This window comes from Rattus norvegicus, chromosome 2 (assembly GCF_021556685.1).
Source record: "Rattus norvegicus strain SHRSP/BbbUtx chromosome 2, alternate assembly SHRSP_T2T, whole genome shotgun sequence".
NCBI classification, from domain to species: domain Eukaryota; kingdom Metazoa; phylum Chordata; class Mammalia; order Rodentia; family Muridae; genus Rattus; species Rattus norvegicus.
In genome coordinates, this window is record NC_141535.1 from 249,211,881 (window position 1) to 249,320,429 (window position 108,549).

The 108,549-nt window shown below is 41.3% G+C and overlaps 2 protein-coding genes and 1 pseudogene across 11 annotated transcripts; 1 reads left to right on the forward strand and 2 right to left on the reverse strand.

Annotated features, from left to right (window-relative positions):
• Nucleotides 1-10,190: 10,190 nt before the first annotated feature.
• Nucleotides 10,191-36,529, reverse strand: Cth (cystathionine gamma-lyase). The gene is given in 12 exon segments (NM_017074.2): nt 10,191-10,756; nt 13,539-13,677; nt 18,457-18,509; nt 20,095-20,216; nt 21,281-21,433; nt 22,967-23,044; nt 24,680-24,737; nt 27,192-27,323; nt 30,306-30,415; nt 31,841-31,936; nt 32,554-32,635; nt 36,335-36,529. Coding segments are annotated over 12 exon segments (1,197 nt in total). The 5' UTR covers nt 36,500-36,529; the 3' UTR covers nt 10,191-10,747.
• A 20,919-nt stretch (nt 36,530-57,448) lies between these two features.
• Nucleotides 57,449-104,753, forward strand: Ankrd13c (ankyrin repeat domain 13C). 10 transcript variants are annotated; one of them, XR_015668751.1, is made up of 14 exons: nt 57,449-58,415; nt 70,086-70,127; nt 73,123-73,227; nt 77,263-77,348; nt 78,088-78,133; nt 80,669-80,735; nt 86,110-86,254; nt 86,944-87,174; nt 89,184-89,315; nt 92,186-92,347; nt 96,678-96,757; nt 98,137-98,235; nt 100,531-100,631; nt 102,616-104,746. XR_015668751.1 is itself a non-coding variant. In NM_001191570.2 (13 exon segments), coding segments are annotated over 13 exon segments (1,623 nt in total). In that variant the 5' UTR covers nt 57,466-57,988; the 3' UTR covers nt 102,747-104,753.
• Nucleotides 65,878-66,179, reverse strand: LOC147996639 (large ribosomal subunit protein eL42-like; annotated as a pseudogene).
• Nucleotides 104,754-108,549: the final 3,796 nt, after the last annotated feature.

Genomic DNA, 108,549 nt, shown 5'->3' on the forward strand with positions numbered 1-108,549 from the left:
CAGACCATGTAAAATTCCTTGGCTAGAAACTGGCTTAGCCTCACTCAATAGGGAAACGCTTTCATTTACTACAATCTCTATATATAACTAATGAGGCTGCCAAATCATGGGCTCTAAAACTGTTTTTCCTTAGTGGCAGCATTGCCGTGTGAATGGATCCAAAATTTTATTGACTACAATGATTTTGGCCCAAGAGACAGTCATTTCAAGTATAGACATCCAAAACGAGACATACATTTTAAATCATCAAAATAATTGGATGAGGATCAAAATTCCTGAAGAGATTCTACACTGGTTTCCTTTTACCTTAAGTACATGTCAAACAGGCACTGAAATCAGCATCTGCACTATCCTCAGAAATCATAGTCATTGGTCACCTTTTGGGTGAGACTGTAGAGCCTAGGCACCCAGACATTGTCTTTCAACACTTTTTTGTTCATGTCTGGAATGCCATGCCCCACACAGACAGCGGCTTTTCCTGTTTGGCATCAGGCAATGATGTTGCCCAGGGCCCTTGCTCCTGGCCTTCTGGAATATGACACAAGATGAACCCTTCCCAGCAAAATATTGGCAACCTAAATATACTTCTTGACATAATCAAGTCTACTTTTAACCCGTTGCACACCATCCAGGATTTTGCAGGGTTTCAATGCATTCCTGAGCCGACTTCTTGCCCCTAAGAGCTCTCCAGTAGCTCCTCTTCTGACAGAAGTGATGGAAACTTGGGTTCATTTCTTTGTTTTCTGCAAGTTGAAAAAGAGGAACCAAACTGACAAACAGTGTGTGTAGCAGGCTTTTGTGAAGTTGCAAGGGTAGTAGGCAAGGTTATCTAGCATCGAATTAGTATTATCTACTGCATTGATAAAGCCATCCAATCAGGCAGGGCTCCATTCCCTACCCTGCTCTCTGCTGTGGAGAGTCTGAGGGGACATTCTTGGACTTGGACACACACACACACAGACACAGACACACACACACACACACACACACACACACACACTACTCCTGTGTTGGACCTATTTGGATATGAAATATTATCGGTTTCATTTACTGTTTTACTTCTAACCCCTTGATCCAGGTCCGGTATATCTATAACTTTTCTAAAAGTTTATTGAGCAAAGAAAATACCAGGCACTGGTGGTTCACACCTTAGTCCCAGCACTTGGGAGCAGAGTCAGGCAGATCTTTGTGAATTTGAGGTCAACCTGGACCACAGAGAAAGTTCCAGGACAGCCAGGGCTACCTAGTGAAACGTTTACTCTATCAATGTTTTGAATGTTTAGCTGTTTCCCTAAGCTTTTCTGTACAGTTAAGCAATGCTATAAGCAACCATTGATTGTGTTCAAACCTGGATGGTTCCTTCCATCTCATTAGTATATACCTTTGCATCGTGCAAGAAATCTGACTACTAAGTAGCCAGTGATCTGATAGGAACTTCAAGTGTCAGAGCTGCCGATGTAATCATGCCTTGGATGGCAGAGTCCCACGGTGTATCTGAATGTACATTTCTATGCAAGGAGCAACTTCACAAACAGAAATTTTGATTCTTCCTACATGGTGACTGGATCCCTGGCCCAGTCTGAGGAAGCAGGAAGTCGGCAGATGCCGGTCTTGCATTTGCTAAGATAGGAATAACCTTCTCTCACATCCTGGGCTCAAGAGTTGAGTTTAATGTACTCTGACCTCAAGATGCTATCTGTGTCGATGAGCTTGAGATAACAAGAGCAGAAGGCAGAATCTTCTTGTCTCCTTCACCTGGCTTAATGGTCATTAACTCAAAGGTTCTCAGGCAAATTGCCAGGTCTATCTCTTAAAAGACCAATGCCATGATGAATTGCCAAGGCTCCCCCTTCCCTGGGTAAGTAACCCAAAGCGGTTTTATTCCCAGCACTTGCCAGTCTAAAACAAAGAAGAAATATAGGGACAGTGATAAAGCAAAACTAATTTCTTTCCGTTTCTTTTTTTTTTTTTCTTTTGTTTTCTTAAGACAGTCTTGCTATATAGTCCATACTGGGCTTGAACTTGAGAACTTGAAACTCAACCCTCCTGAGTGTTGGGATTAGCACAGTGTTCTGCCCAGCTCTTCTCTCATTTAGCTGCTGCTGTTTTTGCTTTGCATCATCTTCAGTGCTAGAGGTGGAGCCAGGGCCTTGTGCTTGCCAAACAATACAAGTTCTCTACTTCTGAGCTACCTCAGGAGTAAAGAAATACAACAGGAAGCAAAATACAACAGGAAAGCCCATGCTTCACCTCTTCAGTCTGACTTCCAAACCCTTGCCATGTTGCCTGGCTCCCTGTCAGTGACTCTTCTCTCCCACAGTGCTTCAGGTTTTGATGATGTGTATGCTTTCATGATGGATGTTCCGTTCCAGACTAAAACAGGAGAGAGAGTAGGGGTGAGGGGGCAAGATTTTAATGATAAACTACTACTTTATTCTGAGTGGGCATGCATGTACACACACATTTTAAAACATGCTGTGTATTGAAAGATGACTTTGCATTTCTCATTATCCTGCCTCTCTCTCCTGAGTGCAGGAATTAGAGGCATGAAGCACCATGGCTAGTCTATGAGGAGTTAGGGAGTGAACTCAGGGCTACATGCTAAGCGAGTCCTCTGTTGACTGATCTTGCTCTTTAGTGCTCCACATCTCAACACACGCTATTTTTAACCAGGCAAATGTTCGTTCATCATTTAACTAATCTTTCCTGAATTCTCTGCTATAGACTGAATGTGTGCCTTCACTGCTATTCCTCACATATCCTTCACTGTACCTCATATATTGAAGCCCTAATTTCCAATGTAATGGGGCTTGAGGTGGGGCCTTTGGGAAACAGGATTACCCGAGATTGGGGGGTTGGACCCCAGTGACGGGTTTAGGCATCTCATGAAAACTTCCATGTGGATAAAATAGCATCTTAGAAGGAGGGATCTAGGGTAAGAGTCTTTAGACGGAAGATCAAATTTTCTTGCAACCTCCAGTGAATTTGATCTAATCACGTAGAGCATGTCCCTTCGTGTCAACATCAGATGAGACTTTTTCAGTTACTAAGAGCAGTGGCAACAAAAGATAAAAGAAAAAGTGGCTTCATAAAAGCAAAAACAAAAGGAGAAGATGGGGGAAGGAGGGAGGAAGTGAGAGGGATGAGAAGGGGAGAGAGGGCAGGAGGAGGAAGAGAGAGGAAGAAAGGAAAGAGAAGAGAGGAGAAAGAGAGGAAGAGAGGGAGAGGAGAAGCAGGAAGAAGAGCAAGAAAGAGGAGTAGGGAAAAGCTGACTCACGGGACCCACATGTACCAGCACAGGTCTGTGTTTTAGGATGATCTACCAGAGCCCAGTTTTCTACCTCTTGGAGATGTCACCTCTCTGCTGTCATCTCGGATGTGTGTCCCCTTCACAGTAAGGAGTGTGATACACATCACACCCTGGCAGGCTTAAGCCACAGGGGACAAGAATGTTCCTTTTCTGGTAACTCCTTTAAGAGTCCAAGATTTGACCTGTGATCTTAGACCAAGGTTCAGCTAAAGCCACTGTCACACACAGGATAACAGGTAGGTTTCTGATCATCTGCACTCATCATGAGAGTTCTTCCCCAGACAGAATAAAGTATTAGGGCTTAGTATATGTTGCTCACAGAAGGTTGAATGGGCTCTCTATAAAACATTTTGAGAGGAGGGGGACACACTAACTGGTTAACAAAACTACTCTGTAGTTTTGGGTATTTTGCCTTTTACAAAATCTATTTGACTTTGAGGATCAAAACCACAGAGGATACTAGATATTAAATATTTGTTTGTTTGTTTGTTTGTTTGCTGTACTGGGGATTGAACCCAGGGCCTTGCACATACTAAGCACATGTTCTACCTCTAAAGCCATCTCGGCTGGGCTTTTTTGTTTGTTTGTTTTTGTGTTTTTGACACAGTCTCCCAGTGGGCTAGTGAGCTTCCTGGAGACAGCCCACTGTCTTGCATGACTGCCTCTCCTGTGTAGAACAGTAATGGCTGCATGAAACGGAGAACAGTAAGCTTTCAGATGTCACAAGCATGTAACGTGTTCTAGGAAGAAAATTAGGCTTGGAAAACTTAATGATCAAAGAAAACATTCACTTCAGGTAAGGTCCAAAGATGAGACCACAGGTGTGCACCCTGATAAAGTAAGGCTGTGAGCGTATGTGATGAGCTTACGGAATGAAAGAGAGATAAAACTACTGCTACAAACTTACAATCAACAATCCTGCTGTAACTCCCTCTTATGTAACATCTTATCTGTGTTTGAATGAGGTAATTCTTTTTCTTACATAGAGAACTTTGTCTTAGGAGATATAAAAAGGCTAAGAATAAAAATAAAGTTGTTGGGAGTTTCTCTCCATCCACCATCTGTGTGTGTGTGTGTATGTATATGCGTATATGTAAAATAGTTAGACCTTGCTTGCCAGAGCTTTGCTCTGTCCACCGTGTGTGTGTGTGTGTGTGTGTGTGTGTGTGTGTGTGTGTGTGTGTGTGTGTGTGTATAAAATGGTTGGAGCCTGCTTTGTTCCATTAACCCAATGTATAAATGTGTCTGACTGTCTGTATGCATGCATGTATGTATGTATGTATGTATGTATGTATGTATGTGTGTGAAATTGTTGGAGCTTGCTTGTTTAAGGTTGATTGTTGGAGCCTGCTGTGTTTCAATGCGTGTGCGTCTTTCTTTCTCGATGGACTGTAAAGAGTTAAAGAGTTCAGAGTTTCTCACTGGTCATGGAGAATACTAGACCCAGATAATTGTTTTGCCCGTAAATTGCCTGCCGCTGTCAGTGAGGACCCCCATCGGTTGTTAGGAGCACTGACCCCCATCGCTGACTCCACATTTGCTGCCTTCCTCAGTTTACCCTGGATGTTGAAGCTGGCTTTTGACAGAGTCTCCATTTTAGCCATGGCTGGCCTGAAATGTAGTTTGTAGATCTTGAAGTCACAAAGATTTACCTGTTCTAACACACCTGGCTTTTTACAGTATTTTAAAAATCAAACCCAAGACGTGCCATTTATTCTCTGGCTTCAGAGAAAAGAGTTTGTTAAAAGACATGTTAAGTGTGTGTGTGTGTGTGTGTGTGTGTGTGTGTGTGTGTGTGTGTGTGTGATATGTGTGCCTAGATGCATATACACATGTGTATATGTGGAGGCCAGAGATCAACACCAAGTGTCTTCTTCTATTGTTCGGGACAATTTTTTTTTTTTTTTGGTTCTTTTTTTCGGAGCTGGGGACTGAACCCAGAGCCTTGCGCTTCCTAGGCAAGCGCTCTACCACTGAGCTAAATCTCCAGCCCCGGGACAATTTTTTTTTAAAGAATTATTTGTTTTACATATATGTAGCTGTCTTCAGAAACACCAGAAGAGGGCATCTGATTCCATTACAGATGGTTGTGAGCCACCATGTGGTTGCTGGGAATTGAACTCAGGACATCTGGAAGAGCAGTCAGTGCTCTTAACCGCTGAGCCATCTCTCAGCCCAAGGGACCTTATTTTTTGAGAGAAGGTCCCCCACTGACCCTGTAGCTTGCCAGTGTGGCAAGTGTAGCTTGCCATTTGCTGGATGGGTAGCAAATTCCTGGAATTCTCTTGTCTTATCTCCCCAATACTGGGATTGCAGCCACAGAATAATACACTTGGCTTTTCATATAGGTTGAGGGGACCTGACTACAGATCTTCAAGATTGCATGGCAAGCACTTTACCAACTGAGCTGTCTCTCAGCCCCTTAAAGCTGATTTTATGTACAGGAATGTACAGGGATTAAAAAAGAGGTGCTCAGGGAAAGAATAGACATGCCCACGTGTGGATAGGGGCTTCTCCAGGAAGAGTTGAAGACGTCTTAACATGAGCCATATGCCCCTTGAGTCAAGTTACATCTCAAAGGATTGCTAAGTGCTTGCGCACTCTCTCTGTCTTTCTGTCTTTCTGTCCTTCTGTCTCTCTCTCTCTGTCTCTCTGTCTCCCTCCCTCCTTCCCCCCTCTCTCTCTTCTTCCTCCTCTCCTCCCTTTTTCTCCCTCCTTCCCTCCTTCTCTTTCCCTCCCCCTCTCCCTCTTTCCTTCCCTCCTCCTCTTCTCCCTCCTTCCTTCTCTTTCCCTCCCCCCTCCCTCTCTCCCTCCCTCCTCCTCTCCCCCCTCTTTCTCCCTCCTTCCCTCCTCTTTCCCTCCCTCCCTCTCTCTCCCTTCCCTCCTCCTTCCCTCTTTCTTTCCCTCCTTCCACCTCTCTCTGGTAAGTGAGAGTATAGGATGACTCTGGATATACTTCAAATGGAATTACAATCTGATAAGTGAAGCTGAGAACCATGGGAGTTCAGGTGGTTTAGGACTTTTCTTCCTCTTTTTTGTTTCTTTTTCTTTTTTCCCCCAGAAAAGGGAGGTTTGGGTGACATTCTTTGAAATCTTTAGGTTTGCAGCTGGAAGACAGAAAGGCCTAAAGCAAATTTCACTGTGTTGTAATTCTTGATTCTCAGCCCACCAGAAGCTCATTTTCTTTCCCATGTGTCTTAGTTTTCTGGTGCTGTGATAAAACCACAAGACCAAAAGCAACCTGGCGGGGAAAGGGTTTGTTTTGCTTACAGTTCCACATCATAGTCCGCCATTGAAGAAACTCAGGGCAAGAACTCAAGTTAGGAACCTGGAAGCAGGAAGTGAAGCAGAGGCCACGGAAGAGTGCTGCTTACTGGCTTGCTCCCCATTGCTTGGTCAGCCTGCCTTCTTTTTCAACTCAAACCCTCCTATACAGGTGTGGCACTGCCCACAGTGACCTAGGCCTTCCCACACCAATTACCAACCAAGAAAATGCACCACAGGCCAGTCTGGCAGGAATGGAATCTCTGCTAAGATCTCTTCTCTCAGATGACTCTAGCTCCTGCCAGTGGGCATAAAACTAGCCATTACCACATCTCCATAAGTTTCCTTTTTTTCTGGCCTTGCCCTGTCTTCTAACTCCTTAAACTCTCTAGGAAAAAAAAATTACTTTTGCTGAAAAGAAACATTGTAGCAGGAGGGGAATGCATTTTATACCATGTATATATTATGTATTGTATACCACATTATGTATCATAACCAACACATCTCAGCCATGGGTACTATTTTAGGCAGGCTTGGAGGGACTTGATATTAATGGTCACTGCAAGAAGCATTGATTGTGGTGTGTTAATCAGGACACTATTAGACCAGTGCTCGTCTACCCCTCCAAAAACAATTGTCCTCAGCTGTCCAGAGCTACTTTTCCTTGGAAGTCTCCTGTGACTCCTCTGGCCACTCTGTCCTCTTCCTTATCTGATGCATTACTGCTCTCGGTCAATGGCCGTCCCCAGTGCTTAAGTGCATTTATTTCAGAGATCACCTCTCCTAGGAGCTAGACTCTGCTCTGTTCTTGCATTCAAAATGAATGCTCTTTGAATTAAACACACCTGTTTTATAGTCCCAAGTCATCAACCTATTTCTCCCCAACTAGAAGCCTGAAAAGGTGGAAGCGGGGGATATTATAGTGATGCTCTGAGCAGAGCCTAACTCTTGCAATGTCAGGAGTATGGCTTGCTAACCTGTTGAGGATCCTCTGTATTAGACTAAGGATGCTGTGCTGAACAATGAAATGAAAGGTTGGGAGACCAGGGTTTTAGTGCAGTCATGTGGGATGGACTATGACCCCTGAGAGCTTTGGATGGACATTATCTGTAGGTGTGCAAATAACTGACCTATTGTGTGAGGGGTGAAAATGGGGCCTGAATTATTTTTCTTAATTGGAGAAACTTATACAACGTATCATAAAAACAGTAAAGAAGTCAGACTCTTTAATTTCCCAGCTGCACTTCATGCCTTGTTACAGCCACACTGTCCAGGACAGGAATGCCTGAAATACCTGAGGCCTGACATTGGATCGAAGTTAATTATTTTGTAAGTGGATAAACATCAAACAGAATATGTTTATTTAAAAAATAAGGAAGAAAGACAGCAACTCTTTTCTCAATCTTTATTTCCTATTTAGAAACACATAAATTTTTTATTTCAGTAAGTCTGTATGTGACAAAGAGTTCATTTGGTGGTGCACACCTTTAGTCCCAGCACTCAGAGGCAGAGGAAGGTGGATCTCTGAGTTCAAGGCCAGCATGGTCTACAGAGTGAGTTCCAGGACAGTCAGTGCTAAGACAGATCTTATAGCTGCAGACTATTTTCCATCTCCATTTAAAAAAATCAAGTCAGTTAAGAACCACTTTATTGTTAAAAAATACATTAATTTAGCCAGGTAGTGGTAGTGCAGGTCTTTAATCTTAGCACTGGGGAGGCAGAGGCAGGTGAATCTCTGTTAAGTTTGAGACCAGCCTGGTCTACAGAGCAAGTTTCAGGACAACCAGGGCTACCCAGAGAAATCTTCTCTTATAAAAATTAGTCTTCACTCCATTGTTTATTCCTTGTGTAATCCTCATACTCCTGAACCAATTGACTTAAAATTACAAAACAATGGATCATTTTATATAATTTGCTTATAATAAAAGTCACAAGACAACTTTTCATTGTTGTCATTTTAGTGTACAAAGACTCAGGAGCACTGAGAAGTGTTTCTTCCAGGAGTAAATATGAGGAAGAGATCAGGTACACACACACATACACACACACACACACACACACACACACACACACACACACACACACACACATACACACAAGCATATTGAACAAATGAAGTCCTCAGTCTCCACAAGGATGTTTCCTCAAACACCAGAGTGAAAACACAGATGTCTTAGAGTACCAGTTCAAGGCAGGCTGTGGTCTGCTCTCAGCTATGAGATTTTAACAGTGCAGGGTGTGTGTGTGTGTGTGAGAGAGAGAGAGAGAGAGAAAGAGAGAGAGAGAGAGAGAGAGAGAGAGAGAGAGAGAGAGAGAGAGAGAAAGTGCCCTGGATGTCTGACCTCAACAGACTGTCTGCTCCACAAACTGATGTACTACTAAGAGGGGTTGGGGTTGGTAGAGAGAGTTTAAAAACAGAATCATTACTTCAGTGTGAATTGTTTCTGGAAGGAGGTGTGGTTACAGGTGACCTAAAGCTGCTGATAAACTTTATCTGTAATAATCGTAGCAGTCCCTTCTCAGACTGAGGAATAGCATCTTCAGCATGGCTGTGATGGTTACTTAAGCATCAACCACGGTTCACAATTGTTTGGTTAACACCAGGCTAGATGCTGCTGTTAACATAAAGGATATTAATTAACCCCTGCAATGGAACCCTTCCCCATTCAGTAGGCGTTATGACCAAAGATAGGTCTCCTTGAAGAAAAAAGATTTTGCCTCAAACCCTCAACATCTAAACACTGACTGTTTCCAGTTTGCTGGAAAGTTCTGCAGACTTGAATCCTGTGAACCACAAAGACACACAGGCAGAGGAAGTACATGCACGCACATGTGTATATGCGCGCACACACACACACACACACACACACACGGTTCTCTTAGTCTGTGCAACCCCCAACAATCATAACAATAGTCAGTTCTCCCACAAGTCCTGAGATACTAAACATACAATGGTTGGACCCTACATAAATGGTAGAAGTTGGACCCATCTGCCCAGGAAATCAACCCCATTATCTTCATTCTACAATACAGAAAGCTAGACTGATCTCTCAGAAACCATCCAGAAGGTGAAAGGTCAGTTAGCACCCGGCCACTACTGCCCAGGGACTTGGTTAGCAGCTAGTGGTTGGGTAATTTTACATCTTATGGCTAAGGCTAAGCAGAGAAAGACAAGAGGGCTGATTACCCACTCACCAGGAAAGCCTGCTTCCAGCGAGATCCACCCACTGCCCCAGCTAGTAGGTGTGTTGTGCACACCTGATCCACAGTAAGGCAGAAAGCTTTTGGCTAAGAAACAGTTTAAAAAGAAAAAATGTGGGTTGTTTTGTTTTGTAGCAGAGTAAATGTAAAAAGAAAAAACTCTTGCTGAGGGAAAAATACTGAAAAGATTCTGGTTTCAACACACATTTTTTTTACCTTAGTAAATTAATTTCAGATAAAAACATGAAAAGCATAAAAAGTACCATGTATATAATTTGTATCTAATATGTAAATGTTAAACTTTAAGGATAAGAATTACTCAGTTACATTTATTAAAAAAAATAGAGTTTGGGGTCTCTAGAGCAGCCACTGGAAATGAAAACGAACCCAGAAACAGCAAAGCAGTATCAGGGCCAGGTACATTTGGTAATTATATTTATTTAAGAAAAACAACAAGTATCAAGTACAACCTTTAATCACTAGAATTTCACAGTAGATATTCCAAATATTTGATTTTTTTGGCTTATGGTAATTAAATAAAGACCCCCCACTTTCAATAATTTTTCAAAAAAAAAACCCCTACAGTTGATTTAAGACCGTTCATTGAATAATTTAACTTCATAAAACATCAATACTAAATTTTGTAAACATGATTAAAACATATCTTAGGCTACCGAAGAAAGAAAAAGGAAAAAAGAAGCAACATGATCCCCAAAATAATACAACTCTCTTCCTTGAACACAAATACAGCAAAACTATCAGAATGATACTAACAGAACAACCTGTTAGCAGAAGACAGTCCTTAAGGGAAGATCCCTGTAAGGTTACAGCTGTAAAATCACTAGGGTCTTAAAATGTTCACTGCGAAGTTCTGCAGATGCTCCTTAATGGTCTGTCCAGTTATTCAGAAGGTCTGGCCCCTTGGCTGCTGCTGCTGATGGCAGCACTGGAATGCCGGCTTTGACTCGAACTTTAAGGGTGCTGTATCAACAGTGCACAGAAAAAGAAAGAATGTCAGTGACCTCCACATCCTACTCCGAGAGCCTGAGAACTCAGTCTGAGATTCACGCATGCACGCATGCCAGCAAAGTGACACCTTTTTTCCCCCTTTAATTTTGGTGATGAGGGTCAGAATGGAACTGGGATGGCTCTAGATTGGGGTTTGCAGTAGGTGGATGAAGAAGTTGGGAGTCAGATGCCCTATACTGTGTAAACCCAAGGTGCTGGAAGGTGCTGTAGATGATGCCAAAAGCAGTCCAGAAGTCTGAATAATTGATGTGCTCAGAGAGGCCGATATTATTCTAGGAGATGTTGGGTGGCTTGGGGTTCTTGCTTTATTAAAGGGGTAAAGACCTGCTGATAAGCTGAACCTAGACTGAGGGACCAGTAGGTTGGTCATCTTGTCACTTGGGGACCCTCACTACTAGGTACATTGAAACATTGAAAAGAAATGCTTAGCACCCTTACTATTTAGGGAAGTACAAATCAAAACTACTTCAAGATTTCATTTTACATGATATCATTGGCCAATATCAATAAAACAATGACAACTCATGATGACAAGGATATGGAATAAGGGAAACATTTATCTGTAGCTGGTGGGAGTACCAACTTACATAGCCAGTATAGAAATTGGCGTGGTGGTTCCTCAGAAATATAGGAATTGATCTACATTAAGTTAGTTATACCACTCTTAAGACATATGCCCAAAGGACACACCATCCTACCACAAAGACCCTTGCTTGACCATGTTCACTGCTGCTCTAGGCCTAATAGCCTGAACTTGGAAACAGCTCAGATGCACCTCAACAGAATGGATATAAAGGAAATGGTACATTTACACAATAGAGTATTCCTCAGAAAGTTTTAAAAAGTGAAATTATGGAATTTGAAGGTAAGTATGAAAGTAGAAAAAAATCATCCTGAGTGTGTTAACTCAGATCCAGCTATAGTATGTATTCACCTGTATGAGAATGTTCACTGTTAAGTCATTGGCAAGCAAGCTACAAACTATGTAACCACACAGGTTAAGTAGAGCATAAGGGACTAAGGGAGGAGATATAGAATAGATAGGAAGGAGAAACAGAGTAAGTAAGTATGGATGGATGGAGGATGGAGGCTTCAATAGAGGATCAAATAGGGAGAGAGAAGGAAGGGGGCAAGGAAGGGACTATAAAGAGGAACAGCTAAAATTAAGGGATATTCGAGGAGTTGTATAGAAACCTAATACAGTAGAAGCTTCCTGCAGTGCATACACATATGAAGGCAATCGAAATCACCAAATAACAGGGGAGACAGAGCCCCAACTGAGCATTTCTTGTCACTAAATGAAGTTTCAAGTACTGAAAGTGGCTTACACAATGGAGTTCTTGACCAAAAGGGTCCCATGAGAGCCCTCAGACAACCCAGGCTATTGCCAAGGCTGAGGGTCGCTTTCCAGAAACTGACAGTAAGGTCCTACTACTTAACTTACTGAACATGGAGAGGTTGAGCTGATGCCTTCCTAAAGCCTTCACCCCCCACAGATCAGATACTACTGGAAGGTTCTCTGCATGCTACCAAAGGAGGAAGGTACAAACTCTTCAATCTACAATGGTGACCTGCCTACAAGATGACCTGATGCAATAGAACTACAAAGTTTGTGGGAATAGCCACCCAATCTATGATTTGAGTTAAGGCCCAATCCATTAGATGGAACTCATGCCCAATGCTTGGGTAGCTAAGAACCTGAGATTAGAAAGGGGAAGGACCTAGGGGAAAACCAATCACTATTGATCTGATTGATAGGAGTAAAAAGACTCCTAGTGACTTTCTGCCGTACACGCAGGCCAGTGTCTTGGTTGGCCATCAGAAAAGTTTCCTTCTGCAGCAGATCTGTGAATCTGCAGACGACATGCAGAGTGAGAAACCTTGGAAGAGTTAGCCCTAGAAACGGACATCCTCCATCAAAGCTCTCCCCGCAGAGCTCAGGGAAGTCTGTGGAAGAGCGGGCAGAAGGAACATAAGAGCCAGAGAGGATGAAAACACCGAGGAATCAAGGTCTTCTACACACAACAGGTGCTGCCACACATATGAGCTCACAGACTGTAGCAACACACATGGGGCCAGCGTGGGTCTGTAGCAATGAGGTCCTGGAGCTGAAAGACATGATACACACCCTTATCCCTAAATGCAGACGCTAGCTCCACTTGACAGCCACTTTCTCCACGAGAGTGTCACTGATGAAACAAACCACTTTTTTTTTTAACCTTACAGGTCCTTTGCATATATACTATGCCTTCTAGTTTGAGGGGTTTATGGGATTCCTATGTCTGCAAGTGAGTGTGTTACTGTGTCTACATGCATTTCTAGTGCCTTTTCTTTGGTTCTTTTTGGTTCGTTTGTTTTGTCACATTCTGACTCGTTTCTTTTGATTTATTTTATTTTACTTTTATTCCTTAGATGCCTGCCTACTTTTTAACAAGTGACAGAAAGATCCAATGTGAGGAGAGATAGGATGAACTGGAAGGAAACTGTACCAGAATAAACTACATGAAAAAATCCATTTTAAATAAGAGAACAAAAGATTAGGCACATGCACACACACACACACACACGCACACACACACACACACACACGCATGCACACACACGCACACGCGCACACACACATACGCACGCGCACACAGATGCACGCACGCGCACGCACACGCATGCACACGCACACGCACGCACGCACACACACACACACACACACACACACACACACACACACAGAACTCACCGCTGCCTTTAAAGCTTGACCCAGGTCTTCGAGAAGGTCCTTTTCATCCTCTAGGCCCACAGAAAGTCGGATCAGTGTGTCACTGATCCCGAGGGTAGCTCTGTCCTTCTCAGGCACGGAGGCATGGGTCATGATTGCTCTGGAAGAAAATGTGAGCAAATTCTGTCACTGGACTGGGGCAGTGGAGTCATATTTCTCGCTCAGTGTTGTCAGCTATCTTCAGTTCTTTCTGCCCCTATTTTGCCAAATTTATCTCTTCTCGTCATGAGTTTAAATGAAAACTGGGACGTCTTATGACATCACTTATGTCATTAAAAAATGAGCTGAAGACAGCAGTCTGGTACCCAGGCAGCAGGGGAGAGACCAGCAACCTGTAGATTTGACCACCTGATGGAACAAGTCTTTACTGAGACCAAATTGCTCCTAGGCTGCTCTTAACAAGAAACATCCTTCTGAGGCAGATTAATCAAAGACAATCCCAGGTCTCTACCAGCCAGCATCAGGCAATAGACATTTTAGTACAGAATCCAAGAAAGAAAGGCCTGAAGAATTTTCCAAACTAGAAGTTGATCATCCTCAACAGGTTTAAAACTCATGCTCCCATTGCATCATGGGAGGCCATTCCATCATGCACCTGGGGAGAAATGAGGTGTTCGCCTTATTTTAGAGGATTAAGGAGGCACTGAAGAAAAGCAGACAAACCAATCTATGAAGTCCAGGCAAGAAGGTTGTGGGAGGTTAAAGGAGGGTCTGAGTAGACTGAGAACCATGCAGAGGGGGCTCTGCTCAGTCATACATAAATCCAATGTGTGCACTGCTGTGAGGATGCTTCTTTCCCTGTGCCCTTCACGCACTTCAGTTGTCTAAGTAAACAGACAGTATCTTCTTTTGTTGCTCTAAGGAAGGTTTTTTTTTAATTTAATTTTTATGTATGTGTAGATGATTGGTGGGAGGGGCACAGGATGCGTGTGCAGGTCAGAGGACAATTTGGTGCAGTCAGTTCTCTCCTTCAACATTTATGTGAGTTCTGGGGTTGAACTCAAGACTCCAGGCTTACACAGCAAGTGTCTATCTCCTGAGCCATCTTGCTGGCCCTCTAAGAAGCTTCCAGGTTATTGGCTTTGGTTTTGGCACAAGCATGGGCTATCTGAGAAGATGGAGCTATAGTTGAGAAATGCCTACAAAAGACTGCCCCGGAGGCAAGCCTATGGGGAATTATCTTAAAGAATGGGCTAGGCCCACCCATGATCATTAATTAGGAGGCACCACCCCTGGGCAAGAGGCCATGAGGCGTAAGACAAAAAGCTGAGGAAGCCATGAGAATCAAGTCAATAAACAATACTCCTTCCCAGCCTTTCCATCAGCTCCTCACCTCCAGGTTTCTGTCCTGACTCTCTCAGTGATGGGGGTGTGAGCTGAGAGTTCTCTTCTTTCTAAGTTGCTTTTGGACATGTATTTACCACAGCAACAAGGCAGGAAGTTTTAAAATACTAACATCCTCCAGAAAACGCTCTGCCCTGGCAGATTCTTTCTTCCCTAAGGGAGCAGGTACAGGTCCAAACAGTCCTGGGCCTCAGAGAGTCATACTCTTAGGAATGAATAATATTCCAGGGCCAACAGATGTCTCAACAGGCAGAGACCGTGAACACGATGGCCTGAATTCCACCTCCAGAATCCACAAGGTTGTCCTTTGATCTGCACATGCATGCCTTGGCACACATGTCCCCTCCCACACACATATTGTGCTTGCACACCCAATAGTAACAAAAATTAAGAGAAACATCCCCTTGTGGGCTGTAGTGGCACAGGCCTTTAATCATAATTCTGGGAGACAGAGGCAGGCAGATATCTGTGAGTTCAAGGCCTGCCTGGTCTTCATAGTGAGTTCCAGGACTGGCAGAGTCATACAATGAGTCCCTGTCCCAGAACAAGCAAGCAAACAAACACCCGAAAAACAACCAACAAAGTCCTTGCATTCCCTTTCAACATGACCTGAGTTTTTGAAGCTCTAGCTGTCCTGAACTCACTACATAGACCAGGTTGGCCTGAAACTCACACCCTGTTTCTGCCTCCATAGTGTGTTGGGATTAAAGGTATGCAATACCAGGTCTACCATTGCTTTTTTTTTTTAATTAAAGAAATATACCATTGTTCTTTTATAATAAGATAAGACATAATAAGATAAAACAAAAATTAACACTTAATAGGACAAAACAAACAAACAGAAGGAAAAGAGTCCAAGAGATGACATAGGAAACAGAAACCTAATCATTTGCACAATCAGGAACCCCATAAAAACACTGGAAGATATTTATATGTATGTGTATATATATATTTTTTTAAATACACACACACACACATACATACACCACACACAGAGGACCTGCTGTAGGGTAAAATGAGAGGGAACATATATATATAAATAAATAAAACTTTTTTTATGTGTGTGTATATGGTGTGTGTGTGTGTGTGTGTGTGTGTGTGTGTGTGTTATGGACAGTGTGTTTATGTATTATATGGGTGGTGCACATGTGTTGTTCACATATGGTATAGCATATATGTGTGTGATGTATTTGAATAAAACTTTTTTTTAAAGGAAAAGCTGAGACAAAACTTTATGAGACAAGGAGCCACTAGAGATGCCATTGAACTTTTCTATTGGCCATCGACTGCTGAGCATGCCAGCCATTACTTTTTAAATGTGTAGAAATTTCATGTAGCCTCTATCTTTAAAGTATTTCATAAACATAAGTTAAAGCACACAAAGTTATTTTAATTAGGAAATACTAGAAAAGCATGCACTGTGAGAGTTCAGAGGGTCAAATCTTCATGGGCTGAGGTCATAAACCAAAGGTCATAAACTGGGAATGGGCGATTTATTATAGGTACAAGGACAGGAAATAAATGATTGACTACTTTATCTGTATAAGACTTCAAAATAATACGACAAAAGACAGATGACTTGTCTCTTGACAAAAACCTGGCTAACTTATGACATAAAAACTATTGCTCTAAACTTAAAATGAATCCATGGAGCTAAGAATGCTTAGTCAGATATGACACAACGGAAAGTCACATAAACAGTTATGCTGTAACTCCTTAAACCTTATCAACCCATGGCATGGGCTATTGCTTTAAACTTACTATGCACTTATGAAATGTAGAAGTGTTTAGAAAACCATGTAATCAATTATCCTGTTGTAACGATTCTACCTGATAATTGCTTTTCTGGTTATGAGGTAATTTTGTTTATGTAGAGAACTTTTGTCTGAGAAGGTTAAAAAAAAAAAAAACCTGAAGGAAAAAAATGAAGGGAGGTAGAGCCTTTCTCTGCTTCATTTAGATTGTATGTGTGTATGATTTTTTTTCTTTTTCCCTTTCTCTCTCTCCAGCCCCTAAAGAGTTAAAAAGGGTGCAGAGATTCTCCCACAGGGAAGTGCCAGCCCAAGTACTTAAGTTTCTTTTCCTAATCCCTTGCTGCTATTAGCAGAGGTCAATTGCCAGAAGCTATCAACTCTGGCTCCAGAAGAACCAAAGAGAGCCAGGAGCTAACAGCCTTTGGTCACTTCAGTTTACCTGGGTGTCGAAGACCGACTTTGATGTTCTGGAGCTCACTGATGCCACTTCATTGGCTAACCAGCAAGCTTTTGTCATCTTCCTCTCCCTCTCCCCATGGGATTACAGGCATGCCCTACCATGTCCAGCTTTTTACATGGACAAGCTTTTTACCTGGAGGCCAAGATCAAGTCCTTGTGCTTGTGTTGCAAGCACTTGACCTCCCGACCCACTGCCCCAGTCCCAACCCATGCTATATCTGATGCAAAGCCTCAGGAATGAATTTGCCGTGTGTTCCTGAACCTATCAGCCAAGCTCGCTGGGACTGTCTGTAATGTAAGCTTCTGGGTGTCTTTCTAGAATCCTCTGTCTAATGCCTAGGTTATGGGGGCTGTGGATTGTCAGGTGTGTTAGGGTATATGTATTCAGATAGCACAACGTCATCAAGGACAACATGCTAAGAGGATAAATGGGTTTACCTGTATAGTCAGACCCTCCTCTGACTATACCAGGCACAGGACATATTTTCTATTCTCCAGGGAACCTTGACAGCTTTTCTGGGATAAAGTCTCCAACATCCCTTCCAAGGCCCAATCCGGGGAACAGCAGCATAGGACATAGTTACTATTCTCTCTGGCAGGACAGGGAAAGAGGCAGCATTTGAGAAGAGCATTGCTCCCTCCTTTACCTTGTCCCCACAGACTTAGTTAGGACTTGGGAGATGGCACATGCCTATGGTCCCCACCCTCAGGAAGCTGAGGTGTATAAATGATCAAAGCTGAGTCTGACTGTGAATAAAACTCTGGGAGGAGTCTGTGTCTACAGAGAGTAATATGGACTGATTGGAATTCGGTACTGTGGAGATTGGAATTTTGTAGGATCAGAGATTATTTACTTTATCTAGGGTTACTGTTAGCCTTCTGGAATAGCAATTCCTTGCCCCACTCTGCATCTAAACTAACATCTTGTGACGGTAATAAATAGGGCCTCTTAGAAGCTTAGCAAAACACTAGCTTCCAACAATCCAAGACTAAGAGTATCATCAATAGCATCTTGGGACTACAAAATGGCTCTCACCATCTCACTGTACCAACAAATGTTTTTTAAACTTGATTTATAACTTTCTTTGTTCCATAAAACTATAAAAACCCTGTGAAACTGCTTCCACATTGGAACATGGAATTTGTGTTAATCTGTGTTTCTGGGTTCGTGGTCTTAAAGATGAGAGCTGTGGTTTTATGTCAGTGAACATGAGAGGTACCCAATGCAGCAGCTTAGCATGAGACATACAGAAATCAGCAACTAAAAATAAAGACTAAATAAGTGAGATGCCATAATAACAGAGAAACAGGAGAATACTTACGGAAGCTCAGCCAGACTCTCATATCCTCCCAGGCTCTCAGCCAGAGCAAACAGCTAACAAAGAAAACAGGAATTTAGATTGGCTGATAATGTAGTGCTAAAATCTAAAAATGATTGTTTTTGATGAAATTTCTCTGTTCCAGAAGGGAACTATGAATAAACCAAGAATTGGGCAAGATACTAAGAAAAAAAAACATATTAAAGTCTAAGACAATGCTTTTGCTAATTAGATGTACTGTCTTCAGGCCTTGAAAACATGAAAAGTTGCTAGCCTTGAAGCCAGGGCTGTCATTAGTGCACTCGAGAAACAGAGGCAGGAGGACTCTGTGAGTTCAACGCCAGCCTGAACGACATAGTGAGACTTATCTCTGTGAACTTTGCAAGGTGAGGGCTGTAGCTCCGTAGAGGAGTGCTTGCCTGGAATGTCCAAGATCCTGAGTTTCACCTCAGCATTACAAAATCAATGAATCAACAATAAACTGACCAAAGTCAGCTTCCTGCATCACCCTAGTTTAGGTGATACCTAAGAAATCTGCATGTATCAAATATGCTTAAGACAGATGTTGGCCATAGTACCTCTGGGAGGCAGAGACAGGAGAATAACTGTTAATTCAAGGCCAGCTGGGGCTACATAATGAGTGCTAGGGTTCCAGACTATAGAATGAGTGAGACGCTGCCTTTAAAAAAGCAACAGATATATACATATTATACTTAAATTAAAACCTGCTTTAACTGCCTGTGGAGAAGGTTTCTATGGTCCAAGATTCTCTTTGGTTTGCACATGGTCTTTTCTGAGGTCGACCGAGTGATATGAGAGGCAGGTACTACAGAGTGGTGGTTCTAGGAATATGTAACTACTGGGTGCCACCGAGTCACACTCCCCGGATTAGTGGTGCCTTAAAAGCATTCTTGCTCCCACAAGCCCTTTCTCAAAATATTTCTACCTCTGCCACATGGATACTGACAGATTTGGTCCCTTCAGCCACCAGAACTATACCCTGAGTGACCTGCCTAGTTTGGGTGTGGCTTGTCCTACCAAAGCTCAGGGGCTGAAGTGGAGGTCTTCAGTGTGAGGCTTGCTTTGAGGTCACTGAGGGGAGAACTAAACCAAAATACTGTCAGTTGCCATCAGAACAAGCCTGCCCCTAGGTGCCAATGGCCTCTCTGACTGGTGACTGCTCTCTCTCCCACACATGATGCGTTTGCCACCAGGCCTTAAGGAAGGGGCCACCTAACTCTGAACGTATGCTTTTGAACATCCAGAGAAGGAAATTTTTATTTATAAAGTACCTCGTCTCTGGCATTTTGTGATAGAAATGAAAAATAGGCTAATATATTATGGCAAGCACTAAGGACTAAGCCTGTGTTACAGCACCGTAAAACTTAACTCCAGATTCTTACCATTGCCAAACCTCGTCTCAGACTTATGGATCACATGATCCTATTGCCTCCATATTCCAAGCGGATAGAACTACCTAGCTTAATTTTACTAAATGTCTGAAGTTAATACTATCTTTAATCTTAGAGACAGATCTCAGCCAGGAGAGCTTTGCTCGGTCTTACAGGAGTAACCTGCAAACAAAAAAAACCTGGGAGTGATTATGAGTCTTAGAGGAAGGAAATTCGATCTAGAGCTCACCTTTATATTTTTGAGGAAGACCTGAGCATGCTGCAGAGTACCCTTGATATAGAAACTGACCATCCCGGGGCAGCCCGTGCACTGACGTTTGGCGAGCTCATGCTGAGGGTGAGACGGTAGCCCTAAAACCACAAAGCATGAGAGAAGTCTCACTCTAGAGCCATGCTTACAACTTCAAGGGAGCAACTTCACTGACCCAAAGTCTGCTGCAAGTAAGCCTGTTGGTGGGACTGTGTGGGTCTTTTTCCCCTGTCTGGCACTGCAGACCATTCTCCTACCTCCTCCCATTCCCTGGCTACATCTCTTCTCTTGACTCTATCGGCCTGTGCTCCTCTCATTCAGGATCTCTGCAGGTCTAGGCTCCCTTGTTAACTGCACCCTTCTGCAATTCATTAATCAATGTATTTTAAGGACAAGACTGTCTTCGTGAGTGCAAATCTATTTATTTTATTAAATAGCATTCATATTCCTAGGGGAAATCCAGGCCCAACAGTTGTTGGATGCCTCTGGAAATACTCGACCATGAACACCAAACAAATTAGTGCTATCCATTGCCCTTCTCTTTCCCTGTATCCAAAATATACCCCAGCAAGCAGCGTTTACCAAATGAAAGGTAGAGATCCAAGCTCACATACATTTTGACTTTGGATTATGCAATTTCCTTAAAGGCAAAAATCTTAACTACCCTGTACTCACGATCCATCCTGTGACCACCACAGGATCTAAGAACAAGGCTGCAGAAGCCCATGGCAGCTTACCAACTAACATAAACTCAAGGGGAAACAATAGCCTGCTGGTCTACCTGAAAAGAGTGGTGAACTGAAAAGAGCCTAAGGAGAATTCTGGTAAGTCAAGCCTCAGTGGGACAAACTTACATCAGACTATAGTAAGAGCTAGTGTTGAACAAGTGACCAGCAGGGTCATCAGCCAATTAATCAGAATTATCCTGTGACGGAGTATACACAAGCCTCAGATGCAGAAGCATCTCACACGTGAAGCTGTCCTTAACACCTGACATTCATTGCCTTCAGTCCAACATCTTGTCTATCCAAGCCCCACCATGCTCATTCCAGAGCCAGGCAGAGTGACAATAACCAAGGAACAATGTAAAATTACACCAAAACAGAAACACACAAAGAATGACATATAATCTAAACAGAGATGCTTAGAATTCAGGTTGACATACCAGGATAAATAACCTTTTCTACCCGGGGATTAGACTCCAGGAAACGGGCCACTGCCATCCCATTCCTGAAGTGTTTCTCCATCCGGATCTGCAGTGTCTTCAGGCCTCGGCAGCAGAGGTAACAATCGAAAGGAGAAGGAACTGCCCCGAGAGCTAGAAAGCAAACAAAGCTTGAATTAGCTTGGAGCTACCATGGGGTTTAAGGAATCCTCTGGTTCCTTTTTTTTTTTTTTCAATAGAATGGCTCCAAAAAAATCTAGCCAAGAAGTTGAACGTTTGTATTTTAGGAAAGAGTTGCTTTGTTGAACTGGAAGCACAACAAATGCACCGAGAGAAATGTCCATTAACACCGAGAAATGGAAACGAAGGTGGGGCTTTCAGTTCTGATGGTCCTTTATGATTCAGCGATGGGACAGTCCACATAGTGTGGACCCTCACATCTCTGAAACGCATGACAGAGAAGACTTTGCAGTGTGGCCATGATTATTGCTACACGATCTACTGACTAACAATACACCTTAATTCCACTCTTAAAGATTTTATTTTTATTTGTGCATGTGGGTGCAGTGCCTACAGAGGCCAGGAGAAGGAGTCAAATCCCCAGAGCTGGTGCTTGCGAGCTTGATGTGGGGTACTGGGAACTGAACTGAGGTTCTTCGTCAAGAGCAGCTTCAGCTCTTAGCTAGAGTTATGTCATTCCTACTTATTTATCAAGCGGCCAGTGAACTCCCCTCCCCAACCCCTTTATCACTTTAGGAGTGATTTCTAGAAGAGTATTTTAATTTTTAATTATGTCTGTCTCTTATCTGCTAGAATGTGATGATTACCTGTGACTCAAGGTAAACTGAGCACACCACCAGGAAAGGTATTTAATGGACACAACAGTGTAAGTGTATGCTTAGGTCTTGAGTCCTACTCAAAACTAACCACCATTCCACATACTTACGTACCTGAACCAACATTTCAGTGTTTAAAATCATACATTGAGTCTTGAAAACTCACTTGAGCTTTAACCTTTTTTTTTCTTGAGCAAATAAAAATATTTACTCCTTAAATGAGGTAAAAAGCCATGAAATCTTGCTATGATCTGGCTCTATTTATTTCTTTGTTTATTATTTGAAACAGGGACTCTCGCTCTGTAGCCTTGACTAGCTTGAACCTCACTATGCTCCAGGCATAAAAAGCCTGCTATGCTATAACTGTATTCAATTGTTTATTTGTTTGTTTATAAGAAACACGGTCTCACTTTCTGAGACCTGACTGTGTTGGAAATCACAATGTACACCAGGGTAGCCTAGAATTCACAGACATCTTTCTGCCCATCAGGTATGAGCTGTAACATTTTTCCTTCTCTCTCCCTAAATGTGTTACAACATTTTGTAGAAGTACAAATATCAAGTGTAGTCTCTGGTAGCATAACAAGAATCCAGACTTAGAGAGCTGCAGAGATGGCCTAGTGCCCAAGAGTGCTTTCTGTTGGGCCTGCGTTGGGATCACTGCACCCAAGTAAGAAGTTGGACATGGCTATGTGCACCTGTAATACGAGTACTGTGCTGGGCGGAGACATGAGGATCACCAGAGCTTAACTGCAGGTTTAAGGAGGGACCCTGTCTCAAAGGACTAAGGTGGAGAGTCCTGCACACATACACCAAACACACAAGGAAACCCGGGCTTTTGACCACTTACAATTCTGCAGGAAACGAAGCCGTTCGTTGAGGTCATCGGAATTAACAGACACTAAGCCCATGACAACATCACTGTGGCCTGGAACAAAACAAGAACATCACCATCAACAACAACAACTCATGTTAATTTCTCATTTCATAATTTCCAAACTGTCAGGAGCTATCTAGGATAAGCTAAGGCTAACAGGTGGCCTTCCTGGAGGTGGCCCATCATCTTTGCATGGCTTACAATGGGTGAGCTCTGAGAGGTAAGATTCCAAGAGACTTCATTTCAGAATAGTTTCTCGTAGCTGATATATCTTTCCTGTCACTATTACATACTTTAACAATTCCCAGGCATCAGTCCACACTATTGGACAGATTTTCTGCAGATCAACATGAAGTGAACTTTCATGAATTAATTCTGTTTAGATGAATTAATGATTTTATAGAATTCCTGATTTGATTCAAATAATTTTGGGAAGAAAGGTTTAAGAGATGGTTTTATTTGGTTTGCTAGAAAGTTGCAGTAAAGTTAGAATCAAGAATAAACTGTGCCCATTCCTCATAAATATTAAGTAAAGGCTTCCTAATAAAAATATAATGAGTTTTCATAATTATACTAAAAAGAGAAATAGGCTTGGGACAAATTTGTGCTCAAGGGAAAACACTCAGGTCCAAGGATGAAACCACAGGTGTGCACTATGATAAGGCAAGGGCATGGGAAAACTTTGAACTTAAGAGCTTACAGTATGAAACACTACATTGAACTTGCTATTGATACCTTTCCATAGCTACCCTTTTATGTGACATTTTATCTATGAAGTAATTCTTTCTTAGAGAACTTTTTGTCTAAAAGTATAAAAAGGCTACAGCAATAAAGAAAGGTGACACAGCACATGTTTCCCAGTGTGTGTTGTCTGTGTGAGGGACTCCTTTCCTTTTCTTCTCTCTGGTTCAAAAAGAGTTAACAAGCTTCAAGCCTCTCACCTGGCCAGCAAGAGGCTCCTGGCTGACTTACCAGAGAGAGGAGCACTAGCAATAAATCCTTTTCATAATTCCATAGTGCGTATTTAAGCATAAAGCGTTAAGTTTTCAGTGCTTATTGAAGCACAGAACAGTTTCCAACAGTTTAAAATTTCCAGCATTTAATAAAATACAGAGAGTTAAAGAAAAAAGAAGCCAGCAGTTTCCAGCCACAGAATAAGCAAGAGAATGTAAGGTTTCTGGAAGCCATCAGTTTCGAGCCTCCAATACAGTGAGAGAGTTACAAGGTGGAGATGATCACTCTTTTGGCCTTTGTCTAACCGAACAGCAAAAGGCCAGGGCAAGAACCCACCACCAAACCATGATTGTCTCTTGAAAAAAAATCCTAAGAAGGCAAAAAGCCTTCTCTTTGATCATTTAGGAGAGCTCTATCCAGTTTTATAGCAGTGACTATACCTAAAGCAGTAAAATAAGTCATATAAAGAGTCAAGCTGCCAGCAAAATGGAAGCATAACCGTTCACATAACCCTGTGAGCAACTATTGCAGTTCTGTCTATGAGAAATGGAATTCTCAGCATGTCTTCACCCTGGGAAGTAGACGTAGAAAGTTCAAGACACAGAATCTTCGACACAAATAACCTAAGTCCTACACAGTAGCAGAAGAAACGGGTCCAAGATGCCAAGCCCTCCCTACCATTGCCCATCTATGGGTGAAGAATGTTTAAGACGTAGGCTACGCTTATCTTACCGTTCATGTATTTTGTGGCAGAACACATACAAATATCAGCACCCAGAGCCAAAGGTCTCTGAAAGAGAACAACAGACATCTTTACTTCAAATGAGAAACCATCTGAGAAGCACCATTCCATCCACCTGCATCTGTCATATCTGATCCCAGGTAAATCTGTCTCTGCTCTTCTGGGTGAGAATCCACACAGCTTTGGTTTTTCTAAGATCTACAGTTCCTTCTACCAAAGAAGCTCCAAAAGGAAAAGACAAACAAACAAACAGAAGACTGGGCTCAGAGTCTGAAGGTGTAAGTTGCAAGGAAACAAAAGGCAAAACTGTTCTTTACAGTCATTGGCTGGCCCTGAGCATATTGCCTACAACAGAGAGAGAGGTGTATATTTTATGACTTGTTAAATACACGGAGCACTTTACGAAAGCATCAGGCAATTTTTGGGCCAAGGGAGTACAAACTACTTTGCTTAGATTTTTAGTCATTAAAACCTGACAAGGTACAAGTTGTTCATACTTGGTTTGTGGGGCTCTTGACTCCTAGTCACTTTCTCATTATACTAGTTTTGACAAGTATAAAGTCACAAAGAAATCTGTTCATGCAAGAGAGATGACTCAGGGTGGCCTGAATTCAATCCTTGGAACCTAACAGTTGACAGAGAGAGCTAAATCCACATAAGTTCTTCCAACTTCTACCACTATACTGTAACACACTAACACACGAACACACACGCGCGCACACACACACACACACACACACACACACACGTGTCCAAATAAATAAGTTTTCAAAAGGAAATTTGTACAGATTATTCTCCTGCCCTAATGTTGCTGCCAACTAATCACCCTGTCTTTAAAACACACATATTTGCATGCACTTACATGCTATACACATATATTTTGGTTTTGTTTTCTTCAAAGTCTCTCTGGGTAGTTCTTACTTAAAACACTCATGGCTGTGTTTTGGAATGTCTGTGTCTCCCCAGTTCACATGTTGAAGATTAATGACCACACTATGGCATTGGGAATCAGGACTCTGGAGGGTGATAAGCTCCTGAGAACAGGCCTGTTGGGAAAAGGATTGGAGTCTCACGGAAACCCCAGAGAGATGCCTGGATTCGTCCCCCAGGGCAGACTTGACCCTCCACAGGGACTTGGTAGCCTCCCTAAACTTGATTCTTTACAGTTGTTGGCTGGCCCTGAGTTTATTGCCTGCAGGAGAAACCTGTGCATTTTATGACTCCTTAAACACATGGAGCAGTTTACAAAACCATCAATCATTTTTTGTGCCAGGTGAATACAAACTACTTTGCTTAGATTTTTAATCATTAAAACCAGGCAAGGTACAAGCTGATTGTTCACACTTGGTTTGTAAGAAGCAAAGTCCCTCTCTGAAGCCATCCAGATTGCAGCACCAAACTACAACCAAGAATTCTTAGCCATGAGACAGGTGAAGCAGAAATTCCTATTTTAACATGGATTGATAACCAGCAGACTGCCATGCTAGTGCTGCAATGTGAACGGCATCAGAGATACAACCACCCAATAAGCCATGTATTTACAGACTTTATATAACCACCGGGACCAGACAGGGCTACCCCAATATTACAGGGACAAGAAAGATTAAAATACAAAGAGAAACCCCCAATCTCTCACCATCAAGGAACCTCAGGAGCCTAACTCTGATGGCTCCTGGTGTCTCAACTCAGATGGCTGAGGAAGGGTTCAAATAGGTAAGAAAGGGGAGGTAACTTCTCTTAACTGCTAAAAAGGACCCCATTCCTTCTCAAAGGCTTGGAGTCTCTGAGACTTCACCTACCATGTTTCTATCCATAGTATCTGCCTTAAGGTTTTATTATTGTGATGAAACACTATGACCAAAAAGCAAGTTGTGGAGAAAAAGGGTTCATTTGGCTCACATTTCCAGATCATAAGTCAGAATAAGAACTCAAGCAGGGTTGGAACCTGGAGGCAGGAGCTGATGCAGAGGCCATGAACAGCACTGCTTACGGGCTTGCTTCCCCTGGCTCACTCAGCCTGGTTTCTTATAGAACCCATGACCACCAGCCCAGAAATGGCACCACCGAGAATGAGCTGGGAAGACCCCCCATAAGTCATTAATTGAGAAAAATCCCCTACAGCTGGATCTCACTGACACATTCTTTCAAGTGAAGCTCCTTCTTCTCTGATGTCTGCCTTGTGTCAAGCTGACACATAAAGGTAGAATACAACCAACCTATACAGTGTCTATTCTTATACATTCTGGCCTGACAAATGTGTTTACTCCTATTCCTGGGGCTCAACTGACCCCAGAAAAACTTCCAATAAAATAGTAACACAGTTCTGAGATATTAACTAATGTAAAAAAAATAAAGTCTAAATCTGATTATTTGTCTAATCAATAATAGTTATCTCTCAAAAGTTTGATAATGATTACATTATAAAGTAGACCTTCCCTTGTTAAACTACAGATTACCGTGTGGCTTATTAATCTCACAGCACAAACCCTTTATTTCATTTACCTGGAAATATGCAGACATGAAAGTGTTATCTACAACCAGAATGATGTCTTTGTGTTTGTGGACAATTTGTGCGCAGGCTTTGATGTCGGCCAACTTCAAGGTTGGGTTTGTGGGTGTTTCAATCCAAACAAGCTGCAGTAATTCAGCACACAACATTATGTTAGAAACATGACATATACATACATCTCACATACAACAATGTAGAAGGCAAGTACTTGCCACAATGGAAAGGCTTCGACAATGAAGGTAGAATGCTTAAGTCTGAGTCTGAGCTTCCCCTACAAATTTCTCCAAGGCTATTGCTTCATAGACTCTCTTCTTTCTTCTTATGCTCATCTGCATAAAAGTGTTGGTGATATTTATCTTACAGGACAATTGTCAGACTCAAATGAGGTTATATGTCTCTAATAAGAAAAAGTGAATTGTATAATCATCCCACAGACTTGTGTCTGGAACTTCTGTTCTCAAAGACAAATAATATAGATTGTATAAAAATACACCCTTGCTCTGGGGAAGTAGCTCAGTAAAGACCTTGCCTGGCATGCATGAAGCTTGGGATCAATCCCTAGCACTGCACAAACTGGAAAGGATTGGCGGGCGTGTGGGTCGGGGTTAGGAGTTGCAATGCCTATATTCCCATCATTCAAGTAACAGAGGCAGAAGAACCACAAATTCAAGGTTACCATCAGCTATCAAGGACACCCTCAGAGTTAAATAATGGCAAAGGCACTGGATGAACTAAGCCCGAGGACATGCATTAGGCTGAAGAAAAGATGTGGTAGCCATGCAGAAAGCCAAGTTCACTGGCAGTGCACTGATCTACAGGTCAGCCATGGTGGGCACCCTCAACAGTTACTGAAAAGACCAAGTGAGAGCGCTGTTAAATAAGGGGCATCTGCTTTGAACTGTGTTATCTACAGCTTTCTCTTAGAAGAACTAATGACTTTTTATTACCTATATAGACAGAAGAGATATCTAGTTGAATGCACTCCCTGGTCTGGAAGTTCGCCATTAAAAAGTAGTTAAAACTTTTTGATTTACTTAAAATCCTATAAAAATGACTCCTGGGTAAGAACAATGTATTCTCATCGAGCTAATTTTAAAACAAATAAAGATGAAAACAAGTACCTAAATACAAAATTTGTTTCATGTGGACTTTAAAAATTGACAGCAGGGGCTGGAGTGATGGCTCAGTGGCTAAACGCACTTGTTAGAGTCCCAGCACCACGTGGTGGCTCCCAACCATCTGTAATTGTAGTTCTAAGGGATCCATCACCCCCACTGGCAGTAGGCACACAGTACACAAATGTACATGGTAACAAAACACCCATACACATACAATAACACACATATGTACGTAACTTCAAAAGCGGAACCTTTTGTTTTAGGGGAAAGTGTATTAATCCAAGTGAGTAAAGAGCCAGCAAATAAAATGGTATGGACAAAATGTATCATGCTCGTGATCTGATTTCTTCCCTTGGGGACACTCGGACCAGCTTTGAATAATTTTTTTTCTCCCAAGCAAGATAAAAACACAATTTCCTTGAAAACAATTCTTACTTAGTAAAAGCTGCCCTGGTGCTAATCTGGAAGGAAACCTTTGTGTGAAGGACTTTTACCTTTTAGCATTCACTGCCACATGAGCTCGGGTATAAGTCCAATGCTTTAATCCTTAGCAGAGAGTTGGAAAGGCTCACTTATAAAAGACACTGGTCTTCCACTCCCGCAGAATTTAAATGAGGTTCCCAAATACCACATCTGCTATTCAAGCACAAATACCTTCCCTGGCTCAAAGCTTCCCAGGACTGAAATCAAAGCCTCTGGCCTAAGGAGCTCTGTGGTCTTTGAATCAGGCTCACTTGGCATATCTGAGAACTATGTACTCCTGAGTTTAAATTTTCTACCAAGAAAAAAAAATAGATTGAGTGGAGCTGAGAGATTAAACCCACACTAGCTTCTAACAATGCACATGGTTTTGGTTTTTTTTTTTTTTTTTAACTTACTGTTAGAACATTGACTTACCCTTTCAAGACAGAGGTCACTTTTAAAAGGCCATGCAGTGCCTCTGCATGCCTTTCTTCTGGGACAGAGAGTTAAGAAGCAGGCTGTACTAGGACTAACAGCAGTCCCTGATTTACATACCTGGCTCACTCATGCTTTTTGTCATGTACACAGTATTAAACTAAATCATATGATGTGAAACTTATAAAAGTCTGATATCCCCTTTGTTCTTGAGGTTGCTGTGGAACTTTTCTTCAAAGAGGCTCGGCTGACAACTTCCACCCCACTCGTGGCAGCTGTCTATCTATCTCTGTGTGTGTCTCTCCCTCTCCCAATCTCATTCTTTTCTTTAAAGAGTTTATTTTTAGTTATGGGAACATATGTATGTCTGTGTGTGTTTATGTGTGCAGGTGCAGTGTCTACAGAAGCCAGAGGCATCGGATGTCTTGAAGCTGAAGTTATAGGCAGTTATGAGCCATCCGATGTAGAATGTTCGAACCAAATTTGGGTCCTCTACAAGAGCAGTGCATTCTCTTAACCACTAAGCCATTTATCCACCTGCTCATTCTCACTCTTAAAGCTCCTCTCTGAGTTTTACATTTATTTATTATGTTTTTATGTATATTCAGTGTTTTGCCTGTGTATATATCTATCTGTGTGCCACACACATGTCTGGTACTTTCAAAGGCCAGAGGAAATGTTGGCTCCTCTGGGACTCAAGTTAAAGATGGTTATGAGCCACCAAACCCTGGTCTTCTGCAAGAGCAGCAAATGTTCTTGACAACTGAACCACCTTTCCAGCCCCTCCACTCCAGGTTTTAAAGAGAAATCTCCCCTTCCCTTTAAAGCCTTGTTATGTGGTTTTAAAATATATTCTGTCTAATGATCTTTTCCTCCCCCCTACCTCAAGGCCCAGTTGAAATTCCACCACAGAATCTGTGTGTGCACTCCAGGTAACTATGCTGTCAAGCCACGGAGACTGTAGCCCATGTCAAACTCAGTGTTTCCAACAGACTAGATAAAACGTAATAATTACAACCTGTCATGAAAAGAAAGTTATGGGCCTACCATAACACAGGAAGAACAGACAGAATCAGAACCCAAGCTAGTTACCTTGGTCTGTGGTGTGATCGCTGCCTCCAGCAATTTGGTTTTGGAACAATCCACAAAAGAAATCTTCAGTCCAAACTCGGATGCCACCCTCCTGAAGTACCTGTTGGTGCCTGAGGCGGAGAACACCATGTCAAGAAGTATCTGCTCTTGGCCGACCTACACAAATCCAGAATGAGAACTCTCCCCCACCCCACCCCACCCCACCCCACCCCACCCCACCCCACTTATTAAATACAAGTGACAAGAAGCAGAACTACTTCTCAAACTCCCCTTTCTCTAATCTCCCAACACAGCTTCTTCTGTAGAAATCTCTACATGTACATGTATGTATGTATGTATGTATGTATGTATGTATGTATGTATAAGGCAGGGTCTTGGTGCCAACGATCCCAGCTAATGTATCTAAAACACAGCACTCAAGGCTCAGGAATCATGACAGAAGCGGGAGCAGAAAGATAGAAGTTTGCTGTGAGATTGAATTGCCTAGAAATGTCAAGAGAGGCTAACCCATCAAATCTCACCCACGTGGCTACCTGAGACCTGAACAACAATGAAATCAACAGACATGCTAACATGGGAAGGGCATAAAGCCATGAGGCCTCAACCTAGGCAGAGAACTACAAATAACTAAAGAAGGGAGAAGTAGTCTTCCCCAGACCGGAATCCACCAGTTGGTTATCCAATACCCTGAGATTGTAAACATAGGTAACATTATATAGAGTGAGGAAGTTGTATTAATGTATTTAGGAACACACACACACACACACACACACACACACACACACACACACACACACAGAGGTACCAATAATCAAAGAAAAAGAGGTCATGAATTTGAGAGGGTGCTCGTTGAGGGGTGTGTATGTGCATGGGAAAAGTTGAAGGGAGGAAAAGGAAAACGACATAATTATATTATCATTTCAAAAGTATGTATTAAAAAACCAAGTCTCCCTATAGCTCAATTGACCTCAGACTCACTATACAGCCCAAGCTGGCCAAGTCATGGCAATTCTCCTGCCTCTGCCTCCTGAGTACTGGGATCACAGGCACAAGCAATTGCTAGCAGTTTCTTCACAGTATGCGAGTCTAAAGCAAATGAATCATTACTGGTGAGATGCACAGGTCAAAGTCCCTGGCCATCAAGCATGGCAACCTGAGCTTGACATCAGGACTCGCAGGGTAGAAGGAGAAGACTGCCTCTCAGAAATTGTCCTCCTATGACACTCATTGATACCACATGGCTTGACAGTATAACTCATACCAAATACGTGTGTTACATGCTCAGAACCAAAGCTATGTTATATCTGAAAGCTAATCAAGTCCCGCATCCTTGTTCTAGCATCTTGCACACAATTCTTACCAGACAGTCTCTTCTAAGCACTTGTGAAACACAGAGTCTGAGCCCCATGGAGATGCCTGACACACCTTTGAAAGTGACATAGTCCCTGAAAGTGACAATGGTGCCCGTGTAATTCAAGACCTACTGCTATCTTCAAAGCACTACCTGGCACACCTGGAAACGAGAGGTCACCTACCTCCATACACTTCATCCATGCAAATGACTTCATCTCCTGCTTTTAAAAGATGGGTAATCGTTGTGGTGGCGGCAAGCCCCGAGGCGAAGGTCAAACCTACCATGAACAGCAAATTCAATTACTACGCTATGACCAAAATCATCGCAACAACATAGTGCCACCTGTACTGTGGTTCCCCTGGCCGACTGAGCTGCTGGTGCCTCTACTCCTGTGAGGTTCTCCAGCTAATGTCACGACAGCCCTTTCGGTTTGAAAAATTAAACCTTTAAAATACTATGTGAATATAAACACACACACACAGAGAAAAGATGATATTGAGACCTTTTCTCCTCACTATTCTGATCATTAGCATCATTTATAGTGAAAATACAAAGATGACTTACCCGGAACTCACTCCCCAGAAAAGGTCCAGGGAGCGAGTTCCTTCTCTCTGAGAGCATATTATTAAAGATTTTGGGCTCAGCAAATGAGGGTAGAGATAGTCTGAGATGAAGAGTGCAGTGAGAGCTACCTTTCCTCTTGGTCATTACTCGCTCTAACTAGTGAGAACACGCCTGCACATTGCCAGCTGAAGAACACGGCCAAAGGATTCACTGTCTTCGGAAACTGCGAATCTGGGGTATGAGGATCTCTTGTTTTCTCTCTTCTATGCCTGTGTGGTCCCTAGACTCCTAAAGAGAATCTGGAATTCACTCCAGATGTGAGTCTCTTACAGTGCTTTGCCCCATCCAGTGCAGCCACTGCTTTTTCCAAGCAATTCCTCGTCGGATTTCCAGAGCGGCTGTATACAAAACCCTGAAAACAAGAAAGGGAGAGGAGAAAGAGGAGGACCAGGACTTATCATTCATCATCTTAAGAACTTTATTTTTTTTTTTATCAGAGCCTGCGAAGACATGGCCACAGCTACAGGCCATCCCACCAAGATTGCTTTCTATCTGTGGCATTGTTGTGGCTATGGCAGTATAGTTCAAGGCGTAACCAAAAGTGGGGCTGGGGAGATGGTGTAATGGGTGTTTGGTACTTTTTCAGAGGACCTACTTCAACTCCGAGCACACACATGTCAGTTTGCTGTGTCTAGAACTCTAGTTCCAGCAGTCTGAGGCCTTCTTCTGGCTTCTGCAGGCACAGCATGCCTGTGGTGCACAGACAGATAGACATGCTGGCCAACATAAAAACGAGTAAACTGGATGAGAATGATGTATCTGCCATGGGTTAGAAGGATGTCCCTGCCACTTATGAGCTTGGTACTAGTAGGGAAACATTCCAACAGTCAATCTGGGGTTGGGGGGAAAAATACATGTTTACATGCAAAGTTATGAAGATGAAATTGGGTGAAGCATAAACTACTAGGTAGGTGGCAGTCCGTAAGGTTACAATGACCTTGCAGTTAAGTTCACCTCACCCTCTCCTTATAGGATGGATGCTTCAGGAAAAGGGAAGCACATGAGTCTAACCTGTGTTTCTCTTTCCAAAGCATAAGTGATACCCATTCATTTAGCACATGAGAGGATTGAAAGAGCCATTCAAGGGCTGGAGAGATGGCTCAGCCGTTAAGAAAGAGGTCCTGAGGTACCGAGGTCCTGAGTTCAATTCCCAGCAACCACATGGTGGCTCACAACCATCTGTAATGGGATCTGATGCCCTCTTCTGGTGTGTCTGAAGACAGCAACAGTGTACTCATATAAAAAATAAAATCTTTAAAAAAAAGCCATTTAAGTGCTCAGGGCTCAGATATTAACCCTATTTAAAAAAAATGACTCAAAACAAAAGGAGGAAGCAGTTCTCAGTGAAGCTCCTCCTGTGTCAAGCTCCCTTTGCACTTAAGTTCATCCTTTTATACTTATGGTTCATGTAATCATTTTATTTAGCCTTGTGACCTACTTGGAGAAAAGCGCAGCCAAATGTTGTAAAACCTGGAGAATGTTTTCCTAGCAGAGGCAATGCTAGGATCTAAGCTCCCTTGGTCATACACATCTGCAATCCCAGTAGAAGCAAAGTTGGATCTGTGAGTTCAAGACCATCTCTGGCTACTTAGAGAGAGACTGTCTTGAAAAAAAAACAAAACAAAACATCCTACAATTTTCTCCCCTAGGCTTATACAGCACACCACTATTTACACCCTTGTTTCAGGACTCTTCCAGCATTTGTAATAATAATTTTAAGCGTTTTCCCCTGTGTTGAATAAACAAAGTTTACAGGACTCCAGCTGTCTTCAGTACTCACCATTCTCCCTGGACGCTACACTCACCAAACCTCCCTATGAAGGCTTGGCTTCTAAAACAGCACTGTACTCACATAAATATTCATAAGCATGCAGACGTTTAACCCCCAGGGTGGGAGAGCTTCCTTCATGGGCAAATCACCTTGTGCACTCCACGGCTTTTCAAATGGAACTAAAGATTTCTGATACTTCTCATTGCTACAGCGCAATTACCTTTTGGAGATTCTGAGCACATACTGGATTTAACCACTCCAGCTTGCTCTCTGAACCAATTAAACATTAATATCATACCCGAATGCTCAATTTCTACACACTGTTCCATACAGGCGGCAAGCTTACCTCATCAATATTAACAAGAAGGATCCTAGCCTGAACTGAGGTCTCATGAAGCCCTTCTGTGTACCACAAAGTTTACAACAGTAACAGCTTGTGTGGTGTGTTCTATCATTATCCCAGTTTACACAGAGTCATCTCAAGTCTTGGATGGGTTAAATAGCTTCCTCCTCCAGGTTACCCAGCCAGAAGAGCTGATGTAAGAATTAGAACCCATGTGCTCTTAATCACAAAGCCACACTACTTAGATCAATGGTTGCCAACCTTCCTTATGCTGTGACCCTTTAATACAGTTCCTTAGGGTGTGGTGACCCCCAACTACTAAATTATTTTTGTTGCTATAATTTTGCTACTGTTAGGGATCGTAATGTAAATATCCGACATGTGACCCCTGTGAAAGGGTTGTTCAACCCCCAAAGGGAGAACCCAGAGGTTGAGAACTGCTGGCTTAGATGATGAAATAGCTTGAACTATTACTTAGCTCAGTTATAGTGCAGCACCATGCGGCCAGTTGCAGAAGGAAGGGGCTCAAGATAAATTAAAGCCTGGCTTCATGGCTCATGAGCCTTGGTACTCCTAGTGCTGGTAACACCACATCTCGGATATCTGTCTGAACACTGAGACCTTAGTTCAGGCTAGGATCCTTCTTGTTAATATTGATGAGATTCTACATGTAACACACATAGGTTCTAAAGTACGCATTTGGTACGTAAATGCTCAATAGCTATGTCACTGTTTAGTGTGTGTGTGTGTGTGTGTGTGTGTGTGTGTGTGTGTGAAGAGAGAGAGAGAGAGAGAGAGAGAGAGAGAGAGAGAGAGAGAGAGAAGGAAAGGGACAGAGGGACAGAGAGGGGAGAGAGAGAGGAGCTGGGAGAGAGAGGGGGAGGGAGAGAGAAAGAGAGAGAGGAAGAGAGAGAGAGAGAGGAAGGAGGGGGGAGGGAGAGGGGGGAGGTAGGGAGAGAGAGAGAGAGTGAGAGAGAAGGAAAGGGACAGAGGGACAGAGAGGGGAGAGAGAGAGAGGAGCCGGGAGAGAGAGGGGGAGGGAGAGAGAAAGAGAGAGAGGGAGAGAGAGAGAGGAAGGAGGTGGGAGGGAGAGGGGGGAGGGGAGAGAGAGAGAGAGAGAGAGAGAGAGAGAGAGAGAGAGAGAGAAGGAAAGGGACAGAGGGACAGAGAGGGGAGAGAGAGAGGAGCCAGGAGAGAGAGGGGGAGGGAGAGAGAAAGAGAGAGAGAGAGAGACAGACAGACAGACAGACAGACACTGTGGGCGCATCAAAGGACAACTCCAGGCTACAGGAGATGGTTCTCTCCTCCTTCCATCCTATGGATTATGGGTTATGGATTATGGGATTGAATTATTGTAGTCACGTCTGGTAACAAGCACCTTTATATACCTGCTGTGATTAAAAAAAAACAAAACAAAACAAAAAAAAACAACAACAACAAAAAAAAACACCTTGACCAAAAGCAACCTGGAGAGGCAAGGGTTTATTTTAATTCCATCTAACAGTTCATCATGGAAAGCAGTTAGGACAGGAACCTGGAGGCAAGAACTAATGCAGAGGCCATGGCTGGCTCACCCAACTTCTTATAGCACCCAGGACCTCCAGCCTGTGGGTGTCCCCACCCACAATGGAGTTGTCCTCCCCATCAACTCATAGTTAAGAAAATGCCTGCTTACAGCCTGATCTTCTGGAGGCATTTTCTCAATTGAGGCCCCCTCCTCTCTCGCTTGAGTCAAGTTGATATAAAACTAGTTAGCACAACTGTTGAGTCACCTCACCAGCCCCAAACCCTTCGTTTTTCAAAGCAGGACTGGCTGCAGGTAGCTTCACTGCTACAGAATTCAACAACTTGCAATTCTGATCTTTAACTGAAAATCTCAGAGACCACAAGTCTCTCGAGCGCTCCCACAGTCAGCCCAGCCCTGCCCGGCTGCTCACCGAGGACTGGCCTGGAGAGTCCTGTTTGAACGTGGTGGCCAGCGAAATGGGCAGCACCACAGCACGCGAACTCCATTGCTCCGGCTCTTGTCCCACGTGGATGGCCTGAGTGGCAAAGTGCTGGAAGCTGGGCAGGAAGCCGCTGGAGGAGGCGTCCTTCTGCATGCTGGGGCCGGGGAGTGTGTGGCTTTGGCTAGTAAGACACCCACCAAAGCCTTCCTGAGCTTGGCGCTTATATCCAGGGCGGGGAGGGGCCGACGCGGCCAATCAGCACTGGTCCCTAGGCAGCAGCCTTGCTCTTTGGTCCGCAGTGGAGGTGTTGCCCCTAGCGTTCTTGCCCCGCCTCCCAGTGGCACTGAGCGGGGCCCACGTGGGGCACCTCAGCAGCTGGCTGCAGCTACGGGTCCAGAGACCCCCTCTGTCTGCAGGATGAGGAAGCCGGTGAGGGCCTCCTCCAGCAGCCTTGCGGGGGGGGGCGGGGGGGCAGAGTTCTGGCAAGAGTAGCATAGGGTTGAGCTTCCCTCGAAACTGCTCGGATCTCAGGACCACCAGAACTGAGTCACCAGCGCCCACCTCTCTACCCCGGCAAGATCAGTCCAAGCTTTGCTCCCAAAAGACACAGATTTGACCTAATTTTACATCTTGTCCAGGAATTAGGGAGTTTAAGGCGTTTCTGTACCTGGGAAATCGAACCTAAAACTCTGAAACACTGTTGAACGAATTTGGAAGGCGTTAAGGAATAAACAACCGTTTTTAAAAGCTTTGGTTTGGATAAAGCTACAAAGAGCAAATACAATCAGTTTGCTTTACAAATTAGCTTCAGAGGACTTCAGGAGGAATCACTATCCCTGAACTCAAGCAGTATTACAGAGCAATAGTGATAAAAAAAACAAAACAAAACAAAACAAAACAAAACAAAACTGCATGGTATTGGTACAGAGACAGACAGATAGACCAGTGGAATAGAATTGAAGACCCAGAAATGAACCCACTCACCTATGGTCACTTGATTTTTGACAAAGGAGCCAAAACCATCCAATGGAAAAAAGATAGCATTTTCAGCAAATGGTGCTGGTTCAACTGGAGGTCAACATGTAGAAGAATGCAGATCGATCCATGCTTATCACCCTGTACAAAGCTTAAGTCCAAGTGGATCAAGGACCCCCACATCAAACCAAATACACTCAAACTAATAGAAGAAAAAGTGGGGAAGCACCTCGAACACATGGGCACTGGAAAAAATTTCCTGACCAAAACACCAATGGCTTATGCTCTAAGATCAAGAATCGACAAATGGGATCTCATAAAACTGCAAAGCTTCTGTAAGGCAAAGGACACTGTGGTTAGGACAAGACGGCAACCAACAGATTGGGAAAAGATCTTTACCAATCCTACAACAGATAGAGGGCTTATATCCAAAATATACAAAGAACTCAAGAAGTTAGACCATAGGGAGACAAATAACCCTATTAAAAATGGGGTTCAGAGCTAAACAAACAATTCACAGCTGAGGAATGCCGAATGGCTGAGAAACACCTAAAGAAATGTTCAACATCTTTAGTCATAAGGGAAATGCAAATCAAAACAACCCTGAGATTTCACCTCACACCAGTGAGAATGGCTAAGATCAAAAACTCAGGTGACAGCAAATGCTTGCAAGGATGTGGAGAAAGAGAAACACTCCTCCATTGTTGGTGGGATTGCAGACTGGTACAACCATTCTGGAAATCAGTCTGGAGGTTGTTCAGAAAATTGGACATTGAACTGCCTGAGGACCCAGCTATACCTCTCTTGGGCATATACCCAAAAGATGCCCCAAAATATAAAAAAGACACGTGCTCCACTGTGTTCATAGCAGCCTTATTTATAATAGCCAGAAGCTGGAAAGAACCCAGATGCCCTTCAACAGAGGAATGGATTCAGAAAATGTGGTACATCTACACAATGGAATACTACTCAGCTATCAAAAACAATGACTTTATGAAATTCATAGGCAAATGGAGGGAACTGGAAAATATCATCCTGAGTGAGGTAACCCAATCACAGAAAAACACACATGGTATGCACTCATTGATAAATGGATATTAGCCCAAATGCTTGAATTACCCTAGATGCACAGAACACCTGAAACTCAAGAGGGATGATCAAAATGCAAATGCTTCACTCCTTCTTTAAAAGGGGAACAAGAATACCCTTGGCAGGGAATAGGGAGGCAAAGATTAGAACAAAGGCAGAAGGAACACCCATTCAGAGCCTGCCCCACATGTAGCCCATACATATACAGCCACCCAATTAGACAAGATGGATGAAGCAAAGAAGTGCAGACCGACAGGAGCCGGATGTAGATCGCTCCAGAGAGACACAGCCAGAATACAGCAAATACAGAGGCGAATGCCAGCAGCAAACCACTGAACTGAGAATAGGACCCCCGTTGAAGGAATCAGAGAAAGAACTGGAAGAGCTTGAAGGGGCTCGAGACCCCAAAAGTACAACAATGCCAAGCAACCAGAGCTTCCAGGGACTAAGCCACTACCCAAAGACTATACATGGACTGACCCTGGACTCTGACCCCATAGGTAGCAATGAATATCCTAGTAAGAGCACCAGTGGAAGGGGAAGCCCTGGGTCCTGCTAAGACTGAACCCCCAGTGAACTAGACTATGGGGGGAGGGCGGCAATGGGGGGAGGATGGGAAGGGGAACCAAAGAAAAAACAAATTAGCTTCAGATACGCTCACCTTCCAGCACCAAGTGTACACTGCTGGAGGCACAGGGGAAGGGGATATAGTCTCTGAAACACTAATGGGTTACGATGCTTGCTTGCTTAATATTTCTCCTTTTAAAGTCTGTTCTCGGGGTTGGGGATTTAGCTCAGTGGTAGAGTGCTTGCCTAGCAAGCATAAGGCCCTGGGTTTAGTCCTCAGCTCCGGGGGGGCGGGGGGGAGTATGTTCTCAGCCTGAATATATTTTAATGATTATGCTATATGTGAGTGCTTTTAGTGTATGTGGTGTCTACAAAGGTCAGAAAGGATGTTGGAACCCCCTGGAACTGCATTTATAAATAGAAGTGATGGACATGTGGGAGACCGAGCCAAGCCCTGGTGCTCTGGAACCAATGCTCTTGCGGGCAATGCTCTTGCCTCCTGAGCCATCTCTAAAGCCATGTGGTCACATTTTGACTCCAGTTCTAAGTACAGTTGGTAAACCCTGGGTTATGCAAACATGGATGTTTTCTATTTATTTGTGTACTTGTCCGTTTATTGTGTGTGAGAGTGCGGAGGAATGTGTGGCACACCTGAGGTCAGAGGACAGTGTTCTACCACTCTGTTGAGGCAGGGTCTTTGCACTGCTTTCTCCAGGCCAGCCTACCCAGGAGCTTCAGCTGACTCTCTGCCTCCTGCAGTAGGAGAGCTGAGATTACAGATACACAGCAGCACAAAGGTGGATGCTGGACATCGAACACAGGGTGTCAGGCTCTGGGGCAAGCATTTTTACCCACTGAGCCATCTTCCCACTGGACATTTTATTCAGTGTAATTGTCATAAAGAGTTCTTTGAAAAGTGGTCCTTGTACAGACTTTCTGAATGAGAGGCCTCTGACTAAGTGAGAGGAAACTGTGGGGTGGCAGCCCGGGATTTAAATTTCTCTAATCACATGAATGTCCCTTCCACTCAGGAATTTCTCTCAGACATCATCTTACGTGTGTGCAAAGGCAGGCATGAGTAACTCCATACCTCTGAGCTAGAATGAGGGAAAGCACTTACCTTCCCATCCTACAGAGCCCAATTAGCTAGATCTATGACAGACACATGAAGTGGCCAATGAGCAGAAGAATTAAAGAAAACTGACGTGATCTCCCATTCCCAAGATATTAAAAAAAAAAAAAAACTACAAAAGAGTGTGTGAATTCAGCAGCGTATGCTGTGCTGCATGGCTTTTGAATGTATGTTTGATTTGACGTGTGAAACACTTGTGGTGGCAGAAACCACAGACCTACAGGAGAAATAAATTCCTTTACATCTCATATACATGAAGTAGAATAATTTTTTTCTTTCGAGACATGGTCTCATACTGTAACCCTTGCAGACCTTAAACTCCTGGCAGTCTTTACTGTACCCAACTAAAAAAACTTTTAAAGCAAATGAGTGGTGGCCATTTAAGTACAGTGAATGTCCTCTGAGTGCTGATTTTCCCTTTAGAGCATCTGTTAACACCATCGTGAAATTATCACAACCCTGCTAACCCATGGGCATGGGTTTGGGGAAGGGCATATGTCCTTTCCTTTATTTCAGCTTTATTGTTGTATGTTTTGAGACAGGGCCTCCTGTTTCTCAAAGCTGGCCTCAAAGTAGCAGAGGACGGTCTTGAATCTGCCCCTCCTGCCTCCTGTGTACACTGCTATGCTTGGTTTATTCGGTTAGGAGAGTTCATGGCTTCCTGCATGTTAGACAACCACGTTTTTACCTGAGTCCACCTCTGGCCCCATCTATAATTTTTTTTTAAAGAACAAGCAGGAAAAGAAACATTGAATTTTAAATAGGGAATAATTTAAAATAGCATTAGTTGACACTAAAGAAGTTGAATTTTTTTAGTCAACCACCAACTTCATATTGAGAGACACTGACTGGGGCGGCTGGCAGGCTTTGTGTTGATGCTGGTTACAGAGAAGGTAACAGACACATTCACAGTAGTGCTGCAGGGAGAATCCAGAGTTCATCATCCTCAAATAGCTACATGGTGAGTTAGTTCCAGGCCAGCCTGGGCTGCATAAGAGCCTGCAGCAAAGAAGAAAAGAGAATAAATAGAAAATGTCCAAGATAAACTTCTAGTTGTCTCACGTGTTGGGGAGAGGCTGTTCTGTTGTGCAGAGCACGCTAGCCTTGAGTGCAGTACCCCTGATTGGCTCTTCAGGAGATAGAATGACATATCTGGACCGGGTACACTGCCATCCTGTGCTTGTGTCATTCTCTCTAAAATCCTTACTCCAGAACTTCCTTCCTCAATCTCAATCTCTTTTTGCCGTCCTCATAGAGAAGGTGATGTGAACTGACTCAGTTTCCCCACTGCCTCCCAGCTTCCCCAACACCCTTAAGGGTTTTTATATCCACAACAGTAATCACACCATGGAAGCCATTGCTGGAGCTTTACAGTTAGTGTGGTGGAAGCTTGGTTCCTTGTATGACAGGCCTTTGAAGAAGTGTAGGGCTGAATGGAAGGTAACCAGATTATTTGGGAAGGGGTCATGTAAAAAGAAAGCAATAAGACTTTCTTCTTTGTACCCCAGTCTTACACTCTGATTTGATGTGTGATATTTCTCTCACACAAGCATACACCACCTTTTCAATGCTGTCTGCTTTTTGGCAGATTGGTCCATTCCCCTTCTGTGCCTATGAGCCTCCAGGGCTGTGAGGTCAGTAAGCGTCTATGTGCAGGAGCCAACCTCAGATATTCTCTTAAAGTGTTAGAAAACACACTCGCTTAGCTGCCTCCTATCGAGCCTAGTTTAAGTATTTCACCAATACTTGCAGAGAATATCACAGAGTAGACATCGTGTCAGATCACAAATCAGAATAGAGAAGAAGGGAGAGGTGGCCTCATTTTCCCAGGAGCACAATGTTGGCATTTCTTCTAGGCCTTGCCCCACAGTTATCTGGCAACTGTGCTTGACTTGCTATAAAAAGGGCTGCTTGCCCCCTCCTCTCTTGCCCTGTTGCTCTTGCTCTCTCCTCTTGCTCCTGTTCTCTCTCTCTCCCCGTTCCCCTCCCCCATCTCCATGTGCTCATGGCCGGCCTCTACTCCTCTTCTCCCTCAGCATAAATGGAGTGTCTGACGTCCACACCCTGTCCTCCCCAGCTCTCCTGAACTTCTGATATTTCTTCTTCTGCTGGCAGTTAATGTGTACTCAGGACTGATCCCTTTCTGGTTCATCCTGCGTCTAGGGTCAGAATAATCTCTCAAAAGTAAAGGTGTTTTGAGTTTTTGAGGGTTTTTTTTTTAAATCATAAAAATACTGTCAAGTCCACCACACCACGAAATAATTCTGTGTTTTCTCCGCCCCCACAGCTTATGTGCATGTGGTGTGCCAAGAACAATAATGCTGTCACTCTCCAACATTCATTTGCTCATCAACAAACAGTTACTTTGTCCCAATTATGGGCAAGCATGATAGCATATTCTGCTTCTTTACTGTCTCGTTCTCCTAGCAGAAAGGACTTTGAAAACTAACCCACAGAACCAGAGTGGCATGCTCTGCAGTGAGTATCAGGATCCACTCAAAATGAATGTAACATTCCTCCACTTCTAATCCCGAGTTCTTCCTGGTTGTGCTGTTTTGTTTCCTCCCTCATCCCCAGACTGCGCTATGTTATTTTCTCTGTAGATGCCCACATCTGTTCATGACTCTACTCTTATGAACATCCTTGAATTTCTTTCCATCTTTCTCCCGAGATGGGCTTTGGTTCTCTGTGCCTTAGTTCAAGCTCCTCTTCTAGTAAAATCTATCTGAAGCTTCTGTTCCCCCGATTTACACTGGGGGAGGGGGGCTGCATAATGTTTGTTGTATCTGTTTGTCAGAATGTCCCTCAATTGGTTACATGTTCTGGAAAAAGAGAAAAGGGGGATATAAAATGTATCTTCATGTCACTAACACCTAGCTCTGATGCTGGCACAAACTCAATACTCAATACTACTGTCTACCTGCCAGAATAAACTTTACAAAGTTGAGGGAATGCTTGGACTTAGTCTCTGTCCTTGGGAAGGCAGGAAAACAAATAGTAGAAGTGCACTGTTGCCTCACTGTTGACTGTTCCACTTGTTGTAAGTGACCCTGACCTCTTAGTAAGTGTGTCACCAACTGAACAATATATGAGACTTAGGGAGAATGTAGATATATCCAAGACCCATGAAGCTCAGAGAATAACTCTTTGAACTTAAAATATGATCATAGGAAGTAATAGATAGGGCGGGCATGGTGGTGTGGTTGCATGCATTTAATCCCAGCACTCCAGAAGAAGAAAGAGATAGGTGGATCTCTGTGAGCTCAAGGCTAGCCAGGTCTGCAGACTGAGTTCCAGGACAGCCAGTGCTACACACAAAGAGCATGTCTTAAACAAACAACAAACAAACAAACAAACAATAACAAAACCAAAAAGAGAAAGTAATAGGTACAACGTTAAGGGCTCACTAAGGAGAGCAGAAAAGAAAGCCTGTGGTCACAGGTCAGGGGAGAGGGGGCATAGCACAGCTGCTCCATGCTCTGTACTTTCTGGATGTCACCCATGATATAGGGTACTCTTCCCTCCTATGACTGAGGCAGGGAAGAGTAAGGGACCTGGGGAGAGAGAGGAACCCTTCCCTCAGAGTCTGTCTGAAGTCTGTCTCAGCAGATAAGAATCAAGAATTCCAATGCTGTGGTGTTTGCCTATATGGAGGTAATATCGCTCTTATATAGTGGTGTTTTAAGTAAGAATTGTTCTCACAGCAGTAAAGAATGCTGAAAGCCTGAATGTATATCACCAACTATGGCCATTTCCTGTCCCAGTAGCAAATCTAAAATTTTCTTGCCCTCTCACATAATAAAGGCAGGTCTTCATCTACGTGTAACTTTTGCAATCCGTGCTTTCATTTCTTTTTCATTTTAAAATAAAAACCACCCAACTGTAGTGAACTTAGAAATAAGAACGGCATCCAGCTAAATTAAGGTAGACAAACACTTGTCCAGCTGCAAACTCTATTCATCTCAAAGACTTCTGTACAGTTAAAGTCTTTCTGTAGTCACAGAGCTTCCCCCAGGATGTTACACTTTCACTATCAATTACATTGTTGCTGTTGAAACAGGGTCTCACTGTGAAGCTACAGCTGGCCTAGGCTGTAGACTAGGCTGACCTATGTAGACTATGTAGATTAGGCTGACCTCAAACTCACAAAGATTCACCTGCCTCTGCCTCCCAAGTGCATGGACTAAAGGCATGCACCGCCAGGCCTAATTACATTTTTTTTATTCCCTTATGTACCACATAAAAAACTGACACAGTTGAAACTAGAGAGACAACTTTATATCCTCCTCCATGATTCATTCTTTGCTTGCACGATCTTTCCTAGCACCACCTCTAGGTCTATCGAACATTTATCCTTTTCAGATAGTAAAGCCATCCCAGGTACCTCTAGCTCCCACTATAATCTCACTTATCTCAAAGAAGTAAAAAGGGCTTCTTGGTGACATGTGCCGAATGCTAAGACACCTAAGTGGGAGTTTCCTCTGTGAGGCTAACATCCACATTCTCTCTTGTGTGAGTCTTTCCTGGTGCCTCATCCCATTAATAATTTCAGTGTTTAAATCTACATTTAAATAAATTTTTTAATGGACTCTGGCTCTGCCACATTCTGGCTGGCCCTGAACTTCTTTCTGCAGCAAAATCAAGGATTATCTAGCTCCTGAATGGAGGGACCTTCAAGCGAAGGGAGCTCCTGGAGCAGCAGAGGGCAGTGCAGGGCTGTTTCCTTCCACGCCTCCTCTGACTGACCTTGTTTAATCATCAGCAAAGAAAATCACACCACTTAAAGTGTCGGGTAACTTTATCCAATTGAACTTCAGCACTCTCCAGTTCTTAGTACAGTGTTCTTTCTTACAAACAGGACTAAAGTTAGACCTGGAGGACTAAATCTTATCTGGGCTATAAAGCAAGCTCAAGACCTCCTAGAAAACTTAGTGAGGCCACGTCTCAAAATAAAAAAGTAAAACAAAAAAGCTAGGCATATACTCAATGGTGTAACAGTTGCTTACCATACACAAGGCTCTAGGTTTAGTGCTCTAAGGTACACGGGGGGGGGGGGGGGGGGGGGAGCAGGTTCCCTAATTTATAACTGTATGGTTACACAGTAACCTCGTTTAACCTTTCATCTGGATTTGTTTTTGAGGCAGGGTTTCATGTAACCTAAGCTACCCTCAAATCCTTAATCCTTCTGCTTCAGTTTCCCAAGTGTCAAGAATACAATTGTGTGTCACCACACATGGCTGAAAACTGCTTTGTTACAGAGCATTCTTAGTGACCAGATCCATTCCTGAGACACCTCACACACTAACACAGGCACTAAGTCCAATATTCTACTCATGTGTTAAATGTCCACTCACTAAAAAGACCCTTAAGATTTAAATGGAGGGGTTGGGGATTTAGCTCAGTGGTAGAGCACTTGCCTAGCAAGTGCAAGGCCCTGTGTTCGGTCCTCAGCTCCAGAAAAAAGAAGAAGAAGAAGAAGAAGAAGAAGAAGAAGAAGAAGAAGAAGAAGAAGAAGAAGAGGAGGAGGAGGAGGAGGAGGAGGAGGAGGAGGAGGAGGAGGAGGAGGAGGAGGAGGAGGAGGAGGAAGAGAAAAAAAGAAAAAGAAAAAATATTTAAATGGAATGATTACGATAGCTAACTCCACAGAATCATTCATTCAGTATTTACTGAAGAGAATGTCAGATCCCCTGGACCTGGTGTTACATACAGGTGGTTGTGAGCTGCTGTATGGATGCTGGGAACCAAAACCAGTTCCTCTGTAAGAGTAGCAAGTCCTCTTACGTGTTGATCCATTCTCCAGCTCCAGCCATCCTTAGTTTAATGAATGAAGTAACACTGAGAGCTGCTTCCCCAGTCAATAAAATCCAGAGCAAAATGGATTGTGGACTGTCAGTCTTCCAGTTCCCTAGAGTGTAGGAAAGGGCAAAAGGGCATACAATGCCTTTCTGACAGAAACCCAGGAAGATACCTTTAAGAAAATCATTTGACGATGTCCACTAAAAGTGAAAATACGTATCTGGGTTATGGTGGCACATGCCTTTAATCCCAGTAGTGCCACTTTTAATCCTAGTGCTCCAGAGTCAGAGGCAGGTAGATTTCAGTTGAGGTTTGGTCTGTTGATATGTATTGTAATGCAAAATACTGGCCCCCAAAATCTGGTTGCCTCAGGGACAAGGCAATCCCCACCCCAAACACACACCAAGTGATGCTATGTAACCTTGCTCCTCAATTTAAAACTATTGGTTTCATATAGATGAGGACAACCTGTAGCAGGGCTTCACTTGCTGGGCTAGGGGTCTGAAGCAGAGACCATAGGGAGGGAGAGAAAGGTGAAGAAAGGAGAAGCCACCATGGGGTACATGAATTGTAAGAGCATGAGGACTGGCCGGTTGGAGTAAGAGCAGGCAAGGCAGAATGTGACAAGTTATAACTCAGAGTTCTTGACAGGGAAGTAGTCAAAATAGCTTAGAAGGTAGCCATCTACCCAGTTCTAATGTTTTAAGGCTTATAAATATAAAGGTTTTGTGTCTTTTTTTTGGGAACTGAATGATCAAAGGTGGGGTAGAAACCACCAATTAATATTAACCATGATAGATTTCTGAGTTCAAGGCCAGCCTGCTCTACAGAGTGAGTTCCAGGACAGCCAGCACTACACAAAGAAACCCTGTCTCAAAACAAAAACAAAAACAAAAAGATCTAGACAAACAAACAAAACAAAAACAGGGCTGGATTCATAAAATGCCTGCCACGAAAGCATGAGATAAGAGTCCTTAAGTTGGGTATGGTGGCACATGCTTGAAATCCCAGAGTTGTGGAAGCAAAGTCAGGTACATTCCTGGTCCTTTGCTGGTAGTAGTTTTGCCTACTGGGCTGATAGCTAATGAGACACCTTGTCTCAACCAACAATCATGGTGGCAGCTGGAGAGATGACTCAGTAGTTAAGAACACTGGCTGTTCTTCCAGCAGACTGAGATTAGATTTCTATCATTCACATTGCAATTTGCAACCATCCATAACTCTAGTTCCAGAGTATCTGACATCTTCTGGCCTTTAAGGTTACTACATGAACATGGTGCACAGACACACCCACGACTAAAACATCCATACATATAAAAGTGAAGAAATTAAGCATGTGTGCTTAATGTGTGCATGCTTAATCCTAGCACTCTGGGCCCAGAAGTAGGCAATGACTTCAAGGCCAGCCTGGACTCTACATATTGAATTCCAGGCCGGTCAAGGCTTCATAGTGAACCCTGTCTAAACAAAACACAACTGAACCAATCAAAACAAAACAAAACCAACAATAAACACCCCCACAACAACAGAATTAGAAGGTAAATTAATAAATTAGTTAATAAAGAATGACAGGTAAGGAGGTTTGTGAGGTGGGTTTGTTGGTAACTTTTGTTGGTTATTGTTGGTCACGGTTTGTTAAGTAGTGGTGTGCAAAGAAACAACAACAAGAACTTAGATATCCTGAAGGTGAAGATCAAAATTTTCATCCCTAAGGAGCAGGAAGTGGTCTAATGATAGCATCACCCCTCCCCAACCCCTGACTTTTTTCAGGGATCTCTTCCCTTTTCTATCACTTTTTCTCTCTTATCTAATCGTAGGAGGTAGAAAGGTTGGAAGAAAGGGAGTAGAGAAGGGTGGAGGGAAGCAAAGACAGCTATAGTCTGCAAAGCGGTTTTTAAAGATTCCCTTACTGTTTTCTCTGTGTGTGAGTACATATAACATGTGTGGTGCCTGAGGAGTCCAGTAGAGTATGTTGGAAGGTAACTACCTGGAGCTGGAGTTAACTGATGGTTTTGAGCACCTACTGTGGGTGCTGGGAACAAAACTCTAGTCTTCTGCAAGAGCAGCAAGGGATCTTTGTTGAGTTATCCCTCCAGCTCCAGAATGAAATTGTTTACCACACCGAAGAACTATAAGAACTATATAAAAGGTAAATCTAAACTACTACTCAGTGCTCTCTCTCTCTCTCTCTCTCTCTCTCTCTCTCTCTCTCTCTCTCCCTCCCTCCCTCCCTCTCTCTCTCTTTCTCTTTCTCTCTCTCCTCCTCTCTCTCTCTCTCTCTCTCTCTCTCTCTCTCTCTCTCTCGTGTGTGTGTGTGTGTGTGTGTGTGTGTGTGTGTGTGTGTGTGTGTGTGTGTGTGTTTGAGAGGCTGGAAAAGCAGAGGACAGTGGGCATAGGGACAGCTAATTCCAATAAAGTTATCAAAGATGACAAGGCCCTTCCTGGAAGTAATCCATCACAGACTTATCAACAGCTTAAAAGTACCCTTTTCCTCATCTCACCTCAGGAATTAGAAACAGGAACTTGCCAGCCATTAAACTGGTCCTAGGAATATTCAACAAGACATTGTTTTGTTTTGTTTGTTTTTATAAAGCAAAAATGTTTTCACATTCTGAAAGCGTTTGACAGCTGCATACCCCATTCTTTCTGCACTGTCAAATTCTCCCCATTCCAAATTTCATGCCATCAGAGGTCATAAAAGCTGGTTGCTGATAGAGTGAAATCTTGGTCAAGGCATAGAGTCCTGTATAGTCCCAGAGTGCATACTCAGTAATTGTTGGACCCTCCTGGGCCCCATCAATGTTTGACCCCTGCTGAGCCTTGCTGAGCATGTGGACGCCTTTTGTTCCTAACAAAGGAACATCCTGACCTTTCTGTTTGCCCTGGTTGGTACACCTGGGCAGTAACACTGTTAAGTTGGTTCCTGGTTTTTGTTCCTGTTTTTTTGTTCCTGTTTTTCCACTGTGCTTCCTGGAATTCTCCACCTGGTAAACTTGGGGTATATATTCTGTGAAACTCAGTAAAGCTTTTGCATTCTCTTAACAGGAATGACCCGAGACTGTGTGCTGTTTTTAAATTCCACAGGCCTATGCTCGGGTTTCCGTACCATGGGTGCCAACAAGTAATCAGGTGGAAATCTTCCCAAAGACAAAGAGTTATGAATCACTTCCATGATGAGAGTTGTAAACATATATATCTATATACATTTGACTATTTTTAACAAAATTTTTTGGTCTTATTTTAGAAGTGCTATTTAATAATACTTAGTGATTAATTAAACACAACTCTGATAAGTGGCCTATGGGCGTTTATTCATTTAATTCTTTTTTTTTTTTTTTGGTTCTTTTTTTCGGAGCTGGGGACTGAACCCCGGGCCTTGCGCTTCCTAGGCAAGCGCTCTACCACTGAGCTAAGTCCCCAACCCTATTCATTTAATTCTTACAATACCATGTTAGGTAGAAATCACTATAATGATCTTCTCATCTTATGGATAAGTGTTGCATCTTGATACTAAGGTTGTAGTCTACTATGTCTGGACAGCTTTTCTGAGCGTGGTGCAAAATGGAGGACTCCATTTTCTCAGCAGGGCTTTCTCCTCTTTGTCTGATTCGGGGAGCCTGACTCCCATCTTCTACCTGAGGAATATCACATAATCCTTCGTGAAATTACAGGTTTAACCTCCTGGAATGCCTCGCCATACAAATGAGTTATCTCCAGAACTTTAAGCCTCAGCCAATGAAACTTCACCCTAAGAAGAACCCCTTTCTATTCCTTAAGGTTCATATACATAGCCTTTGATCCACCTCAATAAAGTATATGCTCACAAGCTGTTTCATTGAAAAGGTATCCCCACCACCGCCAGGATCCTACAGACCCATCCATTTCAGACTTCACTTCTTCCTTCTTTTCCTGGTGTACAGCAGAGCCTGAACACCCTGAGGGAAGAAGTGAAAAGTGGAACAACGGATAAGGAAACAGAGCCAGCAGCTCAGATAACCTACTTGAGGTGAGTTTCTCTGAGTCTGAGGAGACAATGGCTGTGAACCAATTCCCCACTGTCAGACTGCCTTGCCCTTTGAGATTAAACTGTGTAGAGGGAATAGCTTGTGTACTGTATAAATGCATCACCTGTCAATTAAAAAGCCTGTGGCCTATGGCTTAGGCAGGAAATAAATGTGGGACATCTGGGAGAGAGAAAGGTTTAGAGCCAGGCATGGAAGATAGGACTGTGAAGATGTGAGGAGACTGAAACACGGTACCTAAGCACAGTCGTGTGGCAAAATGTTAAAATAAATGGGATATTTTAAGTTAGATCTTGTCAGGGAAGAGATTAACTATATGGCCTAGGTGTTTGTAAATGTATTTTGAATCTGAGTCTTATTTCTGGGAGCATGGGGCTGGGTGGAAGAACCAGGGCCTAACGTTTACAAAACTGTGGTGGCATCATGGATCTGGCCTGCTCTGATTATTAGGAACTGTAAAAAGTCCTTTCAGAATCTAATGTATAATTCACTTTAGGTCATCTAAAGGTCATAACAGAATTTCTTCTCTACCATAAGAAGTCAACCTTTCACTTAATTTTGGGACAATTCATCAGCCTATTATAGGAACACATTGATAAATGTCCTTTAAATTGGCTCTTCTAGTTATGGTTACTAGTGGCTATCAGTGTCTGGGGCTCTTTTTCACTTGGTTGTCAAGTTTACCAACAAGCAGGGCTGCTGAATCTATTTGACTGAGGCACTGTCTACTTCTGGGGGCATTTGGTTCAAGAAGAGTTCTTGATGTATGACAAATATTCCTTCTATAGGAGGACTCACATTTTCATGTGGGGAACTTATAAACAGACACATGCTGAGAAAGCTAGGTTGACTCCATGACAAGCTTCAAATTGGCAGTTCAGGAGATAAGGCCAAAATCTACGTTTCCAAGAGCTGGACAAGTCCAGGCAAATCCAGTCCTCAGAAGTTACCCCCAGCCCCCACCTCCAGCCTGAGGCAAGGACCAAAGGTCAGCAGCAGTTTCCAGACTTCCTCAGCAACAGTTTCCAGCTTCCACACCCCAGTAATGGTTCTGAAATGTCCCTAGAGATGCAGCAAGATAAAGGTCACCTACCCCCAGAATTCCCCTAATGTGCTTTAAACCGGGCCTGTGAGCTCTCTTGGCTGTCTCTCTATCTTGGTAAGGAGAGACCCCAACATGTAAGACTTCTGCAAAATAAAACACTCTTTGCATTTAAATACTATTTGAGTCCAGGGCACCATTCTTCAGGGAATCACGGACCCTTACAATGCCTAGTAGGTAGGATATACCTGTGTATTAGCACCTATGAATATATTAAAATAAAGATTGAGCATTACTGTTATACTCTCCTTTTATACTCAAACTACTCTGTGTGTGTGTGTGTGTGTGTTTGTTTGTGTGTGTGTGTGTGTTTCTGACATTTATCTTTTCTTTGGCCTCTTTAACATGGCATCAACAGGTTCCAGTCACCTTTTCTTCCTCTGTCTTCAGATCGATGTGTTTTATCTGTCTCAGAGGAGTTGCTTCCTTTAAGAACTTTAAGAGCCAATGGGCTCTGTGGTTTCCTTGGCAATCCCTGCCTCTCAGATTTCTACTCATGACTTGGGAGAAATGAGACTAAACCACTGAACGGAAATATTAGAAAAGAAAGAAAGAAAGAAAGAAAGAAAGAAAGAAAGAAAGAAAGAAAGAAAGAAAGTGTCGACCACAGGAAGGAAGTGGAAGCAGATACAGAGAGATTCAGGTCGAGGGAGTAAAGTGTGTGGAGAAGGGTATTGGTTGCCTAAGTTTTTTTTTTTTCTTCACTTTTCAGAGAACTGGTGTGGGTGTTGGGTGATTCTGAAGAGGCCAACCTCATTAGTGGAATGTCTTTGGCAGTTCTACAACCAAAATGCTTTTAGACCCACCTCAACAATATGGAGAATGGGAAACCAAGTTCTAGATGATTGTGACAGCTTGAAATGTCAATCCATTCAAAGGGCGGAAGGGAAGGACGTAGCCTAATCCTGCTCTAATATTCACATTAGAAACACTATGACAGGAGAATTGAGAGAGCTGTAGCCACCACTCTTACTGCAGGGCTGATGTGTTTATAAAATACAACCCAAGTGATTTTTTTTTAAAAAATTTTAACTGCAGTACTTCTGAACAAGAAAGTATGTGGTGATATTGTTTTTACTACATGAAGATACTAGCTCGAGTTACAAGCTTTGTCTCTGACCTGTGATGTTTTCAGGAACAAAAGTCCCATATATGTTAAAGCTTCTACAAGTTGATTGCCACCAATTAACAATTTGTGGGGAAAATTGGAATGTTGCAGATCCAGGGACAAGTTATTTGGTCTCTGTCTTAGGGTTTAATCCTTGTGAAGAGACATCATGATCATGGCAACTCTTAACTGGAGCTGGCTTACAGGTTCAGAAGTCTTGTCTGTTATCATGGTAGGAAGCATGGCAAGCACACAGGTAGACGTGGTGCTGGAGGAGGAACTGAAAGTTCTACAACCAGATCAGCAGCAGGAAGAAGACAGAGACACTTGGCCTGGCTTGAACATTCGAAACCTCAAAGCCCACCCCTAGTGACATGTTTTTTTCCAACAAGGCAATTCCTACTCCAAGAAGGCCGTACCTTCTATTCATTCCATTCTCTGGTGACCAAGCATTCAAACATATGACTCTCTAGGGACCATTCCTTCTCAAACCACCACCACAGTCCTCTCTCTCTCTCTCTCTCTCTTTTTTAAAGATTTATTCATTTATTATATATAAGTGCACTGTAGCTGTCTTCAGATACACCAGAAGAGGGCATCGGATCTCTTTACAGATGGTTGTGAACCACCATGTGGTTGCTGGGAATTGAACTCAGGACCTCTGGAAGAGCAGTAGGGTGCTCTTAACCGCTGAGCCATCTCTCCAGCCCCCCACCACAGTTCTCTTAAACACCCATTCATTGCCTACCTCTGGTAATTATCAGGCAAAACCTTTGGAATATGTAGATTTAGCATAGGACTAGCTTCCACTAATCACAAGGCAGATCATTGTATTCAACTAAATGTATGGATTTATGACTTTCTTTTGCTTTGCATCTCTAGAAGTTCATTCATGTTGGAACCTGTCATTCAGAGCAACCAAAACTGGTGTTCCCACTAAGGCTCAGAGCAACTCTCTCCGTTTTGCTTCTTGGTGAGAACTATGTTTTGCATCAACGGGTTAATTGATAAACCAGCCTGCCTGGTTTAAAGAAAGCCAGCTTATAGTAAACACAAACAAGAACCATTACTGATTTTGAATATTCTGTTTCTCAAGAGTTGGCCTCTGCCCCACCTGTAATCTTAACTACAAAGGGCTCTGTATTCCTGTTGTAAGAAACGCAACCATGTATTTCTTCCAAATGCCTTTAATTCCAGCACTGCAGAGGCAGGTGAATCTCTGTGATTTTGAGGACATCCAGGTTCACAGAGTGAGTTCCAGGATATTGAGGGCTACACAGGCAGACAGACAGAGAGACAAACAAAACTCAAAAGATTATTATGACCATCTGTTATCACCACCTTGTTATGACTGCCTTGTTGAGACCACCTTGCAAGCATGTTTTTGTTTTAAGGGTTTTTTTTTATGGTCAACTTGTTATGCATATATTCTGTTCCTGTGACCCCACTATTCACCTGCCAGATCCCCCATTTGGAAGCCCCCATTACTATAAAGAACTCTCATCTTACCAATGTCCAATACTGATCTCTGAACCTCACCTAGGTAAGGGAGGACAGCCCAGGAACAGAGATCTTTAAAAAGCTTGCTTTAATTAATTTGACCATGATAATTTGGATCATTGGTCTTTCTTCTTTCATCTGTGGGATTAACATTATACAGATACATACGTTTCTCATAAAAGTTGGAAATACTTGTGTTTTAGGATAAGATTTATCTGGTTTAGTCTGTGAACATATAAGGCATTTAGCAAAAACTTTGTTTAAAAATAGCTGATGAAGGCTGGTGAGATGGCTCAACCTCAGCTTGATCCCTAGAACACACCTGACAGAAGGGGAAAAATAGTTATCTTTTGACCTTTATTTGTGCTGCTGTGGAAAAAAAACATAAACAAAACCTTTGTGTGTGAGATTTTGAACCTTCTCTTCTTATCCCAGGAGTCCCTTTCCTCCTCCATGTCTGGGTGTTTGTCTGCCTCTCTCAGAGCTAATCCCCTTTATGAAACAGTTCTTCTATCCTAAGAATTTAGCCACACCTCCTACTCAGAGATTAGTCCAATTGGCCAACACTAATTAGGTCACCCACTTCCCCACCCAGAAAGCTGAGTGTGCTAGGGTTTCCTTCTACCTATGTCCTTGATGGAAATTGACCTGATGAGTCCATCCAGGGTTGGGACTGGCTGAGGGGTTCACCAGGAGGGACATCCATGTGGGATTTGAAGGGCTACTCGTCAGAACTGGTCTGAGCTTGCTATGTAAATTATTACATGTTTTCAAGGCAGTTTTAATTGTATGGGTCCTACGCTCTGGAGCCTCCCAACATGTGAGAGTCAATCAAGCACAACTGACTGGATTTTCTAATAAGGTTTCCTAGAGAGAATATGTTATGTGTAGGTAGTTCAAATAAGGTTAAATGTTAGCAAACCAAGCTCAGGGTTTGAAATAGGCAGAGGACCACTCTTCTTCTTTATCTACTGAAACTATCCCAGGAACCACTGTAGGGTTTGGGGAGGGGGCAGAATGAGTTAGTTTGTGGAAACCCTTTGAATGATGTAAATTTATGAATGACCACAATTAACTGACTGCTAAGATACCTAAATGTGACACTCTGGAGAAAGCCATTTGGGCACTTTTTCTAAGTGTTTCTCTTTTTGTCCTTAAACATGTTATACTCTTTTTAGTAAATCTAAATTCTGCTTTAACTGGCTGGTCTGGATTTTTCTGTGGTGCAGTTAAAAAAAAAAATCCGGGCTTCAGGAGAGCAGAGGTCTTTGCAAAGCATACCTGAGGGAGCTGCAGGTACCAGCAGCTGAGCTCTGTGTCAGTTTCCCTGACACTGCGATGCTAAGTATGGCTCCCTACTCACAGAATTCAAAGGACAAGAATATGAAAGAGGCACAATGGAAATTGTAATGGAGAATGAGGAAGAAGGGAAGAGAGAAAACATAATTCAGAAGGCTGGGTTGCTCTTAGAGGTGATTTCCAACAAGGATCTTAGTGTCTTTTCCTGCTATTGACTTATTCAATACCACAGCAAACTCTTGTCACTAATTTTTGGAGCAGGTTTTCTGGGAGCATAATATGAATCATAAAGTGTATCAAAATTGTTTCAGAATTTTATAGAACCCAAACTTGTGTGTATTTAGTCATCTTTATTAGTTCTTTTAGAAACAAGATCTAGTAGAAGACTTAATATAATTTTTAGCCAGTAATGAGCATTAAATGTTGTTATCTGTAGCAAGCGTAATAGAATTCGAAAAAAAGTTGCTCATTTCCTCTGGATACAAAGCATGGATATTGTTAATGCTTATACAATTGTGATTTGTGACTGACATTCAGAATAAAAGGAGATACTAAGTTTCACGTTAGCAAGAAGATCAATGTAATTTCCTGACCCAAAATTTTATCCTAAGTTAACAAAAAGAAATAATTGGAACTAATTCTAAAATGAAAATGTGATCCGGACATTCAAATAGTCCAAAGAAAGGCACAGAGGCCTGCTAAGGTGTAAAAATCAACTTAAGAGTTGGTAGAGTGGGGTTGGAGAGATGATTGAGCAGTCAGCAGGTCTTCTAGAGGTCCTGGGTTCCATTCCCAGCAACCACTCGGTGGCTTACAACTATCTGTAATGGGATCTGATGCCCTCTTCTGGCGAGCAGGTGTGCATATAGACAGAACACTCACATAAAGTAAAGAAACAAACAAAAAACCCAATAAAACAATACAAGGGACTGGGGTTACTGGGCTAAGCTCTTTAAAACCTCTTTTAGACATTACTTCCTTTGTCTAAACAAAGACTTTTAAAGATTATTTTATTTATTTTTATTTTTATGAGTGGTGTTTTTCCCGGATGTATATCTATGTGAGAGTGTTAGATCCTCTGAAACTGCTGGAATTACAGACAGTTGTAAGCTGTGGGTGCTGGGAGCTGAACCCCAGGTCCTGTGAAAAAGCAGCCACTCCTCTCAATTGCTGATCCTCCTCTCCAAGCCCTCCACAAAGACTTTCTGAAATCTTATTTCTGCTAACTTTCCCTCTTATGTTATATTGGCATGCTACAGAATTTCAGAAATTACACTTTTTCTTGTACTAAATATTTTCGATATCACTCATATTTTGATGTCACTTCTCATTACATACTGTTTAAAGGGATGGGTATGCTTGTTTTTTGAGAGTGCTGTGACCTTCCTATCTCTGTTTCCTGAGTGCTGGGATTGCAAGCATACACTACCACAATAGGTTGAATAAATTTAAAAAAAATGTTTATGGTGTTTGATTTCACTAGAAGAACATTTAGTTTTTACATCTATCAAGAGGCAGTAGCCAGTAATTAGGTACATGACTCTGCCTGTCAACCTACTATTTATTAATTTTTTAGACTTTTTTTTTTTTTTTTTTGGCATGTGGGTATGCACCAGTTTGTTGGAGTGGGTTTTCTTCTTTCACCATGTGAGTCCCAGGGATTGAACGCTTGGTGGCCAATCATCTCACTGGCCCATCTACTAATTTGGGGGCAGCATTCACTCTGTAGATCAGGTTAACTTAGAATATGTGTGATCCTTCTGCCCTGCCTCAGTTGCTGGAGTGCTGGCATTTATTGATGTGAGCCACAATGTTCAGTTTAGGCTTCTAAGTGTTCACAGTTTCAAAACACACACACACACACACACACACACACACACACACACACACACACACACACACAGTGCTTTGATTCCCACTCATTATCTCGACTATTCATTCTATACGTTCTGTATTTTGGGAGCATCTAGTCACTTCTGGGTTACTGTGTAATTAATTCCAAGTCCAAATTCACGAAATGTATAACTAACTCCCTGTGGACAAACACCAAGAACCTTCAACTCAATATGCTAAATTTGAACTCATTTTTAAAGAGTCTTAAGCCGTTTCCGGACTCACTGCATCCCGGCGCATGCTTTCATCATCTCTCACCTGGATTACTGCCCACTTATTTAAAACATTTATTCCACTTCCTCAAGTAAGCATCCTCCACATACTTTAACTCTGACGTTTGTCCCAAATACACTCAAGTAACAACTGTTTGAAAACCCTCCTCTCATGGTGTAATGAACAGTCTTTAAATTCCAAAGTCAGGCCTTAAATTCTCTAAGATCACCTTTCAGATCCTTCAACACTAAATTTAACTCTTTTTCTGTGTTACCTGGCTGTCTTCCCTCCCCTACAGCCTTGCCAGTCAGGGCAAGCACAGGTTAGGGAACCAAGCCGATTCTTAGCGAGTGTTTACTGAAAGATTGTCCAGCGCAGGTCAGTGACGTCACATCCGACATCCGGTGGTGTCTTCCAACGTCGCTCTGAGGGAGGTTCACAAACAGGGTTTCAGCCTTTAAGCTAGAGTTTGTAACTGCTGTTGACCTCCTTCTTTGCAAAGGCCCAGAGCACCAGTTTAGAGTTCTGAGCCTTGGGTCTCCAACCGCAGGGCCCGCCCCAGCGTGGAACTCTGTGCGAGGGGAGCGCGGGCGCTGGCCGGACACAGACGCGAGCGCAGGAGAGGCCAGCTAATACTCCTCGGCGTTTCCTTCGGAGCTCTCGCGAGAGGAGCCAAGGGAAGATGGCTGCGCCGGGTCTTTCCGAGTGAGGAGGCGGCGGCGGCGCCCCGCGTCGTGTGGTCGCGGGCTCTTGAGCTGCGGCTTTCCTCGTCTGAGACGAGGGCCGCCGCCTCCGGGAGATGCGCGTGTCGCGGACCCGCGGTCGCCCCAGGAGTTCATGCTGCGTGCGAGGCTCGCGGCCGCCGCTCTAATCGCCCGGCGTCGCCGCCGCGCCGGCTCGGCCCGCGGTGAGCCTCCCGGACCCTGTCCCGCGCGCCGCGGCGGCGATGACCGGGGAGAAGATCCGCTCCCTGCGGAGGGACCACAAACCCAGCAAAGAGGACGGGGACGTGCTGGAGCCCTGCGAGGAGGAGGCGACGGCCGCGCTCGGCGGCGCCTTCACCGGGGGCAGAAGCGGAGCGGGCGGCAGCGGCAAGGGCGGCAAGGCCTGCCATAAGATCTTCAGCCACCACCACCGGCTGCAGCTGAAGGCGCCCACTGCGCCCGGCCCCGGCGTTCCGGCCCCGCCGCAGCACAACGCAGTGACTGCCACCTGCCCGGCTCCGGCCTGCCTGGGCAGTAACCCGGTTGTGGTGGCTGACGGAGGCAGCTGCCCCTCGCTCTACCCGGTGCACGAGTGCGTCTTTAAGGGGGACGTGAGGAGACTGTCCTCGCTTATCCGCACGCACAATATCGGACAGAAAGATAATCACGGTGAGCTTCTCTGGCTTTGTCCGATTTCTGTCCACTGGGGGTTGGGGGGGGGTGACCGTCGGCCTTGGGTTCCCGGCTCCTGCTCGCGTACCGTATTTTCCTCTGGCAGAAAACACCCCCAGTCTTTCAGGTGCCCCGTGTCAGGGGTCAGGAGTTTTGAGTCTTACAGGTGCAGAAAGGATGTTTTTTTCCTGTCCACCTGAGCATCTCGGGACAAGTTGCCTTGTCTCTGCGGCCGCCTTTTCATGTGCCAAAACGTCAGGCTATCTCATCTCCAGACAGGTCTTGGCTTTAGGGGACGTTTCCTTTCCCATCCTTCCTCCTTGGAGCTCTAAGTTTGACCATGTGCATTGCCCGTCTTCATCAGCCAGGTAGAGAACCCTAGTGCAGCTAGCTGTGAGTTTTATCTATTACTGTCCTCGTGCTGTAAACACTGGTGTTTGAAAGCCACACAGAAATAGTGTCTACATTTAATTTCCCAAAGCAATTGAAGGGACTTTCTCAATTTTCCACACTAGGAAAAATGTTTCGTCTTGACCCAGACTAAAGACAGTATTATAGTTTTCATTCTAAAGTCTTAGTGACATGTTTGAGAAAGCATGGTATACTTGGTAATGAACGGTATCAGTATCTGCTTTTGGCCATATCTTGTCAGCTGATCCCCCCCCCCCCAAGCAACAAGCTTTTTTTTTTAAAGATTTATTCCCTACCCCCCTTTTTTTTATGGTTCTGGGATTGAATCTAAGGCCTTGTGTAATCATAACTGTTGAAACTATTTTTCAACGTTTTATTAACAAGCCATTTTAAGTTGAAAATAGTTAGCAAATATTGTTGGCAGCTGTTTTTAACCTGACAGTTATACGTTAGGTAAACTGGTCAAGATGGTATTGTATATTAGTGCACAACATGATTTTGCACATTAATGCAATACCACCTGTGAAAATAAGCTTCCTGAATGTCATTGGTTTGTAGGTTTCTTATCTGAAAGTAGAACAAAAATAGAAAATAAAAAAAATGAATAATTATTTCAGTTCAGTTTTCTGTCTTCATCTTTTGAATTGTAATACTATCTATAGTCATAATGCCACCATCTATCGTTTATCATAAATACAAAAACACTCAGAGGCTGTCTCCAAGTTCTCATTTCTACTTTTATTTTATTTTATTTTGCTGTTGTAACAAGCACATTTGACAGCTACTGAGAATTAGATCCTGACTTAAAAAGTTGAGTTGTAGTCCTAGTGTACTGGTTAGTAGGGTGTTACTTAGACATGGTCTAGTAGTAGCTATGTTTTGTCTTTGCCATTAAAACTTAGTTACATGCCTGAAAGTCGCTTTGAAAATGGTCAAAACATTAAGTTAATGCTCTTTTAGAGAAGAGATGAGTGGATTACTGAAATGTTGGAATTGCTGATCATTGGGCTTCTAGTCCCATATTTAGCATTTTTTTAAAAGCTAAATTCTTTTCAGAGTAATTAGAATTCTATGTATTTTTAGACTGCTGTCCTTTACCCACCGAAATTCACTGTATGAATGAAATATTTGTATTTCATGTAACTGTCTTTAAATCACTTATGATCAAAGCAGCTGTGGGCTCCTGCCTGTAAAAAGTGCAACCATTCCTCTTCCTTGCATACTCAGGGAAGAGGCACTGCTGTGCTCTCCTGTAGTTTCATAATGTCCCCCATTAAACTCTAAGATCAGTAATTTTTTTAACCAAATATATTTCTGTATACCTATATGTAGAGATCCAAGGACAACTTGAATTAAGTCTCTCCTTCATTGAGTAGGTCCTGGGATTGGACTCAGGTTGTCTGGCTTGGGAGTGTCAATACCTACAGAGCTGTCTTGTCTGTATCCTGTTCCATTACTGAAGTGTAACTTTTACTTTAGATGCTCCCCAGCCCCACCCCTGCCCTAAATTTTTCCTTTAGACTTTATTTTATGTGCCTTTCTTTATTTCCACAAGTCTGGGATTTCAAGCATGTGCCACCATATCCAACTTTTTAAAAAACTGATTTTTTTTTTTTTATGTGCATTGGTGTTCTGCCTGCATGTTTGTGTGAGGATGTCAGATTGTGGAATTTCAGACAAATGTGGGCTGCCATGTGGATGCTGGGTACTGAACCTGGGTCACATGGAAATTTAGTTAGTGCTGCTAGTGCACTCAACTGCTGAGCCATCTCTCCAGCCCCATACCCAACTTTCTTATCAAAGACTCAAACTCAGGTCCTCAGGGTTGTCTAGCAGACATTTTACCAGTTGAATCCAACCCTGTACTTTTACTTTTTAAATGGACGTTGTCAAATGATTTTCTTAAAAGGCTCTTACAGAGTTTCTATCAAAAAGAGTCCAGGGGGGTTCAGAACTTTGCTATGGTTTCATATGCAATATGCAAATGAGGCTAGAATTAGAAATGATGACTGGGAAGTGGTGACCCATGCCTTTAATTCTAGCATTCTTATAGGCAGAGGCAGGAGGATCTCTGAGATGGAGACCAGTTTAGTGTACAGATTTAGTTCCAGGGTGGACAGGACTGCACAGAAAAACCCTGTCTCAGAAAGCAGACAGACAGACAAAAAGGAGGGGGCTGGGGAGGAGAAAATGAGAGAAAGAAGAAATAGAAGTAGTTCCTAGAATCCCTAATCTCATACATATCAACCTCTTCATGAATTCCTGCTGGTGGGGATATGGCCACTGTGTTGCAGGAAAGTCAGTTCTAATATTTGTTTTGTTTTTTTTTTTTTTTTTTTTTGCTTTGCTTTGCAGTAGAGTACTTTTGTGAATATTTTCCACTTAGTATTTCTAATAGAAAGAAGTTTGTAGCCCCTGGTTATTTTTCTCAGCTATTAGGAGCCTTGTAGAAAGATTTGTCACTAGGTAGCTTTCAGTTTCTACAGAACTTCTGCATGTTTTTAGATTTCTTTGTGGAATGGCACAAATGAGTGCCTAGGTCATTCATCCACACCATGGCCTTTAGAATCTTTGCAGGAGCTGTCATCTGCCCCCATTTTCCAGTCGGTGCTTTCTTCTGTATCCATATGATATGCTCTGTGAAATGTTTCAGATGGTGTCTTAGGGTTTCCACTGCTGTGAAGAGACACCATATCCAAGGCATCTTTTATAAAAGAGAACATTTCATTGGGGCTGGTTCAGAGGTTCATTATCATCAAGGTGGGAGCAGGACACCTTGGTGGCAGGTAAGGTGCAGGAGGAGCTGAAGCCCACCCCCACAGTGACACACTTCCTCCAACAAGGCCACATCTTTAACAGTACCACTCCCTAAGGGCAAAGCGTATTCAAACCACCACACCACAGATGGTTTGTAAAATGCAGTAAATACTTAGTATTTTAAATCAGTAGATAAAACCCTATAGTGACTTTCTGTCCATGGAATCCTAGTCTGTTCATCTTCCTGGTAAGGATGGCACTCTGCTCTGATTGTTTCTGGAACTGCAGTGGCTTGGGTGGCCTTGCACAGCTTCACAGTCCAAAATAGGGCTTGGGCAGTGGTACCAGGGTTCAGAGGATTTGCTGCTCTTTCAGAGGACCCAGTGCAATTTCCAGTTCCTATATTTGGCTACTTACAGCCCCTTGTAGCTTGTATTGCCAGGGGATCCATGTAGACTTCAGGTACCTGATCGAATACAGTAAACATAACACACATGCTCGTAAATGACAATTAAAAAGCAAATATATTTTTTAAAAAACCTAAAGGTTAAGAAAAAGATATTTATTTATTTATTGGAGATAGGCCAGCACTATGTAGCCTTGACTGTCCACTATACCTGGCCAGTTTTTATTACTTTTAGTTACGTGTCCAAGAGTGTTTGTCCTGTCTATATGTGGGTATGTACATGTGAGTGCAGATACCTGTAGAGGCCAGAGGTATCATTTCTCCTAGAGCTTGAATTAACAGTTGGTTGTGAGTAGCCTGGTGTAGGTGTTGGGAACCAAACTTGTGTTTTCTGGAAGAACAGCAAGTGCTCTTAACCACTAAGCCATCTCTCTAGCCCACAATTATTTTTAATATTGTGTTTTAGAAGAGCAAGTGATCTACTGTTACCTGGCCTTATCCCTTCTTGCAGTTATCTGTCTTCCTGTTACCTATCCATCCAATTTTTGAGACAGGTCTTATTGTATAGTCTGGGCTTTATCCTAAAGTTTGAGATTTTCCTGCCTCTGCTTCCCAAAACCAGTTTGCAGTTTTCAAACACAGGCTCTGTAGTTAATGAATTATTTTGCTGTAGTCTTTTCTCCTTGTTTTATGTGGAAAGCCTGTTGTCTTCTAGACTGTTACTACCTTCATTTATTGTTCATTAGCTTCTTCAGTTTGGACTGATCTTTAGTAAATTTTTTTGTTATATATTGCTTTTTCCTTGATAAAATGTTGGTTGACAACAGCCTCTAATTATGTTTAGAAAACTGTATACTGACTGGACTTATAAACAGAAGTTACATATGACAGAATATCTCCATCTTATGTTCAAGTGTTCCGAGTGATTCTACTTTGTGGATTATTTAATAGCAGTTTTTGGAGAACAGGAGAGAAGTTATACCACACTAAAAGTACACAAAGGGGTTGGGGATTTAGCTCAGTGGTAGAGCGCTTGCCTAGCAAACGCAAGGCCCTGGGTTCAGTCCCCAGCTCCGAAAAAAAAATAAAAAAAAAATAAAAAAAAATTTAAAAGTACACAAAATTACTATACCTTTATTAGATCTTCCTTTTTTTTTTTTTTTTTTTTTCAAGACAGGATTTCTCTGTTTAGCCTTGGCTATCCTAGAACTAGCTCTGTGGGTCAGGGTAGCCTCAAACACACAGAGATCTGTCTGCTTCTGCTTCCCCAGTGTTGGGATTAAAAGTGTGAGGTATCACTGCCCAGCCAAATAAATTGTTTTCTCCTTTAATGTGAAATTAAAGATTGAGGCACCAAAGAGATGCCTTAGTGGTTAAGAGCACTTGATACTCTTAGAGAGGGCTGAAGTTTGGTTCCCAGCATTCATGTTGTCAGCTCATAGCTGCCTGCAATGAGTATAAGGGACCTGACATCCTTTTTTGGCTTCTGTGGGTGCATATGCCTACATGCATAGAAACACACATACACATGTAAATAAAAAAAAGGATGGAGTATAGCCTTTACATTAAGTGTCAAGGTTTATTTGAGTCACATTTGCCCTTAGTAGTTTGGACAGTTTGTGTTTATAATGAACTTTAGTGATTTTGCTATTCAGTACTTCAGAATTAAAAATGGTACAAATAGATTATAGTTCTTGCTTGGTAGACATGTAGTTTTGTTTTTTCCCCAAGTTAAACATTCCCAAGTTAATCAGATCTTCCTGACTGTTAGAAGCTTTGAGGTACCCGACAGTGGTGAGATTGCTGAGTGTGTGAAGTGCTCATACCAGCCGTAAAAAGTTGCTGGTGTATTTGGAAGATTTGGTGATTTCTGCCTTTGATTCTGTTGGCTGGTGTCAGTTTTGTGGGTTGCAAGAGCTTCTTTATTCTTGAGGTTTAGGTAGATTTTTGAGGATTTAACTTGATGGTGTAGTAATACTGTCTGTCAGTATAATAGAGGGCAAGATTTCTTGACAAGAGTTTTGGCAATGTCTTTTGTGTATCTTTTGGTTGGTTTTCAAGGACAGTTCAAAGGAATCAGTCTTGTTCTAGAGTGAAAATATTTTTGAGAGATTTGAGACTGCTCTCTTCGTTCTTAATAGTTTCCAGTATTTTTTTCCTTTACTTAGTTGATTGATTTATTCAATGGTCTTCTAATATGTGGTAGTGTTTTTGATGCTGTAGATGCAGAGGTGAACAGATTATCATAATTCCTGTTCTTGTGGTGCTAAATGCTAGTTGAAGAGCCAGAGAGTAGACAACCAGTGAATTGAATGAATGTATGTTATGACTATTAATGAGTCATATTGAGTGAGGGGTGGGCTAATGAGAGTGTTATGTAGAACAAGTAGAACAGAGTCTAGAACAGCATCTCAAGCAAAAAACAGTAAATGCAAAGTTACTGCCATTATGGACTGGGAGAACACTGTGATGAAGTGGGCAGGAAAAGTAAATGTGGCTGGAGCTTAGAGACTTGAGAGGCAGGCAGCCTTGCCATAAGTGTGCTGTAGACTCTGAGGGCTTCTTTATGTAGTACCATGGAATGCCGTCCTGTCAGGAGGTTTTCAGCAGAGGTCTGACTGGTTGCAAAGCTCGCTCACCCTACTGTTCTAGTCAGCAGATATCTGCAGATAGTATCGTGGAACAGTGTTAGAGTAAATGGCTGTTACTGGAAGTGAGAGATGGGGTGGATGTAGGGCGTTCTGTAAATTTACTACAGTAGTAGCATTTCTGAGAGGGAATTTCTTCCTCCTTGTCTGGATGGGGCTTAGATGTAACAGGAGAACTTGGAACTGTACCGGGTCTGGTATGTGTAATATTTTGCTTTACTTTGTAATTAAGGTGTATAGGTCAAAATTGTCTCATAACACAAGTCACTGCTTGCCTTCTTTGTGCTGGACTGTGCACTGAGCACAGAAACCTTACTGAACGCTTGCCTCTGGGGTGTTCTTGAAGCCATGTAGGTGCTATGTACAACACTCCTCTGTATGCTGAGAATAGTTTGGAAAAAACATTTCTGAAGGTGGCTACAGGTGAACTACATACCCTTTCTCCACAAAACAACATTTTTTTCTTGGGGGAGAGCATGCAGCTTATAGACAAATTAGGTGTTTGGCAGATTTTTTTTTTCTGGAAAGTAAATGAGCCGAGTTTGAGCCCATATGGCACGAAACTGTATTTCCTGCCAATTAAAAGAATAAGGTTTGGGGGTTGGGGATTTAGCTCAGTGGTAGAGCGCTTGCCTAGCAAACGCAAGGCCCTGGGTTTGGTCCCCAGCTCCGGGGGGGGGGGGGGGGGGAGAAAAGAATAAGGTTTGCTATCAATTAAAAGGATAAGGCTTAGCTTAGCTGTGGTGGCCCATGCTTTTATTCCACTGTCTCTATGTGTTAAGACCAGCGTGGTTTACAGATTGAGATATAGTCAGGGCTACACAGAAAACAAATCTCAAAAGACAAATATCAGCCAACTAAACAAAAGGCAAGTTAGAATTTTGAAAACTTATTCTGTCATTTTAAGTTTACCAGATTCATACTTCTTAAAACTATTTCTCTGATCACATTCAGCTTTTGATGCTGTCTATTGGAATGTATCAGTACCTGGATGGCTATAAACTTTTCCAGATACTGATATTCCAGTTAGGATAATATGTATTCTATAATCATGTCTCAGGTTCGGAGTATAGCAGAGAGGTAGATAGAGTACTGGACTCAATAGAGTGAAGTCCTTAGTTTGGTCCTTTGGAAAACACACACACACACACACACACACACACACACACACACACACACACACACACACACACACACTGAAAGGTCAAGATTTTATTGTCTTTATAACAAAATTGGCTTAGAACTGAATCACTTGGCCCTTTCTCTTCTTGTCACCTTCCAGTTCAAAATGTTTGCACCTCTTGATCTGCAGTTGGACTCAATACACTCCAGTCTCAGCACAATCTTCTTTGTAGTTTTAGCCTTTTTGCAGAAAATGGGCCTAGTTTGCCCACCGTAGCCACTCTGTTTTCTGTCATAAGGCCACTTTCCCTGGGCATACAAAGAATCCTTGCCCTTCTTGTACTGTGTCACTTTGTGGGGTTGTTGCTTTCCACATTTCTTTCAAAATGTCCAGTGGGTCTTAGGAACGTTCGCCATGTTTGCAGGAGTGCTATAGCTCAAAAAGAAAGAGGATAGAGCAGCAATGGAAGTTTATCAGAAACTTATATATTTAATTAAAATGTTGTAAGCTGCTCTTGTCATTAGTTTGGACAATGCACTTCGTTTTCTGAAGTCCTAATTTTGATAGAAGCAGCATTTTTTTCATTGATACAATATTTCCACATAATTATGGAGTAATGTGTTCATTGTTTAATGACCAAATCAGCATAATTAGCATTTCTATTTTCTTAGATGTTTTCATTTTCTGTGTCTTGGGAACCCTCAGATTCTAACCTCCATTACCCTATATCATAGCTGTAGGCTGTCATTGCTTTATTGTGCCAGAAACACCTCAGCTGTGTTCGGTGCCATTGTCCATTCTGCATTCAGTGTCTGCTGGTTTAGCTCCTGTAGCATCTACAGATGAAAGACACCAGGGTTTGTCTTTCTGTTCTTTGTAACTGACATTTTTACCTTCACCAAGTGTAAAGACAGCAGTATTTGTGTTGGTATTCCCAGCTTATCTCCCTTCCTTTAATATGTCTTCCATTTCTATCCATGTTGCCAGAGAAGAGACTAAAGCTTTGTGGTGAGTGATGTTCCTGTGTGTGCTCATTTTAAAGTCCACCTACTTCTGTGTGCACTCGATTGACTCTGTATCTTCATTTGTACATTTGTGCTGGCATCTCTGACAGAATGGTAATGTTACACAACCCTTTCATACAGCTCATCATGTTGTGGTGGCCCAAATAAAATAATTTCTGTTGCCTCTTAATAACTTATTTTGCTGGTGTTAGGAATCATAATATAAATATCTGATATGCAACCGCTGTGAAAGGGCCATTCAGCCTCCAGCGCCTTAACCCATGGGATGAGAACCACTATATTCCAGAGTGAGGTTGCTTGATTATATGCTGTTTTAGTTTAGTTTTTTTTTTTTTAATGAACCTGACATTGTAAAATACAGTAATGCCAGAATTAAGTTGACTATGAGAGGGCATTTAAACAAAAGTGTTGTTATGTGATTGCTTCTAGAAGGTTGAGTGGTCAATAGAAAGTGCTCTGTCCTGGAAGCCAAATGCAGGCAGCTGTTTAGATCAGGTCTGAAACACCTGGTTCAGGGCACTAAGTTACCAGTCCTATTGGCTGTTCGAAGAGCAGCCATTCAGAAGACATGAGCTTGAGGCTAGGTTCCAGGAAAACTTTGCCATTTGCCAACTCTGAGTTGATGATGTTCTGGGTTCCTTGATATTCTCATAAAATTTTTAACACCAGCTTTCAATTCATGAGGAGAATTACTGAGTATTTTCATGGAGATAGCTTTGACCTTGCCAACTTGAGTTGTATTGGTGGTGTATAGTTATTTTTCATGTGATCAAATACCCGATAAACATCTCCCTGAGGGAGACAGGCTTTGTGTCCATGCTGGGGATGCTTACAGCCATGGTAGGACCAGGAAGCAGAGCACAGGGGAATTCCCACATTCAAGGGGCTTCCTCTTTACTGTTTTTGTTCAGTTAAAAGCCCCTGCCTGCAAGGTGGTGCTACCTCATTCACTCTGGGAAACTAAAAATGTGTCTGGTTTGCCAGGCATGGTGGTGCAACACCTTTAATTAATCCCAGTGCTCTGAGGCAGAAGCAGGTGGATATCTGAGTTCAAGGACAGCAAGGGCTACAGAGACCCTGTCTGGGGGTTGGGGGTGGGGTTGGGCAAAGGGCAAGTGTTTGACTAACTAATGCTTTGTTCTTACTACATTTAAACTGGCCTGTAAGTTTAGTGCTTTCTTTGTATTTGGTCCTTAATTTCTTTAATTGGTGTCTCAATTTTCAGGGTTATTTTATACTATTTTATCTTTCACTTTGTTTAACAAACCTCACTTTTCCAGTTCCTTGAATTCTCTGTTGAAGAGAATCTCACAGGAAAGTGCTCTCTCTGATTATCAGCTACAGTGAGTGCTTAGAGGGGTTTAGGATGCTCTTTCCTTGAACCCATAGAGAAGAGATAGAGGGTGCTGCTTTCCTTTCTCTTAGGAGACCTGAATTCTTTATTGCAGGATGGGTGATATTGCAGGATGGGTGAGCATCCTGCATTTGGGTTGTTACAAGAGAAAAGGTCATTCTCACAGAAGATGTTAATAATCCTGGGAGAAACAGAAGAGAGATTTGGTAATAATTGCTTGATTTTTTTCATTAATCCATTTATAAGGATTACATCTTTAAAACTGAAGAAAATGAATCAGTATAAAAATAAACAGAAAAATTTAAATATAGGTCAAGTAAATTAAATTTACTTACCAGTATCTTGATACTATAGAAAATTGAGTGATCTATAAACTGTACTAAAAGTAATATAGAATTGTAGTAAGTTGAAAAAATGCATAATATAAAGACAGTATAGTGTATATTTTTTATTTGAAAATGAAAAGAGCAACTGGATTAGAGAACTATTTAAAGATATAAAGGAAAAGTTTTTGTTTTTTCTCTTTTGAGTTGCATGAAGTTCACACTGGCCTTGAATTTATAATCCTCTTGTCTCTGCTTCACTGTTACTGTGACTACAGGCATGCCTTACCACAGCTATAAGGAACTCATGTTGATCTAATGTTAGATGCGATCCCAAAGGTAGAAATATCTTTTGTATTTTAGGGAAAAGCACTGAAGAGAGATTTTAAAAAAAAAAAAACATTTATTTTCAATGTATGCATCTATGGTCAAAGGACAATTTGCAGGATTCAGTTTTCTCTTTCCAACATATCTGCCCTGGGATTCAAATTCAGGTTTTCATGTAGCAAGCACTGAGCCATCCCAAAAGACATTTTTTCTTTTTTGAAAAGTTTTTAAAAATGAATCTTTAACTTTAATTCTGAAATATTTCATACTCATAGAAAAGTTGGAAGAATAGTCCAGAGAACCTACAGATCCTTCTCTGGTTGCTGGTAGAGTTTTTCCTTCTTGTCACTTCTCCAAACAGTTAGCATAGCTACCATGTGTGGCCTTTATGGTCTTTGGGTCTATAATCTCCAGGTGTAAGGCATGCAAAAGCCATGTGTGCATCATAGGCAGAAGCTGATCATGTCTTAGGAGGTCGTCCACAGTAGGCAGTTGTGGCACTGACTCTTGGATACTGAGAAATGGTTGTGTACAGAATTGTGAGAGGAGCTGAAAACACCTCACCAGCTTACCCTAAACATAATAACATTTTCCTACAGGATAGTGGTCATATTCAAATTACTTCTTTTATTGAAATTAGTTTCCTTTATTTTTAGCTTTACGTTTTCATTTCTGTGTATTTTTATTTTATGTATATGAGCATTTGCCTGCATGTTTGCATGTGTACCACATGTATGCAGTTCCCACACAGACCAAAAGAGGGCCTTAGATCCCCTAGAACAGGAGTTACCACTGGTAGTGAGTTACCATGCAGGTGCTAGGAACTGAACTTGGGTCCTATGGAAGAGCAACCAATACTCTTAACTGCTGACCCATCTCTGCAGCTCCCTAAAGAGATTCTTGATATCTTTGTGTTTAACAGTTGTCTCATACAGTTGAAAGAACTTGGAACTGCTTAAGGATTAAGACTGATTCTTATTGTTTTCTGTCCCCACATGAGTAGATATGCGACTTATTTACTAAAAGAACAAAGACTGGTGTGATGAGCAGCAGAAGGAATCTGAAGTCTTTGGGAATATCTCAGAGAGTGAATGTTCTGCTGGTTGCTTTTGGGCAGGTCAGGGGAGGTACTCTGGGTTGTGCTTTTTGCCCCCTTTTGAATTTGTCACAGAAAACAGAAGTGTTATTTCTGCTTAAAATTGTCAATAAAAATCCTGAAGGAGCTGAAACCACACTTAGATAAAATTTCTTATGTTGTTATGGCTTCTAATTTAATTTTGTTTTCAATTTTAGGAAACACACCTTTACATCTTGCTGTGATGTTAGGAAATAAAGGTTAGTAAATACTTTTAATGTTTAACTTCACTCACAGTTGTCGTTAAAAAATCATATTTGTGTATATGGCATGTGGCTTCATGCCATGTTGGTTCTCCTGGCATATGGGTTCTAGGGATTAAAGTCAGGTTATCACACTTGGTAGCAAGAGCCTTTACCCAGTGGGTCATCTTGTCAACCTCAGTTTTGTCACTGAAAATCACTTAACCAGGGGCTAGAGAAATGGCTCAGTAGTTAAGAGCACTTGGTTCAATTTCCTGTTACTCATCTAGTGGTCCACAACTGTTTATAAATATTATTTCCAGGGAATCCCAAGCCCATTTCTGACTTCTGTAGGTGCCAAGCATAAATATGGTACACAGACATACATGCAGGCAAAACACACATAAAATGAGTAAATAAAAAAAAAAAACTTCATAAACCATTGGTTTCAGGGAATACTGATAAGTAGCCATAAGAAAATGTGTTTCCAGGTAAAGTCTGAGAAAAATTGAATTAAAATTGGCAGTTTACCCTAGAACCGTGCAGTACTAGCATGTGCTGTATCTTTGAAGTTGGGGTAAGCATAGTATTGTGGTGAGTTGGATCCACAGGTATTTGAGGTTCCCACTTAATGAGTTTTTTAAGAGACAAGCACCTAGTGGAAAGAATCTTGGGAAAGACTTGAATAGATGATTCAGGCCCTGCAAACAGTGTTGTTAATACCCCTTTAAAAAATATGTATATATGTATATATATTTTATGTGTTTTAATTGCATGTATATCTCTGTATTAGTTTGCGCCTAGCACAGTTGGAGGCCAGAAGAATGTCAGATTCCTTAGAGGTGGTGTTATAGGTGGCTGAGAATTGAACTGAGGTTCTTTAGAACATCAGAAAGTGTTCTTAACCATTGAGCCATATCTCTAGTCCCTTAAAAATATTTTTAGATTAAGCATTTTAAATTAAAAGTTCGTAACTGGCTCCAAGGGATCTGACATTCTTCTGGTCTCCTCAGGAATACAAACACAGATGTGCACATATGTACATGCACATGAATAACAAAATACATATTTGGGGGTTGGGGATTTAGCTCAGTGGTAGAGCGCTTGCCTAGCAAGCGCAAGGCTCTGGGTTTGGTCCCCAGCTCCAGAAGAAAAAAAAAAAAAACTAAAATACATATTTGAAAAAGCTTCTTTGCTAATGTTATTAGTGTAAACAAACAGACTTAGTCAGAATTCAGGTGTGAAAGATGAACAAAAAACCTTTTTTCTGATAGTAATATAAAAATATTAATTCCATATTTATAATCCAGAGGTTATCCTTTTCATCTTCATGCCTTCCTTGTAGCACAAAACCTCAGCTTTGGTTCACCAGAGTGAAAGCTGCCTGGCATGCTTTGCCACACTGCTTTTCACGGTCAGTTTCTAAGTTCTTTCACTTGCTGGTGATGGGCTACAACTGTGGCAGCTGTAGACATTCTGCTCTATTAGTTAGTAGTCTTGGAGTGACACTTTGACGCTGTGTGGATGTCCACTGAGATCTTTCCTCCACAGTATACTTCTCCATTTTTATTACTTGTTGACAGAAATAACATTTTTCTAGAAAAAAGTTCACCCTTACATGTGTTCCAGCTGGTCATTCAGTTTCTTAGTTTGGTCGTGACACTGACCATTTCTGTTGCTCCTGTCTTCTTGCTGTAGTGTTTCTCTTTGATAACCATATAGTCCTCTAGCACTGTGCATGAGACTATGCATTATTAGGACCTATGATGAACATGTGGTTTGCCAGTGTGTACTCACTATGTAGCCCTGGCTGGCTTCACTATGGTAGATCAAGCCTGCCTGGCACTCATCTACCTTGACATCCATCTGCCTTGTCTTGGAGAGTTTAATTAAGGAGTGAGCCACCATGCCCTGCAAAGACAGTCTTCTACATCAGGGTGGGGTCTCTGCAGCTAAGGCCAGCAAAGTAACGACCCATGGAAAGTAAGAAGATAATTCAGTTCAACATGACTCAGCTGGAATTGGTTCAGACTTTGAGAACCTTATTTTAGGAATGTTTAAACGCAGCACAGTTTGAAATAAAAGTTTTCTAGTAATTAAGTCAATCCTTTGCGCACACCAAAGCTTTAAATCTGACTGCCTAGAAACTCTGTAAAGTACATGTGATATCTTCTATAAAGATAGGTCCTAAAGATTAACTGAGGGCTGGAGAGATGGCTCAGCCGTCCAGAGGTTCTGAGTTGCTACATAGGGGCTCACAGTGATCTGCAACAGGAACTGATGCCCTCTTCTGGTGTGTCTGAAGACAGCTACAGTATACTCACATACATAAAGTAAATAAAATCATTTAAAAAAATTATCTGAGAAAACAGGCTCAGTTAAGGGTCTGGGGAATAGTGGTATAAATTGACTGAGATAGGCAAGTTCAAGATACAGGTCTAGGGTATCCAGCGTAGTTCCTGTTAAAGGCATTTTTTTTCTTCCTGAAATAAATAATTAGCATTTCATTGACATAGCAGATGAGCACATTCTCCTTTGGGTCTTTTTGGGTTGTAGATGTTTTCTTGAGACACGGTTTTACCAGTTTGCCCTGGCATGTCTGGAACTCAAGGTGCCAACCAGGCTAGCCTCCAAATAACTCAGTAATCCACCTCCCTCTGCTTCCCAAATGCTTAGATTAAAAGCATGCACTACCATGCTCAGCTGAACTGTAGATATTTGTATAAATTACTCTTATGGTTCATAGGTTATCTTTAGTTCATATAAGCACTCTTCAAGTATTCTTTGGAGACAAACAATATTTTTCAGAGAGTATCCAATTTACTTTTAGATAGATTGAGTTCCTTTGACTCTGGGGAACTTAGACAACCTTATTATACCATGGGAGTTTATAGGTTATACATAGAAGAGCATTATTTGACATATGTAGTAATCTAGTTTATTTTGCATACCACTCATATTTAAAGATTCTGGACATTGTATGTCTGATAATTATTCCTATTTTATGTTGCAGAATGTGCACATTTACTGTTGGCTCACAATGCTCCAGTAAAGGTGAAAAATGCTCAGGGATGGAGCCCTCTGGCGGAAGCCATCAGCTATGGAGACAGACAGATGAGTAAGCAGTACTTTAAAAATACAAATTGGTGTGTTGAGATAGTTTTCTTGTGTGACTTCTCAGCAATCTGCAAACTTAACCGTGACTTACCCATGACTGGGAACCCCAGCATTGAGCAGCAAAACAGTTGAGTCATGGAGAAACCTCCTCCTTTCAGCCTTCAGAGGTCAAGACTTCATTGTTTTTTCTTGCAAATTATTATTTCTGTTTAATTATTAGTATACTAATTAAAATAAAAACTAATCATGATGTTAACAGCACTTACCTACTTTTGGTGGATGTAGACTTTGCTGGAAGCTAGGAAATGTGCTGTTTCTTGGTTTATTCTTTGAGCCATTTTGTTTCCTTGTCCTGGAGATCTTTCATGGTGCCTCCCTACATTTCTCTATACCTGATAAATTCAGGACAGACTCAATTTGCTCAGATCTAGCCAGGCTAAAGGTGAATGTGACTCTGCTTTCCCCAGCTGCACCTACTGCAGTGCTCCCTGGGTCAGAGGGGCTCTTGGTTGGCACAGTGGCTGTAGCTTCCTCCCTTCTTTACTTGTCTTGTTCTACGTGAACTGCCACTTAGACTTTAAAGCCATCTAGAATCTCCTTAGCACACAATTTGGCTTTTATCTATTTTTTCCTTAGGTACAGATACCACCAAAGTCCAGCTTGGTGAATCAGTGAGTTTTATTGATATTACTTACAGAAATATGGGTGAGGGCTTATTTATAGGAGCAGAAATGACTCAAAGGGGGTTAGGGATTTTAGCTCAGTGGTAGAGCGCTTGCCTAGCAAGCGCAAGGCCCTGGGTTCAGTCCCCAGCTCTGAAAAAGAGGAAAAAAAAATGACTCAAAGACAACTTATCACCAAAGCCTATCCCAGCTCACAAAACTCAGAATCTGGAGCACAGATCAACAGGTTCCAGAGTGTCTTTTCCAGGTGCCTCTTCAGTTATTCTAAACCTCTCCCAGGCAGCTTAGCTGGTTTCTGTTTCTTCTAGGCAGCTGGTTGGGTCTGATTAGTCTTCTTTGCAGCTTGGCTTAACTTCATGTGAGAGGGACTCTCAGCTTTTATTACTAACTCTGGTAGGGAGGAGGGTCCTAGTGAATCTGGTCAGTTTCAGGGACTTCTGAGTGAAGCTATTCACTTCTTGCTTAAGGAGCTTCCTGCAGAATTAAATATTTTAATCTCTGAACATACTGTTAAACAACAACCATCATACCAGATACACAGATCTTATTTTTATCAAGTATATCTGTTAGTTTGAAAGGAAGCATCATCTCCCTGGTACTATTATTTCATAGTTCAGGTGGGAAAGATCAATGAAGAATAGCTATGTAGAAGAAAAATTGTCATGTTTATTGAAGAATTATGTAGCATTGAGTATTTTCAGGCTGCTATGTGGACTCAATCTATTGTACTAAGTTTTGAATTTCTCTGGATTCTTTGTTAGGATTCAGTTCTGTATGTAATCCATATATTAAATTGCAGATTGCCTGAATTTCTCAGACAACTTTGAATGGATGATGAGGCTGTATTTGACTGAAAAATGTAATATATGATGATAATGCTATGGTATTTTTACAGATAAATTGGCACATGTGCTTTTTTATAATACATTGACAGTTATCTTTGTGGACAAATAATCAGAAATCCATATGAGAGTAAGAAATAGTTCTTACCAGTGAATTATTTCAGGGAAAGTTAAAATGTACATATTGAAGTCATTGAGAATGGAGTAGCAGCTTGTCCTAACCAGTTAGTGGAGTGAAGGGAGAGCTAGTGAAGACTGGAACTTCCAAGGATCATTCACAGTGAAAGCATGTGTAAAACCCCTTTGTTTATTAAAGTGAAGAAAACAAGGCATGAGACTTTGTCATTTTGAGTTTATCATCTGTGAAGAGAGCCAGGAAACAATTCTCATGGAAAACCAATTTCAGGATAGGGATGTAGTTTCTCAATTTTATATTTCACTACAGCCTATCACATTAGAGAGGTATTTAACTCCTAAAATAGTCCCAGCACTTGTAGGTAGAAGCAGGAGGTTGTGAGCTCCAGGATAGCCTGGGCTACTTATCAGACTCTGCCTTACAAAAGAAGCAAACAACAAAAAGAACTCTCTTTTAACTCTTAAAGGAGCCTTAACTGAACCAATGGTATTTAGGAATGTCAATTTGAAATTGTATTTGTGATGGTGTTTAAGGGGATGGCTTTTCAGTCTTCATTTTGCTGTGCTGTCTTGAAATTTTTTATGGCATAGACAATTACTTTTTTTGGTGTGTCAAAATATTAATTATTAGCAAAAGCTTTGTGATCTACTTGCCTTTTTGTTTAATTTCTGCTAATTTTGTTAATGTTTTGTGCTATAGAATAAGCAATCAGGGCTGGTACTTACTGTAGCTCACTTAGTAGAATACATAATATTTATAAATCCCTGGGTTTGATCTCCAACACTGTATAAATTGGGCTTGTGAGCTCTGGGAAGGTGGAGGCAGAAGGATCAGAAGTTGAGGCCATCTTCTGTTACATATTAAGTTCTAGGCCAGCCTAGGCTACAGGAGAGGTGGTCTCTAAAAATGAAAAAGGAGAAGAAAAAATAATTAGAAAATGCTAAACTACTTCTCAAGGACTATTTAATTTCAGTTTAAGATTTTAATGTTATATTGGTTTTCTGCCTTAAAACGTTTACCTGATGAACTATAATGACATAAGCACATATGGGGAAAAATGGACATAACTTTACTTATCTCTGTCCCATAATTCCTAGCACTTCCTGATGCAGACAGTCATGGCTTTTTGTGTACACGGGGCTATCTTTGGTTTCTAGATTTATTTGTCAATTATTTATTTGTGTGGGTTTATGTCATGGTATACATGGCATTTGCTGTCTATCTAGACCTGGCAGTTTTCTTCATTTAGGATGCACATGCACACACACATTTTTTAAAGAGGTGCCTTGTGACACATTTTCAAAGTGATCAGTTGTTTATTCGGCACATTTTGAATTATCCAGTGTTCTTCCTTAAACAGGCTTTGAGATCCCAAGTCATGTGTATATTTTCAGATTTTTATCTCTGCTAAAGTACTCAGTGAATTCATTAATAGATGACTAAAAATTGCAAAGATAAATTTAGACTAGAAATAGAGAAATTCTATATTAGAATTTCTTTTCTACTAGTTGAATTTTTCTTAAAAGTTTTGTATTAATGGGCTGGGGAGAGGTCTCAGCAGTTGGGAGCTCTTGCTGCTCTTTTAGAGGACTGAAGTGTTCCCAACCCTCATAGGGGAAGGAGTGACTCACATCTGCTGCTCTAGTTCTAGGGGATCTAACACTCTCCTCTGCCTCCTATGTATGCACATGCACACATAGGACATACAGGGCACACAGACATATGAATAAAACAATCTTTAAATTTTTTTATTGGGGACTTTTATTACTACCCTGAGTTTTTAAAATTCAACAACTTTTATTTCTTACTTAAAGAAAGAAAAACACAAGGAACACGAGTCAGCAGAATGTCTGAGTATGTAATGGCAGTTGCTATCCAACAACTCGCCTGCTGACCTGAGTTCAGTACACAGAACTGATAAAAAGGTGGGAGGAGCAAACCACAGAATTGCCTGTGGTTTCTTCATACACATTTTAACAGAAAGCATCTTTTTAAAGATTTTATTTATCTATTGTATATAAGTACACTGTAGCTGTCTTCAGACACACTGGAAGAGGGCATCAGATCTCATTACAGATGGTTGTGAGCCACCATGTGGGTGCTGGGAATTGAACTCAGGACCTCTGGAAGAGCAGCCAGTGCTCTTAACCACTGAGCCATCTCTCCAGCCCCCACACATATTTTATACCTGTACACTACACACACACACTCACACTCACACTCACACACACACACACACACACACACACAATGTGATACAAATTTTAAAAAATTTAAAAAGCAATGGCATTTATTTTAAAAACAACTATTGGGAAAAAAAATTACTGACTAGTTTTTTTTTTTGTTTTGTTTTGTTTTGTTTTTTTACATTCTAGTCACAGCTCTTCTAAGGAAACTCAAACAGCAATCTAGGGAGAGTGTTGGAGAAAAACGACCTCGGTTGTTAAAAGCCCTAAAAGAGGTAAGTCAGGCTTCTTTGCTGATTCTTTACTAAAACAATTAACTATCATTTTAAAAAGCATTTAGTGTGTGTGTGTGTGTGTGTGTGTGTGTGTGTGTGTGTGTGTGTGTGTGTAGGTAGGTAGGTAGGTAGGTAGGTAGGTAGGTAGGTAGGTAGTTGGTAGGGTGCCCAAGGAAGCCAAAGGGCACTGGAGCTGCTGTTATCGGTAATGGTGAGCTGTCCAGTGGACCAAATTTGGTCCTTTGAAGAGCAGAAGGTGCTCTTAACCTTTGAACCTCTCTCTAACCTCTTAAGCAGTCTTTTAAAATGAAGTTAAATCTCACCAGTTAAGGATTAATAAATAAACTGTGAAAGTTATTTTTAAATTAAGTAATCGAAATATAATTCTGGGGTTACAATGTGTGTGTTCTTGGTAGAAGCGTATTTTCTTTGAACTGGGAAGATATTATTAACGTTTAATAAATTAGACAGGTGCTCTAGAAGAGTTGCATTATGGTGTCATGGTTGGTGGCCACATCTTACTGATGTTGGTGCTACAAGAAGGTATTTTGATAATTGTGTTCTTTTTCAAATCCAAACATAAGAAATAGAAGAATAATTTCTATTTCTCCTCTTGTCTTTCAATCTGTAATGATATCAGGTAGTTTTTTAGAGTGGGGGTAGGGGCAGGGGCAACATTGTAAGTATCAGAGCTTATAACTAAAGCACATTTAGTAATTTTTCTTATTTTATTTCTCAGTTAGGTGACTTTTACCTAGAACTTCACTGGGATTTTCAAAGCTGGGGTAAGAGTATGCTATGTTTTATTTTAAAAGTGAAATTATAGACATATTAGCATGACACATTTGATACTTGTCTTCCTTGTGTTTAGCATAATCATTGTAAAACTTACTAGTAATATTGTATTCCCAGCTAGAGAAGCAGTTCTCAAAATTTTAGTTTTTAAGATGGAAAATTACTGAAAAAAAATTTTTTTTTTTTTAACAAAAACAAGCTTGAAAACTCTAGGAATTTAGTCTTGCATCTTATATCTGTAATTCCAGTACCATGGGGCTGAGGCAGAATTGTAGCCACAGGTTCAAAGCCATGCTAAATCAGGCCATGCTTGATTACAGTACTACAGCGTAAGACCCTTTTAAAAAGAATACTGGGACTCAGTGGTTAGGAGCACTTCTGCTCTTGTAGAGGACCCAGGTTCAGTTCCCAGCACCCACTCAGGCAGCTCACAAACTGCCTGTAACTCCAGTTCAGAGAATTGAATGCCCTCTTCTGGTCTCTGTAGATACAGTGTGTATACTCAGGCTTATTCAAACATGCATATGAAACAAAAAATAAAATAAAGGTTTAATAATATTATAATTTAGTGTTAAAAACGTCAAAAAATGAAAAATTATGGGTTTATTAGAGTATTCAATTTGAGAAAGTTTGAAGTATAGTTCTGTAATTTCTAAGAATTAAAATTCTTTTTATTTTATCATCTTTTAGTCATTTTTGCCCCTTAAGTACTTGATGGCTATTGTCTTAACATAGAACTTGTTATTTATAAAAGGTTTTAATTTTGCATCCATGTATTTATCATAGCAATGAAAGTGATTTTCCTTTTATCAAATGTGAATCTTACCAGAGAAAACTTAATGTCCAAAAACAAAGTTTCATGAAAATGACCCATGCTTTTTTTTTTAAAGCTAATTGAAAAAATAAATTTTATTTTATTATTTCTTTGTTTATTTGGTTTTTCAAGACAGGGTTTCTCTGTGTAACAGTCCTGGCTGTCCTGAAACTTGGCTTTGTAGACCAAGCTGGCCTTGAACTCAGATGCATCCATACACGCTCTCAAGCGCTGGGGTTAAAGTCGTGTACCACAGTGTCCAGCTTAACTTTATTTTCATTAAAGATTTAATACATTTGATTGCAATAAACACATATTTTTACCAGCATCTGAGTTAATTTTTGTATTATTAAGTAATTTAAATGATTAGTGGTATATATCTTTAAAATAGTTTTTGAAACCAAATATTGACAAAAATGGGAAATATATTATTCTATATAATTGTATATGATTTGGAAGTTACACACATTACATATACATGTTCTAATTATTTTATATTGTTTGTATGCTACAATGATATTCTCTCTATATAGGTTTTTTTTTTTTTTTTAATTAACTTGAGTATTTCTTATATACATTTCGAGTGTTATTCCCTTTCCCGGTTTCCAGGCAAACATCCCCCTCTCCCCTCCCCTTTCTTATCAGTGTTCCCCTCCCCATCCTCCCCCCATTGCCACCCTCCCCCCAACAATCATGTTCACTGGGGGTTCAGTCTTAGCAGGACCCAGGGCTTCCCCTTCCACTGGTGCTCTTACTAGGATCTCTATATAGTTATATACTGTCTATAAATAGGCTTTTCTAGACCTTACCAAAAACTACTAGTAGTGACATTTCACAGTTTGAAAAATAATAGACATTTTACAGTTTGGAGGCCATAGAAGATTTATAAATACAACTTAGTTTGGAGCTTTGCATTGACACTGATACTGTTTAATACAAGTCACACTTTGAGAATGCATTGTGTGTGCACACTCACAACTTAAGGGCTAAGGTTATGTTCAGCTGAGCTGGTAAAGTACCTGCTGTTCAAGCATGAGGACCTGAGTTCTGATACTTCGCACCCATGTACAATGCTGGATGCAGCAGTGCATGCCTGTAATCCTGTGCATAGAAGCGGAGGCAAAGGGTCCAGGGATGACCATTCTAGCCAGACTGTGAGCTTCCAGTTTGTGAGAGACAGGTCTCAAGTGGGTTTGGTAGAGCAAGACACCATCAATCTCTGACCTGTATGTGCACACCTAGGAGGGTTGGTGGGTAAAGGTGTGGTTTTCTGTACAGATTTTGAAACTGAGGCACAGTGAGCCTAAGTAACAAGGGTACATATTTAGGACTCAAATTAAAATACAGCCATCTCAAAGGTTGTTTCTTTTATGTTACTGTTCTGCTGTTTTTTCCCAAATGATATTAAGGCATCTATTAGGTAAGACCCAGAATTTCCTGTTTAGTATGAAGGAATGTTTAGTGACCCCAGGTAGTATTTTCTCATCAGTATCACACAGCAGTCTGTGAAGTGGCGTTAGTTAGTTCTGTTACTTGTGGAAGTAGGTGAGGATAAGGGCTTAGTAAAGTACATTGACAAGTTCTTGAGAGATAACTATCTTAAAGGCAATCATCAACATTTGGTAAATTACTAAAATATTTGCTGCTTTTTAAAAATTTACAAATTTCTTAAGACTTTAGTATTTTTTAACCTTTTGTTTCTGAATTACAGTGCCTTTGCTTTCCCGAATTCTGCCTTCTGATGCCTGTAAAATATACAAGCAAGGTATCAATATCAGGTGAGGCGATGTGCTCTGTGTTCTGAGTAAAAGAAAGGTAATTCTGGGGGCAGCTCTTCTGGTAGTCATCGTTTACTTGTGTTTAGTAACTTAAAATACTGTTAGCACATTCAGGTTTGTGCTCCTGTAAGACCTAGTGCAGATACAGAAGTAAATTCATCGAAAACTGTAAGTTGAGATGAGCTTCTCATTCAAGCAGACTCTCTAGCGTCAGGGAATGCCTTCCTTTAGTAATAAGGACACTTGAGAAAGATCCACCCTACATCCTAACTTCACTCTGTGTCTTTTGCACCCTTTATTCCCTGTTTTTCTGTCCATGCGTCCACCCTTTCTCCATTCATGTCTTCAGTCATCTTCCCATTTCAACCAACATATTAAAGATGATTTAATTTTCTTTTCCTTTTATAGCTGTGATTGATAATTAAGTTTATAAAATGTAAATATATTTTTATTCTAAAATTTTACTTTTGTCATTTAAAATTTTAGGTTATTAATGTAACAAAAATTTAAACTTTAAATTTATAAATTAATATTAATATTTCTGTTTGCATATCTATACATAGTACATAATGTTTATGAAGTGTGTATATAGGCAGCCTTGTATATATATTTCTGTATGTCTCCAGATTACTAATTTAGATGTTTACAATTTAAAATTTTGAGGGATTTTTTTTTTTTAGATACACTTTGCATTTGTAGGAGAGAAAGCTCAGAGAAATTTAATAATTCTTAAATGATCATTTTATATCTTAGTTGTATCTTAGTTATATCTTAGATGTTATCTAAGATGGCCATGGTGTTGTATACGTATAATCCCAGCACCTGAGAAGTTGAGGGCCATTCTGAGATATATAATGAGGATGGGGGGTGCTGGGTGGGGGTGGAGACAGACACAAAGAAAATACCCATAACAGCTCACTGATTACAAACTTTGCTTATATTGCATGTCAGTGACATAATGTATTTTTTAGGCTTTTATCAGAATATTTTGGATTCAAATTTTGGATTTGTATAAAGCTCCTTTTTGCTTCTTCACTAATTACATAGTAAAATTTAAATATTTAGGTTTATCAGTCACAGTGGTGTTTTTACCTGTAGTCTCAGCTACTTGGGGGGCCAAGGCAGGAGGATCACTTGAATTCAGGAATTCTAGGCTATAGTATAGTAAGTCACCTGGGTATTTTCTGGGAGATGGAGACCTCCAGGTTGTTTAAGGAGGGTTCAGGTGGATGAGGTTAGAACAATATTTAGATTATAGGCCGTGTGTGTGTGTGTGTGTGTGTGTGTGTGTGTGTGTGTGTGTTTATATGTTTGTATGCATGTATATATGTGTATATATATATATTTTATATATATAAATATGTCTCACTTCAGTTGTAATGATAGAGACACAGAATTAAGATTGACACTACGATTTAATTGGGGAGTGTTTGACTGATGGAGCTATTGCTGGGTCCAAGTCCTTTGAAAATTAAGCCTTGGATTTGTGACCAATGTGCCTCAGCTTTCAAGTAGGTTGGACTTGTTGAGATTGCGAATGTTCCCATGTCCTTGTCTTTTTGCCTCTTTTTCTGTCTATCTTTTCTTTCTCATTCTCATCCTAGAAGCCCATTATAATTCTCAGGATGTTAGGGACAGAAATGGAGACAAAGGATTGTTCGTGCCACCTTTTATGTAGTCTAAATTCCCAAGTGACTGAGGCTTTGAGCCTAGTAGTTTAATTGTGTACTTAGATGTTAGATTTCCTTTTGGTATTTGGTGAACTTCTGACATGACGACTGATTCTCTTTTCTTTTGGGCCATGTGTACACCCAGTCACAGACTTCTTACACAGTTTAGGTGTCAAACCTCTTGGGAGAAGATCAGGGGCCAGCAGTGTCTTCTTACCCTTGTAAAAAAATTTAGCACTCTTAGGGTCTTTTGACTTCATGTTGCAGCCATTTGTGTGTGTGTGTGTGTGTGTGTGTGTGTGTGTGTGTGTGTGTGTGTGTGTACATACGATCACAGTCACTCACTCTGGTGTACACATGGTATGTAGGAACCGTGCTACTCCCCTCCCCCCCTTTTGCTTTTTCAAGATAAGGTTTCTCTGTATAGCTTAGCTATCCTGGAACTCTGTAGATCAGGCTGGTCTAAAACTCATAGAGATCCACCTGCATGTGCCACCATTGTCTGGTATGTGCTGACTTCTTTATGGTGTGCACATGGGACCACACTTACTTTCTTATGGTCTATATGTGTGCATGTGGTATCTGTACTTGCTTCTTTTTTATAAAGGTCTTTTTTGTTGTTGTTGTTGTTATTATTATTATTGTTATTATTAAATTATTTATTTACATTCCAAATGTTGCCTCCCTTCCTGGTCCTCCCCAAGTTCTTCAACACATTCCCTCTCCCCTTTTTTTCTGAGAGGGTGTTCCCCCATCCACCCACCTACCCACCTAATCCCCACCAGCATCCCCCTTCCCTGGGGCATCAAGTCTCTACAAGATTAAGTGTATCCTTCCCCACTGAGGCCAGACAAAGCAGTCCTCTGCTACATACCTGCTGGGAGCCACAGACCTGCCCATGTATGCTCTTTGATTGGTGGCTTAATCTCTGGGAGCTCTGGGGGGGAGGGGTCTGAGTTAGTTGATACTATTGTTCTTCCTGTGAGGTTGCCCTTTCCTTCAACTCCTTCAATCCTTCCCCTAACTCTTCTATAGGGGTCCCCAACCTCAGTTCAGTGGTTGGCTTTAAGTGTCTGCACCTGCCTCAGTCAGCTGCTGGTAAAGCCTCTCAAGAGGACAGCCATGTTAGGCTCGTGTCTGCCAGCACAACATGGCATCAGTAATAATGTCAAGGTTTGGTGCCTATGCGTGGGATGGATCCCAAGTTGGGCTGGTCACTGAACAGCCTTTCCTTCAGTCTCTTCTCCATTTTTGTCCCTGCAGGACAGGAACAATAGACAGAAACAGTTCTGGGTCAAAAACTTTGAGGTTGCATGGGCGGTCCCATGCTGCAACTGGGCTATTTCCATACTTGTGTTTTGATGGTATATGTGTATCATGCACAGGGAGACTATATGCACTTCTTATAGTGTCTTTGCTGTACACATAGAGACTTTGTTTTTCTTTTTTGGTTTTTCAATGTAGTCCTAGCAGACCTGGTACTCGCTCTGTAGACCAACTGGGTTTGAACTCAGAGATGCCTCTGCTTTCCAAATGCTTGGATTGAAGGTGTGTGCCAACACACCTTATATTTTATTTTTTAAAGTTATATATGTATGGGTATTGTGTCTATGTTTCACTTGTGTGCCTGTTGCCCATAGATGCCAGAAGAAGGCGCCAGATCCTTCAAACTACAGTTACAGATAGTTGTGAGCTGAGAATTGAACCCAGGTTCTTTGCAAGAGCAGCCAGCCCTCTTAATCACTGATTAAGCCCTCAAACTTAATTTGTAGTATGTTTATACCTTTCGTGTAGAGACCATACTTAGTTCTTTGCTTAAGTTCATCCCATTGTCTTGATGAAATTGTTAATACTATAATCTTTTTGTCCTTAAAAGTTGTTATTTTTAATGTTAAGTTACATATAGCTCTAGTTACTGCTATAGTTCAAGTTGAGCTTTTCCTGTGTATAGAAATCAGAAAGCCAGTCCATTTTGCTTTATCTGTGATAAAGCTTGACAAGTCAACAAAATAATGAATTCTTATAGTTAGATTACAAACTCCTAGATCTTTCACAGTGACACTCAAAGAGTGTGATGATCCATTCTTGATAGCTATGCTAAGCAGTTTCTGAGATTAAGGAGTGCGTTGAGCAATTGGTAAGTGAACCTGGACTAGTAAACTATAATATAAGCCTTAATTATAAGACTGAGTAATTCAAGGTTAGTGGTAAACTCTTTAATCCCAGTGTTTTTCCGATTTCAATTAGTGATATGTGGAATGTCGGAGACCACACCATTCAGCTAGACCATCGCAGGTCCAGGTTACTTGTGGAGTCAGCAAACATGTAGATGTAGGTCTATAAATGTATGGTAGAAACTGATTTCTATCCTAGCTTAATTTCTGTTGCTGTGCTAAGAATATCCTGGCTCGGGCTGGATTGATAGCTCAGTGTTGAAGTATATATACTGAAGAGTTCAGTTACCAGTACCCACATCAGGTGGCTCATAGTCACCTGTAACTCCAGCTTCTGGGGCATTCAACATCTTTGGTCTCTGAACACATAAACTCATGTGAACATACCCAAACATGTAATTTAAAATAATAAAAATAAGTAAAACTTTATTAAGATAAAAAAATCGCAACAAAAATAACTTTGGAGGAATCGAGTTTAGTTTATAATTCCAGGGAACAATCTGTCCTTGTAGGAAAGTCCCAGTGGCTGGATCTTGAAGCAGTAAGTCATATACTATCTATAGTCAAGAGCAGAGAGAAATCAGCATATTCATGCTTAGGACTCAGCTTACTTTTTTCCTCTAAAGACAGTTGAGAACCCAGAACCAGCAAATGGTGCCTCCTACTTTCAGGATGGGTCTTCTGGTATCAATTAAGATAGTCAAGACAATCTCCCACTGACGTTGCCAGAGGCCAATCTGATGTAGACAGTTCTTCCCAGATGATTCTAGATTATATCAGGTTGACAACTGAAACTGATTATAGTCCAGGAGGACCATGGGAATATTGGACTGACAGTTTTTTGTTTGTTTGTTTTTTTGGTTTTTTTTTTTTCAAGACAAGGTTTCTCAAGATGTCTCTCTCTGGCTGTCCTGGACTCACTGTGTAGACCAGGCAGGCTTCAAACTCAAAGAGAGCCTCTTACCTCTGATGGGATTAAACACATCTGGCAGGAATGTTGTTTAAAAAGATGGTGGGCTAAATCTGGAAGCCCAGTAGAAAGCTCTATAGTTTTGCAGTAGGTTGACATGATTGGTAAGGCTGAAGGGCAGACTAAGGTTGCATAGGTGATTAGGTATAAGAGATGATTTTAATTCAGAATTGCATTCTCAGTGCAAGACTATGGCCCAATATACCTGTACGTACCTATCTCGAGTACTGTGCTAGTTATAGGCTCCTGAAGAAATCTTTCTCTTTCTGCCTTCCCTATGCAGGTACAGCTGAGGGAATGAGGAGGCGGTGGTGAAGGAAGGGTAGTGTCACCCTGGGGCCTTTTCTTTCTTGCTTGGTTAACTAAGTGCTCAGAAAAGGGAAATACAGATAATAGAGTATGTATTCAAATGCTATTTTCAATAACATTTTAAATTTAGTTTTTATCTACAGATTTTGGTATTGACATCTTAGAGCTTAAGAGGCACAAAGCTTACGTTTATTAATAAAGTTTTATCAAACTTTTCTGTCAGTTATTACTGCCCATCTTTTATTTTATAGGCTTGACACAACTCTCATAGACTTTACTGACATGAAGTGCCAACGAGGGGACCTGAGCTTCATCTTCAGTGGGGATGCTGCACCCTCTGAGTCTTTTGTAGTGTTAGACAATGAACAAAAAGTTTATCAGCGAATACACCATGAGGTGAGCAGGTCTTATTAATATTTCCCTAAAGGGTTGGAAATGTGTATGTATTTACCAAAACCTCTCTATAATTGCTTCACTTAAAGCATAAAGTATAAATTGATATAGTTAATTCGCAAAACTTTAGTTTCTTTTTTGGAACCATCCTCCTCCTAGTTTCTGGTTTCTTTGATAGAATTCAGGTGATTCCTCGGCTAGTGGCCTGGGCTTCTCCTAGTTTTCACTGGCTCTCATGTTGGGTCTCTGCCAACAGAGAGACCCTTCTGCCCACTGTTGTCCGTCTAACTGAGCTGCTTCTTCACTGACGTCTGCACAGCTCTGAACAGAAGCCCTGCTCTCCCCCTTGGGCTCCTGTCCTCTGCCTCTTCTTCGTTTTGGTTCTGCTGTATGTTGAATTATGCCTCATCCATTCTTTTTCCTGCTGCAAACTAGAGGTTTCTCAGTATCCACATGTCACCAGGAGCTGTGCAAATAGTTCCTGTGTTTTTTCTTGGAGGTGGTGAAAACTGAGCTCAAGTGCTTTCAGGCTCCTGAGTATCCTGCAGATGATTTTAAAGTTCCTTCATGTTTACCTTGTCTCGCTCATTCCCAGATCATGTTTCTTGCTTACTGTCTTAGATTGGACTTTCATAGTTAACATTGTATGTGCACTAATGAAATAGTTTTCTAACTCATACTAAGAAATATAGATTTACAGGAGAAAAGAAGCAGCAGCAGCAGCAGCAGCAGCAGCAGCAGCAGCGAGGGTATTCTTTGGAGAGGAGCCAGGTGAATGAAGTCAGGAAAGGAAGAGTAAGGACAGGCCGTTTGGGAAAAAGGTCTGACTGCAGTAAGAAAAAGTGTCAACGCCTTAAAAGCCAGAAAAGTTACCTCACAGTCTGTTGCAGTCAGCCACAGAGAGTCACAGATTTTTAAATAAGGTATCGATTTGACCAAATTTTGGTGAATTATTTTATTCTCTTTTTTTCCCCTTTTGCTATCACCCTCCCCCACTCCTGCCCTTTCTGGATTACACATGTCGTAGCTGAGAGGAGCTGCCAGGTGCTGTGGGGCAGCAGTGTGCAGTCACAGTCACTGGAGTCTATTGACCCTTAATATCAGGGTTATAATCTTAAGTGCTTTATAGCTTTTTATGTGGCAGATAACCTACACAAATTGCTATCTCTGTTTTATAGATTACAGATGATAGGTGACAGCTCCGGTTTCACCCAGAGTCCAAAATGAATTAGAGAGCAATTGGAGGCAAGAAAATTATGTGAGAAGCTAATGACCTAGGCATTTATTCATAAATAAGTCTTGTTATTCAGGGAACAAAGAGGCTGAGTAGAAAAGCTTGTGGCTACAGCTAGTCTACAGTAATCATCAGCAATAACCTGAGATTATACCAATACCATCCTTAGTACTGTTACAGACAAAGAGTGCAAAGTCCTGACATTAGTGCTAATGAATAATGGTTGAAAATGGATTCCTGGGTAACATAAATACTGAACAGTGTTCTAAAGAAATATTTTGGTTGTAATAGGTTGAGAAGATCAATCAAATACTACATTTCAAATTTCGTACAGGTCAGCTTGGGTACTGAACACTTAAGATTTTTTGAGTTCAGACAAGCTTTAGGAACAGAAATCCGTATATAAATCAAGAACCATTTCTTGACCCGTCACTGAAAATGATCTGTTATATTCCTTCAACAAGCAGTTAGTGAGCAATTATTGCCATGTTTGCATATGACAATAACAACTGGTTTCCTCTTTTGATATCTCCAAGAGTTTGATTTTGGGATTCTCCAGAGATACCAGAACCTGACCTACTCCAGTCTCAGGCATACAATAGCATGATATTTGCATGTAGCCTGCACACATCCTCATATGACATTAACTGTATTATTTCAGACAGCATAAACAGCACATTGATCTCCAAATAGAGCCTACTATATTCCTGTTCAAGAACTTCTGCTCAAAATCTAATTTCCTTACATTCAAAATCTGACTTCCTTGTATCTTTGGCACTGTGAACATAGACCCATCCACACATTACACCTGAGCATCACTGTTGAAGTTCTTGCACCTTCATTCACCACAGGACATATGGACACGGACACACACATAAACACAACCACCACCACCACCATCAACATCAAAACAACAGGAAGTAACAATCACTGTTCATTAATATCTCAACATCAATGGACCCAGTCAATTCCCAAATAGAAAGACACAGGCTAACAGAATGGATGCGAAAACAGGATCCATCAGCAATAAAGATAGATACTACCTCAGAGTAAAGGGCTGGAAAAAAGTTTTCCAAGCAAACGGACCCAAGAAGCAAGCTGGAGTAGCCATCCTAGTATCTAATAAAATGGACTTTCAACCAAAATTAATCAAAAGAGACAGGGAAGGACACACAGCAAAGGAAAAAAATCTCCCAAGATGATATCTAAATTCTGAACATCTATACCCCAAACACAAGGGCAACTATAGCCAGCTCCCTTGTTCTTAGAAATATTGAAAAAGATTCAGACAACAGTGGTGGATTTTTAATTATATATTAGCAACGACTGAAGGCTAATTTATCTGTATTTAAAGTAAACAAAACTTTCATATAGGGATTTTTATCTCAGAACTTTCTATTTAATTCTCAAAGAAGTTTAAAAAAAAATGTTCTACAGACCATAGAGTTCTGTATTGAGTAACAGTGGGTTTATTACATCTATTTATATAGAAGTGTGAAAGTGCTGTAATTTTTGTGCCCTGCTTTTAAAGATTTATAATTAGTCATAATTCTGAGTATTAATCTCAGATACAATCTTTAAACATCTGGCTTTAGAATAAAAACATCACGTTATTTAGAAACTATGTATTTTTGTCTTTTGAAATTTGTATCCTTGAAGAAAACCAATATTTTTATTTTAACTTTCCCCCTAACCTAGGAGTCAGAGATGGAAACAGAAGAGGAAGTTGATATTTTAATGAGCAGCGATATTTATTCTGCAACTTTATCAACCAAATCAATTTCTTTCACACGTGCCCAAACTGGATGGCTTTTTCGGGAAGATAAAACAGTATGTAAAAATATAGATTTTTTTTAACTTAAAAATTATTATCCAGTATTATCAAAATAATGACAGAAATATAGAAATTTAGTTAGGCAGATCGTTCCTCTTCTTTTTGAATAGGTAGTTAACAGTGCATACTTAAAGAGTTTGCTTCTATTCTTGGAAAAGCCCAGAGAAGTGTAGTTTACTTGAACTCTTGTCTGCCTTGCCTTATGAGAAAGCATTGCACATGGCACACGGCTCCATTGTTTTTCTAGTGCTTAAGGCTAGGGCTGGAAGAGACGATGCATGTACTTTGTTTTGCTCTGTCTTTTCCTCTTACTTTAAAGCTCTGGTATCTTGACTGTTCATATTAAGCTTATATTTCTATAGGACTGACAGATTTAAATCTCAGTGGAATTTCTATAATTCCCATCATATCTGTCAGCAGAAGAATATAAGATCACCTAAAATATGCTAAGACTCTTTGACCTGGCATGCTCTGTATACATTATTCATCAAGGAGTGTTAAGATTTGAAACTGGCGTGAATTGTGTGTGCATGTACATGTATTAAAACACCATTATATATTAAATAACACAGTATATTTTTGAATGAAATGGATAATGAAACCTTTTAATCAATAATTACTTATAAATCCATAAAATTAAATAATACAAATTTAATAACAATAAGAGCCACATCAGGTAAATAACGAGATTCAATTTTTTAAAATTATATTTTATTGAACATAACAAGTGAATGTTTTTGTATTGGAAAACCAAAAACAAGCCTGGTATTCACTTAAAATGAACTCATAGAAGATAGAAATGAAGGGTGCAGAGGATGAGTGAGGTAAGCTATGGGAGAAAAGGGAAGAAAACAGAGGATTGTGAAGAGAGACCTTTCTTGCTTTAAGGGGGATTGGCTTGTGTGTTTATAGGACTTTGCATGTCTGAACTGTGTAGAGTAGGCTGGACATTAAGGGGAAGAGTTAGAAATCTGTTGCTAGGATATCAGGATTTTGTGGTGCAGTTTTGAAGCAGAATTGTATTTTCTTCTAGAATTCTTAGTGTTTGCTATTAAGGCTCAGAGGATTGGATAAGACCCAGACAAGTTATAGAGGGAAATCTGTTTTTCCAGAGTCTGTTAATTCAGTGTTATTTATATTAAAGATGCCATCACATCAGCATGTTAACCATCACAAGGTTAAATACGATACAGCATTTACATATGAAGTCAGAAAACTCCAGTGGTCCAGTGTCTAAGATTGGAACCCCTGTGGACATGTTTAATGTTTTTTACATATAAATATGTATCTGTAAATAATCTGTTGTGCTTTGTACTGATACTCTTTAAGACAGTGCTGTCAAAGGCTTTGGAACTGCCTGTTCATGAGTGTGTGGTGGGAACCTTTACTTCTCACATGAGTGCTGCCTAGATCCCTCAGCAGCTTGTATGTGACATAGTTAGTGAGTGAGTGAGTGAGCGAGTGAGCGAGCGAGCGAGCTACAACATGGATGAATGGCATACCTTGCTGCTATTTCCTACATTGTAACTGAATTTATCCCCCTCTCACATGTATAGAAGTGCACAGTATAGGCAGCAAGAGGATTCAGAGGCTGGATCATGAGCAGCACATACTTGACATTTTTGTCGATAGGATAGCTTTTGTTTCTTTATATATATGGTCACAAGATCTGTTAACTCCCTTCTAGCCACACTTAAGTTCTACTCCTGAGCCCGCAAAGCCTGTTTGACAACAAATGACACTTAGGACTGTGGGCAGCGGGCCCAGCATTGAAGTGCACTTGTTGCTTCGGAGTCTTAATTGTCTGTACTCTGTGCTCCTCTTCTGGGCAGCAGTAGACGGGTCACCTCAAGAGAAGATAAAGTAGAAACTGCTGTCCACCTAGTGTTACCACTCGGCATCCCAACTGCTGTCCACCTAGTGTTACCACTCGGCATCCCAACTGCTGTCCACCTAGTGTTACCACTTGGCATCCAAACTGCTGTCCACCTAGTGTTACCACTCGGCATCCCAAAGCTCTTGGGGAGTGCTGGGTGACCTCCTTTAAGTCTTTGACAGGTAAGGAGGGAGTCAGCATACCAGGGTTCCCATTTTGTAGGTAGAAATAGGTGCAAAATGCTTGGCTTCCTGGTAACTTTTAAGAGATGTACTGTACACACAGTTTGGACACAGCCACGTGGAGTAGGCAACCTGGACACAGGTGGAGATGGAAAGCTGGATCAAGTAAAGCTCTTAATAAGGAGACAGTTTTACATGGGACTGTGTGGGTCAGGGTTGGATGATTACTGAGGCATCCCTGGAAGGAACCATTTGCTCGCTTCTGGACGCCTTATCTGTTCCTGCATCTATAATTTAAGCATTTTACATGTATTAGTGAGCAAGGCTACTCTTAGTTTTTTCCTTTTCAAAGCAGTAAGCAGCAGTAACTTGATGTTTTATCCAGTCAGAAATCAGAGAGGGTCCAGCGTGGCATGGACTGTGAATTTTAGTTCTGCTTTTCTATCTATGAAATGGGAACAGTGTTACCTCTGACCCCTCCTTGTTATTCTAAATTGCTTGTTTAATGAACTTCTAAGATTACTTTGTGCTACTTGGTAGTAAAAGAACACCAGTGTGCTTCTGTTTAGACTGCCTAATTTGCAGGTTAATAGCATATATCTTTAGTACTTTAAATTTCCCTGTGAAGTTTGGAAATGAATGATTGTATTTTTAACTTACGAAAATAATTTGGTAACTTTAAATATCAGAATATTTTCACCTACATGATAAATGTTTATGGAGAAATTTATGATCTCAACACTTTTTTAAAATCTGAGATCAACCTTCCCTTAAACTGTCGTTTTGGAATATTTTGATTTTGTTTTAGGAAAGAGTAGGAAACTTTTTGGCAGACTTTTATCTGGTGAATGGACTTGTTCTAGAATCAAGGAAAAGAAGAGAGCACCTTAGCGAGGAGGACATTCTGCGGAATAAGGCCATCATGGAGAGCCTGAGCAAAGGTGGGAGCCTGACGGAGCAGAACTTTGAGGTATATGTCTCATAAACTCTGTCTGCCTGTATATCTTTATTTTCTTTGTTTCTGAAGAATAAAAAGGAGGATGGGGGTGTCTTTGGTATTTTTTTGAGTCTGTACTTTGTCTTTGAAGTCTTTATGTAAGCATGAATCATGGTGTTAATTTTTATTCCATGTCCTGTTGCCTGCTGCCTTAAAGATCCAGCTGAAGCTTCACCCACTTCCTAGACCATCTCTAGACTGTGCAGCCTGGGAACTCTATATTGAGTCTCTGCTTATTGAAATACTATGTGCAATAAGTATGAGATTCAGGAAGGGTGGGAAAGGAAAGTAGGAAACAAGAAGATACATGAAAATGAGAATTGGTCTATCTGATTTCTAATATGAGCCAGATACTGCTTCTTCCTTTTTAAAATGTATTTTGTATATATGTGTGTACGTCATGTGAACCAGGTGCACAGAGGCCAGAAGTGTGTGTGACAGATCTTCTGGGACTGAAGTTATAGGTGGTTGTGATCTGCCTGATATGGTTGCTGGGATCCAAAAATGGATCCTCTGAAAGAGCAGCAAATGCTTCTGACTACTGAGCCATCTCTCCTAGTTTCTTAAATTTTTTTGTTTCAGGCATAAACCCTATCAAGACCTAGATATTAACTCTCTCTACTCAAGAATTTTCAAGTTTGAGAATAAGGATCCTTGAGGGAGAATGGGATTAGTCCAGTAGGTCATAGCCCCTTTCTTCTTAAACTAGTGTCTGAATAAAATAACCAAAAGCACATCTCACAGAGTGTCGTCATGGCTACTCTGTGAAGCAGAAGCAGTCTTAGGGCCGTGAATGTGTTTGTAAGTACACACATGTTCGAGCATTACAGCTACAGTCAGAAAAATTGAGGATTAAGGACAGGAGGCTTGGGTGCTTCACCTACAGCAGAATGACTGAATTGCCTTAGAGTAGTGAGAGAGCAGGCTCTCAACAGTCCATGGAGATGGGGTGGCGAGCGAGAGCCTGTGTGTGCTTAGAAACAGTATAGAAATATTCCGGTTAAAACTGGGTAGGGCAAGTTAATATATTATCATCCTCTTGTGTTTCTTAGTTGTTTTTTTTTTTTTTTTTTTTTTTTTTTTGCCTAGAATCAGAACCCTGTTAGCGTTTGTATAGTCACTGGTTCTTTGTCAATAGGCAATAAAGGAAACAGCAGAAGCAACTGCACAGGGAGTCTCAGTTTAGTTTGGCAGAGCTGCTGCTTTCTCTGTGTACCTTCCTGACTGTGTTGTGATTTGCATATTATTAAAAGCCTCTTTTAAAATAGATTTTGTTGTGATGGTGCCTATTACTCTGCTTGTTTAACATTGGGGATAAGTGTATGGAACACTGTATCACACAGAAGAAATTCATGGGCTATTTGCCACAAGCTGATCGCTGCATACACACACACACACACACACACACACACACACACACACACACACACACACACACACATACACACACACACACACACACACATATAACACAGTCTGGGGGTTAAGTCTATAGACTTGATTAATGCCTATTTGAACTTAAAGTAGGCAACTTGATTTTCATAGAGTTACATGAATTATAATCTAATGTATTTGGATTGTTAAAGGGCTCTTAAAATGACATGTTACACAGATGGAGTTTTTTAAATTGAAATTAAAATGTTTTACTGGATGTAGCTATGGACTAGAACAGCCTAATATGTATGAAGTACATAAGCTTTTCAGAAATCAGCTTGTAAACTATTAAAGGCTTATTTTGGCTTTGGCTTGTTGGGGCAATTTTTGGCTTAGTTTCTAGTGCTGGGAATGTCTTTTAGAGGCTGTTTATCACAGATCTTGGTAGGACAGGAAAAGGACGGGGTTTTGGTTTATTTGTTTTGTTTGTTTTGTCTTGAGGCAGTGTCTTATGATTCTCCTAAACAGGCCCAGAAAACCCAGTTAGGAATTTATAGACAAATCCATAATCCATTGCTACATAAAATTTGGTTTGAGAGGGAGGGTGTGTGTGTGTGTGTGTGTGTGTGTGTGTGTGTGTGTGTGTGTGTGTGTGTGTGTGTTGCTCGGTCTAGAACACTTGGGTTTTTGTGTATAAGACAGCTTTTAGCAAACCCTAGCTGTCAGTTCTGTTGTCCAGCTCCTTAGTGGCAGTTCCTGTTTGCTATACAATGCCATGAAGGATGGGTCTTCTGTACTGCTTGATATTCAAAGCCAGTTTTTCTTCTGCATAATCACTATTGCTTTGGAACGAGGATTTGTGGCCTTTCCAGGCACTTGTTGCAGCCTGTTGAAACAAGCCACAGTTTACCAATCTCAGTTCTTGCTGGGATATCTCCCTTTGATTAAAGGGACATATTAGTAAGAGAAAGATGGGGGAAAAGGTGAGCCAGGTGGTACATGCATGTAATCCCAGCTCTTGAGAGGTGACACTAGAAGGATTAGGAGTTCAAGGTTATCTTGGGTAGATAGTGAACTTGAGGCCAGCTTGAGCTTCCTGAGACTATCTTTAAAACAACCAGCATTAAAAAAAAAAAAAAAACCTTTCCTTTCTCTGACCAGGGTGTGGTGTTACTCTTGGCTCTCATTCACTCTATTTCTTCCTAGCAGTTTTTAGTTTGCACTGTCTCTTCCTAGTTAAGTTCCTATTGGTGGCTCATTCTACAGTGATCTAAACTCATATTTAACAGACATTGAATTCTGACTTACCTTAAAGACAGTTAACAGGTTAACTGTGTTATTGTTCTCTCCTTTGCTGTTTCTTACTGTAGTTGAAATAAATACATCAATTCTTATTCCTTACCTTTGATTCTCCTTACTTTAAAAATATTATAGTCTATTTAGGATTGGAGGTAGAGGCAGGTAGATCTTTGCCAAGTTCAAGGCCAGCCTGGTCTACATAGTGAGTTTTGAGACAGGGCTGTTTTGAGAGACCCTGTCTCAAAAAACAAAACCAAAAAGATGAAAGCCTCCATGAGTCTGTAGAGCTGCTTTCTGTGACTTCATTTAGCTTGTAATGTTTTTTGAACCAGATATAATGCTATTTGTTTACTTGTGTTGCTGGAGGCTCTTTTGATCGCAGGGGTTTAGGGTTGTGAGAAACCTGAAGTAAATTTCAGCTCTGTGCCTTCACCTGAGCAGTATGAATAGACCCAGACTTAGATTTTTTGGGAGGGAGGGTGGTGTGGAGGAGGGGACAGTGTCAGGCTGGCTTTGAACTTTATGTGTGGTGGAGGTTGAACTTGATCCTCTTGCTTCCATTTCCCAGACACTGGAATTGCAGGTGTCTGTGCTAGTTTTAGTGACCATGACTCTGATATTTTTTTCCTGTTGTCCTGCTCATTGACATTTTCTCCATTTTCTCTCATTTTCTTCCATTGCCTTAAGTTTTTTTTAAGCCAGTAACGTTGCATTTGTCTGTGCTTCTGAATCTAAGATAATGCCTGGAGACTACTGAAGAGGAGATAGTCTTAATGTTTACACTGCCAGGGGACTATGATGGGATTAACCCTATTAAATATATGTTGAAGAGTTTAGATGAACCAGCACTTAGATAGTTTGCTGTTTTATGGAGTGTGCTGGCATGCCGTATGTCACTAAACACCCCAAACCCAGTTTACTGTCTTTCTGAGGCAGTTTTGTCTGGACCTAGTGTGTTCAAGCTTTTGACATCTTCTCTATAGAGAAAGCACACAAATAGCAAAGTACAAGGAAGTTTATTTAGAGAGAGTAATAGACTGCGAAGGGACAGTGGCCTACCTGACCTAGAGCACCCAAGAGCCACAGATAGTGTTTGGGGTTTCCTTCATGGAGTCGGGAAAGAAGTGGTTGCTAGAGAAGGATTATGATGGTTATCTGTTTTGATTGACAGGCTTGATTGACCTAGCTCTCTTCATTGTCCATGCCCTTTACCATAATGTATCTGATGTTAATCATATGCAAGCCTAATCATGCATTGGCATCAGATGGCAAATAGGGCTTTTTATAAAGAAAATTACTCAAGATGACAATCTGCTTTACTGTGTGTTACCAAGCTGGATATGTTTAGGATCTGTTTGAGTGGAAACATAGGTGTTATGGAGGATTGCTAGGGACGAACCAACTCTGTTTTGTTTGGAGTAGGGTGTACCTTCACCTTGATGATGGTGTGGGTCCTAGGTTGCTAAGTGCATGGTTAGGAAATGGGTGCATGTAGCTCAAGCAAAGAGGAATCCTGGGCTAAGTTTCCCCTATCTTTCCTGCCTCTTGAGTGTTTTAGCTTTACATTGTAAAATGTGATATTCTTCACCCCGCATTCTACACTCTTTTTGTCTCTTTCTCTTATTGGCAGCCGGTTAGAAGACAGTCCCTTACCCCTCCTCCTCAGAACACTATTACCTGGGAAGAATACATATCTGCTGAAAATGGAAAGTAGGTGGTGTTTTTTGTTTTTTCGTGTTTTTTTTTTTTTGTTTGTTTTTTTTGTTTTTTTTGTTTTTTTTTTTTTAGGTTTTTTTGGTTTATGTTTTCTGAATTTCTAGGAAGAAAAAATTTTAAAGCAGTGCTTTTAGATACAAGAGTTCTGAGAGGGTATTATTGGTGTATTTTTATCTGAAGCTATTGTTCTAACTTTAAGAAATATAAAATAAGCATGAAAAAGAAGCCTCCCAAGTTATGTGTGCACTGTGAGCCTAGAACTTTCTTTTTACATCCCTTCTGCCAATCACATACACTAACCAACAAGCAAGAAGCCTGTAGGACTTTTTCAACCTTCCTTGTCTGTCAGACTATGTGTTCATACCTATGTTGATGCTTTCAGTACTTCCTGTTAGGCTGTTACAGTTTGTTTCCTCTCTGCCTTCACAAGCTAGGTCTTGTCATTCATTTCATTGACTTCTCGGCATTCTTCCGTAACCCTTTACTTACTGCCATATTGTTAACTCTTGGAGAGGAGTTAGGCACACCATTACTGTTCAACTTGAGTTGAAGAGCGATGAATATGTTTATTTTGGCTCACCAGTGTTCCTCTTTGGTGGACAATAAAATACTTCCCGTTGTATCTACCCCACTATGCTCAAACAGAAGCTGCCTTGATTTTTCCTCATTGAAAGGCATGCTATGTTTACAGATTTTCATGCTCTGTTCTGTTGTTGGCATGTTGGACCTTGTCTTTTTGTGAGTGACTATTACTTTGACTAGCCTTCATTAGATGTCCCAGCAGGTCAGAGGAAACTATCATGTTTCTGGCACTTGTGGCACGTGCCAGAGAACTCAACAGAACTTTGAAATGTGCCAGGATAGCCGAGTCACAACTTAGTGGAATAAGGCAGGTCCCCTTTATGTTATGACTGCAAGGAAAATTATTTTGAAATAATTTCTGCTTCCTTCAACTCAACCTTGTCTGCTCAGCTTATTCTATGTTTTTCCTCATCGTAGCCACACACACACCAAAAAAGGATATTTTCAATTTGTTATAATTTTAACAATGCACGTGTACACAATTTTGTTATCACAGTGTATTTTATTGTTGAATGGTGAAACTATAGTAGATAGGGAAAGAGATTGATGATTTTTATTTTGTTCCTAAAATGGTGTTTATTATTAAAATTAAGTTATATTCAGTATGAAATTCCTTGAGTATTCATGTTATTTTCTGAACTTTTAAATTGTTTCTTTTATCTCATTTCTTATAGACAGTCTGTATTTACATATCATAATATTTCTGTAGACAGGATAAGAAAAGTGGAAATATTTGTGAGCGTTTATATGTTCTTAACAAAGCCCCCTTAACAGTGTTCTTTCTGTTGTAGGGCACCACACCTGGGCAGAGAACTGGTGTGCAAAGAGAGCAAGAAGACATTTAAAGCCACTGTAGCCATGAGCCAGGAATTTCCTCTGGGAATTGAGTCGTAAGTATGCTGTTGATTATGATAGGTCCCAAGAGATTCTAACGGGCATCAGTATTTGCATCTGAGGTGTTGAAATATAAAAAAAAGCAGACAGACTCAAGACAGGCTCAAGAGTAGTGTACACACACCCATAAATTTTCTAGTTTGCAGAAGTATCATTTTCTGTAAATTTTGGATAGTCTCAAGAAAATTATTAAAGCAACACATGCTTATAAAAAATCTTAAAGCATAGAAATTTATGGAATAAAAAGATTATTATCTTTTAGCACATTAGTTAGATTGTCTTGTTGACTATACTTCTGAATGCGGAGCCAGGAAATAGTTTGCATTTTGCCATAAGAGTTTTGGTGTTTTGAGCTATGGTGTCTTAGATTCCAACAATAATCATGTTTCTCTCCTCCCCACCCACCTTGGAATTTATAATGCTGACCTCCTGTCCTTTGTTTCGTTGTTCTTTTACTGAAAATATTCTGTTTTCAGTCTATCCCTATTGAAAACTGTACTGCAGAGCACACCTTGAATTCTACCCCTTCAGGCCCATCTACACCAGACACTCCTTTAGAAACACTTGAGTTGGGAGAGATAGGCGTACGGGAGGTAGGTGCTGCAGCTCACGTTTGATAGGCTGTGATCTCAGCTCTTTATGAAAATGTACTGGTGAGGAGTTGAAGGATCCATTTACTATTTTTCACTAATTCATTCCCCCTTTTAACCTGGCCCAACATGGTGACTTTTTTTTTCCCCCTAGAGAAGGCAGCAGAGTCTAATTTTCAACAAAGTCTGATCACAATCTCTGTCTTTGCCATCCTCAGGCTTTAGAAGGAGATAGCCTGTTGTGTAGAGCCTCTGTGTAGAGCCTCTGTGTAAAGCCACAGGTCACACGTGGGGAGAATCTCAAGGCAGTGTGAAAAAGGAGTTAGAAAACATGGGCAAATATCTGGGTTCTCCTGACTCTCTGATTCCTAATAAAGGAATTCAGCTAATTTTACAGAGTGTCTTGAGTTAACTCCAGAGATCCTAGACATGAACAGTAGATAAATCAGTATATGTGACCATTGTCATAGGAACAAGGGAAATTAAGGAATCCTGAATACAGAGGGTAGACAAGAGTCCCTTCTACAGCAGAAGAGATTTCCTGTTACTATTCCTGTAACTGCTATGGGAAAGCACATCAAGAAAATAAAATCAGTATGATTAGATCACTCCTGAGTTGAAGACAGAATGAAATAAAAAGAGATGGAAAAACCAAAGGAATACCAACCTTAGCAATTAACAGCAATATCAAAAACCAAATACATCAGACACAGTTGATGAGAGTAGATGTGCCTGAAATTAAGTTTTGACAGCAGAATAACAGGTTAGAGATATGACTGAGAACAGAGCTGGCTTGATAGAAGAGCTACTCACTAGCCTCCAAGTGTGGCTGAGTTAGGATTGGGAAAATTTTACCCATGGTCTCTATTTGTAGCCTATCCCCCAGTTACTAAGAAACAAATCTAAGGTATTTGGACAGTTTTCCACCCACCCGTAGTTTTTGACACATAAGAAAGGATAAACTATGCTCAGGCCCACAATCGTCTATTATGGAGGTTTGAGACTGGACGATCAGAACATCAAGGTTTGCCTGGGTCACAGAGTGCAAGACAAGCCTAGAAAAGTTAATGGGACTATATGTCTCAAAATTTTTTAAAGTAAAAATTGAAAAGAGTGCTGGGATTAAATTCAGTGGTGGATGCTGCTGGCCTAGCATGCATGGGGCCACAAGGAAAAGAAAAGGTAACAGAAAATATGACTGTGCGTCCAGCTGTTGATTATTCTGTAAAGGAAAGCAGTGATCTGACATGTGTCTAGCTGTTGGTTATAGCAAGGAACTGGAAAATATGCCCTGTTGGAAGAATCATAATATGGAATAAGCCAGCCAGAGGAGCAAAGGGTTTGTTGTCATGTGACTGCAATGGTGGACACAGAGGGATCCTGGACTCTACAGGGCATTCTGTATGACCTGAAAGTTATGTGAACCAGGATCATAAGTACTAAGATTAATCCATCATAACCCAACAGTGAAGCTCAGTCACAAAAATAGAAGTTCACTTCCACCATGCCTCCCAGAATGACGGAGTAGCCTGTGGGCTTTAGTAACAGTGTCCTCAGAGAGCTGAGAGCAGCACTCCAGTGCACAACTGGAGCCTTTCTTCCTCAGTGCTTGGGTGGTTAATCTGTGAAGTTTGACCCATGTAGTTCAAGAACATCATTACAGACATGAACCATGGAAACATTGCTCTTCTTTATTTTCAGATTATTGAATGTTCTAGAAGTAATAGCACCCTTCAAGCACTTTAACAAGCTTAGAGAATTTGTTCAAATGAAGCTTCCTCCTGGCTTTCCTGTAAAATTAGGTAAGACCAAAAAAATCAAATGGAATTAAATAAGGTGTATATTTTAAAGGACAATGCATATACTAGTGACTTCATAGTAAGTTTTTTCTTTTTAAGTGCATTGGTGCTTCTGTTTTGTTATGTGTATGAAATGCCTGAGAAATAACAGTACCTGATACAAGATCGATTTCTGTGTGATTCAAATGAAATATAAAGGACACAGGAGCACTTCCTGCAGGAGAACATGTGTGAACATTTCAGGCTACTAATAAGGAAGCACAGAGATGACAAAGCAAAAGCATCAAGACTTGAATTGTGTAGATTGCACAGCAGCGGGGGTGGGGGTGTGGGGGGCGGAGGCAGGGAGGGACGGTTAGGAAAGCTGTGCAGAGGAGAGTTGGCATACTAGTTCCCATCCAGATTCCAGGAAACACAGTCAGTATTCACATGGGAAGTCATCACGTAGAATTCTGCATAGCTTACTAGGGTTCTTCCTAGTAGCTGTTACAGAGTGCTTTCAGCACCATGAACGCACTGTGGCGCTGGAGTCTCAGAATAGCACTGTCATCAGGGTGGTGACTTTGCTGACTTTTAGCCTGGTACCTTGAGTTTCAGCAGCTTTTCAAATGCTGAAAAGTGGCATTCGTTTCTGAATTTACCTTTCTGGTATTCTTTCTTAGGGCAGGGACTACCTAATGATTCTTGGGTTGATGTCCCTGCAGAGACTCTTACTGGTCAGACTTGGGTCATAACAGCTGAACTATTTTGTCAAAGAATGATAATGTATTAGCAATTATTTCCTGTGGGTTGATCTCAACTCAATGTCTCCAGAACCACACACATGTGGTGCATATAAGCACAAGAGCAGAGGGACCAGAAGGTCTTTTACCTCACTTCTGGGCTGACAAAGGTACAAACACTTCAGTGCAGAAAAGATAGTTTTCTACCACATGGTGAGAGTGATCCTAGCACCTTCAAGGCAGAGGCAGGTAGATTGTTGAGTTCAAGGCCAGCCTGGCCTACATCGTAAGTTGCAGGACAGCCAAGGCTACATAGAGAAGCCCTGTCTGGTGGTGTAGGTTGGGGGTGCGAGTCCCCTGTCCATCTACCTACCCCCCCCCATTTCCCCCCAAAACCCACAAAAACCTAAGTAGTAAGTCTTCCCTTACCTTACTATACAAAGAAGTTAAAGGTCAGTCTTAAATGTGATTTGTAAAACTTTTTAAAGAAATGAGCAAAGAATTTCTTTTTAAAGAAATGAACAAAGTATTTCTTTTTAAGGAAATGAACAAAGTTAAAGGAAATTTAAAGATTTAAAGTTCCTTATAAGCCTTACAAAAACCAGTTGGTCTGAAGGCCTGAGTTTGCTGACTCCTGGAAGACTGTCTCTCCAGCAATAGGCATCAGTGGAAGCTGGGAGCATCCTTCCCCTCTTCTAGCATGAGACTGCTGATGACTAACAGCAGCTTCACTAAGTAGTGTCTTACTGTGGATAGGCTCTTGGGTTGGCTTCCATAGACCCACTTCAGAGGCTGTTCCCAGATGAAATCTGGGGCTCCTGAGTAAAGTATGTTAGGCATCAGACCAGCTTCTGTGTGGGCTGCACTGCTTCCAGGAATTAAGAATCAAATCACCAGACCAGACCTCACCTGCATATGGACATCAACCTACAAATGTAATCTCCATCTCCAGATTCACTTTGGGCCAGAAACCCTTTTATATTGCTGTGCTAAAGCAATATGGTGTTATCCAGTGATAAGGTTCTTGAACCAAAGATGTCAAGGTTTAAAAAATTGGGGGGTGGGCTGGGGTGCGCCTGACCAGAGCTGCACAGCCCCAGGCCCCGCCCGAGCCTTGGAGCTTTCTGCATAGCCTGGGGAGGTACAAATTGGGTTGTTGTGGAAATGGAGTTGGGTGATGGATGGTGACTGACTCCAGTGGGCTACTAAAGATGGACATCTGACTACATCTCACCATTTTTTACATCTCATTGTTTGTTCTCCAGATATACCCGTGTTTCCCACGATCACAGCCACTGTGACTTTTCAGGAATTCCGATGTGATGAGTTTGATGGGTCCATCTTTGCCATCCCTGAAGACTACAAGGAAGACCCAAGTCGTTTTCCTGACCTTTAGCTGATCCCGAAGAGCAAGAGGCTTCAGGTGGCAGGGACTGACCTTCGTTCAGCAGAGAGAACACATCAGTGATGTGATGAAAAACTGACCTCTAATGAAACATCCACAGCTTCCTGATGTGCCATTCATTCCTCTTTTTAAAGTCACTTCCTGTCTGTACTAGTTTGACACCCAGTGACCCCAAGACCTTCCTATGTAAAGCAGCTGTGAGTGCTGTGATTTGTTTTTAAAGATTTTTACACTTCTTGTTGAAATATATATCATATGAATATATCTATAGCTATATCTAAAACACTCCTGGACCATTAATGTCAATTCCGTGTCTTAAGAGATATGAAGCCCTTTGAAATGCGTCACCTCTATCAGGTGGCATGTATAAATGTTCCTTTAAACTATGTTTTCATCATCATGTATAGTTCTGTAATTTGAATGTTTAATCAACTAGAAGGAATGCAGTTTTCTGAGGTGAACAGAGCAGTGGTAACTATTGAACAGTTGCATTTACAGCCTGTTGCAATACATTCCGAGGGAACACTCCTGCAGGGAATGCGGTGCCCCCACCCCGCCCCCACCCCAGCACCTTGATAACAGTTGCATTTACAGCTGCAGTGCATCCCAAGGGAGTGCTCCCTGCAGGGGATGCGGTGCCCCCAGCACCTTCATGCAGCTCATCGTGGTGCTCTTTGTTTCACCTGAATCCTTTTTCAGTGGAAACTGTTTGTTACTGATCTTCCTTTCATAGAACCTCAATTTTTTTTCCTAAACTTGAGTTTAAAGGTCCTTGTTCTGTTGATAGGTACGGTAACATGCTTACAGCTAGCCCTCTCCTAAGTATCAGCACTTTAAACAAATTCCAAATTTTTAAACTTGCTTCCTAGTAAGTGCACGTAAGTCAGATTATTTTTAATGGAATATGGATGCATTGGTGTCAATTTTAAAAAACAAAACAAAACAAAGCAACGTATTTTGGACAATTATATATGTAACGCTTTCAAAATAAGGTAAAAACATTTTATATGCTACAATATATTTGTTATAGGCTAAAAGTCCAGAAACACCTGATTGAAAGTTCATTTTTTTCTTTTAAGTCACAGGAAAATAACTATTGATTTGTCTTCAGAGTATTAAAATCATGCATTACTCATTTTTGCACCTAAAATTTGTCATTTATTACAAGATGGTTTAAAGAACCAAGAGTGAAAATAAATTAGAATAATGTTCAAATCATAACAGTATCATGTTGTATTAAAGACTTAGCTAAATGTTTGTGTCCTGATGAGATGTGTCATGGATGCACCTGTCAGGTTGTTATAGAATGTTTAAACTTTGACCAAGACTTTTATTGAAAGATGACTTATTTAAAAATCCAAAGTGTCAGCCGTAAGATATTTATCTCTTTACAGTTGCATCTCAGATAGTGATACCACCTGGCATATGTTGACATTTTATTTTTTATAAAAATGATTGCATTCAAAAAAATCAAAGCCCTAATCACTCCAGTAAGTGATCTGTTCAGTTTTAAGAACTGAGAAGCCCAAAGCTAGCATGATGGAATGGAAGTTGTCCCTGCCAGACAGTGGCTGATCCAGCGACTTAGCTACTCAATTAATTCTGTTGTCAGTCATGAGGTCCAAGGTTCTGAAAGGCAGTGATCACTGTTGCTTTAGGCTCCTTGGCTCGAACATAAATGAAAAAATGATAAATTTGCAGCTTGGGATTTAGAATTTCTTAACATGTGAATATTTTGCTGGGTTACACTGGAGATAGGACTGCTGAAAATTGTTGCACTGGATTGTACTACTGAAAATTGTTGCACTGGATTGTACTACTGAAAATTGTTGCACTGGATTGTTTTGACTTCAATTTTTCTTTAATGAATAGTAGAATCAGATTGTCCATTCCAAAATGTTTTTTCCTCTGATCACAAAGAACAAGTGTATCTCTTATGATGGTGGGAAAAAAGGAGTTAATTAATGCAAATAAACTTTTCACAATATTAAGACTTTTCATGACGTGTCTGTTAATCCTGTTAAGAACATCCGTATTTTTGTATAATCTAACAATATTTGAAATGTAGACCATGTAAAATTCTGTATAGTAAAATTTAAAGTTTTACTGGTAGTAGGGGTCCCATTTAGAAAGGTGTGCAATACTACATCACTCATGTGACCTCTGTAGATATGGTTCCCATGTCCAATGTGACCTCTGTAGATTAGATGTTAGTTCCCAACAAGAGACTTGTCCTCAATAGACCTTCTTGGACAAAAGAACTGCAGTTCATGGAATGTGTATGGAAATGAATGTATAGCAGCTGTCATGGCTGAGTTAAAGTTGTGTTGATGGTTTGGAAGCTTGATTATTAGCTAATAGCAAGCAGCTGAATACAACACTGTAGTTTCACAGGAATAAAACTGGGCTTTCAAGGCAGGTGTAGTGGCTCTCCATGCCAGCTCTCTTGGAGGCTAAGGCAGCAGGATCAAGAGGACAGTTTAAGGAGACCCTATGCCAAACTTAGGTAAATAGTGGTTAGAGATGTAGCACTTTCGCTGCATGCTTGCCTTGTATGAGATGCTGTGTTCAACCTCTACTTTTCACTGAGTCTACAGCAGACAGTGATCCGGTTCTTTGAGTGGAGGTTGGGGATCCCATTTTGCAGACAACAGTTAAATTTGCCCACAGAAATGGATAATAAATAGTATTAGCTGATACCTCTATGTTTCACAGCATGCCTGCAAGTTTTAGATCTCATTGCCTGAAGGGGTTAGCTTTGGGTAAAAGCAAAAAGGGTGCTCCTTTTCAGCTTGCTCTGAACCAGCACTTCTAACCCCTTTGCCGCACCCTCAGCACATACAAGCCTATATGCATTCAGTCATGTTAGCTATTCTATAGTCATTCAGGCTTTAATGTTTTTCAAGTGAATATGCCTTTAAAGCGTAAGTATATATTAACAGGTAATCCCACCAATCTAAACGGTAATGTTGACTGGGTGGTAGAATTTTTTTTTAAATTTTTATTAGATATATTTCTTTACTTACATTTCAAATGTTATTCCCCTTCCTGGTTTCCTGTCCATAAGCCTCCATCCCCTCTCCTCCCCTTCCCCATGCAGGTATTCCCCCTATACATCCCCCTTATTGCCCCCCCCCATATTCCTCTGCACCGGGGGTACAAACTTGGGAGGACCAAGGGCTTCCCCTTCCACTGGTGCCCCAACAAGGCTATTCTCTGCAACATATGCAGTTGGAGCCCTGGGTCAGTCCATGCAGTCTTTCGGTAGTGGTTTAGTCCCTGGAAGCTCTGGTTGTTTGGCATTATTGTTCTTTATGGGGTTGCAAGCTCCTTCACCTCTTTCAATCCTTCCTCTAATTCCCCCCAAGGGGGTCCTATTCTCAGTTCAGTGGTTTGCTGCTAGCATTCACCTCTGTATTGGACATGCTCTGGATGTGTCTCTCAGGAGAGATCTATATCCAGTCCCTTTCAGCATGCATTTTTTAGCTTCATCAATCATATATGTATCATATATATATATATATATATATATATATATATATATATATATATATATGTATGTATGGGCCACATGTGGGCCAGGCTCTGAATGGCCATTCCTTGAATGGCTGCTCTAAACTTTGCTTCCATATCCCTTCCTATGGATATTTTTTCCTCCTTTAAGGAGTGGGAGCATTCATATTTTGGTCATCCTTCTTGAGCTTCCTGTGGTCTGTGGAATGCATCTTAGGTAATTTGAGCTTTTTGGCTAATACCCACTTATCAATGAGTGCATACCAAGTGTGTTTTTCTGTCACTGAGTAACCTCACTCAGGATGATATTTTCTAGCTCATTATTTGCCTATGAATTTCATGAAGTCATTGTTTTTGATAGCTGAGTAGTATTCCATTGTATAGATGTACCACATTTTTTGAAGGGCATCTGGGTTCTTTCCAGCTTTTGGCTATTATAAATAAGGCTGCTATGAACATAGTGGAGCATGTGCCACTATGGTAGGATTCTTGAGAGCAATTCAAAGGTCAATTTTTGTTCATTCCTTTGGGATGACGCAGCAACAGCTCAAGACTTCTGACCTAGGTGTCTTCCAAAGTCACAAGAAAACAAGATGTGGGCCATTTGTCTGCTCTGTGGGATCCAGCCTATTACAGCTACCAGGTCCCCTACTTCAACTGCCTGGTTCCACCTGCCGTACCAGTTAGAAAGCTCAGTCATTAAGAATCAAATACACTTTCTAGAAACCAAAACTGCTTTTCTGGTAACTATTACACTGAGTCTATGTAATGAGACATTAATTTGGGTGCCTAAGTATTTAAAAAGATAATTACGTTTACCATTAGAAAGCTAAATCTATTTGTATCTAAAATATTGGAAAACAAAAATTCCATCTGATGATGGATTTCATCCTGATGAAAGACTTGCAGAACTCCACTTGTGACCTTTAACCTTCCATTTCTCATGCAAAAAACAAAAACAAACTTCTACCAATGAGTTTTAAAGAGAGGCACCATTCTGATTAGTGGCATATTCTGCCAAAACAGTAAATTATAGCTGGCTACTTTCTGGGTTCTTTCACTTCCATCATTATATAACCCCCTAACACTAGATAGGAGAGGGGAAAAAAAAAGTAGGGAAAGATGTTTAGACTATTTCCTGCACATTAGGGGTGTCAAGTTCCTTGGGGTTTGCTCTTCCCCATCAGGTTTTCTGATTTCTTCTAAGAACAACTAATGCATCCAATGACCCCTCCCCCTCCATGGGGGCTATTGCATGCATATACCCTTTGAAGCATCCCTAGAATTCCAAATGTCATACACAGAACTATCTGCAGCTGGCAAAATTGCCCCTATTAGAGCCAGACAATCTGAAGAAGCCCCATATCCCACACCTGGGATTAAAACATTCTTAAAATGTTTTTATAAGGAAACTAAAAAATGTCATAGTAATAAGCTGCTTGTTTGAAAACAGCAGATATCACTTCTCATAGAGACAGGGTGGTGTAGTCAGAACTCATCTTCCCATAAGGCACACCTACCACCCAAGAGAAAGGAATGCTGATTATTTCTGGCATTCCTCAGTTAATGATTAGTTTTAAATGGCTGCTTCCCATCAACCCAGGCATACCTTGGCAAGGTGATGGCTATTACAGCTCATGAGCTTGCCTCCCAGCTCACTCAGGCTTACCATCCAGTTATCATGTTCACAAATCGCACCGCACCGCCTGAAGTTTTATCGTGACTTTAAAAAACTTTAAAAAACTAAGCAAAATAAGAAACCTTTTTCTAACAAAACTACTTTTATTTTGTTTTACCACCAAATACTGACAAGAACTTGGGTGTAGTGGCAGTGAACTTCCATTGCAATTGCTTACCAGGTAGAAGGCACGGGTGCTTCACAGCACCACCTTTGTGCAGACTTCAAAGAAATGTCTAATCTGCCTTCATGGCAGCATCTTAACCTGGCACTAGTGTAGGCAACAGGATAAATTTTGGATATAGATTTGTCCTGGGAACTGCCAGTATTTTACTTCTTTTGTACAGAATTTGCCATGTTGCCACATGGTTCTTTAATCTGCTAAGTTTTTTAATGAGTGTCACCTACACTCAGCTTTGCTTTAAAAATTTAGTGGGTACTCAGACCAAAACTGGAATTTGAAGCATTTGTCATACAGCAAATTCCTTCTTATACCATCTTTAAAAAGTTACTCAAATAAAAACTGGAAAAAAAATGCTTTTATGTACAGAGAATTCAATTTTTAATTTACATTCAAAAGTTTTAGACTACAAATCTGTTTTA

Coding starts and splice junctions, on each gene's coding strand:
- Ankrd13c (XM_087633768.1), top strand. CDS start 57,989: ATGACCGGGGAGAAGATCCGCTCCCTGCGGAGGGACCACAAACCCAGC. Junction 86,255..89,183: donor ATCAGCGAATACACCATGAG/GTGAGCAGGTCT, acceptor CCCCTAACCTAG/GAGTCAGAGATGGAAACAGA. Junction 100,632..102,615: donor TGGCTTTCCTGTAAAATTAG/GTAAGACCAAAA, acceptor TTTGTTCTCCAG/ATATACCCGTGTTTCCCACG.